At 40.7% G+C, this 122072-nt stretch overlaps 1 protein-coding gene and 2 non-coding genes across 3 annotated transcripts; 1 reads left to right on the forward strand and 2 right to left on the reverse strand.

Annotated features, from left to right (window-relative positions):
- The first annotated feature begins 21824 nt into the window (after positions 1–21824).
- Positions 21825–100185, forward strand: LOC149443749 (stimulated by retinoic acid gene 6 protein-like). The gene is made up of 21 exons (XM_089655335.1): positions 21825–21879; positions 24375–24526; positions 26016–26100; positions 48282–48366; positions 52311–52407; positions 54485–54582; positions 56182–56321; positions 58939–59059; positions 59557–59605; positions 68984–69106; positions 69236–69309; positions 71279–71390; positions 74114–74234; positions 74325–74400; positions 74699–74768; positions 76884–76932; positions 79357–79474; positions 88000–88119; positions 89419–89582; positions 96794–96913; positions 99232–100185. Exons 1-21 carry the CDS (start codon positions 21825–21827, stop codon positions 99492–99494), a joined length of 2292 nt encoding a protein of 763 aa, XP_089511461.1. The 3' UTR covers positions 99495–100185.
- A 13637-nt stretch (positions 100186–113822) lies between these two features.
- TRNAH-GUG (transfer RNA histidin (anticodon GUG)) lies at positions 113823–113894 on the reverse strand. Its single transcript has one exon. It is a non-coding gene; the product is annotated as a tRNA-His (tRNA).
- Positions 113895–115388: 1494 nt separating this feature from the next.
- On the reverse strand, positions 115389–115460 carry TRNAH-GUG (transfer RNA histidin (anticodon GUG)). The gene has a single exon. It is a non-coding gene; the product is annotated as a tRNA-His (tRNA).
- Between the last annotated feature and the right edge of the window lie 6612 nt (positions 115461–122072).

Consider the following 122072-nt stretch of genomic DNA (forward strand, 5'->3'; position numbering starts at 1 on the left):
GGCTGTGAAGCCGCAAGCTGTCACAGCCGGGTGCCCACACTGAAGATGCCGGTGTCTGGAACACAGGACGGTCAGTGGGACAGGTGAGTGGCTGTTTTTTAAAGGTCAGCAGTTATTTTTTTGTAGTTGCTGACATTTATTTTTTTTTACAGAGTGAGTGGAACTCTCCTTTAAGCCCAGTTTTCTGGATAGTAAAACCAGTTTACTGATTGATTTTACTTCTTGACTAGAATTGCTTTTTGTTGACCATAGATTGTTGAATGATGAACTAAGGACTGCTGTGGGGGTGAACGTGCCATAAGAGGAAATCCCCCAAGCTGTTTTATGCAAGTGCTTTACTTTTTCTTATTTTAATCTTATTCACTCAAATTGGGAATAGCCTAGGGTGCCAACACTGCTCTTATCTAAAGATGCAACTCTGAGTGTTGCCTCCCCGGGACAGGAAGTGTTACTGGCAGGATCTAAAAGAGCTGCGCTTACCTCTTTAAATCCAATAAATAAACTCTCTAGATAATACCAAATACAATGTGCATTCATTGTGAACGAAGTGAAAAATAATTTGCATATTAATAAAGTGAATAACCGTAAAAGTGCTTCACAATAGTGCATGAAAAGAAGTCTCCTTATAAAGTGCTCCAAAATCTACAACATGCAGCTATGTATAAGCTCATCAAGTGACCGGCCCTTTAAATGGGTACTTCAAAAGTGCTGTGTATTAATGCCACCACAGCAATCCACCATCTGTGCCCCCACCAGGGTATGCACTCACCTGCAAGAATTGACTCGCCAAGTGTACACTGAGGTGGGTCACACTGGCTTTATTAAGAGGTTACTCTCGTGTTAAGGAAATTACATGGTGCCGGAAGTCTCGGCCTCTGCATGTTTGGTCATAACCAGGACATCATCAGGAGGCATGCCAACCACAGTCTCTCTTCTGCCTTTTTTCTATATGCTGCCAATTGCCTTCACTTTTAAAGGTGAACCCTCCAACCCCAACCCCCACCCCCCAGGACCGGAAATATATTTGCCTTATAAAACACTGGCAAATTATTTAACGTGTTTACAACTCACTTATATCAGAGAGGCGCCGCCGCTGTACATTGACTTTGGCAGATTATCCTTAGTGTTGGGAAAGGTATATTTTTTGGGAATGCATTTGATTTTGTTTTTAATGGGTTCCAATTAAAAAAGAGGTGATACCCTATGATGTTCCCCATGGTTTTATTTTCATAAATATATGGGCGAGTGGATTGAGGTTCCCTGCACTGTGGCTTAATGCAAGAGAGATTCTTCTTTATAGTGTGCTCCACCTCATTGTGCACTTGATGATTCATTTCCTGCGATTAAGTGCATACCCTGGTCGGGGCACAGATGGTGGATTGCTGTGGTGGCATTAGTGAATACACAGCACTTTTGAAGTACCCATTTAAAGGGCCAGTCACTTGATGAGTTAATGCGCAGCTGCACTTGCTGATTTTGGAGCACTTTGAGGAGACTTTTTTTCCACGCACTATTGTGAAGCACTTTTACGGTTATGCACTTTATTATGCGATTTATTTTTCACTTCGTTCAGATTAAATGCGCATTGTATTTGGTATTTACCTAGACAGTTTATTGGATTTAACAAGGTATTTACATTTTATTGCATGGTGTTTTTACTTCCTTGAGAGTAGCAGCAACCCAAATAACACGTATGACTTTTTCTTTTGCACAAGTGTTTTTTCATGTCTTTAACTGGCAGGATCGCCAGGTGTAAAATTCAGGAAAAATGATTTTAAATATATATTGGAAATTATAGGAATTCAGATATTGTTGGATTATACTACCTACAGAAGGATTGGATAGCAGTAAACCTAAAAATTGTAAATTGACCCAGGATAAGCCCCTCCTCTTCCCAGCATGCCTTGTTTTTTTGTTTTTTTGCTGGTGTCCTAGGAAAATGGGCATGTTTTCTTCAGCTCTGCTGAGAAAAGTATATCCACCTTTTTTGTGATCTTTTTTTTTCTTCAGTTTTTTTCTTCTTTTGGATTCTTCTTTCATTAAAGCAGTAGGAAACCCAAAAGCAAATATTTATTTTATTGCAGCTTACCAAATGTTAAATGTGATGGCTGTATTAGTTTCCTTTTCAAGGCTTTCTTCTATTTTCATCTGGTCAATCAGCCAACAACTCTGCTGTTTTTCAGAAGTTCAAGCGCTTCAGCAGAATGTATCTGTTTACATGGAGGAGACAATCCATTTACCACTGACAAGGCAAATTAAAATGAGCAGCTTTTATTTATTCATGTAAAACTTTTATCCCAAAAGGAAAAAAAAAAACATAAGTGTGAGCTGGAGTTTGGCTTCCATTTGTTTTTACATTTAACACTCACATCCCCCCAGACTGACAATGCTGCTGCCTGCTGTGTCCTCTGTCCATTCTAATACAGGAGGTGTTTTACTGGCCAGATCCCTAGGTGAAGACAGAGGGTATAAATGCCAATGAAAAGAAAACTGATGTTATCAGGTCTATTGATTGATTGCTAAGTTGCAATACAATAAATGTTTGGTTTTGGGTCTAATACCACTTTTAAGTTCAACCAAGGTTCCTTACATCGCTGTCTGAGCTAGTCTTTGCATAGCTACCCAGATCAGTCTATTCTCAGCCTGACTTTGAAATGCTGTATCTGAACTGATGGACTGGACTTGTGGAGTGAGCATGCAATGTGACCTTTGTGCACTGGGGTCTGCTTGTGGCGCTTTCCAGACCTTTTGTGTACTGGTAAGAATTTTTTTTCATATTTAGAGAACAAAAAAGTGATGTTGCAATAGAAGCCATGTTTCACAAACTGATTTGTTAACTTGAAGGGGGAGGAGGGGTGGTTTGAATGTTGACCTTTTCAATAAATGGTTTAAACCCTTTGTAGCAATGTTACTCTCAGCCTTACCCTGCACAAATATTTTTCAGCTCATGGGACAGCAGTCAAAACACCAGCGGACAGTGGGGTTGTCAATGGGGCAGGTTAACTATACTATCTATCACCAAAAGTATTGGGACACTCCCCAAAATCATTGGATTCTGGTGTCCAATCACTTCCATGGGCATAGGTGTGTAAAATTAAGCACCTAGACATGCAGACTGCTTCTACAAACATTTGTGTAAGAATAGGTAGCTCAGCGAATTCAAGCATGGTACCGTGATAGGTTGCCAGCTGTACAATAAGTCCATCCGTGAAATTTCCTTGCTACTAAATATTCCACGGTCAACTGTTAGTGGTATTATAACAAAGTGGAAGCAACTGGGAACAACAGCAACTCAGCCATGAAGTGGTAGGCCACGGAAAATGACAGATCGAGGTCAGCGTATGCTGAAGTGCACTGTGCAGAAGTCTCCAACGGTCTGCAGAGTTAATAGCTAAAGGCCTCCAAACTTCATGTGGCCTTCAGATTAGCACATCAACCCTGCATAGAAAGCTTCATGGAATGGGTTTCCATGGCTGAGCAGCTGCATCCAGGCTTTACATCTCCAATTGCAATGCAAAGCGTCAGATGCAGTGATGTAAAGCATGCTGCCACTGGACTCTAGAGCCGTGGAGATGTGTCCTCTGGAGTGATAAATTACACTTCTCTGGCAATCTGATAAACGTGTCTGGCGGTTGCCAGGAGGATGGTACTTGCCTGACTGCATTGTGCCAAGTGTAAAGTTTAGTGGAGGGGGGATTATGGTGTTGAGTTGTTTTTCAGGGGTTGGGCTTGGACCCCTTAGTTCCAGTGAAGGAAACTCTTAAGGCTTCAGCATACCAAGACATTTTGGACAATTTCATGCTTCCAACTTTGTTGGAAGAGTTTGGGGATGGCCCCTTCCTGTTCCAACATGACTGCGCACCAGTGCACAAAGCAAGGTCCATAAAGACATGGATGAGCGAAGGTGGAGGAACTTGGTTAGCCTGCACAGAGTCCTGACCTCAACCCAATAGAACACCTTTGGGACGAAGTGGAGACTGCAAGCTGGGCCTTTTTGTCCAACATCAGTGCTTGACCTCACAAATGCGCTTCTGGAACAATGGTCAAACCTATTCCCATAGACACCTAAAAGGGTGGGCCAACTCCATATTGAACCCTGCAGACTAAGATTGGGATGTGTGTCTATATATATATATATATATATATATATATATATATATACACACACACACACACACACACTGGGGCAAAAAAGTATTTAGTCAGCCAACAATTGTGCAAGTTCTCCCACTTAAAAAGATGAGAGAGGCCTGTAATTGGCATCATAGGTAGACCTCAACTATGAGAGACAAAATGAGAAAAAAAATCCAGGCAATCACATTGGCTGATTTGGAAAGCATTTATTTGCAAATTATGGTGGAAAATAAATATTTGGTCACCTACAAATAAGCAAGATTTCTGGCTCTCACAGACCTGTACCTTCTTTAAGAGGCTTCTCTGTCCTGCACTCATTACCTGTATCAATGGCACCTGTTTGAACTTGTTATCAGTATAAAAGACACCTGTCAACAACCTCAAACAGTCACACTCCAAACTCCACTATGGTGAAGACCAAAGAGCTGTCGAAGGACACCAGAAACAAAATTGTAGACCTGCACCAGGCTGGGAAGACTGAATCTGCAATAGGCAAGCAGCTTGCTGTGAACAAATCAACTGTGGGAGCAATAAAAAGAAAATGGAAGACATACAAGACCACTGATAATCTCCCTCGATCTGGGGCTCCACGCAAGATCTCACCCCGTGGGGTCAAAATGATCACAAGAACGGTGAGCAAAAATCCCAGGACCACACGGGGGGACCTAGTGAATGACCTGCAGAGAGCTGGGACCAACGTAACAAAGGCTACCATCAGTAACACAAATGGGGTTGAGATCTGGAGACTGGCTAGGCCACTCCAGGACCTTGAAATGCTTCTTACAAAGCCACTCCTTCATTGCCCGGGTGGTATGTTTGGGATCATTGTCATGTTGGAAGACCCAGCCACGTTTCATCTTCATTGCCCTTGTTGATGGAAGGATGTTTGTACTCAAAATATTACGATACATGGCCCCATTCATTCTGTCCTGCACATGGATCAGTCGTTTTGATCCCTTTGCGGAGAAACAGCCCCAAAGCATGATGTTGCCACCCCCATGCTTCACAGTAGGTATGGTGTTCTTTGGATGCAACTCGGCATTCTCTCTCCTCCAAACACGACGAGTTGTGTTTCTACCAAACAGTTCTATTTTTGTTTCATCTGACCATATGACATTCTCCCAATCCTCTTCTGGATCATCCAAATGCTCTCTAGCAAACTTCAGACGGGCCTTGACATGTACTGGCTTAAGCAGGGGGACACGTCTGGCACTGCAGGATCTGAGTCCCTGGCGGTGTAGTGTGTTACTGATGGTAGCCTTTGTTACATTGGTCCCTGCTCTCTGCAGGTCATTCACTAGGTCCCCCCGTGTGGTCCTGTGATTTTTGCTCACCGTCCTTGTGATCATGGTGTTCTATCAAGTCCTATCCAGGAGAGTGGTTCTACCGAGATTCTCCTCAATTCATACTTTATCTAATTTATTAATGGGATGTAGTTTATATAGATTCTTAGAGGACAAGGTTAATTTTATTCCCAGGTATTTTAGTTCTTTTTCCCTCCATCCAAAAGGGAATTCTCTCTGTAAAACCTTTTTTCCATTATCAAAACATTAACATTTAAAATCTTTGATTTTGACGGGTTGATTTTTAAATTTGATAAATCTCCATAATATTTAATTATTCTCATTAGATTGGGTAGTGTCAGCCTAGGGTTTACCACATAAAATAACATATCAGCATATGCTGCATCTTTATGTTCTAACTCTCCTATTTGTATCCCTTTTACATCCAGACTGTTGCGTACTGTTGCCAAGAGTGGCTCTAAAGATAAGACAAACCGCAGGGGCAAAAGCGGACACCCCTGTCTTGTCCCATTATACATTTTAAAAAACTCTGATAATGAGCCATTGACCTTTACTGCTGTTGAAGGTTGGCTATAAAGATTTCCTATCCAGTCTCATTTTGGGGCCAATTCCCAAAACCTCCAATGTATCCACTATTAAGCCCCAATTTACCGAAATCCTTCTCAGTGTCTATTGATAAGACAGGGTTTTTTTCTCTCTACTTTTTTTGTATGAGGAATAATGATCTTAGCCCATTATCTCTTCCCTCCCTCCCAGGGACGAATCCCACTTGATTAATCCATTCCGGCATTGTCTTTCAGCCCAGTTGCCAGAACTTTGACATATGGTTTCTTATCAATATTTAACAGTGAGATAGGCCTGTAGCTAGTACATTGGGTCCTATCTCCTCTTTCTGTATGATTGTAATATGTGCTTGCAATGACTCCTCCCTCATTTCCAGTCCATCTCCTAGTGCATTCATATATTTACTCAGTTTAGGGACTAATTGTTCTTTGAATTACTTGTAATATCTCACAGTATACCCGTCTGGCCCAGGGCTCCTTCCCGCAACTGTGCCCCCTAGATTTCCTCCTTTGTTGTTGGTTTTTCTAAAAGTACTAACTGTTCCTCTCCCAATCCCGGTAATCCCACCTCTTTTAGATACATCTGTCTTTTTCTAGTTCTTTCTTCTTCCCTCCCTTTTTGATTTTTTGGGTTTACTTAATTTAACTTCCTATAATTTTTAAATACATTAGCGATATCAGTGGTTGAGTATACCATTTCACCATTATCATATTTAATTTTCTTTATATAATTCCTTGATTTCTTATTTCTCAGTGCTCTCATTAAATATTTACCAGGTCTATTCCCCCACTGATATATTTCCACATGCTTTAACAGAAGCACACATCAGTTGCAGTATCTACTGTTGCAATTCTGACCTTAAGGATTATCTGGGACACTTGCCACAATCAGATAAGCTTATGCAGAGTAAAAATGTGGTAGCCTTCACACCAGCAAAAATTCTTTAATTTCTTATTTGGCGCATTCAGAGATTTAAATATTCAATATACTTAAATATTGTTAAACAGGCTCCAAGCAAGCAACAGTGAAAAATGGAGATTAAAAGTACATAAGCTATTTCACCTGTTTTGGTTTCATGCAGTCCAGCTCACTTGCAGAATAAGTCCACTTTGAAATATCAGAGTCACTGGCTCTCACAAATGACTCTTAGAATTCCTTCATGGTTTGGATGGGAACTGGGGTGCAAATGCAGCCTTTTCTGGTCCTTGAGGGGTGCCTTTACTGATACAATACAACAGATCACTGAGTCTGAGGGGTTTGCTCAATGTGTGTTGACATGTTTTATACTGTATGTTTAGCAGACAGAAGACCCTTAATGCCAATGTTTCCTAAATGCTTTTGGAAGATTTTGGTTCTGGTATTTAAAAGAAAAAAACCAAACTGAGAATGTATATTTTCTTTAAACTGCTATAACAGACTATTTAAAACCTGTCAATTTTACAACTTCCTGCTTTGCTTATAGCCTGGACTGTTTTAAATGAGATTTATGATGTTCTGCCTTTCATCTAACTTTGTGTCATAATCTGAGCCTTGTTCTAATTTTATTTTATGTTTGTATGGAATGTGTCAAAATTTATTTTTTTTACATGACCCGGTCACCATAGCAATAAGAATAAACTTGTAAAACACTTTAAAGAAGCAGCTTAATTCTGATGGTTGGTATGTTAAAGTTGAACTCCAGTGTCACCAGTGTCATTTAGACAAAAATATAATATGTAGCACTCACTTTCCATAGCAGTGTTTCTTAAGCAGCTTGCTCCTGTAAGTTAAATCTTTACTGTAATAGAACTGTGACACACAGTACCCTGATGAAGTCACATGACAGTGATGTAATGCGCAGGTCGGAGAGCGGAATGTGGTGACGTCATTTCTGACACGAACGCCGCAGCCATATTGGTACACCCATATCAACACATGTTATTGATGCCTTGTTTGATCTGTTCCGATGTAAGTGCGCATTTGTCTTTACAATAAATGCGCACTATACAATATTACACTATGGAAGCACTTTTTCTTGTCTCCATGGGAGTGCTGTGAGCTGGCTGTTTTTTCTGGTCCAACGAACCCCTGGCAGGAGTTCTGTGCGCTGGCGGATTTCCGTGTCCAAAGGTGAAAGGTATATTACCACCGCTGAACAGTATGGTCCACCAGTGAGGGAGATATCATCCCTACATCACTGCTTGGGATTCCACTTAAAGGGCCCCTGCAGTGAGTGTCCCGAAAGCCTTTTGGCCCCTTGGGGTCTGGGCGCGGAGGTGAGGAGGCAATTTAGCCGGTGTGGGATTCAACAATCATTTACCTATCCACGTTGTGGGTTTTTTTTTTTTGTGTATGTATTCATTGGACATTTTTTCACATGGACTTTATGTTGTATATATGATTTTTTTAGTCATGTTATTTATTTCTTCATTGTGTTATTGTATTTTATGGTGCACAGTAATACATTCATTTGGTTTCACTGTGCGTTTATATCACCATTTTCTGTTTTATACTAGTTGCATTCTATAGATGTTTGCCACATTTATTTATGGTATTTATATGGTCACTTATTAGTCGTTTTATTTCACAAGGCCTATTGATGCACATTGTGGTATGACTCTTCAGTCGCATGGTCACAATATTTGGCCTCACTGTTCGTTGTTATTGTCATTCTTCTGTGTTAAGTGGTTTGTCCACTTTTAATATTAAGCACTTCATTTTGCATTTTTCACATTTTGCTCCACTCTCTCATCAGTTGTATTCACGTTATTTAATTTATGTTGTGATGGACTCATATGTCCCACTATTACTGTGATTTAGTTAATATTTTATTTCTCCCTGATCATTTCCGTGCGTTTTGCCCACAGTCACGATCTATTGTCTGTAACACCTTTTGGTCCTCATTTTCGACCTTTATTATTTCACCTTTCCCTTCACTCCCATATTCCTTCCATTTACTCATTATGTTATGGTGTATTATCTATTGTCTTCTCATCTCATTATTTGTTTTGGAATGTCTGTGGCATTATTGTGATTAGCGCAACATCAATTTTCTGTTTGTTGTTTTAAACTATCAATACTCTGTTCAATTTCTGACCAGTCCTGATGAACCAGCCAAAATTCTTTTAGTGGGTGCTCTGTTAGCCCCCTCCTGTCTTCAACTGAAAAATGAAATGAGGTGAGAAACTGTTGGCCATGCAGCAGCTGCCTCCAATTGTATGCAGCCTTTGTTTGGATATTCCAACATCTGCAACTGGCCAAGGTTAGAATACAATAGCCCAGCAGGGGGATTCCTCCATTCATGTTGTCAGGTCATAGAGGAATCTGTTAGATTTCTTTAGTTCAGCCTGCAGGCTGAACGAAGGTCATCTAATAGTGTATAGCAAGGCTTAGGAAAAACTATATTATTATAAAAGAACAGCACCTATTATAGCAAGATAGTCCACAATAATTTAGCACAAGTAGCACTCAGTGCTGGGAAGAGTCTGCATCGTTTGAAGAGACAAGACCTGCCTCTCTATATTCTTTCAGGTGACAGCAGGTCAGAACATGGAAGGGGCATATGCACATAGCACAAAGATGGAAGAGGGAAGGAGAGCTGTGTTTGAGCAATGCAGAACTATTATGGAGATGATGGGCAAAACTGAAGATTGCTTTAATGTATGAGCCAGGATGTTATGTCTTTCAACCTACTCCACAACCAAATTGACTGAGTCTCTACCTGGCTACAAAACAGAAAGAATGGCTCTTGGAAACGTACGGAACGGGCACACATTTGTATAGATAGTCCATCCCTACTTTTTTAAATGCAAATTTTCAAAATATCTTCAGAATCCTGAAGCAGAGCTGTGTATGTATTGATACAGGCAATGAAAGGCAGCTTCTATTATTTCCTTCTCTGATATTTTATAATATACATGTAGTATTTTTATTCTATCTTTGGCGTACCTAAAGGTGGTCATAGATGGATCAAAATTGGGCCACCTCAGCAGGGACTGGCCAAATTTTGATTCTTGTATGGGCTGACGAGTTGTACAGAAGTCAATCTACTGATCAACTTCTGTGCAACCAGCCTCTAGGGTTTTTCCTGGAGGATCAGTGCCGGCAGATATAGCTGTATTCTGTATGAGTGTCTCCCTGCTGTCAGAATATGATAACTCAGTGGGAGTGATTCCCCCATCCACATCAGTTATGTGGATGGGGGAATTGGATAATTGTTTTTTTATTCAACCCCCAGGTTGAATGGAAAAAAAAAAAAGTGAGTAGTGTACTGGGCTGCCTTAGGCAAACAGACTCCCAGAGCTTATACTATGCCTCCAAGAATTTGTGTAAGAAAAACTTAGTAAAATTTTAAAATATCACCAATTGTATAAAGGTTGGAAGAGTTGTGGGTGCACTCCAAAAAATGCCACGTCCTTGTTTACTAAAGCGAATATATTGCTAAACCCCCTTTTGGGACTTTCAAGGCACTCAATATCACAACTTAAGGTAAAAATAGTATGCATTTTATTTATACAGGTTTAAAAGGATGAAAGACACAAATATACGGCTTTTGGTACATAACATCATATATAGAGTGTACCTCATAGCTTCTCATAGAGGATATGGTAATTGTGAAGTTTCCATTTACCCAATGCGTTTCAGAATTACACGACTCCTTCCTCAGGGGTATCAGGAATTTCACATCTCTACAATACAATTGTACACATTGAAAACACAAAACCGTATATCTTAATACATAATACAGTGAATTGCATGTATCTGCTACTCACAAAAATGACAGTTATTGCATATGAAAAAGCTGTTATAGATAAATATAACAAGTGATAAACCCCAAAATACTCCTAAGGACCCCCCCCCCCCACTATTCTTAACTACCTCCCGAACTACTAGATAAAAAACATGTTTGCAAAACTTTTATTAAAATAATGAAAAAAATTAAAAAAACTAAAAGGCTACCCCGTACACTAACGGTAGCCATTTTCTTGTAGTACAGTACTCTACATAACATGTACAATGGACTATAATATAATATATACAAAAAACATAGGTACTTATGTTTTAAAACACCTCAAAGTTTTATTTAATATAATAAAACCTATATTAAACCCCAAATTAATATTACACTAAATTGCAAATACTACAATATGATAAATGTTTAAGACTTATGTAACTTACCCTAAGACCTTGATAAAATATGAACTACTTTAAAATATGAACTAGTTTAAAAACCAGAACTGACTTACTAAAAAAATAAAAAACAAGGAAAAAAGGAGGATGATAAATAGCAATTAATCACTCATACCATCCCAAAGTAAACTAATAAATAATGCGATATATTGCTGTACATAGGAAAACACTCAACTCTACACTACAAACCTATTAATAAACTCATATAATTATTTATATATATATATATATATATATATATATATATAACAATTTTATTAAAATCTTAAATAAATATTCAAAATAAATTAATACTCTTTTGAAAGGAAATCTAAAATACTCTAGAATATCTAAAATTAGCCCCACTCCATGCAAAATACACCCATACACCCATACCACTAGGTGTACAATATTATAATCCAGATAAATGCAATGAAATAATAAATGTGTATAAAACTTTACATATATAAAATATTATAAACTAATCCTATTTATACCAGTCAGGTAAATATATAAAATAAACACATATTACTAAAATACAATCCAAATCATACAGTCTCTACTAATACTTAATAATCACTTATAAAGCAATTCAGGTCAAATTCAACATTTAGACCTCTGGGCACCTACGTCTGCATCAAATAAGTCCACCTAGATTCGGCCTGGCTTAATGAGCATACCTTATTACTGCCCCTCCAATTGTGCCTGTATTTTTCTAATCTCCAAAATATAAGGGATAATGAGTCTCTATTGTGACACATTGCAAAATGCTTAGAAACGCTATGTTTTGAAAAACCTTTATTTATATTTTGGACGTGTTCTCTTTCACGATTGCATAGTGGTCTTTTTGTCCTGCCTACATATTGCAGGCCACATTTGCATTGCAATGCGTATACGACACCTTCTGTCCTGCATGAAATAAAATCTTTAATTTGTGGCTAATAGTAATACCATTACTATTAGCCACAAATGAACTCCACTTAGGATTCTGTCCCCTGGTGGCCCTACATGCATAACACGTCCTACACGGTAAAAAGCCTTTTTGATCTAAAAACATGATTTGTTTATTCCTTATTGGTGGATCTAAAACCTTTTTCACTAACTTATTTCTTAACGTGGGTGCCCTTTGGTACAATAATTTTGGGTTTTATTAACTTGTACAAAGTAGGGTCTGCTTTAAGAACAGACCAATTTAAAAAAAATATATTTTCTATTTCTCTATAATGTATGTTAAAATCAAGTATAATAGCCAACTGATCTTCAAATGTATCATTTTTATCCTTATCCTTTAGTAGTATGCTTCTATCCATGTTACCAACTTCTCATATTTTACTTTCTATTTGTTCTGTTGGATAACCTTTACTAATAAACCTCTGCACAATAGTCCTGACTTGCTCTGCATAATCTTCTTTCAGTGTGCAATTCCTTCTCAACCTTACAAATTGTCGTTTTGGAATATTCAATAACCAGGGTGTATAATGGCAACTATCCAAAGGAATATAACCATTTCTGTCCACCACTTTAAAAAATGTTTTGGAGTTAATCATTCCCTTATTCATAGTGATAGTTAAATCCAAAAAATGAATGTTTGCTTTGTTACATTCCCAGGAAAATTTGATATTCTTAGTATTATGATTAAGTTTATTTAGGAACTCCAATAACATGACGAGGAACTTCATCTTTCAGCATGACAATGACCCAAAGTATACATCCAAATCACTAAAGGGATGGCTTCACCAGAAGAAAATTAACGTTTTGGAATGGCCCAGCCAGAGCCCAGACCCGAATCCAATCAAAAATCTGTGGGATGATCTGAAGAGGGCTGTGCACAGGAGATGCCCTCGCAATCTGACAGATTTGGAGTGTTTTTGCAAGGAAGAGTGGGCAAATATTACCAAGTCAAGATGTGCCATGCTGATAGACGCATACCCAAAAAGACTGAGTGCTGGAATCAAATCAAAAGGTGCTTCAACAAAGTATTAGTTTAAGAGTGTGCACACTTATACAACCATATTATTTTAGTTTTTTATTTTTACTTCCCTCCACCTAAAAGATTTCAGTTGTTGTTCAACTGAGTTGTCCAGTTTATAGGTTACATTAAAGGTGGAAAAAGTTCTGAAATGCTTTATCTTTGTCTCTTTTTTTACAGAAACCTGATATTTTAACGGGTGTGTAGACTTTTTATATCCATTGCATAAAGTGCCATCAATTTATGCAGTGCTTTACATATATATATTCACATCAGTCCTTAACCCTCAAGGGGTGTACAAGCTAAGGTCCCTAATTTACATTCCTACACATACAAGGGCCAATCTAGACAGGATCCAATTAACCTACCAGCATGCCGTTGGAGTGCGGGAGGAAACCCACACAGGCACTGGGAAAACATGCAAACTGCAGGCAGGTGGTGCTGTTTTTGGGATTTGAACCAATGATCCTAGTACTGCCAGGCGGAAGTGCTAACCATTTAGCCACTGTGCTTATAGGTAAAATAAACAATATTCATCCTGTAGGTGCAGAAGGTTTCTCCTCCTTTGCAGCTATTTGGCATAGTTGTGCTAAGCTTTAGCTTCCAGACCTTCATTGTGACCAGACCCTATGGACTCTCGGGCATTGAGCTCTACTTGAGCACTTTCCAGACAGAGAGTAGGGCACTTGGGGCCAGTCACTGGGGTCAGTTTTTAATAGGAAAGCAGAGGGATTGGCAGGAACACCAGGGTCTTCATAAAAAGAGAACATGATACTTTTTAACACAAGTACATGGTAAAGCAGGCACATAACAGGAGTATGAAGTGTTGGGGTAATGTATTCTTTAATGCTGTGCAGGTGATGTCAGAGGCTTACAGCATATCAAGACAGATTAGGTACATACAGTTGTGTTCAAAATAATAGCAGTGTGTTGAAAAAAGCGAATAAAACTCAAAATCCTTCTAATAGCTTTTATTTCCATACACACAAATGCATTGGGAACACTACACATTCTATTCCAAATCAAAACATGAAGAAAAATATATCAAATTTGTGTTGTTCTAAAAAAAATTGAAGAAAAGTGAATATTAGACTGTTCAAAAAAATAGCAGTGTTTGTATTCTTCTTTACAAACTCAAATATTCACTATATAAACTGAAAAATGTTTGAAGATTTTGCTTTCCTTTGATTCTCTTAATTAATATTGAGTTGTATAAGCACTGTTTCTGAGAACTGCTGTACATCTGTGTTGCATGGAGTCAACCAACTTCTGGCACCTGTGAACAGATATTCCAGCCCAGGATGATTGGACTACATTCCACAGTTCTTCTCTATTTCTTGGTTTTGCTTCAGAAACTGCATTTTTGATGTCACCCCACAAATTTTCTATTGGATTAAGATCCGGGGATTGGGCTGGCCACTCCATAACGTCAATCTTGTTGGTCTGGAACCAAGATGTTGCACGTTTACTGGTGTGTTTGGGGTCGTTGTCTTGTTGGAACACCCATTTCAAGGGCATTTCCTCTTCAGCATAAGGCAGCATGACCTCTTCAAGTATTCTGATGTATTCAAACTGATCCATGATCCCTGGTATGCGATAAATAGGCCCAACATCGTAGTATGAGAAACATCCCCATATCATGATGCTTGCGCAACCATGCTTCACTGTCTTCACAGTGTACTGTGGCTTGAATTCAGTGTTTGGGGGTCATCTGACAAATGGTCTCCGGCCAGTAGACCCAAAAAGAACAATCTTACTTTCATCAGTCCACAAAATGTTGCGCCATTTCTCTTTAGGCCAGTCAATGTGCTCTTTGGCAAATTGTAAGCTCTTTAGCACGTCTTTTTTTCAACAGTGGGACTTTGCGGGGGCTTCTTGCAGATAGCTTGGCTTCACATAGGCGTCTTCTAATTCTAACAGTACTCACAAGTAACTTTAGACCTTCTTTGATCTTCCTGGAGCTGATTGTTGGCTGAGTCCTTGCCATTTTGGCTATTCTTCTATCCATTCGAATGGTAGTTTTTTGCTTTCTTCCACGTCTTTCAGGTTTTGCTTGCCATTTTAAAGCATTTGCGATCATTTTAGCTGAGCAGCCTATCATTTTCTGCACTTCTTTATATGTTTTCCCCTCTCCAATCAACTTTTCTTCTGAACAATGTCTGGAACAACCCATTTTCCTCAGAATTTCAGAGAGAAATGCTTTGTAACCAGCATGTACAACATTTGCTGCCTTCCTTCCTTACATAAGGGCAATAATTGCCACCTGTTTTTCAAAGAATGAATGACCTCACTAATAGAACTCCACACTGCTATTATTTGAATATGCCCCTTTCAATTAGTGATTCAATTACACAGAATCAGCAGCATGCATGTCATGACTGTTGGGTCTGTTGGATTTCTATTACTCTACTACACCTGCTAGTAAATTATTTGCCATGTAGAAATATCATTTCTACCAAAAACAGTGATTGATCAGGTTAGTGATGTCTGACTGCTATTATTTTGAACACAACTGTATACATCCAGTCGCTGTACAGTCCCGATCTGTGTTTTTATGTTACACAAGCTTTTCCCCACCTTTATTTTAAATCTACTTCCACTAATGCAGAATATTGATGGTGCACCCTTTAAGCTGCTTGGCAGGGCATTCTTTCCTGCTGTAGACTGTTGCTCTCTCCCTGGCATTTGTGGTCTAAAAGTTGTGGCCCTCTGAAAACCTATATGTCCTAGGATCTCGGTCTTCAACTGGTATAGGAACCGGTCAACAAACAAAGTCTGAGGCCTTTTTGGTCCACCCGAACACATCTGCAAGATATGCAAGAGGTGATCGTAGGCAGCATAGTCTTGTTGGCTGAGCTTTATGTTCCTAACTGCCTCCAAGGTAGTCCCTCTCAGATGTTCTGTAATTCTCTGTTTCTTCTTTGTTTCAGGGTAATCATATTTGTCCAGTATCTCCATAATTTGCTCCATCTATTTATCAAAGCATTCTACTCCAGCAACGAAAGGCTGAATTCCTGAAAAACTCCATAGTCTCCAGTAGCTAGTTCCTGTGTAACAAGGGCAACACTTGAAACTTGGCTACAATGCCTTCTAGACCCTCTCATGGCTGGCCAAAGGGGCCCTTCTGTGCTTCCTTATGATGGCCCCCCCACGTCCCCCTTCCCTTCGGGTGTACCCAACCTCCCTCACAAACCTTTGGCTGGAAAATGGTCTTTATCAAAAGGGTTGGATGCCCTGTAGTAAACAAACAAGCAGGTAGGAGGCAAAGGTAATATATCACAGTACAGTAGTGAATATAATACACAGCTGAAATGGATATAAACAAACCCAGTCTACTTTCCCTTTAAAACGAGGTATAGAAATTCTATGCTGCTGTCTAATTGCTAGCTATGAATAATATTCTTGTGATCGCACTGTGAAGCACATGTGCCACCCACTCAAACAACTGATGGTGAATAATACACTGCAAAAGTAAAAAAAAGTCACATACCTGTTTATGTAAACAGGAATGTTAGCATTCTGTTCACAAGACTTAATGACTAATGTTATTGAAAGTGGGGGCGTTATTTGCATAGTGTACCATTTACTATGTATTTTTGTGTAAATTAATCAAATTTTTTGACTTCTTGAATAGAAAAGTTTAAGCCATTAGATTAGTTAAACAGGAACAGGTGTTCTGTTTTCTTCCTACAATAGAAGAGTCAACAAAGAAATGTGAGCAATGGTGATTTCTAAAACTATGCATATCCTTTCTTTGCTGCAATTAGGTGATAACATGTTTCAGATAGCATAGAAAGTCTTTCAGCAAACAGAAACTGGCTGTTAGATGGATAAATACCTGTACAAAATGCCATTGTATTTCCAATGGGCACCTTCTGGCCATACATTGTAATAGATTACATTGGTCATACATTGCTACCCTAGATTCACACCTAAGCGTTTCCGCAGCATTTTGCAAAAACGCAGTACAGTCCATTTAACATGATTTCCTATGGGACATGTTCACATTTTCATCTGGTGTGTTTTTTGGAAAGGGTCAGGGTCTTTTTTGAAAGCAAAAAGGTAAGTTTTTGGTTCTATAGACTTCAATGGAAATGCTGCAGAAAAGCATGTATTGTGTTTTTGCTGTGTTTTTGATGCATTTTGCATTTTAAATCCACCTAGCAACAAGAAAAAAATGAAAAGAAAAAACAAATGCAAAATGCATCAAAAATGCATAAAAAAACACAGGTTAAAAAAACACAAAACGCAACGCAAAACCCAATGCAGAAATGGGTCAAACGCAACCTGCATAGGTGTGAACCTAGCCTAATAGAGTGTCATCAGATACTGTACAATATGTAACTTACTAGATATAGTAAGCATGCAAGACATACATACACTGTCTGGAGTTTGTGCATGTCAAGTGAAAAAGGGTTCCTCTAAAGGTATGACTGGAAAGAAATAGTTTCAACTTTCAGTTTTAGCTAAAAACACAGGCAAGCCTTGGCCTGGCATACATAGGTGCCAAGAATTTGTGTGTATTGAGCCATTCAATTCAATATTTTCTATAAGCCACAGCAATAGGCAGTGGCATACCCAGGGGGTGGGGGAGTGTACTGGGTACCACCATTTGAAGGGTGCTGCTAAGGGGTAGTGGCATGCTTGAGCACCTGAACTTTGTTCTGCTGCCCCTCACAAAAGGGACAATGTGGTCAAGGTTGCTGTCTTTTTCCACCCACTCACTTTCTAGCAAACATTAGATTAGCTGCTTATGTTGTTTACCGAATACAAGAAACCTATTTGGTGATTTTTGTGAGAATCAAGAAATGGCATCACTAAGGCACTTCCTCATTCTAACAGAAGGAGAACACCAACAAGAGGGACAGTATATTTGCTATAATCTGGAGTTCTGTTGGAGAGGAGGTTAGGAAGAAAGGTTATAAATTGAACCATGGTCTAAGCCGGGTGTCGGCAACCCGCGGCTCCAGAGCCGCATGCGGCTCTTTTTCACCTTTCCTGTGGCTCCGGAGCACACTGCCCACCAGGTGACAGGCAATAGGGTCGGCAAGCCGCGGCTCTTTTAATGCAGCTCTTCTATGTGCCGGGCGCCCGCTCCCCTCCCTCCTCCAAACATTGGCTGTCAGGATGTAGGCGGGGCAGCGTGACGAACTCCTCTCCTCTCACAGTCCGCCCTGAAGACCAGAACGGCGCGGGAACACAGCTAGAGGAACGCGCGGAGCAAAGGTAAGTGAATTGACACAGGGGGAATGAATTACTATAGGGGGGATGAATTACTATATGGGGGATGAATTACTATGGGGGATGAATTACTATATGGGGGATGTATTACTATATGGGGGATGAATTACTATATGGGGGATGAATTACTATAGGGGGGATGAAATACTATAGGGGGGATGAATTACTATATGGGGGATGAATTACTATGGGGGATGTATTACTATATGGGGGATGAATTACTATATGGGGGATGAATTACTATGGGGGATGAATTAATTACTATATGGGGGATGAATTACTATGGGGGATGAATTACTATATGGGGGATGAATTACTATGGGGGATGAATTACTATATGGGGGATGAATTACTATGGGGGATGAATTACTATAGGGGGGATGAATTACTATATGGGGGATGAATTACTATAGGGGGGATGAATTGCTATATGGGGGATGAATTACTATATGGGGGATGAATTACTATGGGGGGTGAATTACTATATGGGGGATGTATTTTCAGTTTTAAAAATGTTTCTCTCAAAATAAATTTCAATCGTGGTTTTGGCGAGATTTGGCTCAGTTGAAAAAAAAGGTTGCCCACCACTGACCTAAGGCTATGATTGTGATTATGACGATACACTGTGGCCCTGGTTAACTCTTTGCTTACTGGGCCCTTAAACCCCCTTCATGACCAGAGCGCTTTTCGCAATATATGCAGTGTCGGATTTGTTTTAAATGTTGCAATGGTTTTGCGGCTCCCAGTCTTTTTTTCCCTCTCGGAAACGGGTCCAAGTGGCTCTTTATGTCTTAAAGGTTGCAGACCCCTGGTATAAGCAAATATGTTCTAAATACAAGAGGCATGTGTATTCTTCATTGATTCTTGGTATTCCTTGTGTATACTTGTTCTTTTGGCCCTACTTCTCCTGTGGGTCACAGGAGTGCACTTAGTTCTGCACTCTTGTGACCCAGGTTCAGTCATCAGTGGGGTGGGGTAAAGTCTAGACTTTGGAGGAATCCACCCAGATGCCTGATTGGCGACTTGCTCGGCCTCTCAGCGCACTGCTGAGAGCTTGAGCCAACCATTCCCGCCTCCTATACAGCTGGAGCTCTAGTGAGCACTGGAGGGGCAGAACAGAGATTCGGAGACTGACAGTCATTGGCATTCTGCTCACTGAAGACCAAGATCTGAGAGATCAGTGGTCTCTGATTGCTCAGTTCACGGTGACTGGGGACAGATGCTTCACCCACCAAAGTGAGTATGATTGTTTTTTTCATCCCACACTTCACTTTTAATGTCATGAATTTTGTTTTTCATTTTTGTTTTAATACATTTTAGAAATGATATACAATTACAGCAATGCAAAATACAAAAACAACCCCAAACAGGCAGTGAGAAAGGGTTGCGCAGAACCCAACTGCAATCTCCAATCACCCCCCTCCCTGTGGAAAAGTAGACCCCTTCCGACAATACCATAAAGTGCACCAGGCAACTTTCTACTGTGCATTCACACTGTAGTTATAACATCCAAACAGAAAATAATATAGAGTGTAGCTTCCATGGCTGGAGACAGGAGGCGTTTATTCAAAATAAGCTCAAGACATATCCTAGTATATAGGAAGATAAACATTGGAGCAGTGAACAGACCCACCATGACCCCACCAGACTTATCAGGTTATTTGCTCTTCACCCAGAGTAGAACAGAGAAGTTTGTATCGTTCGTTTGTATCTGTCACCGAGGGTCAGCTGCCCCATACTTTTACAAATTTTCTGAGACATTCCCGATTTAGATGTGGCCTTATGCAATGGGAGTACCCTATTTACCAGTTATTTCCAGGCAGTCAGTGTAGGAGCCAACTGGTTCTTCCAGTGTAGTATAATTGCTTTTTGAGCATAGAAGAACAGTATACTCAACAGCGTTCTGTGGGCCACCATATTCACAAGTCCTATCAAGCCCAGTAAGCACACCTGATTGGTCAAGGGGACTGGCAAGGCTGTGACACTAGTTATAAATTGCATAAAATCTCTCCAATATCACAGAGCCCACAGCGCTGGATCAGGTATAACCAATAGGTGAGGGTAACAGAGGTTCATCTATAAGGGGGAAACGGGTGAAATGCTAATGTTCCACTCTGATATTAACTTGTGGCCCAGTTCCCAGGCTCTCATATTGTTTTCATTGCTCCTATAATTGAATGTGGTACCTGTGGTCCCCTGTAAAGGAGAAACTTCAGGCTTTTATACAACCCAACAATTGCTGCCTCCAATTCCATAGCACCATCACTGTCGTCACCTATTAACCACCTATGTGCAAAAACTAATTGGGCTGCAATATAGTATTTGTATAGGTCAGGTTCCTGTAGTGCCCTAATTCCTATCCTTGGGTGAGATGATGGCCATAGGAAAGAAGTAAGTCCATTAACACTCTGGAAAAATGGATGAGGAACCAAGAGCTGTGCATGCTGCAGAAAATATAAGAAAACTGGTAGGATGTTCATTTTAATAGGGTTTATTTTGCCAAGAAGAGAATGGTAAATTCCCTGGTCATAATCTGCAACCCTAGATATGTTATAGTGGAAACCCACTTTAACTGAAGATTCTGGTCAGCGTATGCCGAAACAATCTCTAAAAGGCAAGATAGATGATTTGGTCCAATTGACTTTTAACCTGGAGTAATCGGCAAATGTATCCAAGATCTCAAAGACAATTTCATGAGTTATTGTTAATGGTAGTTTTGAGGTATGGGGGTTTAAAAACATGATCTCAGATATTCTTGGAATGCCACTGCAAACAGGCTAGAAAATTGTTCAGTGATTTTAATCCTTGTACTGGGGTTCAGATATAGTAATTTAAAATTGTCTCTGAAAGCCTTATAAATATCCTTGGGTAGTCCATTCCCCAGGGTCTTACGGAGACCCAGGACGGCTATTGCAGCACAAAGTTCCTCTTCAGTAAAGGGAATACAAGCATGGTGAGCTATATAGGCACTGGTAAAATTCCTGAAATACTATAAAGACTCCCTGTGCCCTAGACCACACAACTTCCACCACTATTAATAAAATTATTAAAGATACCAGACTACTGGGCTTTGGTGATAGTTGTCAGGAGATGGCCTACTTTTTTCCCATTCTTCAAAGTATGCCTGTTTGCAGAACAAAAGTTTATTCTTTGCTTTTTAAATAATCAGGTCATGTAGAACATTCTGGGCTGTTTTGCAATTTAGTAATTGCTGGAGTAACAATGTATTCTCATTCTTTTGATTAAACAGTAGAGAGGGCTTATGTTTGTGCAATTCAGTGCCGTTTTATAATATTAATACATGTCTATTGACGTAAGTTACAATTACCAGAACAGTAGCTGAAAACAAAGGCAGCAGAAAACCTGGCGCTGGCCAAGGGTGCCATTATAGGCCCAAAACAGTACTACCCAAAATCATAACATGGTCACATCGGTCACAACGCCCAAATATGAGATATATGGGCATGCTATTAGGGCAGCCTAACCGCAAGGCCAATGACATTAAGAGGAGCATCAAAGGTATGGAATAGTAAAAACCCTGAGACATACAGTCATGGCCGAAATTGTTGGCACCCTTGATATTTTTCCTGAAAATCAAGTATTTCACACAAAAAAGGTATTGCATTAACACATGTTTTGCTATACACATGTTTATTCCCTTTGTATGTATTGGAACAAATATAAAACAGAGGCAGAAAAGCAAATATGACATAATGTCACACAAAACCCCAAAAATGGGCTGGACAAAAGTATTGGCACCCTTAACTTAATATTTGGTTGCACACCCTTTGGAAAACATAACTGAAATCAGTCGCTTCCTATAACCATCAATAAGCTTCTGACACCTCTCACCCGGAATTTTGGACCACTCTTCCTTTGCAAACAGCTCCAGGTCTCTCTTATTGGAAGGACACCTTTTCCCAACAGCAATTTTAAGATCTCTCCACAGGTGTTCAATGGGATTTAGATCTGGGCTCATTGCTGGCCACTTCAGAACTCTCCAGCGCTTCTTTGCCATCCATTTCTGAGTGCTTTTTGACGTATGTTTGGGGTCATTGTCCTGCTGGAAGACCCAGGATCTTGGACGCAAACCCAGCTTTCTGACACTGGGCCCTACAGTGCGACCCAAAATCCTTTGGTAATCCTCAGATTTCATGATGCCTTGCACACAGTCAAGGCACCCAGTGCCAGAGGCAGCAAAACAACCCCAAAACATCATTGAACCTCCACCATATTTTACCGTAGGTACTGTGTTTTGTTCTTTGTAGGCCTCATTCCGTTTTCGGTAAACAGTAGAATGATGTGCTTTACCGAAAAGCTCTATCTTGGTCTCATCTGTCCACAAGACGTTTTCCCAGAAGGCTTTTGGCTTACTCAAGTACATTTTGGCAAACTGTAGTCTTGCTTTTTTATGTCTCTGTGTCAGCAGTGGGGTCCTCCTGGGTCTCCTGCCATAGCGTTTCATTTCATTTAAATGTCGACGGATAGTTCGCGCTGACACTGATGCTCCCTGAGCCTGCAGGACAGCTTGAATGTCTTTGGAACATGTTTGGGGCTGCTTATCCACCATCCGGACTATTCTGCGTTGCAATCTTTCATCAATTTTCCTCATCCGTCCACGACCAGGGAGATTAGCTACAGTGCCATGGGTTGCAAACTTCTTGATAATGTTGCGCACTGTGGACAAAGGCAAATCTAGTTCTCTGGAGATGGACTTGTAACCTTGAGATTGTTGATATTTTGCCACAATTTTGGTTCTCAGGTCCTCAGACAGTTCTCGTCTCCTCTTTCTGTTGTCCATGCTTAGTGTGGCACAGACAGACACACAATGCAAAGGTTAAGTGAACGTCTCTCCTTTTTATCTGCTTTCAGGTGTGATTTCTATATTGCCCACACCTGTTACTTGCCCCAGGTGAGTTTACAGGAGCATCACATGCTTGTAACATTCTTATTTATCCGCAGTTGTGAAAGGGTGCCAATACTTTTGTCCAGCCCATTTTTGGAGGTTTGTGTGACATTATGTCGAATTTGCTTTCTTTCCTCCCTTTTTTTGTTTTGTCCCAATACACACAAAGGGAATAAACATGTGTATAGCAAAACATGTGTTAATGCAATACGTTTCGTGAGAAATACATGATTTCCTGGAGAAATATCAAGGGTGCCAACAATTTCGGCCATGACTGTAAGAGGAGATAAAGATAAAAAGAAAGAAAAAAGGAGAGGATAACCCAGGAAGATTAGTGTTTTTAATAGTTTGTATTTACTTAATGAGGGGGCTCTGATGTAAGCCTTAAAGTGGTACTAAACCCAAAACCAAATATGTAATATATTGCAGCTTATCAATCATTAGATGTGTTGGCTGCATCAGTTTTCTTTTCTTTGGCTTTTTCCTCTCTGTTTTCACCTGGTGATCTGGCCAGTAATACACTGTTTCATGTACAGGAATGCAGACAACACAAGCTGCTGGTGTGAGGAATCATGTTGTACAACAGAACTACATCCAGGTCAGGCACAGAACAGGAAACAGGAAGTATAAGGCAATGCAATATTACCATATGCAAGTAGGGTCACAGTATTTGCATAATAACTCTATAACATCTCCCTTTTTTACATTCAATTCAAACCTTATAAACAATTAAACTAAAACAGATCCTGAACAGTCTTGAACATGGCATACTGTGTTACTGGTAGATACACTACAGATTGAGTCTATCTGGTGGTCTTGAAACTCGACCACTACGCAAGACCACAGGGATTTTGCCTGGGGAAATCCGTTCAGCTCCAGAAGGTGTTGATAAGGAGCTACCCTCTTTCCTGGCTGGTGTGTTTGGCAAAGAAGAACTTGACGGGATATGTGGCTGCATTTTGTCATCCTCATTGTATCTCGATATGACAGCAGAGTTCTCTCTGCTTTGAGTATATGGTCCAGTAGGACTTGGGGCATTGAGCACCTCAGGAGGATCACATGCAGGATGCTCATAGGCTTGTGTGGTGAATCGTTCTGCCTTTTGCAGGTCCACTCGATTGCGGCGGTAAAGACTGCCTTCTACATCCACAAGATATGATCGAGGAGCAACTCTCTGCACACAGGAACCTAGTCTCCAGCGACCGGTCCTGTCACCTGGAAGCGGCTTCATACGGATTGACTCTCCGATGCTTAGTTCAGGTAAGTCTTTAGCAGACACATCGTATGACAGCTTGGCAATCTGTTTCCTCCGCTGCAGTTTTGCCGGGACACCTGTAACCACACAAGGATCAAGTAATATGTTTGCCACAGGCAATGAAGTCTTCAGTCTCCTAGACATCAAGCGCTGTGCAGGACTACTGTCCATGCCTTCAGATGGGGTGTTCCTCCAATGTAGAATGGCCTTCCACGGATCAGTACCATCAAACTTGGCCTTCTTACAAAGATTCTTCACTATCTTGAAAGCCGATTCCGCTTTGCCATTTGCTTGCGGGTGCCTCGGGGATGAGGTAACATGCTCGAATCCCCAATCTTTAGCGAACCGTCTGAATTGCTCACATGCAAATTGAGGTCCATTATCCGAGATTACTCTATCCGGCTGGCCATAACGTGCAAACTGTGCTTTACAACGCTCGATGGTCAGGAAGTAGCTCAATCTCCCAAAAGTCAGAATAGTGATCAACAATTAGTAGAAAATCCTGGCCAGCATAATTCAGCAAGTCCATGCTTACAATTTGCCAAGGCCGGGTGGGCAGCACATGCGACATCATAGGTTCTTTCTGTTGTGCCTGCGCATATTCATTGCATGCCGAGCAACAGCTAACAAAGTCTCTAATCTCATTCTGCATGTTGGGCCAGTATAGGGTATCACGTGCTTGCCTATAGCATGCTTCTCCGCCAATGTGACTGGCATGAATACGAGTCAGCATCTCTGATCTTAAAGATTTAGGAATGATGACCCTTGGCCCCTTGTACAGTATACCATCCTGAATGGCGATTTCATCTCTGAAAGTACAATATTCTCTCACAAGTAATGCCACTTCCAACTTGGAATCAGGCCAACCATTCAGAACAACATATTTAAGAGCCTGCAAACTCTCATCAGTTTCAGTGTGCTGTTTTATCTGAAGCAATCGTTGGTCCGTGACGTTTAAATAGTCTGAATGATTAATCTATGACAGGACATCCAGGTCCCGTTGAACATTGCAAACTGTGTGTTGTGCATACTCAGGTGTACCACCTGCTGCTGTAGCTCTGCTAAGAGTGTCACTAATGTACATTTCAGGACCAGGTTTATAGACAACATTTAGGCAATAGTTTTGTAATGTGAGCAACATGCTCTGTAGACGTTTGGGTGCACACAAAAGGGGTTTCTTGAAAATAGAAATCAGAGGTTTATGGTCAGTTTCTGCCGTGATCTCGTCGCGCCCATAGAGGTAGTGATGAAAACGCTGGCAGGCAAACACTATACTCAGACACTCCTTTTCTATTTGTGCGTAGTTTTGTTTCGTAAGAGTCAGTGCCCTTGAAGCAAAAGCGATAGGCTGGCCAGCTTGCAATAGGCAACACCCAAGTCCAGTTTTGCTTGCATCACTTTGAATAGTTACAGGTATTGTAACGTCATAGTACTTCAGGACAGGTGTGTCCGTGACCAAGCGTTTGATGTCCTGCACTGCATTATCATGCTTAGGAAGCCAATGCCAAACAGCGTCCTTGTCTAGAAGCCTTCTCAATGGCTCGCAGACCTCGGAGAGGTGTGGTAGGAATTTTGCTAGGTAGGTAACAAATCCAATGAAGCGTTGCAGGGATTTCACATTTGCTGGCTGCGGCATATCCAGTATGGCTCTGATTTTTTCTGGGTCAGCCTTCAAACCCTCCCAGGATAGAATGTGTCCATGAAAGTGGACCTCTTTGACCTTGAATTGCAGTTTTTTCATGCCAAGTCTCAATTTTACCTGCCTACATTGATTCATCAGTTCCAGCAGTTTGCCATCATGATCTTGCTCTGCTTCCTCATCTGTGTCCCCACAGCCAACCACAAGGATGTCATCAGCTATTGGTTCAATACCACCGAGTCCAGCCAATAGTTCATGTTGTTTACGTTGATACACCTCTGGTGCAACTGATACTCCAAAAGGCAGTTTGAGCCATCTTTTCCTGCCCCACGGAGTCCAGAAGGTTGTCATGTAACTACTTGCATCATCCAACTTACACTGTAAAAATGCATCCCGGGCATCAACAAGTGTGAACAGACGTGCCTTTGGCAGCTTGTACAAAACATCCTCAAGAGTTGGCATGATGTAGTGAGATCGTCTCAGTGCCATATTTAAGAATTTGGGATCTATGCATATTCGTAGCTTATTTGGCTTCCTTACAATCACCATGTTACTTATCCAGTCAGTTGGGTCACTCACTGGTGCCAAGTGTCCATTGGCCTCATACTGGTCAAGCTGTGCCTTAACTGCTTGTTTTAATGCCACCGGCACATTGCGTGGTGCACATTGGACTGGAGGGACACTCACATCAAGGTCGAAATGAACTTCCCCTGGTACAGATTCCACTGGCCCATTAAACACATCACTAAATTCCTTTAGCAGCAGTTGTTTTGTCAAGGGCCCCTTGGATAGATTGTCCATCACATTAAGCTCTGCAGGGACGGAGAAACGTATCAGCCCTAGACGCTCACAGGTTGAGCCAGACAACAGTGGCTTTTGGCAGGCTTCCACAATTTCAAACTCCAGCTTGTGTGTTAGTCCACGTATGGCACATTCTGTCTTGAAGAGCCCTAGAGATTTCATAATCGCACCTGAATATAACTTTAACCTGGTGTCACTTGGCAGTAGACGTGCTTCTGGTGCTAACACCATTTTGTCTCTTAAGCACATTACATCACAAGTTGCTCCTGAATTGAGCTGGCAGGATTGGGGCTTATTATTTAAATGTAAAGTGACAAACCATTTCATTCCTCTGGATTGCACAGTGCCGATCAATTCACTGCTGTATATAACTTCAGTGGTGTGTGTCTCTTCCTGATATGTGGATGTGTTCTCCACATTGTGTAATTTGCCTATTGATGGCCGTCGTTTACTTGACAAACAAACGTTAGCAAAATGGTTTGTTCTTCCACAAGACTTACAAGACTTCCCATAAGCTGGACACTGCTCTTTAATTCTTTGATGCACAGTACCACAGTATTTGCAAGCTGTAGGGTTGGCAGTATTTGTGCTCATCAGGTGGCGTTGCTGAAGTTTGTTTATGTTGCGATGCTGCATTGCAATGTTTATGCTGTCGGTCTGCTGTCTGTCCTCTTCCATAACTTTCAGACGTCTGTCAGTGAGCTCTGCTGTACGGTACGTCTCAATGGCTGCGTTTAGAGTTAACTCATGTTCTCTTAGGAGGCGCCTGCGTGTGCTCTCGCTAGCAATACCAAGAACAATTTTGTCCCTTATCAATTCGTCTCTGAGTGTGCCATATTCACAAGTTAAATATAAATAAACAGCGCAAATTTAGATAATTAATCAATATAATAAATCATATAAAATAGGTGCATAAATTATTCGTGTTTGCCCTTAATCTTAAACAAAAACACCCAAAAGTCCATGTGCTGAAAACATAATTAAATTGTAGAAATAAAAGTGCCAACTTCTTTTCTTCAGAAAATACTTTCACCTTCCACCAGTGCACAAACCAACATCGAATACACTCACCAGAACTTGGTGAGTAAAGGACCTTTAAGGAATTTTTAGGGATCCTAAACCCTCTTTGGTGCCACGCTAGGGAAAATCTTCACCCTCCGAATAGACTCCACCATCCAACCAAAAGAAAAAAACTCACATAGCATAATATTGTCACACAATAGTAACTTTTTCCAAATGGAGATTAAGGCCACTCACATGTTAAACACTTGCTAAAGACATGTTTATTATGTATAAAAGGCTTCAGTTCCAGCAAATATACAAACTTTTCCTTCCAGGACTCTCACATCCACAGTGGAACAAAGACAGGACTCCTCTTAGACCAAACAGTGAACCAAGATGGCCGCTGGAACGCACCGCTCAGCGTGCGCTCCACTCACCGGAAATGACGTCAGGCGCATGAAGTGTGGACCGGAAATGCGTCAACGCGTTTCGCCCCTCCCATAGGGCGTTATCAAGACACCCATCTCCAGTCCTCACTCACTTAAATATCAATAGAATACCCTCCCCTCCGATTTGATTGGTCAGACCACCTCCCAGGATAATTTCAGAGGCTGCTCCTCCCACTCCAAGACGTGAGAGACCTATACAAAATGCCAATCCACATAACAACATCATGAATTCTAACAATTGATATAAACAATTCAATTAAAAACAATATCTTTATAGTTTAATATAATTCATATTAACAAATGTATATCTATCTAAAAACAAATTGCAAAATAAAAAATGAAATATAGAAATAAAAATAGAAATAGATATAAATAAAAATAAAATTAAAAATAAAATAAAAAATAAAATATAAAAATGAAAATAAAAATAAAAATAAATATAAATAATAAAAAATAATAAAAATAAAAATAAAAAAATAAAAAAATATAAATAAAAATAATAATAAAAATAAATAAATAAAAAAAAAATATATAAATAAAAAATGAATAAAAAAATATAAATAAATAGAAATGAAAAATAATGAAAAATAATAAATAAAAATCAAAATAAAAATCAAAATCAAAATCAAAATAAATAAAAATAAATATAAAAATAAAAATAAAATAAAATCAAAATAAATATAAAAATATGTAAATAAATAAACATAAAAATCAAAAATAAAAAATAAAATAAACAATATAAAAAATATCAAATATATAGCAGTCTTTAAACACTAAATTCTCTACTCTTACCAATCTGACAGGAAACAGTTGATATCTATATCTGAATTTAACCCCCTGGGCAACAAGGAACCCAATTTTAGGATCCATCTCGTTTCATTCTGTGAGATGGACTTGACCCTATCTCCTCCCCTCCAAGGTGCTAAAACTCGATCAATCCCACAGAATTTCAAACAAGATGGGTCCCTGTTATGATACATTCTAAAATGATGGGAAAGACTATGATACTTATAACCTTTTTTAATATTTCTAATATGTTCCCCTAATCTCACTGACAATTTTCTAGATGTTCTCCCTAAGTATTGAAGATGACATGGACATTCTAACACATAGGTGACAAACGAGCTATCACATGATATAAAGTTTTTTATCTTGTAAGAGGAACCATTTGAACAAGAATAAAACGTATCGTACCTTCTGATATTATCTCCTTTCATTGTTTTACATACCAAACATCTTTTAAATTTAAAAAACCCCACACTATCAAGAAAAGTCGCCTTTTTCTTTGGAATATCTGGAACATTTTTTGCTAATTTTAATCTAAGTGTAGGTGGTTTTCTATAAACAAATGAAGGTTTCTTAGGTAATAGGTCATGAAGAACCTCATCCCTTTTTAAAATCTGCCAGTGTTTTCGTATTATATTTTCAAAAGCCTTATGCTGATTCGAATACCCCGTTATAAAGGATAATTCCCCTCTTCTATTTTCTTTCTTTATTTTATTTAACAAATCTTCTCTTCTAATTTTACTTACCTGGTTAACTGCACCTGTTAATATCTCCTCTTTATAACCTTTCTCCCTAAATCTCTCTAACAAAGTATCTGCTTGCTTATGAAAGATCTCCTTATCATCACAATTACGTTTCAGTCTTATCAATTGGCTTTTAGGGATGGATCTTAGCCAATTCCTATGGTGGCAACTATGTGTGGGGATGTATGCATTTCTATCGACTTCTTTGAAATGAGTCTTAGTATACAACGAATCTCCTTGTTTGTAGATAGTTAAGTCCAAGAAATTAATCGCTTCTGTACTAATATAGTTTGTAAAGGATATATTATAAGGATTACACCCCATTTCATGAATGTAATCCTCCAGTTCTTCCTTTGTACCCTTCCAGATTATCACTATATCGTCTATAAATCTTTTATAGAGCAATAACTTATGATTCTTCTTTTCAAAAATTGCTTTATCTTCCCACATACTCATAAAAAGATTAGCTACTGATGGAGCATACTTCGCTCCCATTGCCACCCCGGTGCACTGTCTGTAATAACTATTCAAATGCCAAAAATAGTTATTCGACATTGCTAAATCCAGACATTCAAGAAGATATTTAATTTGTTCAGCTTTTAACCCTGATTTTTCCTTTAATGACCATTTTACCGCTCTTAAAGCATCAGCATGTCTATTATTTGTATATAATGCATTAACATCTACACTTGCCATGACACAATTACCTTCTATTCTTACTTGTTTTAAAACTGAAATTAAATCACCACTATCCTTCAAATACGATGGAAAGACCGAAACTATAGGCTGTAGGAATTTATCCACATACTCCCCCAGCCTAGAGAAAAGTGAATCGATCCCATTTATTATGGGTCTTCCCGGTGGTTTCATTAAGTTCTTGTGAATCTTAGGTAATTGGTATATAACTGGAGTAACAGGTGCGTTCGGTACTAAATATTTTGCCTCTCTCTTATTCAAAAAACCTTCTTTTTCACCTTTTTTCACTATTTTCACAAATTTATTTTTATAGCTTTTTATAGGGTTACCCTTAAGTAGTTCATAAGTACTCCTATCACCCACCAATCTATTGAGTTCCTCATAGTAATCCTTCTTATTCAACACTACAACACCTCCCCCTTTGTCCGCTGCTCTTATTACAATATCATTATTCTTCTCTAGTTGCTGGATACCTCTTACTAAATCATGCTTAGTTCTCTTATTCGAAAGGGATAATAACTCCAAGTCATATTCCACCATCTTCTTAAATGCATCTATACAACAATTATTCCCCACCCTAGGATTGAATACAGATTTATTTCTTAAATCAGTATGCCTATACAGACCTTCATTCTTCTCATCACTTTTTTTCCCATCAATTTTCTTTTTTTCGTTATGGAAATCTTTTCCCATCTGATCTTTATTTTTACTCCAATATTTTTTTAAATTTAATTTTCTAATAAACTTTTGCAGGTCTATATAGGTCTCAACTTTATTTAATTTCCTATCTGGTGCAAATTTCAAGCCTAGTGCTAAAACTTTTAATTCCTCCTCGTTTAAAACATAATCACTTAGATTGAAAATCCCTATATTCACATTGACCTTTTCCTTTTTCCTTTTACCTCCTCTACATCCTCTCTTTCTCTATGTCCCCAATAAGGGTCCTGGTAATTTGGGTTCTGAAAGTTTTGAAAATTTTGAAAATTTGGAGGTGGTCTCCATCCCCCCCTCCCCCCTCTGGGCGGGTAAGAAGGGCCCCCTCTTCCTCTCCAATTGGAATTTCCCCTTGTATTTCCCCCTCTCCATGGGGGACCTCCAAATCCCCCCCGTGGAAAAAACATACCCTCATTCTGATGACTATAAGGGGACCCCCCAAGTGGTCCAAATCTATTTTGAATTGGTACTCTGTAATTTAATGGGGCACTTTCATCGTTCTTTTTATTCGGTGATGAATTTATATGATTGTTTTTAGAATATCTCACAACCGGGTTTTGACTTTTAATACAGGAGTTTCCGAATCTAAATCCTGAACCTTAATATCCCCCTCATTAGAGGAGTTTCTAGAAACATCAGTCCCTTTACTGGTATCTTCTTGCCATTTACAGTCATGGCCGAAATTGTTGGCACCCTTGATATTTCTCCAGGAAATCATGTATTTCTCACGAAACGTATTGCATTAACACATGTTTTGCTATACACATGTTTATTCCCTTTGTGTGTATTGGGACAAAACAAAAAAAGGGAGGAAAGAAAGCAAATTCGACATAATGTCACACAAACCTCCAAAAATGGGCTGGACAAAAGTATTGGCACCCTTTCACAACTGCGGATAAATAAGAATGTTACAAGCATGTGATGCTCCTGTAAACTCACCTGGGGCAAGTAACAGGTGTGGGCAATATAGAAATCACACCTGAAAGCAGATAAAAAGGAGAGACGTTCACTTAACCTTTGCATTGTGTGTCTGTCTGTGCCACACTAAGCATGGACAACAGAAAGAGGAGACGAGAACTGTCTGAGGACCTGAGAACCAAAATTGTGGCAAAATATCAACAATCTCAAGGTTACAAGTCCATCTCCAGAGAACTAGATTTGCCTTTGTCCACAGTGCGCAACATTATCAAGAAGTTTGCAACCCATGGCACTGTAGCTAATCTCCCTGGTCGTGGACGGATGAGGAAAATTGATGAAAGATTGCAACGCAGAATAGTCCGGATGGTGGATAAGCAGCCCCAAACATGTTCCAAAGACATTCAAGCTGTCCTGCAGGCTCAGGGAGCATCAGTGTCAGCGCGAACTATCCGTCGACATTTAAATGAAATGAAACGCTATGGCAGGAGACCCAGGAGGACCCCACTGCTGACACAGAGACATAAAAAAGCAAGACTACAGTTTGCCAAAATGTACTTGAGTAAGCCAAAAGCCTTCTGGGAAAACGTCTTGTGGACAGATGAGACCAAGATAGAGCTTTTCGGTAAAGCACATCATTCTACTGTTTACCGAAAACGGAATGAGGCCTACAAAGAACAAAACACAGTACCTACGGTAAAATATGGTGGAGGTTCAATGATGTTTTGGGGTTGTTTTGCTGCCTCTGGCACTGGGTGCCTTGACTGTGTGCAAGGCATCATGAAATCTGAGGATTACCAAAGGATTTTGGGTCGCACTGTAGGGCCCAGTGTCAGAAAGCTGGGTTTGCGTCCAAGATCCTGGGTCTTCCAGCAGGACAATGACCCCAAACATACGTCAAAAAGCACTCAGAAATGGATGGCAAAGAAGCGCTGGAGAGTTCTGAAGTGGCCAGCAATGAGCCCAGATCTAAATCCCATTGAACACCTGTGGAGAGATCTTAAAATTGCTGTTGGGAAAAGGTGTCCTTCCAATAAGAGAGACCTGGAGCTGTTTGCAAAGGAAGAGTGGTCCAAAATTCCGGGTGAGAGGTGTCAGAAGCTTATTGATGGTTATAGGAAGCGACTGATTTCAGTTATGTTTTCCAAAGGGTGTGCAACCAAATATTAAGTTAAGGGTGCCAATACTTTTGTCCAGCCCATTTTTGGGGTTTTGTGTGACATTATGTCATATTTGCTTTTCTGCCTCTGTTTTATATTTGTTCCAATACATACAAAGGGAATAAACATGTGTATAGCAAAACATGTGTTAATGCAATACCTTTTTTGTGTGAAATACTTGATTTTCAGGAAAAATATCAAGGGTGCCAACAATTTCGGCCATGACTGTATATACAATTTGGGTTTTATAATCTTGCATATCTCTCCCAAATTTTTTTATATTTTTATTTTTTTTATTTTGATTTTTATTTATTATTTTTCATTATTTTTCATTTCTATTTATTTATATTTTTTTATTCATTTTTTATTTATATATATATATTTTTTATTTATTTATTTTTATTTTTATTATTATTTTTATTTATATTTTTTTATTTTTTTATTTTTATTTTTATTTTTACTTTTATTATTTTTTATTATTTATATTTATTTTTATTTTTATTTTCATTTTTATATTTTATTTTTTATTTTATTTTTAATTTTATTTTTATTTATATCTATTTCTATTTTTATTTCTATATTTCATTTTTTATTTTGCAATTTGTTTTTAGATAGATATACATTTGTTAATATGAATTATATTAAACTATAAAGATATTGTTTTTAATTGAATTGTTTATATCAATTGTTAGAATTCATGATGTTGTTATGTGGATTGGCATTTTGTATAGGTCTCTCACGTCTTGGAGTGGGAGGAGCAGCCTCTGAAATTATCCTGGGAGGTGGTCTGACCAATCAAATCGGAGGGGAGGGTATTCTTTTGATATTTAAGTGAGTGAGGACGGGAGATGGGTGTCTTGATAACGCCCTATGGGAGGGGCGAAACGCGTTGACGCATTTCCGGTCCACACTTCATGCGCCTGACGTCATTTCCGGTGAGTAAAGCGCACGCTGAGCGGTGCGTTCCAGCGGCCATCTTGGTTCACTGTTTGGTCTAAGAGGAGTCCTGTCTTTGTTCCACTGTGGATGTGAGAGTCCTGGAAGGAAAAGTTTGTATATTTGCTGGAACTGAAGCCTTTTATACATAATAAACATGTCTTTAGCAAGTGTTTAACATGTGAGTGGCCTTAATCTCCATTTGGAAAAAGTTACTATTGTGTGACAATATTATGCTATGTGAGTTTTTTTCTTTTGGTTGGATGGTGGAGTCTATTCGGAGGGTGAAGATTTTCCCTAGCGTGGCACCAAAGAGGGTTTAGGATCCCTAAAAATTCCTTAAAGGTCCTTTACTCACCAAGTTCTGGTGAGTGTATTCGATGTTGGTTTGTGCACTGGTGGAAGGTGAAAGTATTTTCTGAAGAAAAGAAGTTGGCACTTTTATTTCTACAATTTAATTATGTTTTCAGCACATGGACTTTTGGGTGTTTTTGTTTAAGATTAAGGGCAAACACGAATAATTTATGCACCTATTTTATATGATTTATTATATTGATTAATTATCTAAATTTGCGCTGTTTATTTATATTTATATTGTTTGTGTTTTCACGATTGGCACAGCAGCATTTTTAGAGTGTTATTTGGAAAGTCTTGGCGCAGGAATAAGTTTTCTTGTATAAACATATTCACAAGTTGCTGCCTTTTCTCTCAAGCGTGTAACAAAGTTATCAAAAGATTCTCCCTCTTCTTGTTTGCAGCATCCAAACACATACCTTTCATAAATGACATTTTTAGCAGGTTTGAAATAAGCTTCCAGTGCATTTAGAATGGCTGTAACATTGTGTTGCTGATCTGCTGTGAGGGTCAGATTGTGTTTATACACATGCCTGCATTCACTGCCCATGACTCTTCTCAGAGTTGCTGCCTGCACTACTGCACATTTCTCATTCAAGCCTGTAGCCAGAGAATAATCTTCAAATTCAGCTCTGAAAGATTCCCAATTGCTGCTCCAATCCCCACTCATTGTCATCCCCTCTGGAGGAGGTATGCCATTCATGGCAGCCATATTGTCAGTAAGCCTCTGAGCTATCAAATATCAGAAAGTCCACAGTCTCAGGCTGTAGTTCACAAACCTGTGTTTCCCAAAGCTGCTGTGCTCCAAACAAGAGGCTCAGTCCTGATTCAAGTCACTTCTGACACCATGTTTCATGTACAGGAATGCAGACAACACAAGCTGCTGGTGTGAGGAATCATGTTGTACAACAGAACTACATCCAGGTCAGCATAGAACAGGAAACAGGAAGTATAAGGCAATGCAATACTACCATATGCAAGTAGGGTCACAGTATTTGCAGAATAACTCTATAACATACACCTTCAGTATTAGTGAGACACCACTGTGGAGGAATGAGGACAAGATTCACAGGAGACAGCAGCATTTTTAGTCTGGAGGGGGAGGTCTTAAAGTGTTACCAAACCGACAACAGTAATATCTGTATATGCAGTAAAGCATGCTTGGTATAAAGTCTGTATATGCATTAAAGCATGCTTGGTATACTCAATGTGGAACCCAAGGGGTTAATCCTCCACATTGTGTAAAAAGGCTGTTTAAACCTGTCTTTTTTGATCCTCCCTATCTTCTACTTTCCCCAACCCATCTGCTGATAGAAAAGAACTCCAGGAGTCACTCTGCACATGCTCAGTTTAGTGTGTATGGTTACAGAGATATTCTTTTCTTTGAGAGGGTACATGTGATCAGGCCAGGGCCAATCAGCACTGTCCAGACAGACAGTCAGGGGTCAAGCAACCTCTTAGGACAGTCAGAGCAGAATGAAAACTCCTCCTACAAGATTAACCAGTGCTCAGCTGGACACTGAGAGATTGCTATATACTGCTGATGAGAAAAGATATTTAGCAGTTTATATTTACTAAAATAACTGCATTTCCACATCCTGTGTACTGTGGGAGATTGTACATAGTGAATGCAGATTACTGGATTTAGTATTACTTTAAATGTATTAGCAGATTTAAGAGCAGTAACTAACAAAGCCAAACTCCAGCTCACACTTTATGATCAGTTACAGCAAACTTTGTTTTCCTTTTTCTGATGAAAGGTTTACATGAATAATTAAAATCTGATCATTTTAACCACCCCTGCCGGTGTTAAATGATCTGTCTCATCCCTGTAAACTGATACATTCTGCTGGAGATTTTGAGCTTTTATAAAACAACAGATTTGCTGACCAGATCACCATATGAAAGTAGAAGAAAGAAAACCCAAAAAATGAATGCAGCCATCACATCTAAGAAATGGTAAGCAATTGCCTCTACTAGGTTATTCCTTGCCCCCCATGTGACCCCTCCCTGCTAAATTAGGCTCCTACAACTCAGCTCTGTGAGCTTTTTTCACATGTATTGCCGCTTTGGTGCCCGCACACAGGCACACACATTGTTAAGGTGCCGGGTAGGAAGCCGAAGAGACACAGAACGTGTGGGGACACATCCCTCTGCCTGTCTCCTCCCTCAGTAGCTCTGTCCATGTGCTCTCATTGGACTCCGGCATCCCTGAGAGCCTTTGTAGTGTGAATGGATGGGAGGGGATGTGGCCGGACTCGGAGATGATCACCTAAGCCCCACCCCCATTGTTTCTTCTGATGCAGTGTAAGCAATGGAGGTATGTTCTGTGGCTGTGGATCTCTTGCTATACAGATGATTAGCAAACATGCTGTGCTATTATAGAAGTAAAAGTCTGCAACAGGCATATATCTCTTTTTTCCATGTAGCACAAGCAGTGACTGTGAGAAATTGGGTTTACAACTGCACTATCCAGTTTTCTCACAGTCAGAACAATGCTACATGAAAAAGGAGATACCATATTTGCCAGCTAACAGCACTTTTTTACTTCTATCTAAACTTTTAGAAGTAAGAAAGTGCTCTTAGCTGACAAAGATGGTATCTCCTTTTTGATGTACAGTGGATAAAAAAAGTCTACACACCCCTGTTAAAATGTCAGGTTTCTGTGATGTAAAAAAATTAGACAAAGATAAATCATGTTTGGAATTTTTCCACCTTTAATGTAACCTAAAAACTGTGCAAATCATTTGAAACTGAAATCTTTTAGGTGGAGTGAAATAAACATAAAAAACTAAAATAATATGGTTGCATAAGTGTGCTTTGTTGAAACACCTTTTGATTTTATTACAGCACTCAGTCTTTTTGGGTATGAGTCTATCAGCATGGCACATCTTGACTTGCCAATATTTGCCCTCTCTTCCTTGCAAGAACATTCCAAATCTGTGAGATTGCGAGGGCATCTCCTGTGCACAGCCCTGTTCAGATCACCCCACAGATTTTCGATTGGATTCAGGTCTGGGCTCTGGCTGGGCCATTCCAAAACTTTAATCTTCATCTGGTGAAGCCATTCCTTTGTTGATTTGGATGTATGCTTTGTGTTTTTATCATACTGAAAGATGAAAATCCGCTTCTTGTTCAGCATTCTAGCAGAAGATTGAAGGTTTTGTGTCAATATTGACTGGTATTTGGAATTGTTCATAATTCCCTCTACCTTGACTAAGGCCCCAGTTCGAGCTGCAGAAAAACAGCCTCAAAGCATGATGCTGCCACCACCATGCTTCACTGTGGGTATGGTGTTCTTTTGGTGATGTGCAGTGTTGTTTTTGCACCAAACATACAGTATCTTTTGGAATTATAGCCAAAAAGTTCAACCTTGGTTTCATCAGACCAGAATACATTTTCCGCATACTTTTGGGAGACTTCAGATGTGTTTTTGCAAAATGTAGCCGGGCTTGGATGTTTTTCTTCGTACGAAAAGGCTTCCGTCTTGCCACTCTACCCCATAGCCCAGACATATGAAGAATACGGGAGATTGTTGTCACATATACCACACAGCCAGTACTTGCCAGATATTCCTGCAGCTCCATTAATGTTGCTGTAGACCTCTTGGCCGCCTCCCAGACCAGTTTTTTTTGCTTTCATCAATTTTGGAGGAACGTCCAGTTCTTGGTAATGTCACTGTTGCACCATATTTTCTCCACTTGATGATGACTGTCTTCACTGCGTTCCATGGTATATCTAATGCCTTGGAAATTCTTTTGTACCCTTCTTCTGACTGATACCTTTTAACAATGAGATCTCTTGATGCTTTGGAAGCTCTCTGTGGACCATGGCTTTTGCTGTAGGATGCGACTAAGAAAATGTCAAGACCTACTAGAACAGCTGAACTTTATTTGGATTTTTCTATCCACTGTAGCACCGTCCTGACTGTGAGAAATTGGACAGTGCAGTTTTAAACCCAAATTCTCATTTTCAATCGCTCCTAAACGCAATGCGGCTCTGCTGTGATTGTTGCATAATAAATCAAGCTGCAATTGTGGCAAACTGCATTGCGCAAAATTTGTCGCCCAAAAAGGAGCAGGAGCTTCTTTGAGGGAACAAGCTTTGCACAATGCAGTTTGTCATAATTGCAGTGCGATTTATCACGTGAAAATCACAGCAGAACTGCACCACATTTAGGTGCTATTGAAAATAATGGCACCTGAACACGCATGGTGCGATTTGTCATTTTTACATAGTACTCTGGGATCATGGGCGAAATGTGCCAATTCTTCCCAAGATACTAACATCGCATATGGGAACACTGCCTGAAGCTCCTTTCACACAGCAGGTCTGATCAGATCTGTATATTTGTCAGTTTTTGAGGCAAGCCTGATCAAATCCTCCATTCATCCCTGGACCTCTGGACACTACCTGAATACTACAGACCTCTGGGCACTGTGTCAGGCTCGGCCCAACGGGATCTCTAGTGGTCCACAGCACGGGGTTTCCCAGGACGTGGAGTCTAAGTCCCAGTCTGCCTTTTCACCAGGGCCCCTGATGGTGGGGATGGACTTGGTGCAAGACTGGAACCAGGTCGCGCCCCTGGGCACCCCCGGCGGTGGTAGAGGGGTCCCGCTGAGGGTATGTGCCCGGAATGAGCCTGCTGCGAAGGGGACGACAGGTCCGATCCGAGCGGATGGATGGGATGGCAGGTTCTGATCCGAGCGGGATGGACGGATGACAGATCCCGATCCGAGCGGGATGGATGGGTGACAGCTAGGAGTGAGCGAGGTCAGACTAGCCGGGTCGGTATCGTGCGGGCAGCGTGGTACAGGAGGAGTAAGCGGAGAATGGTCGGGGTCACAAGCCAGGATCAGCAGGTAGCGGGCAGCGCGGTACAGAGGGTCAGGCAGGAGGATGGTCAGGGACGAGCCGGGATCAGAGCAGGAGAGGGTCAGCATAAGTCAGAACAGGCAGAGTTTGGCAACTAGGAAGCGTACTTACAGGACAGGAACAAGACCTTGCGGCAACCTGGAGATGCACAGGGCAGCTTTAAATAGAGCGCCCTGTTCTCCCATTGGTGCGGCCGCGATCGCTACTGCGCATGCGCGGCCGCGATCGCCGGCCGGGACGGATCGGCCGTCTGCGCATGCGCGCACCGCCGAGGACCCGGGATCCCTGACACACTGCTTTATATACTACAGACCTCTGGATACCACTCTACATACCACTAACCTCTGGACACCACCCTACATACTACTGATCTCTGTACACTGCTCTACATCCTACTGACCTATGTACACTGTCCTACATCCTACTTACCTCTGTACACTGCCCTACATCCTACTGACCTCTGGACACCACTCTACATACCACTAACCTCTGGTCACAACCCTACATACTACTTATCTCTGTACACTGCTCTACATCCTACTGACCTCTGGACACCACTCTACATACCACTAACCTCTGGTCACAACCCTACATACTACTAATCTCTGTACACTGCTCTACATCCTACTGACCTATGTACACTGTCCTACATCCTACTTACCTCTGTATACTGCCCTTCATACTACTGATCTCTGTACACTGTCCTACATCCTACTTAACTCTGTACACTACCCTACATACTATTGACCTACGTACACTGTCCTGCATCCTATTTACCTCTGTACACTGCTCTACATCCTACTGACCTCTGCACACTGTTCTACATACTACTCACCCCTGTATACTGCCCTTTATACTACTGATCTCTGTACACTGTCCTACATTCTACTTAACTCTGTACACTACCCTACATTCTACTTACCTCTGTACAATGTCCTACATCCTACTTATCTCTGTACACTGCCCTACATCCTACTGACCTATGTACACTGTCCTACATCCTACTTACCTCTGTACACTGCCCTACATACTACTGACCTCTGTACACTGCTCTACATCCTATTGACCTACGTACACTGTCCTGCATTCTATTTACCTCTGTACACTGCCCTACATCCTACTTACCTCTGTACACTGCCGTACATCCTACTGACCTCTGTACACTGCCATACATATTACTGACCTCTGTACACTGCCCTACATACTACTGACCTCTGTACACTGCCCTACATACTACTGACCTATGTACACTGCTCTACATATTACTGACCTCTGTACATCGCCCTACATACTACTGACCTTTGTACACTGCCCTACATACTACTGACCTCTGTACACCGCCCTACATACTACTGACCTCTGTACACTGCCCTACATACTACTGACCTCTGTACACTGCCCTACATACTACTGACCTCTGTACACTGCCCTACATATTACTGACCTCTGTACACTGCCCTACATATTACTGAGCTCTGTACACTGCCCTACATATTACTGACCTCTGTACACTGCACTACATACTACTGACCTCTGTACACTGCCCTACATATTATTGACCTTTGTACACTGCCCTACATACTACTGACCTCTGTACACTGCCCTACATACTACTGACCTCTGTACACTGCCCTACATACTACTGACCTCTGTACACTGCCCTACATATTACTGACCTCTGTACACTGCCCTACATACTACTGACCTCTGTACATTGCCCTGCATACTACTGACCTCTGTACACTGCCCTACATACTACTGACCTCTGTACACTGCCCTACATACTATTGACCTCTGTACATTGCCCTACATACTATTGACTTCTGTACATTGCCCTACATACTATTGACCTCTGTACACTGCCCTACATACTACTGACCTCTGTACACTGCCCTACATACTACTGACCTCTGTACACTGCCCTACATACTACTGACCTCTGTACACTGTCTTTTAAACTGTGGAAACCATCCACAATGCATGTGGAAACCATCACTGCAATCTGTCCTGCAATAAATAAATGTACTTTAATGGTTTATAGCATGGTTCCTTCTGTGACAAACCTACATGGCTGGCACTTGCCATGAATCTTTTTTAAGGTCTAGTCTTTACTCAGTCATTCTGGAAGTTTTCTCATTGGTTCCCTGCTGATAACAATCCCTGACCTTCATTTTTCACCTGGCTGGCAGCAGATTACAGACACACCTTGTGGCCATTACTGCAGGAACAACTCAGACATTATGGATTCTCTTCCCACTTATAGCACGTAAGTAGTGAAATTGTTTAAAAAGATTGTATATTCTCATTTTACTCTATACAGCTACTGTGTACTTTCAGATATCACACATATTTGCAGTTTAGTTAGTTAATGTAATATACTGGTAATTTCTTAAAACGATAGCATGGGAGACAGACTTGATGGAAGGAATACATCTGTGAGAATGTGTACCCAATGAAATGTGTATACATCTGTCATGTACTCAGCCAGAGCCATTTCAGCCATGTATGCATTTTGTAAGGGAACATTCATGGCATGATCTATTTGTTGCAAAAAAGGGTATGACACCTTATTGAAAGAGGCTGTTTTTTGGGGAAGGTGTTTTTTTTTTTTTAGATGTTGAAAAATCAAGTTGGCATTTGATTTTTTGATGGATGCCTATGAATTGAACTTTCTCTAGATTCCTGTACTTTTCGGGTCCTAAGACATGTCTCAATTTAGCCATACACCAGTAGAATTTGCTTGAAAATTTTCATTTTTGGAATGTTTGATTTTCTAATGGTTAGTGGGGTCAAATTAATATTGTGATGGGAATATTTGAAGGAGTAGGATAACATTTTTTTCTCAAACAAATAAAAATCTAACTGTGAATGTAGGTATGTGTAGTGTGATGGTGCCGCTCCAAGCAGGAGCTCAATACTTTTCTCACCGGTATATAGGGGGAGCAGTGTCCACAATAGTTTCCAGTCTTCCAAGCATGATGTGAGCAAGGCCTGTCACTCCGACCATGTCCACTGATGTGTTTCGCCTCGCCCATGGGGCAAAACGTGGCGGAGGCCTTGGCTGGAGCTATGGCTGAGGCCATCTTTAGACTAGATTCCACTAGCGGTTAAAGCAGCGTCCTTGCTCAAATCTAACTGTGAATGTAGTTTTCATTTGGGAAAAATTAATCCTAGTGTATTGAAGCCTGTTTAATGCGTCTGGGATTTCATTCAAATAAAAGGTCTGGAAACAATTTTAAGTAATAGAGGGGAAATCTTGCAAAAGGAACACTAGTGCTGGTGACCTGGGGGTCCCTCATTTTCAGGGATTTCCATTAAGAGACAGGAAATGAAGGAAAATCTCTGCAAAGAGACACAAACAGCGAAAAAAAAAATCCGACAGGGGTTATAACCTTCCCTTACTCTATCCAAAATGATTAAACAAAGTTTTGCCTATAGTTCTACTTTAATGATGGCAAAACAATTTTTCTGAAATTCTATAGGTACGTTCGAACTTAAAACGTAAACGTAACCATATATGGCCAGCCAACCCTGTGCTGAAGCCAACATGGTTATACTTTGGATGAACATAGCTTTTTACATTTTTATTTTTCATAAGCTTTGTGTTTCACTGAGTTTGTCACAACGAGGGCTATTTACTACAACTGAAGAGTGCAAACTCTGTTGCAGCTCTGTATAGAAACCCATCAGCTTCCAGGTTTTACTGTCAAAGCTGAGGTTTAACATGATTTTGAGTTTTAGTATGTGTGATCCACATATGTGGAGTACTGAGTAAGGTCTTTCCCAAAAAAAAGGGATTATTAAGAACAAAAAACATTTATTGATTCTTAAGCAGGAAAATATCCACTATGTGAATGTAGTTTTTAACTATGCAGACTCAGTGTTTACAAAACTATTTTTGGCCACAGATGCCATTCAATTTTAGTTGATCTAAAAGTGATAGTGATGGGTATTACCCAATGGGGTAATACCAACATCCCTTGTATATTGTAAGACCCAGAAATTAAAAGGTTTAAATGGGATTTGTGAGGTTTCTCATAAGTCCCAATTAGGCTAATTATTTTCTATGTGGATCAAAAAGTCATATTTTCTTTATAAGTACACATACATATGCCCATTGATAGCAAAGTCAAAGAGCCAAGTTTCCTATGTTCCTATTTTTCCATCATCACTAGGAATCATTTCATATAAGTTTATTTACATGTATAACAATTATCTGAGCCAAGTAAGTCCATACAAATTAGGAAATGTTCTGTGTAAAAGAAGTGATCTTAGCAGAGAAATGTTACTTACAACACAAATACAGTGTATATAAAAAGTCTACACACCCCTATTAAAATGAAATTTGAAAATGACAAAAAGTGACATTCACTAAATTCACTAAAATCACATAGTATAACATTACTGTATCAAACCATTTCACATACATTTTTTCCCTAGTGCTTTGTCCTGTGCCCTGCCTGCATTTTTACCGTTCTTTCTGCCTGGAAACTGAGAAACGTCCATAGCGTCCAAAAACCGTCCCTTTAGGTCAAAAGCGATTTTAGACCAGCTAGAGAACAGCGATAGTAAATCAGAACCACTTGCAGAATTGAGTGATAATGATTCGTGGGGGAATTCGTCATCAGACACTGAAAACAATTTTGCGACTTTGCTCAGTGATGTGCAAACTTGGTGCTATATTTCAAATTTCAGTGTTATTCCGAAATTATTTATCTTTGTCTAATTTCTTTACATCACAGAAACCTGACATTTTAACAGGGGTGTGTAGACTTTTTATATCCACTGTAGTTGTGTGTTTATAAGGTCCATTGATGCAAATCTGGCCTTGGTTTGAACCCTAGTGTAGTCACTGATTTCGGTGGGGTTCACACTTCTCTTGTTACATTCTTTATTCATGAAGAATCCAAAATGAAGCATTATATTGCTGGTAATAATCATGGGAAGTGTGCAGGCCTTCAAAAATCTCATCACTAGAATCTCCAGGATGTTTTAACTGTTCAGTTTCTACCAAAAATTGAAATACCAGTTTTTGGTGGGATCACTCTTTTAGACTGAGATTAGGGATATTAGGGACTCCACAGTGATTTGTTAATTGGTCATGCAAAGAAATGATAGCCAAAGTGGTCCTGGTTTAACAACTTACCAATTCTATATATCTGTAGTTGTCTATCTGTGTATGCCATTACATTATTTATCACTAGTAAGACTGGTCATGTATGGCCATAACAGTCCCACATATAGCATCCTTACCAAAAGAGGTTTAGAAACATGCATTCATGGAGGAAAACAGGAGATAAGCAAATCCAGGAGATGACCAAAAGGCAAAATGTAACTGAAAAACAAGTTCACACAGACACTTGTTTTAATTTGCTTAGCTCTTACCTAAATTCTATTTGCAGAGCTATGGATGTATCAAATTTATATGACAATTGCTTTTAGTCACCAGACATGACAGTAAAAAGGTTAGTGCAGATTGCCATTAAAATGCAGACTAAAGTACTGCTGAGAAGAACAACAGTCATAAAAATAGTACATGCCATCTACGAGTTGGTTTAGTTGTTGATGGAAACCTGTTTCTTTTTCTCCAACATAAAGTTTTATGTAAAGCTAATTACCCTCTTTACTGCCCATATCCTGCATTAAGAGCCCATCATGGGATGTTCTTTCTGTAAATTGTACCATCATCATGGCATCTTTCTATGGCACCCTGTGCTATGCAACAATAAGGTGCCTGCATGACGTTAGTGGGTAAGCCTTTCTGTCTACAGAAGGGGAAATATGATGCTCATAAAATACATCTAAAATATACTCTATAAACTGCAGCTATTTAAAAAGCAAAAACATAAGTGTTAAAAGATTTTTAACTGCTTTTAAAAAACATTAAGAAGTTGAAGAGAATTTGCAGTGAAGCCATGAAATTTCAGAAGGAAGCTGTCAATTTGTTAATAATTGGCTACACGATAGTTTTATGACAGTAAAACCAAACAAAATCAGCCTAAAACTTGCCCTATAGCCTGCTTAAATAAAATTATTTGTAAGGTTTCCTGTTTTGCTGATAAACAGGAGTTTCAGACACCAGGACCTCCAACCCAAAAGTGGTGGGCTCAGTTTACTAAGGCTAGGTTCACATCTTTGCGTTTCCAGTTTCATGTGTTTTTAAAAGTCTTTTTCAATGCACATTGATATGCATGACTAATAAAAATCTATTTTTAGATTTGTTACCAGGGTTTGGAAATGCATGCATGCAAAACAAATTCATACGTGTGTCTTTATTCATTGCCATTGACTTCTTAAAAGTCTGAGCTATTTTCAAAAATGCACTGCAGCACAGTGCACATGTTGTGCCCTGCCCTAGGCTTGATAAATTTAGATTTTGGCAATACTGTACTCAACTGAGCAGAAACATATATCTAAGGTCTAAGCTGGGGTGTGCAGTGGTCCTGTCTGCCTCTGGAAGAAGTTTCCAGAAATATAGTAGGAGAATCAATCTCTGGGCTATGAGTTTTTACCTGACCTCAGCCAGTCCCTGGGAGGGAGGCCCAGAAAGTGTGGTTGGGGAGAAGATAAATGTTTGGGAGGGTCTGTTTAGAGTTCTCTCTCTTCTGGGGGCCTCTGCCCCTGAGAGGCAGCCCAGGTTACGGAAGAGGTGTTGTAATCAGGTTTCAGCACGTGCTTGGCTGAGGGTCTTAAGGAGCCTGGATTAAAGAGGATTTTCTGGAGAATGCTACCTTAGAACATTTGGCTGGAGAAGGACTGGAACAGGACTTGTTTCACTGAAGAGTGTCACAGGGAAGCTGGTTAGGGAGCTGTCTCCAGACAGTGTGAATAGAACATTTTAACCAGAGCTTCAGGTGTGCCCTGTCCTCTGAAGGTTAGACACCAAAGGGTTGCTACAAGGATTGTGGTTGCTCTTACAGAGACTCTGACTAGCTGGCTGTCCCCTCTACCCCCAACATTACTTGGGGCTGCTACTGAAGGACTTGAGAATCTGTCCTCTAATGCCTTTGTGTGTTTTTGAGTATCCTGCAACCTCATCCCTCTACCAACCGACTACTGCAATAAATCTTCAAAAAGACACCCCTAGTCTGAGAAACAATTTTGTTGGTGTGCTCTGGAATTGGTATCTGGTCTTGGCCGCCTCTGAACAGGTAAGGGAGACCTAGATTGATTCCAGTGCTCCCTCCGGGGGTGAGCAATACACACCGATATGAACATACTATATTTATAACACTGCCTTTAAAGACAAATGTGCTTTAGCAGCTGCCAACAGGCATGTGAAACATAATTGTGCGAACAGGGTGAAAGGGACTAGAAACTGTCCACGTAATAAACTGACTGTCGCTTAGCCTGCTGAATAATGTGAGGCTGTGTTAAATTCAATCATCTGGTTATGTGCAAGCAAAAATCCATTTTTTTTATATTTCTCAGACGTGATTGGGTTTTCAAAGTTAGCACAACTTCATCTTATTCATTAGGCTAAGTCAACATTCACTTTAGCAAAGTTTACTTATACTTTGTTCAGCAAACAGTGTCTATTTTTTTAGTAATTCAACCCTGGTCTCTTTTTTTCTGAATTTGGAATCCAGAGGTTTCCTCTTATTATTGGTAATCTTTACCGGTTTCTAACTACTGAGAAGTAGTAGTAGTTGCCAAGAAAAATAAAAGTTTTACACACTGCTATCATAATAGAAGAACATACAGAGCTAGCCCATACTGAAAAGAGCAGGAGACATGGTATTTTCCTATATTTCTTTACTTTTCTACATAGATTAGTTGAATTGAGGCATGATAAAGCCACCACATCCCTTTGTTAGTATAAATCAAAGGTAGACATTTAGGTGAGACTTTGTAGGTGTCTAAAACAACATCAAATAGAATAAAATGTATTTAATAAATAAACATAAAATTATGTTTTACATACATGTAATCACTTATGGTTGATACCCTATGAATCCTGGTTTAAATATACCTCTGAATTTTCACCCCTTACTATATGGACGTCTAGTGCCTTTTATGTTACAAGGATTAAATGTCGCAGGACACAGTAGTCCTCCTACATAATTCATATCAGTAACTACTACATTGAGCTTCTCCAGTAGGAAGAGTGGGAGTGTTGCATTTCAGTAGGTTTTGCAGTTAGCTTGGTGCCATTTTATCAATAATTAATATTTCATATACTTGCACAAATTCCAGATCATATACACTAACTAATCAGTCAACTTTATGACCCTTGACAGGTTAAGTGAATAACATTATTAGCTCATTACATGGCATCTGCAAAGCTGAAAGTAAACATGCTGTCTCTGAAGTTGATGCATTGAAAGCAGATAAAATAGGCATAGCAGTTTGATGTGTATGGGGCAGTATAGCCGCAGACCAGTCAGGGTGCTCATGCTGACTGACTGCAAGCTTTTTTGAATAGGGTGAGCTCCTCCTTATTGACATACAATGCCAAGCGGTTAAATCTTTACCCTTTGTTAACAGGGACAGTGCTAGACTATTTTGCACCCTAGGGAAGACTAACTACTTGTACCCCACACAAAAAATAAAACTTCAAAACTTTTAGCCTGTGCAGAGATGCTTTCTCACCTCCTTGCTTAAGTTAGCTCCGTATGGAGGCTGACTGGGATGCTGCACGTAATACAGCTTGCACGGCAGCTCATTGACTGGATACCTCTTGTTCACAGATTATCTAAAGTTTGCAGGAGATGGCTTCGTGTCCAGCTACCATCATCCATTCCTGTCTGGGGACAGTGACACCAGGACCCAGAAGTGACTTTTACATGTTGCTTCATGGCCATTAACAGGAAGGGGAGATCAGTGAACAGGTGTTTGCTGATCTCCCTTCTACAAGTGGCACCCACCATACAGGTCCAAGGTTCACAGATGGGAGCGCAGAGTCTGGGAAGCATGGCAGGGCACATGGGGGGTGTGGAAGCAATCTGGAGGCTGCACAGCTATTAATGTGTTACTAAACCCTGGACCCTGCATTCACTATATCTGGTCTCCCACAGGACACAGAACATGGAAATGCAGTAATAGTAAATATAAACTGCTAAATACCTTTTCTCATCAGCATTATATAGCAGTCTTGTGACTTCTATCAGTGTCCAGTCGAACACTGGTTAAAGCTTATAGGAGGAGTTTTAATTCTCCTCTGACTGTTCTATGAGGCTGCATAACCTCTGACCCTCTATCTGGACAGTGCTGATTGGCCCTGTGCTGATCAACATGCACTCCTCCAAGAAAAAAAAAAGCTCTCTATCATACACACTAAACTGAGCATATGCAGAACTCTGTTCTATCTGTAGATGTACTCTGTACTATCAGCAGATGGATTGGGGACAGAAGAAGGGGAGGATCAGAGAAGTCAGGATCAAACAGCCTTTTTTAAACAATGTGGAGGATTAACCCTTTAGCTTCCACAGTGAGTATAACAAGCATGCTTTACTGCATATGCAGACTGATTTTACTGTTGTGGGTTTAGTAACAGTGGCAGAGCTGCGCAAAATCACGTATATATACATGATTTTGCATTTCCAGGTAGGGGGTACATGTAGCAGAATACATTTGGTCTAAATTTATGACAAAATTTGATTTTAAAATTTTTTTACTGGACATATTTAATAGCAAAAAGTAAAAAATATTGTTTTGTTGGTCTTTTTTTGTTTATAGCGCAAAAAATAAAAAATATTTTGGAGGAAAAAAGGACATAAATTTCATTTGGGTGCAGTGTTGCATGACAATTGTAATTGTTAGTTAAAGTAATGCAGGAAGGGGGGTAAATCCTCTGGAGGGCAAGTGGTTAATGTACCTCAAACCAGGGGCTGACTGACAACTCATGGGGCCTCCGGGCAATAAGGGATCATGGGGCCCCTGTGTCTTTGCCCACACTCAAAAAAGCCTATAAAAAAGGTACCAGGGGCATTTCATGGGGCCCCCTACTGACCCCGGGCCCTCGGGCAGTGCCCGAGTGCTCGAATGGTCAGTCCGCCCCTGCCTCAAACACAAGTGTAACTAAGAACTAACAAGAAGCATCCCACTGTGTTTATGTGATTGTTATCATTAGCACGGTGATGACCACACAGTACAGAAGGTGCTGTTGTATCTGTATACAGTGTATGGCTGTATCTCTGTGCCTCAGAAAACAGAAATTGTGAGCTTGCCTGTGCACTGGGTTCCCATTGCTGCCTGTGCCCTCGGTCACCTCTCTGTTGAATCACCTCCCACTGCTGGGCAACAGCCTTGCCTTCTGCCCCCTCTCAGTGGAGGAAGGAATAATTACTTTGCCAGCGAAAGGCACTGATCAGCATTGCAAAATGCAGTGCGGCTTTAGACGCCAGCACCTGAAATTGAAAAAAGAGTCCCTCTCCGCTCATCATCTCCAGGGCCCCTCTTGTGAACTGATGGGGCCCAGGGAAAATAGAATTAATGTTACAGCAGGGCCAGCTGTACTGCCCTGTCGGTGGCCTTGGATGTGGTTGCACCCTAGGCAGCTGCCTAGTTTGCCTAGTGATAGCACCAGCCCTGATGTTAGGACAAACACCATGACTAAGGAGCATACATGGTTTCCCTATCCCTGGGATCTAAACATCATTGGTCTGTCATGCAAAGCTCTGAAATGCTGAGAGGAAAATAGATCTCTTTCATCCCTAATAAAACCTGGAGGTTTTTCTTCTTCCTTCTGTTGAGGGTTGGTATGACAGGAGCTACTGTTATATGATCAAATCCTTGTTTCTTCTAATTTCCCATGTTAAAAATCTCTACAAGGTTATTGAAAAAAAAAATCCATATCATACTAGTGCTCCTTTAGTGCACTACGTTAAAGTAGAACTCCAGCCAGTATGGGATAGAATAAAAAATGGTTAAATTTAATTGGTAAGTATAAATAATTTGAAATAAAGAATATTTCTGTTTTAAAGTTGATCCAGCCAGTTTATCATAGAATTTCACTGTCAGGATTTTATTGATGATTGTATTGGTGACTCCACAAGAAATGCAGGAAGAATTCTCTCCAGCTTTTAGAGTTGTCACAAGGACAAGTATTCCCAATAGGTGATTTCCTTCTATACCGGTGACTGTCACTAGTGCGATTTTCCCCCCAATTTCTATCTTGGTGACAACATTAGCAATTAAACTCTGACAGGGGGTATAGTCAGTCAGCAAATGTACTGTATATATATATATATATATATATATATATACACACACTATATAGCAAAAAGTATTAGAACACCCCTCCAAATATTGGATTCAGGTGTTCCAATCACCTCCATGGCCACAGTTGTATAAAATGAAGCATCTAGGCATGCAGACTGCTTCTACAGACTTTTGTGAAAGAATGGGTCGCTCTCAGGAACTGTGAATTCAAGCGTGGTACCGTGATAGGTTGCCACCTGTGCAATAAGTGCAACTGTGAAATTTCCTTGCTACTAAATATTCCGTGCTCAGCTGTTAGTGGTATTATAACAAAGTGGAAGCAACTGAGAACAACAGCAACTCAGCCACGAAGTGGTAGGCCACGTAAAATGACAGAGCGGGTCAGCACATGCTGAAGCGCACAGTGTGCAGAAGTCACCAACTGTCTGCAGAGTAAATAGCTAAAGACCTCCAAACTTCACGTGGCCTTCAGATTAGCACAACAACAGTGTGTAGAGGGCTTCATGGAATGGGTTTCCATGGCCGAGCAGCTGCATCTAAGCCTTACATCACTAAGTGCATTACAAAGCATCAGATGCAGTGGTGTAAAGCAGGCTGCCACTGGACGCTAGAGCAGTAGAGACGTGTTCTTTGGAGTGACGAATCACACTTCTCTGTTTGGCAATCTGATGGATGTGTCTTGGTTTGGTGGTTGCCAGGAGAACGGTACTTGCCTAACTGCATTGTGCCAAGTGTAAAGTTTGTGGCGGGGGTGGGAGTAAAGTGGAGGGGGGAATTATGGTGTGGAGTTGTTTTTCAGGGGTTGGGCTTGGCCCCTTAGTTCCAGTGAAGGGAACTCTTAAGGCGTCACCATACCAAGATATTTTGGACACTTTCATGCTCCCAACTTTGTGGGAACAGTTTATGGATGGCCCCTTCCTGTTCCAACATGACTGCACAAAGCAAGGTCCATAAAGATGTGGATGAGCGAGCTTGGGGTGGAAGAACTCGACTGGCCTGCACAGAGTCCTGACATCAACCTGGTAGAACAACTTTGGGATGAATTAGAGCGGAGACTGCGAGCCAGGCCTTCTCGACCGACATCAGTGCCTGACCTCACAAATGTGCTTCTGGAAGAATGGTCAAACATTCCCATAGACACACTCCTAAACCTTGTGGACCACCTTCCCAGAAGAGTTGAAGCTTTTATAGCTGCAACGGGTCGGCCAACTCAATGCTGAACCCTATGAAATAAGACCAGGATGTCATTAATTTATGTGCGTGTAAAGGCAGGCATCCCAATACTTTTGGCAATATAGTGTATATACAGTATATATATATATATATATATATATATATATTATTGTAACTTTAGAATTGGCTAGATTTTCACTTTGAAAAAGAAAAATGTATACCTTACATTTCAAATTGTATGCAGTGATTATTAAAAAAAACCTTGCCACTTTAGCAGGTGATTTTAGCAAGTATACTGTACATTCTTATGTTCTAAAATAAATGTATGCAGACTTGTTATGAATGAAGCAAATTATAAAATGATGCATTCTGTTTTGTTTAAGCTTTACCACTGCAAATCGCACAGGTGGTGAAAAGCCAGGCACTTGTCAAAAAACCATTCAAATGGAACTGTTTGTTCATTATTCATTAATACCTGCTGTAAGTATTATATTCCTCGGTAAGTATTATTTTTACTTTCTGGGACCAATTCCATTTATCAGCTAATGTGGTTAAAGTTTACCAACAAAACTACCCGTAAGCCTAGTACACACGTCCGAGGGTAGTAAATGGCTATTTCTTACCCCTATATATATAAACACTCTACAGAACATGGGCCGAATATCGGGCAGCAATAGAAACCAGCTGGCATTTGACCGTGTGTAGGGAAGCTGGTCTGACAGAAGTCGGCCATTCGGCAGGCTTCTGTCAAAGGGGCATGACCGAAAAAGGTCTGGTAATGGACTCCCAATCAGCCCACTCAGCCAATGGCTGAGAGCTCTGACTGGAGTGTTTTGGTGGGGGAGCTGTCCACTCTGTCAGAACACAATAGCACAGCGGGGGAGATTGCTGTACTAATATCTGATAGTTGGTATAGCGGCCCCCCCTGAATTGTCAGGTTTTTTTTAACGAAAAAAAAATAGAAGTGTGTATTAGACCTAAGGCTGACCACAATCATTATGAGCAGCACACATATGTTTTCGCTATGAAACCAGAAGAAAGAGTGGCTACATACCTCCAGTGCCAGAAGAGCAATACAATATATCTCCTAATGCTTTTCAGCAAAGGGTGTCTGGTATTGCCCAGGGATATACTGTATAAATAGAGGAAGGCACCCTACAAACAAAGTCCTCTCATCTCTATATGTCTAACAGACGCCCGCCCACCAGTTTACCAATTTCAAGGCAAAGAAAGCAATGGGACAGGTTAGGAAGCCTGCTCTGATCCCCATTGTTCTCCATTGAGATGTGTGGCTCATGCTGCATCTGACTGCTCTGCATATTGTCCCTTTGTTTTGCACAGTCATAAACAAGTGTCCCTATCCTAATTTGGTGTTTGCAGCTAGGCTGTAACCAGCCTAAGCTTTATTTATCTTATCTGGGATTGTGACCAGCCTAAACTTTGTTTATGTTATCTGGGATTGTGACCAGTCTAAACTTTGTTTATCTTATCTGGGATTGTTATGTTTTCCTAAACTCAAGGACACTGTTTTCTTCTTTCTACTACTGGGCATTCCTCTCCAGTAGACAGAGTGAGAGGATACAATGTTTTGGCCTCTGAATACTTCTGTCTAGTTCTACCTTCACCAATCACTGAGGGGTCTATGTCAGTTAGGTAGGCTGTGTTGGGTAGAATAATTATTTGGAGATTCTATAATGGTCCATACCTAACAGGTTCTGCCTGGTGAGAATGTGAATGGAGCAAGGCCCAGTCCATCCCACTCAGGCTACTGCCTGGGGAGGGTGAAGCTCCAGAAAATTCCAGTCTTTACCTCACATTCCCTTGGCCTTGAGGAGGGAACCAGAGCCAAGAAAGGTTGTTTGTTCTCCTAGTTGCTTATATGGGCCTAGAGGGGCCTAAAGAGTCCTACCCTGATCTGTGGCAGATGCAGAAGAATATGAAAGATAGTTCACCATCTGAGCCTACAGAATTTACTTTAGCCTGTTGCAGAGGCATAAACAGTTGTACATTAGCCTGTGGGGGAGACATAAAAGATACTAGAGGATTGTACCCTCTCTGGGACCAAAGTGATGTGAAGTGTGGAGAAATTGTTGGTGCTGTTTTAGGGTATCCTGTACAGCTAACCCTCTCTCCCTGGACAATCAAGTCAATAAATTGCTACAGAAGGACTGAAAGATCTGAAGTCTGTCTATTGACGTTGGTGCATCAGTGAGTTGTTTATTTGTAGGGATTTTCCTGGAAAATATTGCTTTCTGATGGGTTGGCCACTAGTCAGTGAGTTGTTTTAGAGCAGCTAAAAGGAAGATCACTAACAGGGAAAGAAGGAATTCCCATTCAAATCCAGCAGCTCGTTTTGGGGTCATTGCTACAAAACAGTGTTCAACAGTGGATTGTCCAATTGTAACTGAATGCCTGGCTACATTTATGGGCAGGTTCAGTCAGTAAACTTGTTAGATAACAAATTACTTTTTGTGAAAACAAATTATACATACTTAAGTGGTAAGCACCAGAACTGTCCATCTATTATAAGCAGCCTTTGATGTTTGGATTTTTCCAGGTGCTGATTACAGTGTTATTATCATTTCTCCAACGGAGAGCTACACATCAAAAAACAACAGATAAAATACCACTGGGCATGAGATTTGGCATTGTTGTGTAAGTAATGTGACCCCATTTTCATGCATTGTTAAAGAGGAAATGAGCTCTGAAAGCTATACCCAAAAAAAGGAGATGGAGAACAGAGGACTAGTCACCAGTATTGCCTGTAGTCTCCCTGCAGCTATTTCCTAATTCCTGATTTACCATATCCTGTTCTGCACTGTGTCTCTGTGTGCAGGTAGCCAATAAGGAGGACAGTGAGCAGTAAAATACATATTACACCAAATCCTACCTCAAACCTGGTAAGACTAGCAGTCAGGTGCAGCAATTATTTAGATCTTACATTGCTGATATACAACTATGGGGCTGCAGAAACAGGAGTGCGAATGCATCCTCACATACCAGGACATTCACTGCTATTTTATAATATGAATTCAGGACAAAAGTTAGATTATTTAGAGCACTGCTTATACAAAATTAAAGGAGAAGTTTGAGGTATATGAAAAACAAACATACATACTCACCTCTATGCTGAAGCTTTCCCACATCGGCTCTAAGACTGAGAACTGAGCAATCACATGGCTGATCGCTCAGTTCTTCGTCTGCTCACTGGAGTGCCAGGCAAGTGTTACTGCAACAGTATTTCTACAAGTACTTCTGTAACCTTTGCCATACTTCTTTTACAAATACAAGAACGTATACCCCCAATTGGTCTGTGTGTGTGCTCTCCCTCTATTGGGTACCTCAGCTCCTGATCCAGCCCACAAGATTGTATAATCTGATTATAGTATGTAAGCCTAGTTTAAATGCTCTTTCTGTTTCTATATGGTCCTTTGATGAAACCATCAATATAATCCAGAAGTCAGAAGCAGGAGTGGGCAGGATATCAAACTCCTGGTAGACTCCAGTGAGTCTATGTCCTATGTCACAGGTATACCATGTTTTCTACACCTTTTCCTGGATGGAGAAGGATTGTAGGAGCTTGGTGCATCTTTGGGACCAGGCTGGACTTTGGGGGCACTTCATGCTGGTATGCAAGTATACCATATTAGCTATTAAAAGCGAAACTTCATACTCTCAATCAACAGTGACTATTTTTAATCCTTATTTTGATAGCATTAATAAATAGATATGAAAATATATAATATTTTCTTGTTTTAAACTTTTTTTTAAATATCTCTTCAGTTAATTCCTGGTTTCCATGCCTAGGCAAATTATGTCATACATTCCAGGAGTTTTCACTAGGGGAGTTGTTTTCTCAGCTAAACACACCCTCCAGCATGCATACCTGGGCTAAGGGCAGATGGGTTCCAGGAAGTAAATTCTACAGGAATCATCTGCCCTTACTCAAGATGGTCACAGCCAAAGTGACTTATCAGTAAAATAAAGCATGGAGACATGGATGGATGGATGAGTTTGCTTTGAACATTAAAAATGAATTAAATAGCATTTTGGTTTGTGGTGCTCAGATGCAGTGTATTTCCACTTTAACTTGGGGACTGCATATAGACTTGTATTATTATTATTACACAGGATTTATATAGTGCCAACAGTTTGCGCAGCACTTTACAATATACGTTTTAGTAAACGAAATCAGAATCTCCTGAATGCAGTGTAGATTGCCTACAACTTGTACTTTCTGTTTTGTATTTTCAGACCTGTGAACTTAATTAGCAGTTACTCAAACCGTTGGTCATATGGGGCAGCATATGGTGCCACAGCTACAACAGTTTTTCTATTATTCCACAATGAATATTCCAATTATTTCAACTTTACAGCTCCAACCTGGGCCAAGGGTGTGTATAATTACTTCAATATCAATATTTGTAGGCAGAAACAAAGTTAAACATTTACAGCATAATTTTTAAAAGCTACTGGATTTCTAGATGGGTTTCTACAATAGATTCCAGCTGTTTAGAACATGGCCACATTGTAAAAATCAATTGGGTAAATTCAGTAAAGTATTTGTGCCACTTTTCTGACTATATGGCCCTTTGAAAAGCCCTGAGTCAGATTAAAAAAAAAATCTGCATCCAGTTTCGTTTTTTTACCAAAATGTGCAGCAGATTCAGTCAATTTCTTGATAGACTGCACCAAATTAAAAAAGAATTACCTTCAGTTCACAAAAGCTGGAGGTAATTAAGACCAACCGCAATTTGGCACACAGAGAAGAGGCAGAATGCCTGTCTCTGTGTACTGTTTTGCAGGGCATCATTCATACCACTTCATAGCATATACTGTTGACTATGACAAGGGTTAGCATGTGGCCAAATGTGAAAACTTCATGTTGCCAACATTACAGTGTTCTGTATTAACTCTTGTGTGGGTTACCACCATCCTGTGGCCGGAAGCCATACTACTTCAGTAGGCCACACAAACAGAAGGATAATGTCCTATACTCTGCCAGTGACACTTCTCCTGGCACTGACTACAGAGGCATAATGAGGGAGATGGCTCTGAACACGCATAATCCTCCACCTGCTTTTCATGACACTTATTGTACTTTACTTCTGTAGTGCCACCACACTACTCACAGAGCCGTATCTTAACGAGGTTCCCAGCCTAGTAGTCCCTCGGAGAATTCTGTTCTGCAGCAGGCCCTATGATAGGGACCTTGTTACACAGTAGAATACACAATGAATACAAGTGCAAACTTGGTTCCTCTTCTCCAAATCAGGTCAGACAGTTCTTCCTTAACAGCAACTGTTTTACTGACGAAATTATATTATTTACATCTTCAATTTAATACAGCTGACTCTACATAGACATCATCATTTACTTTTTTATCCTGTTCCAAAAAGAACATTATACTCACTATGGCTGGGCTTTGCTGTACGACAGAGTGCTGTCCATGCTTGAGAATAGGGTAAGTCACTCTCCCCAGATAACATCCTTAGTCTGGTCCTCAGTACCCGTAATAGGGTCCCATTAAACGGTAACTCTTCTGCAATTGCAGCTTACATGTTGACACAGCCAGTCCTTGTTGACTGCTTCCTATTCCCAGACAGCCTCACAGTATGGTCTTCTCTACACATCACTACAGATAGTTTCTGTTTATGTAACAGGTTGGAACTCATTGGGGACAGGTTGACCACAAAAGAGAGTAGTTTCTAATTACATACACATATGCCACACATACAGTATATAATTTTCTTATTCAATTTCCTTTAGATATACCTTCAACTACTGTATGTAGTGCAAGGGCCTGCTTGATTGCATACAAATTTAAAGTGTTAGGTTTGACCTTGTCTTATATGGTTTTGATAAATTTAAAGGAAAACTGTACAGGAAAATTGTATAGTTTATGGCCAGCCTTAGTGTTTGCTCCTATGTACAGAGAGAACAAGTTGAAGTTAGACACGTGGGGAGCGCTTGCCCATGCTTGTGTGGCTTGCAAAGATAGTCCACCAAGCCAGATTGACATCTGAGTGTGAGATGTTGTGGAAGGATAGATGTAGTCCACGTTAGACCAGGCCTGTATGTCTGAGCTAAGCAAGTAGCAGTCTGTGTGTGTCTGATGGCAAAGAGGCTGAGACTGAGGCAACTCCGCCTTAGTACCTGAGCTCCGTGCACGTTTCCTGCGCCGCATTCCAAATGCCTTGGGTGTGCAATCTGCTGCGAGTGTCATTATTTTCCATACGGCACCCCAGGCATTTGCTTTCACGTCATTGTATAGTATCGCAGTACCATGTGATCCGGTTGCAGTGAGTTTTTAAAAGTAACACATGCAGCCCAAAATTGTAATTTCAGCCCATTCAAAGGATACCCACAAGCATCGCACAGGAACACAGAGCTCATTCCTGTGGAACACATGGTGTGAATTGGCACTTAGGGCGAAAGGACACAGCTGTGCAACAAAATAACAATGAGGCTAAAAGATATCTGTGTTCATTGTTATACTAAACAACCCCTGCATGGGCAGAATACTGTTATTTTGACATTTGGACCATTTAAAGTGAGAAAAAAAGCTCTAAAACACACTCTGCTGAGTGAAATGGAGGATCAGTTTTCAGGCAATTTCAACCACTTTCAGCAAGTGTTGTGATTAAAAGAATCAAGTCAATCATCAAAAGGTTTTACTGAAACAATTTAAGAAATTGAATTGCTGGCATTAGGTTGTCTTGAGCCATTCAGTCATTCTGGCTGAGCACCTTATTTCACTATCCTGATGATGCACTACGTAGGTAGCTATACCCATGGGATGACAATTGGGATTCTATCCATTTTGATTAACAGTACATTTCTGAAATAAAAACTGATCGGGCAGCTTGTTCCATATGAATGGAGGACAGAAGATACAAAATATGTAGTTACTAATTAATCATCACTGAATATGTCATTTTTAATTATTTACCACTGAATTCTACATTTATGCTTCAACTAGATGACTGTAGTGTGTCTTCTTTTTCTTAGCACTAGTCTATCTACTGTCTGCACTGGAGGTTGGGCTGGACTATTATCCTTTCTTTGCCTGCTTATCTACTAACAACAGACTGATAGGGTCAACCCTGGGATTCTGCTACTCCCTGTGCTGGTAAGTGATACGAATTAGCACAGAATATTGAACATATGATTCAGAAAACAGTAATTTTGTGTTTGAAAGGCTGTGAGAGCGCCAATCAACTTCTGTACATCCACTTTGTCAGCGGATTTTCCTAAAACAATGCTGTATGTGTCGGATTCACAGAAACATTGCAAATACAAATATTTCCCAAATAATGGTAATTTTACATATGAGCCAAATGATATGGAACACCTGAACATTTTTTAAGTTGAATATTCAGATTCATCATGTATAATGTGATGAATGGGGCAAACGTTTTACAAACATGCTAGGCTTCTTCTTAGAACAGAGGGGTAATTATCAGTTATAGGGTATGGAAATGCAGGCATGTTGTCTTAGTGTGCTCATTTCTACACTCTGAACAGATATTTTATTATGATCTGTCACTACTAGTTGGTTGGAAAGATCTATTTACAGAACAAGTTGGTATATTTGGTAAGAATCACATACTCTTAATTATCTTTCAGGTTTTGTGTACAACTGGCAGATATATTTGAATGTCCTGAAATAAATTATGTGAGTTATTTCTTATTTTATAAGACATAAATGTGTTTTTTTTTTACATTTAATTGTACTGACTCAAATGGTTTGTTTCTGTTGAGAGGCCATTCAGTGTAACAAGTCATACCAACAGAATTTAGGTACACAGAACTTTACTGAAACCATTATTATACAAATAACTAGGGATGATTTCATGAGCCTGATTTCAGCTATCAGGCCATTGGTCAAATCCATTGTGAGGTCTGAAATTTGGCAAACTTAAATGAGAATCCCATCGAAGTCTTTAGGGAGTGAATCTTGAAAATCAACTCTATCCAATTTCAGGTAATAGATAAGAGATCATCAAATAAAGGACATGGGAAGCTGGAAACTGCCATAGGGGACATTGAAAAAAGAAAAGTTTTTATGCCATGCAATATTAGTGAAACAGTTTAAAAATGCAGAATCTCAGTAAAAAAGGATGCTAAAGTTTATTTTTAGGGAACGTAAACACAATATATTACTCAGTTTTTGGTAAAATCCAAAAGATGAGATTGTGCCGAGAAAATAGATATCCAACATGTCAAGAATTAAAATTGAGTGTGCCCATGAAAAGGTAACAAACTTTGGTACCCTATATTTTCCATAGGTGATGCTTTAAAAGCCCCTACAGTTCAGATCAGTTTGGAAATATTAGAGTCATTCTAGCGTGCACGGTGATATGTAACCTGCATAGCGCAATCAATATTTTCATGTGCAGCCACCCCCGACACGTGCATTTATGTTTTTACGTGCATGTGTGATGAGTGGGGGGCTTAAAAATTTAATTGAAGAGGATTTTAAGTTCTGGTTGCAACTTTACATTTTTACACTTTTCTTTACTTTTTTTTTTTACTAAACATTTTTTTAAAATCACATAGGGGGCAAAAAGGTAGAAACGGGAGTGTGTGAAAGCGATCCATCTGACAGCTCAAACTTGGCTTGTCAGATTTACACATACTCCCGGTTGCTAAAGCAACTGGAAGTGTGTGTAAAACCCCCCAAACCCACCCTATGACATATGTCAGTGGTAGTAACAAGGGTTAAGCTGTATGTGCGATTCACATGGACATCGTCAGTGACACTGTATTTGGTATAACATATTTTGGATGTGTAACTGAATATTTTACTTTTACATTATTGATTGGCTCAAATACAGCAGCAGCAGCAGCAGCAGCAGCAGCATCCAGTCTGATTCATTGTTTTTTTCTACAACACCTGATTTTTTTTTTATACAGCAATAATATGCCTAAATTGAATGATGGAAGCAGGAACTACAACAGATGTAAAAGCTATAGAAAAGTTTATTCTTACACTGCATTGTCTTAAAGCAGAGTTCCACCCAAAAGTGGAAGCTCCACTTTCCTGCCTCTTCCTCCCCACTCCTGCCACATTTGGCACCTTTTGGGGGGGAGCAGGGAGCTGGTACCTGGCTTTGACAGGTACCTGCTCCCACTACCAGCCACGGTGAACTGAGCCAGAAGTTCAGCCCCCCACCCCACAGCCCACTAGGACACTTTCAATGTCCCAGAGGACTGGGGCCCATTCAAAAAGTGCTTTGCTGATGTGCAGTAGGAAATGTTTTGGCAGTTTTCCTACCCACACTTATTTACTTGGGTCTATACAGATTATAAACGTAATAAGTGATTATAACCCTTTGTCTATATCTGAATTCAGCCAATAGTGTTAATATTAAAAGATAACCACTGTGCAAAAAATAAAGATCTAATTTATTTACACAGCAAGGAAGCTTTCTATTAATCAAATACAACAAAAATATAATACAGAATGTTACCAATACAAAGACTACAAGAAAGATAGTTACAAGAAAAAGACAGAGCACTGGTGATACATTACAGCCATCCTGATTTTCTGAGGTCTGTGCTGTGGAAGGCACATGGCACAAAAGGGGGGGCTTCTCCTTTGTCCAAGGTGTTTTATGCACTTTACAAAAGACCATCCCTAAACCCACCCACCCAAGTAAATCACACCTCAAATGGGTGGGCTTCAGAGCAATGGTTAGTTTAAATAAAAGAAAGAACAGGAAATTCAAGTTGCCTTCCATCCCCCTCAGCTCCATTGAGTCTTTTGCAGTGTAATCCCCCAACAGTCAAAATAACCTTCATGAAGATGTAGGCCCAAAATTACCATTACAGAAACCAGTGGTTTCCCTTAGTCAAGATGGTAGTACCAGCATTTGACTGGCGATTGAAGAATTGGCTCGAGGTGAGGACACCTGATACATGGATACATGGAGAGGTAAGTGCCCTAATATTAAAAGTCAGCAGTTACAGTATTTTGTAGCTGCTGATGTGGCGGGGGCCTGAACTCCACTTTAAGTTTACAAAAACACTGAAAACACACAACCACACAATTTCCTCTCATCCCTTTATCCCTAATTAATCCTAAAATATTCCAAATATAGACTTCAATTATATGTTTTGGATAGATTTGCCAGCCTGAGGACAGTACATGTGCAGTTCAATAGACAGCAATGTGAAGTGTGAGCCTTTATTTAAAGAATCTGCTGTCAACAGCCTTTGCAGCCTGCGGCACATCAGCCATGGTAAATGTAAATTTTTTGTTTATTAAAATCTTGCAAACAAAAAACATCATAAAAAACATATTTACATACATACAGAATAAGATATATATAAATAAACAAAACCAGCTTTCAAGACCCGAATCTTCCCAACCTCACCCAGAATGTTGTTCACCACCACCTCAACAGGAAGGACTTTTTTGCGAATGGAAACCTGACACCATGCATTCCATGTGTAGTAACGAACTACTAAGCTAACTAGAAAAAGTGTCTCAAAATCAAAGTCCCGGTGAGTCTGAAAGGCACCGTAAGACCACTCCGCGTAACTCAAGCGGGAAAGGAAAGGGATCCCCAGAGCCCCACCCACTTGTAGACATCTATATTGAAGGGGTACTGAAGCAAGATATGGTCCATAATCTCCTCCACCCCACCACACTCCACTCTTGGACAACCACGGTTCTCCGCAGAGCGATGCTTCAGGTTGCCCTTCACATAGAGTCTGCCATGGAACGAGAGCCAGGCCAAATCCTGAAACTTTAAAGGGATTCTCTCCAGATTCATCAAACGCAGACCCTCCCTCATAACCGCGCCTGAGCAATCCCTCAAGGCCAATGGCTCGCTAAGGGCAGATTCAACAACCCTCCTCTCTATGGCCTTCCTAGGAAGAGACTTAATTTCCTCCGCCATCACTCGCCATTGCCGAAGCATTTTCAGACATGGGGCAACATAAGCTGGGAGCTTACCATGTTGGACCCTCAGGCTTTTCACTGGCCCACCATTCTCCCAGCTCTGCAGAAAAGGCCTAAACCAGGACTGAAATATACCAACCCATCCAGGCAGTTCCTCTGCCAGCATGCTACCAAAATTATGTTTCAAAAAATCAGAGAAAAGAAAACCACAGGGATGACCATACCTAGGCCACCCATCCACCTGGAAAGGTAGGCTACAGACCTCTTAATGAGGTTCCGTTTGTGCCCCATAACAGCTGGAAGAAACAACTGTAGATCCTTGCATAGAGAGACACTGGCAAAACACAGACAAAGCTGACATACAGAAATACCGAGATCAGGTAAGTTTTAATCAGGTCAATCCTTTCCCTGTAAGAGAGTTTCCAATCCTTCCAGCTGGCAACCTTGGCATCGGCATCTTGTAGCCTGCTTACCCAATTTGCAAGGCCGTAATCACCGGGACCAAATCTGATGCCTAAAACTTTAATTTCCTGCTGGGGCTCTGGGAAGGTGTCCATAATAAATGTAACAGCCAGTTGAGTAACAAGTGCATGAGGAAACTCATGACTCAAAGCTACATTGGAGCAGCGCGTCAATGAGACAAATTAGCAGCAAAAGCCATTTCTTCCTCAATCCCCAAGGGCGCATAACAGCCATTTTCTTTTAGAATGCTTCTAATGCAGCATTTTCCTCCTTCTCCTCATGAATGCATAGCAGCCATTTTAGTTTCAGGACTGCTAATGTGCCCTTTTTCTTCTTCTCCTCAAGGTGATATAGCAGCCATGATTTTGGAGGACTGATAATGCACTCTTTTCCTCCTATGCCTCCTCCTCTTCTGCTAATCCTGCCATAGGAGTAAGATGTTTGAGGTGTTGGCAGTGAGGAGCAGGAATGTGGTTCTCGCATTGTGGAGGAGTGTAAGGCTGCACCTGAACAGATGGAAAGCATGAAGAGGACGGGGAAATTATATGGATGAGGGCAGGTAGACAGGAGCAAAAATCCTATGTATAATCCTATGGCCATGGGCAGGGAAGGACTGACCATTTGGAAACTCGGGCACTGCCCGAGGGCCTGGGGTCAGTAGGGGGCCCCATGAGATGCCCCGGGTATCTTTTTCATAGGATTTTTTGAGTTTGGGCAAGGACACAGGGGCCCCATGATCCCCTATTGCCCAGGGGCCCCATGAGTTGTCAGTCTGCCCCTGGCCATGGGTGGTCTGCCCTTCCCTAAAGCATCCTACAACTGGCAAATGGACAGAGAGAGTCTGTATTGGCCTCTCAGCTGTCATAGGCTCCCATATCCCAGCAGTTGTTAGCACTCCCTCCTCCTCTCTGGTCACATGACCATACTGCAACAGACTAAAAATAAATAAGTGTGCACATCATTTTTAGACAGGTTAGGCAGGATAGGTAGCGGAGGGGTGGGGGCGGGGGGTATGTTTTAAGCATAGATAATGTTAGCCGAGAGTTTCACTTTAACAAAAAAAAATTCCTAGGCCTTTACACCTCCTTGTCCCTGTGCTGAAAAAAAAGGCTGTCTACCTTTCACAGTTTAGGGAGAAGGGCAGGCAGCAGAAAATGAAGGGGGTGACCTATAGAAGTGAAAGGCAAACATTTCCCCAAATTACCCTTATGCCCAGTGTCATAATTCCAGCTTTGCCTAACAATCTGTTTATGCCTTTTTCGTGGCATGTGCTACACTACAGTGTCAGGTACTGGGGAATGGCAGTAGAATTCATAGGAAAACTGGAGAGAAGGGTTGTGGTGCTGGCAGCACAGGTGAAGAGAAGGAGGGTTGGGGTGCTGGTGGTGAGGAAGAGGGTTGGTGGCATTGGCAGTGAGGAGGATAAAGTTTCGGATGACACCAAGTGGGGGCATTACACTCCTCCCTTACAAGGGAAAGATAAAATGCAGAGATCTACTGCCACCATCCAAGAGCCATCACACAAAGTGCCCCACCATGAAGCTGCACACCAAAGAATCTCCGTGCTACTTTTTTTCTGATGGTGACTGGATCCACTGTACTTTAGGCATAGCTAAAAGGTGGAAACCTCATAGGAAGAGGCAGCTGCCCACCCACAAGGTGGCTTTGGTTTGACACTTAGAAGTTGTGAATCAATCTGCACAGTCACAGCAAATGAATAAAAAAAAACATATGTTATACAATAAAATGAAGTGGAGAGAACAGAAAAAAGTGGATGCACAGCTAAATAATAAAATGTCATTTTACATAACTCTCTATATTGATATACAAATAAAAATAGTGTAGCACATAAATAAATGTGTAACACAACCTAATAAATAAAGAAATAAAATAAATAAAGAAATAAATAAATGTCCATAAATCTTAAAAACAATCCAACAATGGACTTAATTATTCCAAACAAAACACAAGTGCAGATATGGGAGACAGATAAAAGAAATGTCTGCAGAATGAGGCATTTTGAAATACACTCCAAGGCAGCATTAAGACAGTTATCCATATAAAAACGTATAAAAGCACAAATTTAGAAAGTGGAAATAAAACCTATATATTATGGTATTAATAATAGAGGACTCTAATCTTAAAGAGATAATATCCAGAATGAGACACATTCTTTTCTTTTGGATTCAGGAGTTAAATAGTGGTTTTATCACATTTTATGTGTTTTTATGCGTTTTTTATATGGATAATTGTCTAAATAAATAAATAAAGAAATTAAAACTCGAAGTGTATTATTTCACAGAAAAAAAGACAGAGACACAGAAATTTTACAGACTCGATGCACGCTATGTAAGCTGTTTCAGTAGGTCAAAGTATTAGAGGGAGGCGCCAGGCAGGTTTTAATCAACAAATCAAAATTAAAGTGTATTATTTCACAGAAAGAAGCCACAAATTTTGAACAGTCTCAGTGCAAACTATTAATATGCTAAGTTTAAGTGGTAGATGCTAGCAGGTTTCACTCAAAAAATTAACTTTAGAGTTTATTATTTAATAGAAAAAGACACTAAAGTTGTACAGACTTGAGGTATATTATGTAAGATGTTTTAGTAGGCTGCAATTTCAGAGGGAGACGAATGACCATGTTTGGGCAATGACACTGGACAATTGACAGTGTTTTATTTCATGGAAAAGAGCAATGAAAATTGTACCACTTCAAATAGAGAGTATTATTTTACACACAAAAAGCCTGACGTTTTCTACAGACTCAGTGCATACGATGTAACTGGCTTTATTATGTCACAGTTTGAGAGGTAGACACTGGCAGTTTTTAATCAAGAAATTAGCATTAAATTGTACCGACAAAAATTGTACAGACTTGATGCACATAATTTAAGATTCTTTACTAGGCTGCAGTTTCACAGGGGGACACCAAAATTTTGTCCTGATACTATATATGACAGCTTCCTGTTAATTATTGCTAAGGAAGCAGTGGTTTCCAGCATCCACCATTCACCTCGTCCACCGCAACCAGTGAGGTCACCCTCTGTCAATGACCATTATGGAAGCAGTGGATTCTGACACCCACTGCATCCTTAGCAACCCGTGATGTAACTTGGCCTTTCATTTGTTGAAAGGGAATGTAAACAAAGGGGCCTGAATAGCATGGATATAACTGGCCAAACTGGCCATATTCGGGCAATGACATTGGGCAATTGATAGTGTTTTATTATACAGAAAAAAATGCCATAAATATTATACAGACTTGATGCTCTCTATGTAAGTGTCTTTTGTAAACTACAGTTTTAGAGGTAGATGCTAGGCAGGTCTTAATTAAGAAATTAGAAGTGGAGTGTGATATTTCACAGATATGAAGCCTGAAATATTGTACATGCTTGATGCACACTATGTAAACTGCTCCTGTAGGCCCCATTTTCAGAGGGAGACAGCAGGCAGGTTTTAATTTAGCAAAAGAAGGAGCAGGGGTAGCACTGATATCACTGACCAAATATGGCCACCTGGTCATATTCAAGCAATGATATTGGGTAATTGACAATGTTTTAATTTACAGAAAAAGCTATAAAAATTGTACAGACTCTATGCTCACTTTATAAGTGGCTTTTGTGGGTAACATTTTCAGAGGTAGACACCAGGCAGATTTTAATCAAGAAATCAAAATTAGAGTGTATTAATTCACCAAAAAAGCCTGAAATACTGCACGGATTCAATGCACACTATGTAAAGGAATATTGTGTTGCAGTTTCAGAGGTAGACACAGGAAGGTTTCAATTAAGACATGAAAAATTGAAGTCTAATATTTCACAGGAAAAAGCCTGAAATATTGTACAGACTCAATGCACACTATGTAAAAGACTTTAGTAGGCCACAGTTTCAGAAGTATACACCAGGAAAGTTTTCACAAAAAAAAAGCCTTATGTGTTGTTAAGATTCAATGCACAGTATTTAAGCTGCTCCAAAAGGCAACAGCTTTAGAGGCAGATACCAGGCAGGTTTTAATTAGGCAGTCAAAATTAGAGTGTATTATTTAACAGAAAAGAAGCCTGAAATATTGTATAGGCTTGATGCACACTGTAAAAGACTTTAGTAGGCTGCAGTTTCAGAGGCAGACGTCGGGAAGGTTTTAATTAGGAAATCAAAATTGGAGTGTATTTTTTCACAGAAAAAGCCACAAAAATTGTCCGGACTCGATGCACACTATGCTAGCACCTTTAATTGGCAGCGGTTTCAGATGTAAATTACAGACTGGTTCTAATCAATAAATACAATTGAAGTATATTATTTAAATCCTCAGCTCAGAGGCAAGAAAGTGATAATTGGTTCATATAGTGGCAAACTGCCACATTAGTTTGCCCTTTTTCCAAACTGCAAACTGATTCGGTTTGGTTCAAGCTCAGGTTCGACCCTAACCTGGAGTTCATGCCTACAGATAATTGGCCTATAATTTGCATTTCACATTTGGTATGTATGTTGATATACAGTATTGCCTGCTGCAGCCTTCCTAATAATATGTGTCATTGACACTAAGCCTGGGTTCACACTGATGAGGTATGGAATTTGCAGCGGTTTCTGTGCGAGTTCCACACTGCATCACAATCGCAACCCATTAATGCAAACTGCTGTGGATGTGTATGTTAAGTTAACAACACCCCAAAATCTGTCCACAAAATGTGGTGTGATGTGCAGAATCGGATTGCATGGGTCTGAATACCCATGCGATCCAATTCTAGTGATGACCAAAAAAAGGGTCCTGCACCTTTTTGTTACGGATGCGGTGCGATTTGAGCCATACAAAATGTATGGCTCAAATCGCACCGCACAGAATTCGCATGTGATTTGCACAGGGATGGTTCCTATGCGAATCACATGCGATATGCCACACCACACAAGTGTGAACCCAGGCTTAAGGGTATTTAAATTAATAATGGATTGAACTGCTTTATCAAACATATCCCGAAGACATTTTGGTGCAGCTTTTGAACTTGGAAAATTAAAGAAAAAGCGATATGAAGTCTAAGAAGAAAGAAAATTAGATATAGGTTACAGCTTATCTGTTTTCCCCCAGAGCTGCATTCTCCAATTTTTAAATGTAAATATTGCATACTTAGTCCAGCTTGGACCAATGTTAGTATGCATATTTCATAGCTGAGTCAGTGCTGGGGAAGCTGGCAATCACTGTGGTAGTCTGCACTGGTACAGCAATAGCAGTGATCTTTCAGGTTCTGTGCTGAGTGTTTTCCCTTCTGCACACTAACCACAGGGGGTTGCTGGCTTGGCACCGCCACCATTACCAGAACACCTTTTTTCCCCGAGGAGGGATGATGATGTCACATTCATGTCTGCATGTCTGATCGCTTTTTAATGTCTATGGTGACATTTATCCTTCTTTATCTCAGACTTAGACATGAGATGGCAGTCAGTATTCAGAATCCATTCTGACCACATACAGGCATTTCTCTTTATCAGATTAATATTCAGGACTACATATGTACTTGTAATTGTAGGGTGGTAAACATATTTTCATGTGCACACAAATTGAAATGAGGATCCATCTATGTAATTCTCCTATGTAATAATGTTTTTTGTCTTTCCAGCTCAGAACAAAATAGCTAAAGCTAAATATACATTGCTAAAAAAGTATATCTAACCTTAAATTATTATCCATAGGAGTCTATCTTCCTCATACTTACTCCAATCCCATCTCTGGCTTGCTATATATTCCTCATGGGAAGATTTGTACAAATACTGGTTACATCAATTCTGTATATTTACAGGCAAGTAGGGATAAAGGTAGGTATATATGAAATTTTTAAAAGAACCAAATGTAACTATATATGCTGTTATTTATGTCCACAATGCTTTGCCCAATCTGTAAGTAACACATCCTGGATGTGTAAGTGGCCATATTTGTTGTCATAGGAGGAAGAAGAGCCATTGTTGCCTGAACACCTAAAAAACTATGTGAGACAGCTCCTGAAACCAACACCGGAAAAGTGAGTCTGTTTTCCACCCAGTGCATTTTTCTGTCTAAGGCTCTCAGTTTATGCATTTGGAATGAAAAGCAATATACACTATATTACCAAAAGTATTGGGACACCCCTCCAAATCATTGGATTTAGGTGTTCCAACAACCTCCATGGCCACAGGTATATAAAATCAAGCACCTAGGCATGCAGACTGCTTCTACAAACATTTGTGAATAAATGGGTTGCTCTCAGGAGCTCAGTGAATTCAAGTGTAGTACTGTGATAGGTTGCCACCTGTGCAATAAGTCCATCTGTGAAATGTCCTTGCTACTAAATATTCCATGGTCAACTGTTAGTGGTATTTTAACAAAGTGGAAGCAACTTTGAACAACAGAAACTCAGCCACGAAGTGGTAAAATGACAGAGCGGGGTCAGCACATGCCAAAGTGCACAGTACGCAGAAGTCACCAACTGTCTGCAGAGTCAATAGCTAAAGACCTCCAAACAGTGTGGCCTTCAGATTAGCACAACAGTGCATAGAGAGCTTCATGGAATGGTTTTCCATGGCCAAGCAGCTGCATCCAAGCCTAACATCACCAAGTGCAATGCAAAGCGTCAGATGCAGTGGTGTAAAGCACACCACCACTGCACTCTAGAGCAGAGGAGACGTGTTCTCTGAGGTGATGAATCATGCTTCTCTGTCTGGCAATCCAATGGACGTGTCTGGGTTTGGCAGTTGCCAGAAGAACGGTACTTGCCTGACTGCATTGTGCCAAATGTAAAGTTTGGTGGAGGGGAGATTATGGTGTGGGGTTGTTTTTCAGGGGTTTGGATTGGCCCCTTAGTACCAGTGAAGGGAACTCTTAAGGTGTCAGCATACCAAGACATTTTGGACAATTTCATGCTCTCGAATTTGTGGGAACAGTTTGGAGATGGCCCCTTCCTGTTTCAACATGACTGAGCACTAGTGCACAAAGCAATGTCCATAAAGACATGGATGAGTGAGTTTGGGGTGGAGAAACTTTACTGGCCTGCACAAAGGTGTTCTATAGGGTTGAGTCCTGACTTCAACCCTATAGAACACCTTTGGGATAAATTAGAGCGGAGACTGTGAGCCAGGCCTTCTCGTCCGACATCAGTGCCTGACCTCCAAATGTGCTTCTGCAAGAATGGTCATACCTCCCTATAAACACACTCCTAAACCTTGTGGACAGTCTTCCCAGAGGAGTAGAAGCTGTTATAGCTGCAAAGGGTGGGCCAACTCAATATTGAACCCTACGGACTAAGACTGGGATGCCATTAAAGTCCATGTGCGTGTAAAGGCAGGAGTCCCAATATTTTTGGCAATATAGTGTTCATTTTTTCTATCATAGAGAAACATGCTTCATTTTTTAGCAGGGAAATTATAAATGCTTAAAGTGAAATGGTACTTTGCGAATTTAGAGATTCATCTGATAACCCACTCCTCTGTTGTTGGCACAAACCTTTTATTTTCTCCCCAGTTGCAATCATCCATAGTCGCTTTCATCAATAGTGCTATGGCCTCTGCTCTTATCATCATGTGACTGCCCTGGGGCCTGACAAATAGTTCCTCAGGCACTTAGTGATGCATTGTGGGAGTAGGGGGGAGGGTCACATGTTCCCCCATGTCTGGAAGTACCAAGGCAATCATATGGCTGCTTCAGGTGAACTATGCAGCAATACAATAATCATACATTAAGTATCAGCAGTGGGTATTGGGGGGGGGGGGGTGATATTAATTATTCTGTTACTTAGTCCCACACCAGCAAACCATAATTTCTGTTTGAAGATTAATTGCAATATGGATCGGTGACAAAAAGATTTCTGCAAATGACCATTTTGAATATACTGCTAAGTATTTACCTTATTTTCTTTATATAAGACATTCTAACTACAAAGAGCTTTAAAAAGAAAAGCAGTATTATATTGCAGACTGTCAAACAAAACTAACTTTCTACTCTTCTCTTACATATAGGGATGTGCAGACTCACTCAATCAAAGAGAAGATTTACAAATGGGACCATCATTTTAAATTTCCCACAAGGATGATTGTGACAGCAATACTCTGTTTCATCTGCCTGTACAATGTAAGACATTATTATTATTATTATTATTATTATTAATAATAATATACAGGATTTATATAGCGCCAACAGTTTGTGCAGCACTTTACAAAATGAAGGTAGACATTACAGTTACAATACAATTTGGTACAAGAGGAAACAGAGGGCCTTGCACGTTAGAGGTTACAATCTAGGAGACATAAAGGATAACTTCAAACAAAATACTATAGAATTATTACCATTTTACAGTTGACCATCTACAAGTGCAAGTAAAGCAGTTTTAGACTGTGGGGTTTATTTACTAAAGCTGGTTCACTCAGAATCTTGTGCACTTCTGCATAGAAACCAATCAGTTTCCAGGTTTTATTGCTAAAGTTTAATTAAACAAGCTAAGGTTAGAAGCTGATTGGCTACTGTATACAGGTGCATGAGACTCTGAGTTAACCAGCTTTAGTAAATAAACCCCTTAGTGTAGTAAAATCATCCCAATTTAGATAAACCTTTGCACAAATTGTCACCCCACTGGCAATGATGCAGTATACTGACAGGATATGTTGAAGGATGACTGCATCTGTCTTTGGGTGGACATCATAGAACCAGTGGGGAGGATTACCAAAATGGAGCACATGGAATCTGGTGTAGCTGTGCATGATAGCCAATCAGCGTCTAACTTCAGCTTGTTCAATTTGGCAGCTTTGGCTGTAAACCCTGGAAACTGATCCAGTTATTTGTTCTAGACCTTAGCTCTAACAGTTAGTTGTTCAGATGTTCTCATAAGCACTTGGACAGTCTAACCCAGCCTTTCTCAGTCAGAGTTTCATGGAACCCTAGGGTTCCTCCAGAGATTGCCAGGGGTTCCTTGAGCTGCGGGTGCAATATATACCATGACTCCCAATAATTCACAAAAAAATTAAATAGTGAGCATAAAAATATCTTCTAACTGATAAACAACCCTTGATAGGGTATCTCTTGTTCTAGTGAAAGGAATACAATCCAAAAATCATGAATTCAGAGCACAGCTAGAACCCAGAATACACGAGCCAAGTAGCACTTCTGCTGCCTGTCAGGAAACTAATAAAGCTAATGCTCATTCCTGTGAAGCTAATGCTCGTGCATATATACCAGCACACAGATGAGCTTGGGCTAGCATCCAGCGTGTACTGACACATAGGGACAAGCTGCGTGTTTATCCACTTGCCTACTGGGCACTTATACCCCCTTCCTGTCCAGGACAATTTTCAGCTTTCAGCACTGTCGCATTTTGAATAACAATTGCGTGGTCAAGCAACACTGTACTCATATGAAATTTTTATCATTTGTATCACACAAATAGAGCTTTCTTTTGGTGGTATTTATTTACCACTGGGTGTTTTATTTTTTGTGCTATAAACAAAAAAGAGCAAAAAATGTGAAAAAAAAAGTTTTTCTTTGTTTCTATTATAAAATTTAGCAAACAGGTAATTTTTCTCCTTCACTGATGTGCATTGATGAGGCTGCACTGATAGGCAGCACTGATGGGCACTGATAGGCAGCATTGATGGGCACTGATAGGTAGCAATGATGGGCACTGATAGGCGGCACTAATGAGCTGGCACTGATGAAGTGGCCTGATACGCAACAATGATGGGCACTAATAGGAGGCACTGATGGGCAGCACTGATGGGCACAGATGGGTGGCACTGACTGGTGGCACTGCTGGGCACTGATGGGTGGCACTGCTTTGCAGCACTGATGGGTGGCACAGGTGGGTGGCACTGCTGGGTATAGGTGCGTGGCACTACTAGACACTGATGGGCATAGGTGGTTGGCACTGTTGGGCACTTGTGGGTGGCACTGTTGTGCACAAGTGGGCAGCACTGGTGGGTGGCACTGCTGGGTACTGATCATCAGTGCCCTGATTATTGGGGCCGATCTGTCCTCTGACAATTTCTGGTTATCGACAACTGTGTGAGAAAAGTGCAGCCGATAACAGGCAACTGCATTTACCCGGTGATCTGCTGTGTCATTAGACACAGCTGATCATGTGGTAAAAAGCCGCTGTGCTTGGCCTTTTACCACATCACGTGATCAGCTGTGTCCGTAGGTGTGCTCCCCTGGGGGTGCGCAGGAGGGCGCGTTCTGGGAGGACGTCATATGACACCCTCCCAGAACTGGACAAATGTGCTGTAGCCGTCATTCGGTTGGCAAGAGGTTAACGGAGATTCTGCTGTGTGCTAATCGCTGGATGTTCTTCAGCTTCCCTGTGATCCATGTTCTTGTGTTCCTGCTTTTGCTGACTGATCTTCTTACTGATCTGGCTTGTTCCTGACCTTGCTCTGTGGACTCTGGATACTGACCACGGCTTGTCTCTGATTATTCTCTGCCTTCTTCCCTGGTGCTGACCTCGGCCTGCTTCTGGACCTTGCTCTGCCTACTTCCCTGATACTGACCTTAGCCTGCTTCCTGACTATGCTGCTGTCTCACCATGTATGGTTGCTGGCTCACCTTGACTATGTCCTTCACCATGGCAGTCACCTGCTACCAAGTAAGCGGCACCTGTGCTTTGAGCCTTATAACTCTGTCACCACATTCAGGGGTGCTCAGACCAAAGACGCACGAGAACCCCTCTCGTTTACTCGGCCTCCAACCAAGGTATGTGACAATGCCTCTGCTGCTGCTAAACTGAACAAAAAGTGCATGGCAGTAGGTAGATGTAAGAGACAGGAAGACTTTCAATATATTAAACTAATGACTGCTTTTCTTTTCAGTTTATCCTAGTGGACCTGTTGGTGTCACCCAAGGCTATAAATGGTCTGGATACAGTGATACTAAGAACAGTGAATCTTTCTTTTTCTGACCAGACAAAGTTGATCTTATATCTCCTGAAAGGTCAGGATGTTTAATTTGTAAGTGCTATGCCACTTGTTTGTTTGTGGAAATGGTGGTTGTTCCTATACATTTCTTTATGTATTTCTCCAGAGTGTTGGTTCTATGCTACCTTTCCGGCAGCTCTCACAAGTGTTATCTACATGCTTCATGTCCTTTCCTGCTATAGGTAAGACAAACCTTTTTTGTTTTAGATACAGTGGGGAAGAGTTAAAACTTCTGTTGGGTTTTTAGTAGATTGTCTTCCCACAGAGGAGACTGCCCCTTATGTTCTGTTCATCTGCAACCAAAACACATGTGGTATTAGAATCCTCACAGAGGTTCTGACTCTAAAAGTAATACAACTTTTTGTTCCTGTCACCTTGCCTTCAGTACAACAATGTGATATGCCAAATACACCACTGTTTGGAACATCATACTCCTACTTCTGTGCAGCTGTTTGACATTATGTTTCTTATTTTTACTAGAAAGGAAATGAAGAAACTTTATAGAGGGACATCAGAAGTTGATTGTACAGGAAGCCCACCTGTTATTCTGGTAAAATGTGTATGAATTTTGATACTTTTAAAGTACTATAAGGGATCTAAGTTGTACCCAGCATTCAATCAGTGACTGTGATCACACATAAATCACAGCACTCCCCCCACTATGCCTTCATCAGCTTTTGCTCTCATCAAGTGGACTGCACCATCTTTGTTCAGGCAAACAGAGATGATAGGTTAGAAATGAAACAGTTATATAAACCCTGCTGCCTGTGCAGGTCTTGGCTGTGTTCACAAATGTCTGTAGAAGGCAGCCATCCTGCAGTCCCATTCTGTAGTTTGATCATAGGGAAAAAGAGACTGAGGTAAAATGCATTAAAAATGCCCTAGAGTGCACCAAAAATGCACTGGAATGCACATGTCCTTATTTAAATTGAAGAAAAAGAGAGGGGAAAAAATGAACTGGAAAGCATAAAAAATGCACTGGAGCATATCTAAAATGCAATGGAGTGCGTCAAAAACGTGCATGTGCAAACTCATCCAGAACGCAACTGGACTGTGTTTCTATAGTGTGAATCTGCCCTAAGGGCTAGTTCACACTAGATGCAGTCCAGTGCTTTTATTTCTGCATCAAGAATGCATGCACAGTGTTTTCCATGTATTCCAATGGCCCTAGTTCACACCAGTGCAGTCAGTTCAGGTCCATTTCCTGTGCAGAAAAAAAAATGAGAACATGCTGCATTTTTTTCTGCACAGAACTGTACTGGAACATAGCAAACTGCATCAAAACTACATCTGAACTGCGTGCGATGTGAACTGTATGCAAAAACATATCCGGAATGCATTCGGAGTGCACTTTTGTAGTGTGAACTGGCAGTGTAGGAATACATACATTTTATGCATTAATTTTCTAGCAATGAGATTATAGAGACCTGAAGGTAGTTTTTTTCTATGAATAGTATAGTAATGTTGTCCCCTAAAAAGAGCATTATATAGGTTGTGATTGGATTCCCAAGCTTATAAAAAATTGCCTTGGGGATTTCAATATTTTGATCTCAAACTGTAAAACACAATAGCATCAAATGTCCACACACGCCCTTCATGGCACCAAAGATCTACTAAAGAAACAGCTACAGATTTATACTCCAGGTTTTAATTCTTGTGTACTCATAGCAATATTTAGTTTTTCCGATCTCATTGCAGTCAAACATGCCAAGACCTTCCTACACAGCTTGCAACAGCTTTTTCTTAGTTTACTTTCTTTAGAAACCCCCTCCCCAATCTGAAGATAATATACCATACTACAAAATAATATTTTACCCCCGTAAAATGGGCCAGCATGCATGCAGCTTCCCACCCATATGGAAGAAAAATATATTTGAAATATATTTTAAAAACATTCTTCCCAAATATATTGCCTTATATTTAAAATGCTACAATTTTGGCCATATTCAATATATTTAGAAAAATATTTCAATAAATAAATATATATATATATATATATATACTTATTATTATTATACAGTATTTATAAAGCGCCAATGGTTCGCTCAGCGCTGTACATTACAGAGGGGGACAGAACATGTGATAGAACAATACCAATACAATGCAAAACATGAGGGGATTGAGGGCCCTGCTCTTTCGAGCTTACAATCTAGGAGACACATATACACACACACTGCATGTTGATATGCATTTTATTACAAAATATACATTTCAAATATACTGTATGTCTTTAAAAATACAAATCTACATTTTTGGAATGCATTTACAAATATATGGAAAAATGTATGTTAAAATGACTTTTTTATATGTTAAAAAAATCTTAAGAATATATTTAAAAAAATATATTTTTAAAAAACGAGCGGGCCCAATTTTAAATTGGTTATATATTTTTTTTTCTTTTTAAATTCATTAAAGTGTATTGTGTTTGAAAAACTGCTGCGCAAATACTGTTCAACATACAAAATTACAACAGCTTCCAATTTATTTTCTAGGGCCTCTGCTAAAAATATATATCTATTGTTTGGGGGTTCCAAGTAGTTTTCTAGAAAAAAAATGCTGATTTTTAATTTTAACCAAAAGGTGTTAGAATAGTCCTAGTCCTTAAGTGAGTAATGAATTCAATGTTATCAACATCTGTTCTTTACACTTTGTCCCTCTGTTTCAGGCAGCCAGCATTAGATACACAGGAAATCAGATAGCTTACCTACTATGGGGTAAGTGAAAGATGACATACACATGCAGCTTTGGGAAGAATGGTAACATCCCTCCATCTCTTTAGTAGTGGACAAGCCCTTAGAAATCTTTGACCACATCCATCTACGGTTCTACGCAGTTGTCTTTGGTTGCAGACTCTTGTAAGATTTCCACCGCATGCACTTAAAGTGTATTTCTACTTTTGTGGCCAAATTGGGATAGTACCTACTGTATATTTGTTACATGTACCTATTAACATAGCATAACCTAAAAATAAAGATTCTGGTTACCTTTTTAACCACTTCCATACAGGGCACTTTTACCCCTTCCTGCCCAGGCAAATTTTCAGCTTTCAGAGCTCTCAAACTAAATGACAATTGCGCGGTCATGCAATGCTGCACCCAAATTACATTTTTATCATTTTGTTCACACAGCTAGAGCTTTCTTTTGGTGGTATTTAATCACGACTGGGTTTTTGTATTTTTTGATAAATTAAAGACAATAGACCAAAAATTAAAAAAAAACAAAAAACAAGTGTTTTTTCATTACTCTTACAACATTTTGCAAAAAAATAATTGTTCTTTGTAAATTTAGGACAAAATGTATTCTGCTACATTTCTTTGGTGAAAATAACCCTAATCATTATTTATTATTTAGTCTGTAGGAAAGTTATAGAGTCCACAAACTATGGGATATACTGTATCTGAAAGTCACTCCTGAAGTACTGACGGCCAATCTAGTTTCTTGAGGCCCAAAAATGTCAGAACAGTACAGATATCCCTCAAATGACCCCTTTTTGCAAAGTAGACAGTCCAAGGTATTTAGTAAGCATGGAAAGTTTTTGGAAGTTGTCATTTTTTGTCATTCTTTTTTAGAAAATGAAGAAATTAAATTTTTTTTTCACAAATGTTTTTTTTTTTTTTTACATACTGTCACCAGTGTAGTACAGCATCATCATATAACTGGTGTGGTGGTGATCAGGGACACTGACTGGTGACAGTACAAAAAAACCAAAAATTTTTAATTTATGTTTTCAATCTGTAGTAAAAAACCTGTCGGGTGAAATGGACGGAGGAAGTCCTAGATGGAGAAAACTGGGATGATGTGGACCTCTCCATTTTCTCTTCTGGTGTCCTCTCGGGACAGATTGGTTCATTTCAAATTTTTGCACGGGATATTCTATACCCCTGCCAAATTGGCTCAAATCTACCCACGGGTATCCGCGGAGTGCTGACATCGCTCACGCTCCCCAGCCACTTTTGAACGTTTTTTTGAATGGTCTGGTAGTTCACAATTTTTGGAATGAACTGTTGCATTGTATTACAAAAATCACATCTATACTGGCGTGGCAGTCTGTCTCCTTGGCCTGGTGGAGGGCCTAGCTCTCACTAGGGCCCAACGTACCCTGCTTAGCCTCCTGTTATGCCCATTAAGCTTTAATCTTATACTGGAAAAAACCTGAGGTTCCTACATTATCTTACTGGAAGGGGTTGGTTAACAAAATGATCCCGTTATATAAGGCTACCTACAGGAGCAAAGGGAGCCCAAAAAATGTTTACAAGGTCTGGCAAGTCTGGCTAGATAGTGCCTACACCTCTGTCTAACCACGTATATCTTAAGCTCCATATGTTTCTTACCCCGGTCCTGGAAGTTCCTCTCAGGCATCTTTTGCCCTAATGTATTCTGTATTTTTTTTCCCCGATTCAGAGAAGACACTACATATGAGCATCCTGTCTTTTGGGCCCCCTTTATACCTACTGTGTATGGAGAACATTGCTGCCATCTTTGTCCACTGTGGCCCATGGAGGCTCTGGTACAGTCTGTATATTGCCGGTTGGGGTAGCCTGGTTGGGCGGGGGGGAGGGGTAAATTAGTAAGGTCCATGTTAGAGTTATAATTTTGGTTTTGGACTTGTGAGGCCGCTGGTTATGTTTTTGTTTTGTTCTACTATAAACTTTGTTTTTGTTTACATTCGTAAAACTCAAGACAAATAATTTTTATTAAAAATAAATAAAAAATACCAGTGGTGATCAAATACCACCGAAAGAAAGCTCTATTTGTGTGAAACTAAATGATATCAATTTCATTTGGGTACAGCATTGCATGACCATGCAATTTCCAGTTAAAGCAGAGTAGTGCAGAATAGAAAAAAGTGGCCTGGTCATGAAGGGGGTAAAATCTTCAGGAGTTTAAGTTGGTAATCCTGCAATACACAAACTAGAAATACAAAATAAAATACACATATTAAAAACGTAAAGTCGGAACAATTACAGTTATACATAAATATACTGTGTTATCCAGTGTCCATAAATACATTATTTTACCTAATTAGTAATATTTCTTTTCTATGTATTCATAAAATTCTAAACTGCGGTTAGAAGACTAGAATCATTTGTCTGTGATTTGTAATGATTATTCTATATGTCTCTTCTATTTACTTCTAGGATATTTTCTATTGCATATCATGTGTTTCCTAATCAGCATGATTATAACCTTCTGGTTTGTCATTCCAATACAAGAGGGAAGAGGAATGGTCATACTGCAAGGGTTTGGCTACACAGTGTAAGAGCTCTGCTTAGTCTGTTCATCTGCCCTTTGTGTTCTTACTTTGAGTCATATTTTTCTGTCTGTGTATGTGAAAGATACAAATCAGGATAATGCAGTTCCTGCAGTGTTTATAACAGCTCTATCACCTGACTGCAAGCTGTTCCAGGATTACAGAGATGTGTACTAACAGAGTGTCCCTTCAGAATTAGGGTTACATAGTTACATAGTTAGTCTGGCTGAAAAAAGACAAAAAATGTCATCCAGTTCAACCATAGAAAAAAAAAAAGTTATAATCCTATACCCACAGTTGATCCAGAAGAAGGAAAAAAAAACCCCAGCAAAGCACGATCCAATTTGCTCTTGCTCGGGAAAAAAATTCCTTCCTGATCCCCCGAGAGGCAATCGGATATTCCCTGGATCAACTTTACCTATAAATGTTAGTATCCAGTTATATTCTGTGTATCTAAGAAACAATCCAGGCCTTTTTTAAAAGCAATCCACCAAGCTGGCCAGAACCAACTCTTGAGGGAGTCTATTCCACATTTTCACAGCTCTCACTGTGAAGAAACCTTTCCGTGTTTGGAGATTACATTTCTTTTCCTCCAGACATAAAGAGTGCCCCCTTGTCCTCTGTGATGACCTCAGGGTGAATAGCTCTACACCGAGTTCACTATATGAACCACTGATGTATTTATACATGTTGATCATATCCCCCCTTAATCTCCTCTTCTCAGGAGAGAATAAATTCAGTCCTCTAATCTTTCCTCATAGCTGAGCTCCTCCATGCCTGTTATCAGTTTGGTTGCCCTTCTCTGTACTTTCTCCAGTTCCCCAATGTTCTTTTTGTGAATCGGTGTCCAAAATGGAACTGCATATTCCAGATGAGGGAATACTAATGATTTGTACCGGGGTAATATGATATCTCTCTCTGGAGTCTATACCTCTTTTAATACAAGAGAGGATTTTGCTCGCTTTAGAAACCGCAGCTTGGCATTGCATGCCATTATTAAGCTTGTGATCTACCAGAAATCCCAGATCCTTCTCCACCATTGATGCTGCCTCATCCCTTTAAAACCGAAAACATATTAATTACACAGGTTCTGTGGTTGATTAAGGTGGTAATTAAACTCACATAGTGCCTTATCTGCATTAGATGAGCCTCAGAACCTGTGTAATCCATATGTGTTCGGTTTTAAAGGGATGAGGTGGCAACCCTATTCAGAATGGAGTTGGAGATAGATAGGAATTGGGGCATTAGGGTATCCTTAAAACTGAACTCCGGAAGAAGCAAATATTGACCAAATAAAAGGAGCATATGTATTCTTATTTGAATCTTGGTGATCTTTGTGGATTTTTTTTCTGAATCCATACAGTGATCCAGTGTAAAACCTTAGGATCGTGGATATGCCATGTCCCTGGAGGTATGATTTTATGAGCGTTTGTCTCAACATGGTCTCTTCCTGGGATTCACATAACTTTTAGGGGTAGTTCATATCACAGCGCAAGCATAAAAGCATCTGTACTGAGATATGTTAACCTGTAAGGCAGTGGTTTCCAAACTGAGGCCCAGGGGCCACTTGTGGCCCTTTGCTTGCTTTTATCTGGCCCTTAGGGAACTATTCCTCCCGCTGATATGAGACGCTGCTCTGCCAACTGACATCAACAATGGGACACCATTTCTCCCATTGATACCAACCAGGGGTGTATTCACCACAAGGCCAACAAGGCATTTGCCTAGGGTGGCATTTTTCAGGGGGGCAGCCCCACCCACCCGGAAGGGATGGAAGAAGGGACACACGCAGCATGGGGACCAGGTGTGATCTGAGAGAGGCTGCGAGCTGCTTGATGGTGTATGTAGAGCCCAACTCTTGTTCCCAGGGATGTCCAAAACTGAGAAGGTGAGTGTCTTCTCTCTCTCGGGGGGATGTGGTTGCCAGTGTATGGGGGAAGGTGGTAGTGGAAGGCTCTCTCGGGTGGGATATTCTTGGTTGATGTCAGGCTCTCTTCTTGGGGGAGGGGGGTATTGGTCAGTGTTAGGGTCTCTCCATAGGGGGGGAGCCAATTTTTGTATTGCCTAGGGCTGCACGAAACCTATATACACCACTGATACCAACAATGGGGCACTATTCCTCCCATTGATACTAACGATGGGACACTATTCTTCCCCCTAATATCAAACGTGGTGATGTTTACTCCCACTGATGCCAGGAAAATTTCCACTCCCTCTGGCCACAGTCCGGCCCCCCTAAAGTCTGAAAGACAATAAACTGGCCCTTTGTTTAGAAAGTTTGGATACCCCTGCTGCAATGACCTGATGCATGTTTCCAGTGCATTTTGAGTGCGTTCTGTTGCGCTCCTTTGAGCTGCATTATCTTGCGGTGTATTGTGTGCTCATATGGCTATAGCATCACCTCCTTTGTGGTTGCTAAGAGTGTAACGCAGAAAAACCTGTACTGTATTTTTGGTTTGTTGTGGCAATTTTTATTATTATTATTATTATTATACAGGATTTATATAGCACCAACAGTTTGCGCAGTGCTTTACAAAATGAAGGTAGACATTACAGTTACAATATAATTTGGTACAAGAGGAAATAGAGGGCCCTGCTCCTTAGAGCTTACAATCTAGGAGATTTTTATGAGCTTTTTTGGAATGGCAGACCTGAAGTTCAGAACTGTGGTGCTGAAAAGTGCCCTGAGGAGGAGAAGGCATCAGCAAGATGGTGGCAGGAAATGGAAACACTTTTCTTTTGTTAAACTTTATTTGTACTGTGCAGTCACATGTTGTGCTGAGGTTGGATGCGTTGTGCAAAATTGCTACAGAGATGCGTTGTGTAAAAATGATGCATAGTGCAAAGGAACGCAGCACATGGGTGTGAACAACAACAATTGCCGCCAATGTTATTTGCCATGATTGTGTTGTGGTTGCATTGGGCAATGCCGCCCAATGCACAATAACGGCTCTGGTGTGAACTGGCCCTTAGCCATAATTGTACATTGTCAGTAGCTGGTTCATTAGCTTTATTGTACCAGGTTCAGGCATGCATAAATAATAGAAATAAAATTTGTTGCCACCAGTATTTGTGTATGAAATCATTTAAATAAGGAAAATAAAACCAACCATCCTTTATCTTTGTTGTCTTCAAATGTTTGTTTACTGCCATCTAGTGTTAGAAAACCATATTGCCCACTGGGATTTAAATTTTTTTCGCTATATAAATGAAAAAGTCCAAAAATTTTGAAAAAAAGGATTTTTTAAATAAAATTTTGCAAATAAATAATATTTAATCATAAATCCAAAATTTATTCACTTATCTTTTTAGTATAAAAAAATTACCCAAATTAGTTTATAACCAAAAATTATAAATGTAAACATTTTTTTTGCTTTTTTATGTTTTTTTTTTACATACTGTCACCCTAGCAGTACAATGTCACCATAGTGACACTGTACTTCTTGTGGGGGGTGATGAAGATTTTTTTTTTTACACTGGTTGCTTTTACACCCATAAAGGCTGTAAACGCAATAATTTCTCCTCTCTTGCTGCATTCTTGCAGCCATTAAGAAATACTGTGTGAGCTGTGAGTGGTCACAACTTGTCACATGGTACAAGGCTGTTGTGAATAGCCTTCTACCATGTGTTCTCTGTGATCATTCACAGATTTCACACGTAGTAAGCAATGATGTCAGAAATGACATCTTGCTTACTACTCTGCATGTGATCACTGATTGGCCAATCAGTGATCACATGATTGGGACCCCCGCACTGCCACTTTCCGGCTGTTTATATACAACAGCCGGGCGGGAGGTGGTTAAAACTGAACTCCAGGCAAACAGCTTAATGCACAGATGCAAACTGTTTTACCAGCAAGAGTATTTGTATTTCTCCTCTCCCACTTGAGACTTGTGCAGCTCTACCACATCACACAGCTCTATCTAGCAGGGGGAGAGACCTGACATTTCTTTGCTGCAGCTTAGTAATACTAACAGTTCTTCCCCCTCCTCCCTGTGACTGGACAGTGAATAGAGAAGCAGCAGACTAATGAGCTCATCTCTCTGTCACTTTGATTTCCCCTTTATCCGCTTGCTGACCATGCACTGTAGCTGTACCGCTACAGTGCAGGCCAGCTGCATAGAATCACACACACATATATATATATATATATATATATATATATATATATATATATATATATATACACAGGTGAAACTCAAAAAATTAAAATATCATGCAAAAGTTCATTTATTTCAATAATGCCACTTAAAAGGTGCAACTAATATATGAGATAGACTCATTACATGCAAAGCAAGATAATTTGTCATAATTGTGATGATTATGGCTTACAGCTCATGAAAACACCAAATCCACAATCTCAGAAAATTAGAATATTGTAAAAAGGTGCTTGAGGTGATTGTAGCCGTATTAGTGCATTTGCGACAGAAACAATTGAGTACTGTCCGTGATACTTTTTTTATTTGCACTAACATACAATTTTGAGGACAGGCTTTCGGGGTATGTCCCCTTCTTCAAGGTCTAAGCAGTACTACTCACAAAGTTTTAGCAGAATGTTAGAAGAGATGTGAGGGATGGAAAAGAAAAGAGACTAGAGATAAGACACAGCAAAAGCAAAGACTGGGGGGGGGGGGGGGGGGACAACACTAACAGAGGGAGTCATGCTTGAGATGATAGTCATAAAACTGTTGGATAATGATGGAGGAATCCCATGTCCAAATTAAGGCCGTTATCTCTTGTGTCAAATAGAATTATCATTCTTAGTTCAAACATTTTTCTTTCCTGAATGGATTTGAAATTTCATTTAAGAACTAAAACATTGAGGTCTTCCATAATGTGGTCTGGGTGTGCAAAATGGTGTCCCACAGGTGTGCAAAGGTCATCTTCTTTATGTTCCTTGATGGTATGTCTGTGCAAATTCATCCTTGTTTGCAACTTCTGTCCTGTTTCGCCAACATAGGATCCTTTGCTACATTTTCTGCGCTGGATAAGGTACACAACATTACTGGAGGTGCAGCTGTATGATCCGGAGATATTAAAGATTCCTTTTGAGTGTCTGACACTTTTTGATGGATTGATTTGGTTGCACAGTTTGCAGCGTTTTTTTATTGCAAGGTGTGCTTCCATTATTTGTGACATCTTGATCAGAAGGAAGTTTCCTACTGATTAGTTTATTTCTGAGGTTGGGGGGTTGTCTGAAGGCCAGTATTGGTGGTTGCTGGAATATTTCTTTCAGAGTTCCATCCTCTGTTATGATGGGTTGTAAATCTTTGATTATTTTTCTTATTCCTTCTAGTGCTGGGTTATATGTGGTTACTAGAGGTACACGGTTGTTTGTTTTTTTCTCCTTGTACTGAAGTAGATTTTCCCTTCGGGTTCTCAAGGCTGTGTTTATGCCGGTGTTGATAGTTTTGTCCTTATAACCTTTCTTATGGAAGGAGTCTGCTTCTAGTGACTATGGATGTAGTATCCCTGTATAGTAATATCCCTCACAAGGATGGATTAGCTGCATGTCACAGATCCTTATCATCCTCACCAAACCACAAATACACTGCTGAGGATGTTACACAGCTCATTGAATTCATACTTACACACAACTATTTTACTTTCAATAAAGACATCTATCTTCAATGGATGGGTACTGCGATGGGAAGTAAAATGGCACCGCAATATGCCAATTTATTTATGGCTGACCTGGTGGAAACATTCCTGAACAGCATGGAACAAAAACCATACAGATACTATCGCTATATTGATGATATTTTCATCACATGGACAGGTGGTGAAGAATACCTAAAACAATTTTACTCATTGATCAACACTTTTCATCCATCAATCAAACTAAAAATGGAATACTCAAACACACACGTCAACTTCCTAGACACCACAGTATACATCAGGGATAATACGCTTCACACCTCAATATACAGGAAACCCACTGACAGATGCAACTACCTCCTCAGTTCTGGCTTCCACCCCCAACACACGAAACGTGCCATCATACACAGTCAGGCCATTAGATACCACCGAATATGTTCTGACCCAAGAGACAGAGATACACATCTCGGGACACTAGCAGACGCCTTCCATAAGAAAGGTTACAAGGACAAAACTATCAACACCAGCATAAACACAGCCTTGAGAACCCGAAGAGAAAATCTACTTCAGTACAAGGAGAAACAAACAGTGTACCTCTAGTAACCACATACAACCCAGCACTAGAAGGAATAAGAAAAATAATCCATGATTTACAACCCATCATAACAGAGGATGGAACTCTGAAAGAAATATTCCAGCAACCACCAATACTGGCCTTCAGACAACCCCCCAACCTCAGAAATAAACTAATCAGTAGGAAACTTCCTTCTGATTATGATGTCACAAATAATGGAAGCAAACCCTGCAATAAGAAACGCTGCAAACTGTGCAACCAAATCAATCCATCAAAAAGTGTCAAACACTCAAAAGGGATCTTCAATATCTCATACAGCTGCACCTCCAGTAATGTTGTGTACCTTATCCAGTGCAAAAAATGCAGCAAAGGATCTTATGTTGGTGAAACAGGACAGAAGTTACAAACAAGGATGAATTTGCACAGACATACCATCAAGGAACATAAATAAGATGACCTTTGCACACCTGTGGGACACCATTTCGCACAACCAGACCACATTATGGAAGACCTCAATGTTTTAGTTCTTAAAGGAAATTTCAAATTCATTCAGGAAAGAAAAACTTTTGAACTTCTATTTGACACAAGAGATAATGGCCTGAATTTGGACATGGGATTCCTCAATCATTATCCAACAGTTTTATGACTATCAGCTCAAGCATGACTGCCTCTGCTAGTGTTGTCTCCCCCCCCACCCAGACTTTGCTTTTGCTGTGTCTTATCTCTGTTTTTTTTTTTTCCATCCCCTACATCTCTTCCAACATTCTGCTAAATCTTTGTTTCAGTACTGCTTAGACCTGAAGAAGGGGACATTCCCCGAAAGCTTGTCCTCTAAATTGTATGTTAGTGCAAATAAAAAAAAGTATCACGGACAGTACTCAATTGTTCCTGGTGTTATTATCACAAATAGTAGATTGGATATATAATCCACGGGGGAAATGCTGGGTAAAAATGGAAAGTACATTTAGTAAGGCACAATTAGACAGGATTATCTGGTTGCCACATAAATTTCGTATCATGGATGAAAATACAAGCACTTTGACATGGAATGTATTAAGGGTTTGGGATGTAATGCACAAGCAAATGGGATGGAAGTACAATTCAATATTAATACCACTGGTGGAAACTGAGTTTTTCCCACCAGGGAAAGATAATATTTAGGGAAATGGATAAAAGATAGAAATGCACGCTTAAAGGATATAATAGATAAGGGGAAATTATGTTCTTTTCAAAATTTATAGAGTAAAAAAGATTTATTTTTCACATTAGATGAGTGGCGTTATTACCAACTAGGACATTTTGTTGTAGCTCTCCCGCAGCCACTAAGACCAGTTGGGGACATGTATCCATTCGAACGAATGTTGAGTTCAAATATAGTTCAAAAACATGTCACCTCTAGGATCTATAAGACCCTCATTGAATTAGCTGGATCTGATTCTCCATTGTACTTAAGAGAAGAGGGAAAAGGAACAAAACTGAATGAGCAACAAAAAAATAAAATATTTAAATTAACACATGGGGTGATGAACATGAACACGGTTGAAATTAATTATAAATGTTTAGTAAGATGGTATATTACACCTAGTGTAGCACATAAACACCGATCATAAGTTTCATCTTTATGTTGGAGGGGGTGTGGGACTAAGGGAACAATGGCACATATATGGTGGGAATGTCCTAAAATACAGAAATAATCCAATATATACAGGAGTTACTGGGGATCACCATACAGAAAGACCCCTGGGTTTGCGTATTCCATTAATCTGAGACTGCAATGAAACAATATAAGAATAGGGTATTATATAATTTAATTACGCTGCCAAAGCACTTATCCCCAAATTCGGGCAAGACCAAGAGCTCCCAAAATAAAGGACTGGATAAACAAAGTTGAGTATATATATAAGATGGAGGAGTTATATCACATTAGATGAAGATAAAATGTAAAAATTCAGAAAAGTATGGAGTAGAGAGTATGATTTTAAAACATCCAAAAGATACCTGAAAGTGGTTGGAGTATAAAGAGTAGGGAGAGTTTAATCGAAGGGTAGTAGAGTGTTATATGAGGGAAGAGAGAAATGAGGCATGAGAAGAGGGAGGTAAATATAGAGGGAAGAATATAGGAGGAACTAGTAGTAAAGAAAATGGAATATGGGCGGGGGAAATGTAAAAGGTGGGAGCAGAAAGATGGTGGGAGGGGAAGGGAATAGGTAAACTTATGTAAAAATTTGTATTTTTGAATTGTTTGATATAATGTTGATTTTTGTAGTAAAAAATTAATAAAAGATATATTTAAAAAAAAGGGAATGTATACCTTTCATATCTGCCTTTATATAGGATTTTTTTTATTTCTTGTTGCAGGTTAGGCATAGTCCTCATGATAGCTGTGATGCTAGCTCAAATCCTGGCAGCTCAGTTCGTATTTCTGCAAGACAAAATATTACCAACTGACAAGAGCAAACCATTGGCCATCAATAACAGGTACGTTTTTTTTATTGACAGCGCTACTATATTATTATGTACAGTATATATAGTTTATGTCCTGCTAGTGATCAAACCAACCAGAGTTCACTCAAAATGTAAAGCGGTATTAAACCCAAAACAAATATGTATTTTATTGGCTCTTATCAGTTTGTAGATGGGGTGACTGCATTTGTTTTCTTTGTTGTTTTTTTTTCGGCTTTTTTTCCTTTGTTTTTACCTGCTGATGTGCTGAGACAAACCATTTAACACTGACAGAGGTGCTTACAGAGGTCAACTGTTATTCATTTTTGTAAAATCTTTATCCCAATAGTAATAATAGAATAGTATAGAATAGTAATAAATAAATCTGTTGCTGCAACTGTTAAAAAAATGGCATTTGGAGATCAGCTTTCTTTGTTAGTCATGTCTATCTAAATCTGCTAGTACAACTAATACTACTCTCTCATCAGACTGGCAATGCTGCTTTCCAAAGGTGGAGTGGGGATACCCTAAACAGAAAGTGTGTTATTGGCCAGATCACCAGATAAAAACCCCCCAAAAAATAAAACAAATGCAGCTACCACATCCAGGGATTGTTAAGCTGCAACATAATTTTGTTTTTGGGTCTAATGCCGTTTTAGGGTCCAGTACATGGTAAGATTGACAATGAAGGCTTATTCACCCTAGTGATCTGTGGTATGTTTTTAAAACTAAACTGTTTGACAGTTAAAATTAGATGGTTTTCGGTGGAGCTCTTCTGTAGGTTCAAAGCTGGGGACATATCCATGCCATACAATTGCTTAAGGTTGAAATTTGGGGGGGGGGGGGTACAGCACCATTAATTGTGTAATGATGTGTATCTCTGTTGCTGTAACTGTTTATAAAGTATTAGCTGGAGTCAATTTGTTAGTGTGTCTAAATCTCTTAGTGCATCTAACACTCCCCTACCCCCAGACTGATGATGCTGCTGTCCAAAGGTGTCTCTGTTGCTCCTTCATGCAGACTGTAGGCACCCTAATACAGGAAATGTGTTACTGGTCAGATCTCCAGGTGAACACAGGGGAAAAGCCTAGAAAAATAAAACTAATGCATCCAAAAATTCTAAGGATTGGTAAGTTGCAATATCTTAAATTTTTTGTTTTGGGTTTAATACTGCTGTGAGCAATTGCTTTACATGGGTGTGTCCCAGAATGCGCATTTCCCTGAGTAAGATCATATTGTCATGTTTTTCATGATTTCACATCTAGCAAATTGTGATATTCTACCTTAGTTGTTCATTTTGTCTGTAGTAGCTAAAATCCTATTATACTTCCCTAGGAGAGGATTTCAGAATTTCAGCTACTTCTTCATGTTCTACTCAGCTATCCTTGGTCTGGGCTCATGTTTGCTCAGAGTCATATTTAATGTGTTCCTGGGGAGCTGGCTACTGGCTAGGATTGATCGTCCACTTTTCCCAAGAGGATTTGAAGGAGCTGATATGGGTGAATAGTACCTTCAGTTTTGCCTATGTGCAGTAATGTTTTGTGTATGATAGATATCTGAACCTTATTTTATCTGCATGCTGCTCAACTTTTGATCATATATGTATGAGGAACCTGAGCTCAAATTCTTGTTGTTTGCCATGAAGAGCACAGTTTGATTTACTAAATGCAAATAGACTGTTTGCTTTGCAAGAGAGTTTCCCTAGAGCATAGCAAATTTTAAGCAAGTTAAAGTTCTGCTGACTTTTATCATCCAATCTTGTGCAAGCAAAAAAAATAATTTTTTAAAACTTTTGCTGCATGTGATTGGGTATTCTTTGCAAAGTGAAATTTCTGGGGAAAAATTCCCTTGCAATATGCAACTTCCCTGCAAAGTAAACAGCCTATTTACCTTAGTAAATCAGCTCCAATAACTTTCACAGTTCAGCTACAATGCATATGCTCTTTTTGGCCATATTCACATCCATCACAATAATCAATTTCTTCATATACACTATATTGCCAAAAGTATTGGGACACCCCTCTAAATCATTGAATTCAGATGTATAAAATCAAGCAACTAGGCATGCAGACTGCTTCTACAAACATTTGTGAAGGAATGGGTCGCTCTCAGGAGCTCAGTGAATTCAAGTGTGGTACTGTGATAGGTTGCCACCTGTGCAATAAGTCCATCTGTGAAATTTCCTTGCTACTAAATATTCCATGGTTGCCAGGATAATGGTTCTTGCCTGACTGCATTGTGTCAAGTGTAAAGTTTGGTGGAGGGGAGATTATGGTTTGGGGTCGTCTTTCAGGGGTTGGTCTTGGCCCCTTAGTTCCAGTGAAGGGAACACTTAAGGCGTCAGCATACCAAGATATTTTGGACAATTTCATGATCCCAACTTTGTGGGAACAGTTTGGGGATGGCCCCTTCCTGTTCCAACATGACTGCGCACCAGTGTACAAAGCAAGGTCCATAAAGACATGGATGAGCGAGTTTGGGGTGGAGGAACTTGTATGGCCTGCACAGAGTCCTGAACTCAACCAACACCTTTGGGATGAATTAGAACGGAGACTGCAAGCCAGGCCTTCTCTTCCGACATCAGTGCCTGACCTCACAAATGTGCTTCTGGAAGAATGGTCAAACATTCCCATAGACACACTCCTAAACCTTGTGGACAGCCTTCCCAGAAGAGTTTAAGCTGTTATAGCTGCAAAGGGTGGGCCAACTCAATATTGAACCCTACAGACTAAGACTGGGATGCCATTAAAGTTCATGTGCGAGTAAAGGCAGGCCGACCAATACTTTTGGCAATATAGTGTATGTAAAAAAATCTTTCAAAAGAAAAAAACCATCTGTCAAACGACTAAACTACACAATAGAGAGTTTTACTAAATACACAAGAAAGTAATAAAATTCTATAAGTCTGCATCTCTTAAAAAGGATCTGACATTTTTAAATATATCTAATTCACCAATCAGTTATATGAAAAAAGTTCTAATATATACAGTATTTCCCCTTAAAAATCTATTTTCTGAGCTAAGTCTTTCTACAGAAATATTGAACCTGACTCTCACTTAAGAGACTGGTCTACCCTTTGCCCTTCTTGCAAAGTAACCTACAAACAATAAAGTACTACTGGAAAACTTCCTTCTCCACTCTTAAAGTATATGTAAACCCTTACCTTGTAAAACAACTAATTTAGTTTAACGCTTTGATGCCGACCGCACGCAAATTAGCAGCCCCACATAACTGGGCCTTTTTCCGTGGGGCTGCTAATTTGCGTACATGCTAAGTTCTAACGATCGGGAACTCCCAATTCTGGGTCACCTGATCACTGTGATAGCCTCTGATTGACTATCACAGTGATCAGTCACTGTGAAGCCCGCCCCCCTTGTTTTGTCTCTGAATGGAGGAGAGAGATACATTGTCCTTTTCAGAGAGAAAAAAAAAACAAGTGTGTGTAAAAAAATAAATAAAGAAATTAAAATAATTAAAAAACAAACAAAAATATCTAGATCAAGGTTTGGTCTAGGTCTGTGTCAGGGTTAGTGTTTTAGTCAAAGTCAAGGTCAAAGGTCAAGGTCAGGGTAATTTTTTTATTTTTTTGGTCAGGGTTTTTTTTTAATTTTTAAATAAGTATCTGTGTCAGTTAGTGGCAGAATAAAAAAAAAGCAAATTGTGCACTATATGGTTTCTGGGCTGTACTACAGGTACAAACAACAATTAACATACACACATGTGGTATCGTTGCGATTGCCAGGAGCAGGAGAAATTATTTTGTATTTCAATACTTTTTATTAGTTTTAAGCAGTATAAAACAGAGGCGACAAAACATGCCCCCACAGGGGCTATCAATTGCACCAATAAGATAAAAAACATAATAATAAAAGAAAAACAGTGCTCTAACTTCAACAAGGCAGAAGGTACGCCCACGCAGGGGCTATCAATGGCACATAGGTTACAATAACGGTAATGAAATTCTAACTGCAATTAAAGGCAGCTGTCAACTATCACCCAAAAAAACTAACAGAAATAGAGAGAAAGAAAGAGAAGAGAAATAAGAGGAGAGAAAAAAAAAAAAAGAGAAGAGGGGGCAGAGATCCAAGAGCGCCACCAGCAAACGCCAGTGCCTAACGCCAGTACATCCCCATACTAGCCAAAGGAAGCGTGGGAAAGGCATATTGCAACCATGGTTCCCATATTTTCGAGAATTTACATTGGGAGTCGTTGTATATGCTCGACATCTGCTCATTAAGCATCATATTGGTCATACGATCCCGCACCCCCTGAAAAGGGACAAACGGACTCTTCCAGGCCTGAGCAATTGTTCTGGTGGCCGACAAAAACAAATAGGACGCCAGCTTCTGCTGATGAGCAAAGAGACCCGGTATGGGGCAATGAAGCAAGGCATACCGAGCATCCCGGCGTATGGATAGATGGAACAACGTAAAAAGGAGGCCAAATACATGAGACCAAAAACGGACCAGTCTCGGGCATGACCACCAGATATGCAAGACATCTCCACGATGGCCACAACCCCGGAAACATCGATCACTACAAGCGCGATTAGCCTGGGCCAAACGAGCCGGAACCCAATACCAACAAAACAATACCTTATAGGCTGCCTCCAGCGTGGTGGTATTGAATGAGCATTTAGCTATGAGTGACCAGGCCCTATTCCAGTCCTCCGGATCCACATCCACTCCCAGGTCATGCTCCCACTGAACAACATATGAAAGAGAAGTATGCGACGGGCGTCTGTTCAAGGCTGCATAAAGAAGGGAGATAAGGCCCGGGGCGCCCGGGCGCTGCTGGCAAAGCTGTTCAAAGGCCGATTTCTGGTATGGAAAAGAAGAAGTGCCCCGCAGCGAGAGTAGCCAGTGCCGCAATTGAAGGTATCGAAAAAATTCCGCCGGGGGAACATCCCGGGACTCCCGAAGAAGATCCCAGGTAGGGAAGGACCGAGAAACCAAAAAGTGTCGTACCTGCGAAAACCCATGAGCCACCCACCAAGAGAACGCCCTTGGGTGATCTAAACCCGGTGGGAAAAGAGGGTTGTTAACAATTGGAAGCAAAGGCAGAAAGGGTGACATCAGGCCACTGGAATAACGTACCGAGTCCCAGACTCGTAAGCCATGGAGCAACATCGGGCTCAGCGATATAGGGCGCAGGGCGGGGGGAAGCCATAGAAGCGCCGACGGTTGTATAGGGGCACAGTTAGGGAGCTCCAGCAAGACCCAGAGAGGGACGTCAGAGGAAGCGTGCAACATAGACAGCGGGGCAATCTGGCTCGCCTGGTAATACTTAGTTACATTGGGCACCCCAAGGCCACCCTGGAGTCTATGAGCAAAGAGCGTATTTCTAGATACTCTGGGGTGCTTATTGGCCCAGATGAAATGCATAAGCTTCGCCTGAAGCAACCGAAGGAAATGAGGGGGAACCCGCACCGGGAGAGTATGAAAATAATATAACAATTTCGGCAGGACGATCATTTTCACCGAATGAACCCGCCCTATCCAAGACAGGTGCGGAAATTGCCAGGAATGCAGAAGAGAAGATAAAGAATTAAGCAATGGGTAATAATTCGCAGCAAAGAGGGAGTCATAGGTGGGGGTCAAGCGGATGCCCAAATATTCAAGAGAGGAGGAAGCCCATTTATAAGGGAAGTAGGATTGAAGGCGTGAAACCAAATCGGAATCCAAAGTAATATTAAGAGCGACAGTCTTATCCAAGTTAATACGGAGACCCGAAATCAAAGAGAGGAGAAATTATTTTGGGTTGTTCTTTAGTAGTGGGTTATGGTAGTAGCAAAAAATATACAGCTAAATTTTAAAAAAAGGGTTTTTTCTTACTATTTTGGGCCAGTTTTCCTTTGGTAATAACAAAAAAAATCAGATTACCATTTACCACCAAATGAAAGCCAAATTTTTTCCTGAAAAAACAAGGTATAATCCACCTGGATGTACTAAGTAGTTGTGATGATATGTACGGTTTTGCTAACACATGTCAAAGTTGCAAAATTGTGCTTAGTCGTTAAGATTTGTTTTACCCTTAGGCGTGAAGGGGTTAAAAAGAAATGGAAGGCAAAACATTTATGTATATATAAAAAAATTATAAATACTTTTTCTTTTCTTTTTTTAGAAGTGATCACATATCCTCTGCTTTTAGCTGCATGCAAAGCCAGAGGAGAAACAGCAGCACGCTGGTCTTCCCATTGAAAAAGGGTGTGTGTGTGTGTGTGGGGGGGGGGGGGATACTTTTTCATACAAGTACACGATACAGCAGTCACATATAAGGAATATGAAATGTTAGGTTTACATATTCTTTAAGCTAGGTTTCCTGCTGCCACCTGAACACCAGGTGCTGGGCGTAAACAGAGCTGTCTGCACTCCAGACACACTGAGAAAATACAGAAGCGACACAAACTGATGATGTCCCTATATACATGAGTTCATTTCACAAGGTGCAGTAGAGTAACTTTGTGATGGAGGTGTGGGTGGGACAGCACACACGTGGAGAGCAGTGGGCACACAAGGTTTTTATTGAGTGATTTGGGGCACTTGATCGGTATAGCAAGGGTTAAGTCCGGGAACACAGAAGGCGGCAGTTCAGGCAGGAAATGGGTAAGTCCAGACACCCAGCAGAGGGGCAGTTCAGGTGGGCAACGGGTAAGTCCAAGCACACAGCAGAGGGACAGTTCAGGCGGACAACGGGTAAGTCCAGGCACACATCAGAAGGACAGTTCAGGCGGGCAACGGGTAAGTCCAGGCACACAGCAGAGGGGCAGTTCAGGCGGGCACTCAGCAGAGGGGTACAGCAGAAGGCAGGAGGTCTGGGCACTCCGCAGAGGGGCACAGCAGAAAGCAGGAGGTCCGGGCACTCAGCAGAGGGGCACAGCAGAGGGCAGCTCTGGCAGGCAGGAGGTCCGGGCACTCAGCAGAAGGCAGCTCTGGCAGGCAGGGTAATCAGGGCACACAGCAGAAGGCAGCTCTGGCAGACAGAAGGTCCGGGCACACAGCAGAAGGCAGCTCTGGCAGGCAGGGTAATCAGGGCACACAGCAGAAGGCAGCTCTGGCAGGCAGGGTAATCAGGGCACACAGCAGAAGGCAGCTCTGGCATGCAGGAGGTCCGGGCACTCAGCAGAAGTCAGTTCACAGGATAGCAATCCAGGGACTCACCAGCCAGCAGTGGCCTCAGCAGAGGAAGTCCAGGCAGATAGGCACCAACTCCTCACGGGTCTTCAGAGGGCTGTGTGTCTTGGCCGCAGCTTCAAGACTACACAGGCAATATAGGACCACAAGTCCCAGCAGTGCACAAAGCAAAGCACAGTTCAATGCATCTCCAAGTTAAGTCTCAGCCATGAGCGGATCTGTCCATCCTGACTCAAGCTCTCTCATTCTAAGAGTCCTTGTCCCTAAAAGGTCCTTTGCATTTCCCCCAAGCCTTAAGCCCCCGATGCCAACACGTCTGGCTTTTCACAGCCACAGGAAACCATGCTATCTGCGCTCCCTGCTGGGACAACTCTCACCTCCCACCCCCTGCGGGGCACAGGAACTTCAAATTATAAACAAAGCAGACAAGCTAGCACAGGCCATAGATGTGTTTAAAATCTCCCGATTTTTCATCCTATAAACGAAATATCGGTTGGTCTGAAAGCAAACGTGAACACCAATTATTACAAAAAACTGTTGGCCACACGTGTTAACAAAACAAAAAAAAAATATTTCTGCTGTCACAAACTCTATCCATACCACCAAGCCCATCTGAGTTAAAAGTGTTTGACGAGGCAGTCTTTAGGCAGGGGCTGCTACTGTGGTTGCTTTGTGGAATAAACTTGTAAACAATAACATGCCATTTATGACAAATGTCCTAAAATTGGCACAGTATTCCAACACTCAACAAAACTCAAGTTAATTGTTTCTGTGGAATGAATTATGCCTAATAGGACATTTTTAGGTACAACCCCAAATCCAAAAAACTTGGGACACTGTAAAAATCTGCATAAAAACAGAATGGAATGATTTGCAAATTTCATAAACACATATTTTATTCACAGTAGAAAACAGAAAACATATCAAATGTTTAAATTAACAAAATGTACAATTTTAAGAAAAAAATAAGGTAATTTTGAAACTCATGGCAGCGACATGTCTCAAAAACATTGAGACAGGGCAACAAAAAGCTGGCAAAGTATGTGGTACTTGCAAGGAAAAACCTGAAGAACATTTTGCAGCTAATTAGGTTAATTGGCAACAGGTCAGTAACATGACCGGGTATAAATGAGCATCTTAGAGAGTCAGAGCATCAGATGGGCAGAGATTCACCAATCTGTAAAAAAGCTGTGTCTAAAAATTGTTGATTTGATACAGGAAATTCAATGGAAATAAGTGAATGTAATTTTTTCATTTGTACCAAATGGCTATGCTACATGGGAATATAAGGACTATTACTAGGTCAGCAATTTTTTAAAAAATGTTTGTGTAATGCATTTTGTAACAATTTGTGTGGCATATGTTTTTGGCACCTAAAAAGTCCCTCATCCAGTTAAAGGATGTTTATTTAGCATGTGTTTTTTATAAGGATGCGGTTCCCAAAGGCCACCACCTGCACCAACAAATTGTAACATACCTATACTTTACGTCCACCACTACTACGCCGTACTATTCTTTACGTCCACCACTTTTCATGAATAAACTCTTTTAATTCTTCTTATTTATTTTCTTTCCAGGGTATAATACATGGATAGGTATGCTCCAGGTGGATCTTTACCACACTCATCCTGTTACTCTGTCCTTTTGTCACCTTCTCACACAAGAAATAATGTCTAGAAGATCTCATGCAAGCCCAGGTATTAATTGAACTGTATGTTGTAATGTACAAACAGAATGATTCACATAGATCTTTTTCTTTGCTTTGGTCACTGTTCTCAACATATTACTTTGTACAAACATTTCCCTGCAGCAAACGACAATGTACCTCATGATGAGCAATTCTGAAGAGTGGCAAAGCTTTTAAAGATCTAATTCAGCATGTGGTAGTGTTTTGTAATAATGCTAATTAAAACAGCAATGACTGGAAACTGAAAGACAGGGGTAGTAATTGAAGGATAGTAGCATATGTAGTCCTAATCCAGCAACTTTATTGTGGCCCATATAAACATGAGACAAACATCCCTTTTAATTATGGCCAATGTTTGATTTCTACTGTCTTCTTCATGTCCATTTGTGTAGAAATAATAGTAGTATTGGTAAAGGTGCTAAGTTGTTTCTTTGCTATAGTGGAACCCTTGTCGTCATAACTATCAAGCTAAATTGTGGATATCATTTAAAGTAGGTGTCAGAATAATATATGTTGGACTTCGGTTGATCTTTCCCCCATACTTCACTGCAGCCATTTTTCTGGGGTGCTTTCAAGGTTTTTTCAGGGGTGCCTTAGTAGAATGCCTAATATTTGCCCCAAATATGTATACAAGCCAGCGGATGGACCAAGCCTGCCTGTTAGCTGTACAAAGTCACAGGTTTTCATTTTGCACCATTACGACCTTTCAACCGCTAATGTCCTAACGACCAACGATGTCCTTGTTTGATAAGGAGGATGTCAGGCACTGTACATCATTCTTGTTTGCCCCTCTCCATCAGCACTGGGATCACATTAGATGAGTGAAGGGGAAAAGCTGAGGGAGAAAAGAAACACTGGAGTACTAGTCAGTATCAGTGTGCAAAGGTGTGTTTGCATTGAAAAAATAAATCACCTCTAATGTTGGGTGTCCTACATGTGTGGATGATGCTGCGTTATGTAAAACTATTAGTTCAGTTTTTTTTACATTTTAGAATGGGGTGCCCTAAGATTGTGCAGAATTTTGAAGGGTGCCTTGCCCGAAAAACGTCAAGAAACACTGCCTCACTGTAACGTGCACCTTGAAAACATGGTTTACCTACTGTACTGAGATAAAATGTTATCAGTACCAATTCTAATTTCTTCTCTCTCTGTCTTCATTCTCTGAAGACAAGAGACACAACAAACAATGCCTGTGTTACCTTCGGTACCTATGAGCAATTGATGTGCAATTATGGATCATGAAGCTAAAGTAGACTGTTCTGAGTTAACAGGACATTTCACTCCAGCTAGTGGTAGTTATTCACATTCAATTAGGCTTGTCCTTTAAGTTTAAAATGTTTTACAGCTTATACTTCACAGACATGGCCTTTCACTTTAATTCTAGTGAGAGGGAAACATTTTTTTATTATTATTATTATTATTATTATTATTACTATAATACAGAATTTATATAGTGCCAACAGTTTACGCAACACTTTACATAAGGACAGACAAATTACCTGTATACCTCAATACCCAGAAGAGGATTTGTATATCTGCCCCCCCCCCAAGCACTATTAGCCAACTTTAAAATTTGGTGACGTAATATTGTCTAAAGCAGAACTGAACTGTATCTGAGCACCAGAGACTGAAAATACTATTTAGTTAATTTTTAATATTCAAAGCAAACGCATCCATCCATCCATGTTTCCATTGTTTTATTTTGTTGAGAACCCCCCCACCTCCTGCACCCCCATTATTTCTAGCCACAGCCATTTTGAGTAACGGCAGATGATTCCTGTAGCATTTACTTCCTGGAATCCATCTGCTCTTGGCTCAGGCATGCAGGCAGGAAGGTGAGTTTGGTTATGACTTGGGATGTATGACATAATTTTGGCCTAGGCCGGAAACCAAGAAACAATGCATGAAATATAAAAAATTTTTTAAAACAAGTAAATATAATATACCTTCCTATTTATCTATGTTGTTAAAATAGTTAATGTTGATTGGGAGAATGTATTTGCTCTTTAACAGAGAGAATGTGAATCCTTTGTGAAATAAAGTTTGCACAATGAATACTGACCATCCTCTACTTATCATTTTGTCCTGAAAATATTATTGCTATTACTCTAAAAGGGGTGTCAAACTGGCGGCCCTCCAGCTGTTGTGAAACTACAAGTCCCATCATGCCTCTGCCTTTGGGAGTCATGCTTGTAACTGTCAATCTTGCAATGCCTCATGGGACTTGTAGTTTGGCAACAGCTGGAGGGCCACCAATGTGACACCTGTGTATCAACACATTAATTCATCAACTGAAAAATAAGACTCATTATTAATTCTTTATTTCAGATGTGCTCCTGGACTGCAAAAAAAGACATATAAGGACCAAGTGGCAGTTAGCATACACTCTTATTAACAACCCTGCAGTAATACTAAACAGAAAGCGGAGCTGCCGCCATTCTATTACTGGTTCACAGAGTCCAGAGGTTTTACAGAGGTTACTGGTCTCTGCTTTACAGTGCACTGGCAGAAAATGGATGCTACCAGAAATAGACATGGAAAATTCAGCATCAACAGACCTTACAGCCCAGATGGAAATTGTTCCTGAATAGATGATGAACACAAACCGATTAAGGGATTATGTGAGATCGGTTGATGAAGGCATCGAACTTTAAAGGGGTGATCCAACTCAGAAAAAAACTAGCACCACTTAATGTTTCATTATTAAAAATAAATAAATTAGAACAACCAGAAGAGGCTGAAAAGGTTGTTTTACTTACTTTATTTTTGTAGAAAAAAATGTCTTTGGAATTTGGAAAGGTGCTCAGTGTAAAATGGATTCCCTTGCTTACATTGTAATAACCATGGTATCCATACAGCTGGTGCCTAAAAGTTTATGTACATTGGGATTTGCAGCTGAACTGCTTTCTTCCCTGCAGCTCAGAGCAACTCAGAAGATAATCACAAGAAACTCAGAAGATAATCACAAGAAACTCAGAAGATTATCACAAGAAACTCAAGATAATCACAAGCAACTCAGAAGAAACTCAATAGGAAGTTGCATACAATTATATTGCTTTTGGTTTGCTCCCAACCCCTGCAAACACCTGGACTGGAGACCACTGCAAACATCAGTTTTTTTCTGCATTGGTAACCATGAAATGGCCAGTCACGGAATTACAGGTTAATGACGAAGATGAAGAAAATAGCACTAGGATTGTCCAAGTATAATGCAAAATGATTCCAACATTTTCTTACAACTAGTTAAATAAAGAAAAAAACCCTCTTAAAGATACAGTATAACATGTTTCAAATGCAACACCATTTATGTGTATCTAATTACATTCATTTAATTAATGATAAATGACTGCAAACTAGCAAGAACTCTGTCATTGAAGTACAGGGGCTATAGGTTTCTTGATCAAAGTGTTTTTATTATTAAAGTTTATAGTACAAAATAAGAACACAAAACTAATTTGTATACATTGTAAGGTACAATCGAAATGGGAAGAAATTGTACACTAATATTATATGAGAGCCATAACAAATGATGGCCATTAAAGCCCATATCCAGGAAAAAAAAGCTTTCCCATGAAGTAGGGCTGTGCCTGGTCTATGGAACCTGCTTTGGGCTTGATGACATCAGGAACAGTCCACAACTCAAGACAGATGGAGCCAGGGCTGGTGCTAGACTATTTTGCACCCTTGACAAGACCAGCTACTTGCACCCCCCCCCCAAAAAAAAAAACTTTACTTGTAGTTCTACTTTACCCCTCCTAGCACATATCCTCTTTACCCTCAAATTTTCCACCCTAGCACAAATCCTCTCTCCCACATCCCGCTCCTAGCATAAATCACCCTAATCCTTCCTACTAGCATAACCCCCTCCAAATTACCCTTCCTAGCACAAATCCTTCCTCCCCACCTAAATCCCCCCTCATAGCACAAATCTCCCCTCCTAGCACAACCCCTCCAAATCCCCCTTCCTAGAAAAATGTCTCCCCTACCCCCAATCCCTCTTCCTAACAACCCCCCCTCCAATCCCCCTCTCCTAGCACAAATTCCCCTCATCTTCTCTTCTAGCACAAATTCCCCCAATCCCCTCTCTTAGCACAAATCCACCCCCCCCCCCCCCAATTCCCCCAGCTAGCACAAATTCCCCTTCCAATCAACTCTTTTAAAACAAATCCCCTCAATCCCCTTTCCTAACACAAATTACCCCCTAATCCCTTCTCCTACTGCAAATCCCCCCTCCCAGCACCAATGACCCCCCCCCCCCACCTAGGACAAATTCCCCAGATCCCTCCTCTAGCTAAACCCTCTCCAAATTATGATTCCCAGCATAAAATCCTCCCACCTTACCAAAATCGCCCCCTTAGCCCAAATCTCCCACCAAACCTCCCTCCTACTCCTACCACATATCCCCTCATTCCTTCTTCTAGCACAAATTCCCCCCCAATCAGCCCTCCTAGGAGAATTCCCCCCCAATCCCCTCTCCTAGTACAATTCCCCCCAATCCCCCCTCCTAGTACAATTCCCCCCCAATCCCCTCTCCTAATACAACCCCCCCAATCCCCTCTTAATACAAATCCCCCCAATCCCCTCTCCTAGCATAAATTACTCCCTAATCCATCCTCCTAGTGCGAATCCCCTTTCCCAGCACCAATGACCCCCCCCCACCTAGGACAAATTCCCCCAAATCCACCCTCCAGCTAAAACCCCTATAAATTATGATTCCCAGCATAAAATCCTCCCATTTTACCCAACCCCCCCCCAGCACAAATCTCCCCACAAACCTCCGTGCTACTACTAGCACATTCCCCCCATTGCTTTTCCTAGCACAAATCTTCTCCTCCATCATCCCCATTACCTTTCCCAGCAGAAGCCTCTCCTCTCAGCACAAATGATTCTTACACCCCCCCCCCCTTCAAAACTCAATTCAAACGTACAGGCGGGAAACAAGGTAGAGTTGCGGGTTGTGCTGTGCTCTCACTCCTGTCGGTGGAGCAATCCTCTATACAGCAGATGATACAGGATCGCTCTTGGATCGGGCTGCACAAATTTTTGATTACCCCACCCCCTATCTCCTCCTATGACCACTCATCTCTTGGCAGCAAGGAACCAGGGAATGAATCAAACACTGAACATGCTGATGTAAGAGTGATCCTGTGTCATCTGATTTATGGAGGTGACAGGAGAGGAGAGCACAGCCCGCACATCCCGGCTCATTCCTGTCATTTCTCCTTTGCAGGCTCCACTGCTCCAGGTTGCTCTCCCCTTGTCCCTGCTGGAGCCATGCTGGAGAGTAGGAAAACCAGCAGCCGTGGCTGCACCCTTGGCGGTAGTGTGCCCTAAGCGGCTGCCTAGTTTGCCTAGTGGTGGCACCGGCCCTGGCTAGAGCGTGGGGTGCTGGACCAGTCTTATGATGGGAGGATCGGAAAATTAGGTAAGTAAATCACCTTTCTCTCTCCTCTAGACAAAAATGAGCAGTTAACCCATGCATTGTGGGCAAAGCCCTATCGCATGGGAAAATGAATTTTCAAAGTATTCGTAGTGGCTCTGAAATTTCAGCTATTTTCTATAGAGAGTAGCTACAGAGCTTGGTTTAAAGATCTTTTACTGTTTGTTTAGAATAAGCAAATACTCAACTGTCGATAATGTGGACACAGTTGCACTTCAGTCAGAGACATGAACACAGAAGTGATGTGTGTTATGTCACTTCCGGTTTGGCTGTCACTAATAGAGCCCACGATCTGTGCTCCATTAGCTTCAGTAGGGGGCAGGGGTGACATCAGGGTTCTAATAGAACTTTATTAGAAAACCTGTCACTACTGCCCCCCAATGTGGTAGCAATGGAGTTAAACGTAAAAAAGTAACATATAATGAATTAAAAAACAAACTTTGTTTTAGCTTTCCCTGCCCCCACGCACTTGCGTACACACACATAAGAACATAAACTAATGTGGTGGGTACACCTACATATGAAAACAACAGTTGTGCTACACGTTACATATTGCTGCAAACGTCAAAGTGAGAGAAATCATTTTAGGTTCATCATCCACAGGGCTTTCTTTTTATCACGGAATAGGTGCAGGAACTCCCCCTTCTGAGTCACCTTTCTCCCTGCCCCCTACCCACCTCCGAACACTGTTTATGGTTCCACCTCCTGCCCAGCTAGCAGTAAGGCCCCTTTTAGATAATACAGAACCAAGTATCGTATTGTGGTGCTAAGGAATTTTGAATTTGGTAATAATAACAAGAAAAGCAGTAAAATAGATCACCTGCAGTCAGCAACAATAGATCTCCCCAGCATAAATAGACACCTGGCAGCAACAACAAATCTCTAAACCCTCCAGCAACCAGCAATAATAAACTACTCCCTCAACTGGGGCAGCACAGTGGCTAAATGGTTAGCACTTCCGCGTGGCAGTACTAGGGTCATTGGTTCAAATCCCAGCCACAGCATCCTCTGCCTGGGGTTTGTATGTTCTCCCTGTGCCTGTGTAGGGTTCCTCTAGGTACTCCAGTTTCCTCCCACACTCCAAAGACATGCTGGTAGGTGAACTGGCTCCTGTCTAAATTGTCCTAGTATGTGTATGAATGTAAGCTAGGGACCTTAGATTGTACACTCCTTAAGGGTTAGGGACTGATGTGAATGTATAATATATATGTAAAGTGCTGTGTAAATTGACAGAACTATATAAGTACCTGAAATAAATAAATAAATAAACAGTAGATCCCTTACAGCAACAAATGACCTCCCAGAAACACAAGACCCCCCACCAGCAACAATAGACCCCACTCAAAAATAAATCCCCTAGCAGCAAGCATCAATAGACCCCCCCAGCACCCCTTGCCATCACATACTGCAGAACTGCATTCCCCCACACTCCTGCTAAAAAAAAAAAGCCCTGATTGTTAATGGTTAAGTCTAAACTGAGAACCTCTAAGAGCTTTTAAAGTGTCACAGGGCAATTTTGAGTACCAAAGTTTGTTGGCATTTCACATAGGCTTGTAATGTTAAGGCTCAATATATTGGGTGTCTGTGTACTCACTGCAATCTCATCTTTTATGTTTTACAAAAAAAAAAAAAATTGGTAACATGTTGTGTTTGTCCTAAAATTAACTCTATAGTGTATTTAATACTGAAAATATGCGTTTGATAATGTGTTCTAAAAACGTGTGACATATAAAATTGCAACTACCACCATTTAATTGTCCAAGTTTTCTGCTTTCAGAAAATATATAATGTTTGAGGATCTTTAACTAATTTTAAGGCCTAAAATGTACATTTTAATGTGTGTGCAAAACCTGAAAAAATGGCTCTGACAGAAAAGTGGCTAATCTTCCTGCGTCACCAACTTTCAGGTCTCTAAGGCAGGTTTTCATACTGGGATTTTGTGACAGTAGGCTTTCTGTATGTGAAAGACAGCAAATAGTTTGCAGTGGGTTTGTTTGACAGCTTCTTTCCTGCATTATAAGCAAGGGCACCATCTAATAACCAATGCAGTGTGCAGGATCCAAGTCAAATCACACTGCAAAATGGTGCCGCTAAAGCTGCCTGCACAGCTATTCATGTTACCATGCAAGCGCAGACCGCTCAGGCTAGGATTGATGCGTGAGGGTAGTGTTGCTCAGTTGAAACCACAAACAAGAGATACCTGTGCTCAAATCCCAACAGCTAGTGCATGCATTTATCCATCAGGTGCTAAAGGGGTGTAACCACATATTAACACTAGAAATTCTGAGGACCCTCTGCACACTGCTATATACCCTTTCAAGCAGACTATGCAATAAATAGGGATATTTAGTTCACACATATTGCAATACATGCTTAGGCTGGCCAACTGCTTCAAAGTAATCCCTCTATGGCCAGTCCTACTCTGCTCTGCCTACGCAAATGCTACTGTGGACACAATGCTAGCATAGGGGAAAAGACACAATGGGGGAGTGCTACAAGGTTCACATGTATTGCAATATGTGTGAACTAAATATCCCTATTTATTGCATAGTCTGCTTGAAAGGGTATATACCAGTGTGCAGAGGGTCCTTCAGAATTTCTAGTGTTAATATGTGGTTGGGTCAGTAGCCAGACCTGAACCTTGTAGCTCTTAATCCTGACTCATAACTTCTGAACTCTGGGTGCAACTTAATCCTGTTTCTGGAACTCTGTGTTACTTAATCTTAACCCCTAAACTCTCTGTGTTACTAAATCCTTACCCCTAAACTTTCTGCTCTATGTATTCCTGACCCCTAACTTCCATGGTTTACTTAATCCTGACCTGTGAATTCTCTGTGTTACTCAATACTGACCCCTGTTATGTAATTCTGACCCCTGAACTCTCTGCAGTACTTAATCCTGACCTCTAAACTCTATGGGGGTTATATACTAAAGCTGGAGAGTGCAAAATCTGGTTCTGCGTAGAAACCAATCAGCTTCCAGGTTTTATTGCCAAAGCTTAATTCAACAAGCTGTGATTAGAAGATGATTGGCTACCATGCACGAGTTAACCAGCTTTAATAAATCTCCCCCTATGTGCTACATAATCCTTTTTACGTAATCCTGTTCCTTGACCTCCTAAAACCCTCCTTGACCTCCTTCGGTGTTACTTAATCTTGACCCCTATGCTCTCTGTGCTACATAATCCTGACCCCTAAACTCTCTGCCCTACTTATTTCTGACCCCGGAACTTTGCGTTACTTAATCCTGAGCCATGAATTCTCTGTGTTAATCAATTCTTTCCCCTGTACAAATCATTAGTAAAACCTCATCTGGAATATGCAGTTCAGTTTTGGGCACCAATTCACAAAAAGAACATTGGGGAACTGGAGAAACTACAGAGAAGGGCAACCAAACTGATAAGAGGCATGGAGGAGCTCAGCTATGAGGAAAGATTAGAGGAACTGAATTTATTCTCTCTTGAGAAGAGGAGATTAAGGGGGATATGATCAACATGTATAAATACATCAGTGGTTCATATAGTGAACTCAGTGTAGAGTTATTCACCCTGAGGTCATCACAGAGGACAAGGGGGCATTCTTTATGTCTGGAGGAAAAGAGATTTAATCTCCAAATACGGAAAGGTTTCTTCACAGTGAGAGCTGTGAAAATGTGAAATAGACTCCCTCAAGAGTTGGTTCTGGCCAGCTCAGTGGATTGTTTTAAAAAAAGGCCTGGATTCTTTCCTAGATACACATAATATAACTGGTTACTAACATTCATAGGTAAATGTGATCCAGTTAATATCCGATTGCCTCTCTGGAGATCAGGAAGGACATTTTTTCCCTTCAGGAGCAAATTGGACCATGCTTTGCTGGGTTTTTTTTTGCCTTCCTCTGGATCAACTGTAGGTATAGGATTATAAATTGCTTTTTTTTGTTTTAATGGTTGAACTGGATAGACTTTTGTCTTTTTTCAGCCAGCCTAACTATGTAACTATGTAATTGATCCTGACCCCTGAACTCTCTGTGATACTTATTCCTGACCCCCTGAACTCTGTGTAACTTAATCCTGACCCCACAATTATGTGTGCTACTTAATCATGATTTCTGAACTCTGTGCATTACTTAATTCTGACCCCTGAACTTTTAGTGTTATTTAATATCTGACCCCTGAACTTTTTGTGTTATTCAATTCTGACCCCTGAACTCTCTGCATTACTTAATCCTGACCCCTGAACTCTATGTGTTACTTAATCCTGACCCCTGAACTCTGTGTGTTACTTAATCCTGACCCCTGAACTCTGTGTGTTACTTAATCTTGACCCCTGAACTCTCTGTGTTACTTAATCCTGACCTCTTAATTATTTGTGTTACTTAATCCTGACCCCTGAACTCTCTGCATTACTTAATCCTGACCCCTGAACTCTCTGTGTTATTTAATCCTGACCCCTGAACACTGTGTGTTACTTAATCCTAACCCCTGAACTCTCTGCGTTACTTATTCCTGCCCACTTAATTCCTTGTGTTACTTAATCCTAACCCCTGAGCTTTTTGTGCTGTTTAATCCGGACCCCTGAAACCTGTGCATTACTTAAATCTAACCTTGACTTTGTGCGTTACTTTATCATGACCCCTGAACTCTTTGTGTTACTTTACCCCACCCCTGACCTTTATGTGTTATTTAATGCTGACCCCCAAACTCTGTGTGCTATGTAATCCTGGTCCCTGAACTCTTTGTCTTACTTTATCCTGACCCCTGAACTCTGTGCGTTCCTCATTTCTGACCCCTAAGCTCTGTACATTACTTACTCCTGATGAGGCCGTTCTGTGACATAAAATAGGTATATTAGACTGAGCAGTATTGAGCCCAGGGCCTTTCCCTTGGAGCCCAGTGGTGAAATGCCAGGGCATGATCACAAGTGCGTCCTTTGTGACCCTGGTAGTTCTGCCACTGGTGTCACTAGTTTTTTTATTTTATTTTTTTATTATTTTTCACCATTTTATTTACATTTTTTATATTATTTTATTTCTTATTTTATTTTATTACTTCTTCAAGGAAGCCTACCCCACCTCCACCTAAGAACTGTACTTGAATCACCTCCGCCAGATCATCCCCCGCAGCTATCACCTTTTGTATCACCTCCCCCTTCCTTTAGATCAGTGGTTCTTAACCTTGTTGGAGGTACTGAACCCCACCAGTTTCATATGCGCATTCACCGAACCCTTCTTAATTGGAAAAATAAAATATGATTTTTAAAATTCAAAACATAGGTATATATTTATACATAGGTGCACAAAATGAACAAAACCGTTAAGAACAAAGAACAAAACCATTAAAACATGATTTTCACACAAAAACATAATAATGAATATTTACTGCACGAATCATATGAGTCGGGTGTGGGTCTTCACCTCTGCCGAACCCGCGAGACAGACTCACTGAACCCCTGGGGTTCGATCGAACCCAGGTTAAGAACCACTGTTTTATAGTAATTCATCCCCCATAGTAATTCATCCCCCCTATAGTAATTCATCCCCCATATAGTAATTCATCCCCCATAGTAATTCATCCCCCATATAGTAATTCATCCCCCATATAGTAATTCATCCCCCCTATAGTAATTCATCCCCCATATAGTAATTCATCCCCCATAGTAATTCATCCCCCATAGTAATTCATCCCCCATAGTAATTCATCCCCCATATAGTAATTCATCCCCCATAGTAATTCATCCCCCATATAGTAATTCATCCCCCATAGTAATTCATCCCCCATATAGTAATTCATCCCCCATAGTAATTCATCCCTCATAGTAATTCATCCCCCATAGTAATTCATCCCCCATAGTAATTCATCCCCCATAGTAATTCATCCCCCATATAGTAATTCATCCCCCATAGTAATACATCCCCCATATAGTAATTCATCCCCCATATAGTAATTCATCCCCCATATAGTAATTCATCCCCTATAGTAATTCTTCCCCCTTATAGTAATTCATCCCCCATAGTAATACATCCCCCATATAGTAATTCATCCCCCATAGTAATTCATCCCCCATATAGTAATTCATCCCCCATATAGTAATTCATCCCCCATAGTAATTCATTCCCCATATAGTAATTCATCCCCCATATAGTAATTCATCCCCCATAGTAATTCATCCCCCATATAGTAATTCATCCCCCATATAGTAATTCATCCCCCCTATAGTAATTCATCCCCCATAGTAATTCATCCCCCATATAGTAATTCATCCCCCCTATAGTAATTCATCCCCCATATTAATTCATCCCTTATATAGTAGTAGTAAGTAAGTAGCAAGTAGTAAGCCAAGTCCCCCCTGTGTCAATTCACTTACCTTTGCTCTCACCGTATTCCCGCGCCGTTCCGGTCTTCAGGGCGGACTGTGAGAGGAGCCTAGCTCCTCTCACGTTCGTCACGCTGCCCCGCCTACACACATCCTGACAGCCAATCACTGGCTATCAGGATGGGAGTGGCAGCGAGACTGGCCAATCATTGCATTTGAGCGCGCTGCCCTGGCTGTTTTTTTTTTTGGATCACGCTGCAGAGTCCCTGCCGCCCGAGAGGAGGGAGGGGAGCGGGCGCCCGGCACACAAGAGCCGCATTAAAGCGTGTAAAGAGCCGCATGTGGCTCGCGAGCCGCGGCTTGCCGACCACTGGGCTAAGCGATGTTGCGTGACCACCTGCAGCCAATGATGGACAAGCGGGGCATGTCATCACGAATCATATGAGTCGGGTGTGGGTCTTCACCTCCGCCGAACCCGCGAGACTGACTCACCGAACCCCTGGGATTCGATCGAACCCAGGTTAAGAACCACTGCTTTAGATTGTAAGCTCCACGAGCAGGGTCCTCCTATTCCTTCCATACTGAAATGTATTGTAATTGCACTGTCTCCCTAATATTGTAAAGCACTGCGCAAACTGTTGGCGCTATATAAATCCTATATAATAATAATATTATTTTATTTATTTCATTTTTACAATTTCATTTTTTATTATTTTTTCTAGGAACCCCATTGGGATGCTTTGGTGAGGCATCAGGGGTCTAAATAGACCCCTGTCATCTCACCTTTTAGACAGAGAAAGAAGATTGAGGACATAGCCCTCAATATCCATCTCTGCAGCCTCAACAACACTGAATGAATGGACAGGGATAGCTCTGCAAATAAATTCTTTGCTATAAGCATGCAATTAACTAAATCGATTCATTCAGGGTTTTTTTTGTTGTGATTAGCTGTGATTGGCCAAGGCTAGTCACATGACAAAGATAGGCTGTGATTAGCCCAGTTTGTACATGTGATCACTAGTGACACAATTGTATACAATGGATAGCAAAAAAGGAAGCCATTCATTGTTTACAATTGTCATATGACCTGCTGTGACAGTACACAGATCTGTCATCGGCTGTGTCCAAGGTACACCCAGGGGTGTATTTACCACAGGGCAAACCAGGCATTTGCCTAGGGCGGCATTTTTCAGGGGGGGCAGCAGAAATTTTCAGGGGGGCAATGCTGTCACCTGAAAGAAGAAATGGAAGAAGGGACACATGCAGCACAGGGACCAGGTGGGATCTGAGAGAGGTTGCAGGCTGCTTGATGGTGTATGCAGAGCCTGACTCTTGTTCTTGGAGATGTCCAGAGCTATGAAGGTGAGTGTCTTATCTCTTGCTGGGGTGGGAGGTTGCCCAGTGGTAGTGGAAGGCGCTTTCGGATGGGGGGGAGCTGGGGTGTTGTTGGTCAATGTCCGTGGGGGGGGAGCCAATTTTTGTGTTGCCTAGGGCAGCACAAAATCTAAATACACCACTGGGTACACAGCAGGTGACAGATCTTGCCACAGCACTGCCCTGCGGGGACGCGTGAGGTACGATCCTGGAAGGACGTCATATAACGCCCACACGGATTGACAAGAGTCCAGCTTGGCCGTCATCCTGATATTGGCCGGGCGGGAACAGGTTAAGGTAAAAACCTTATTGATGCAGCTCCCCCCTCAGCCCCCCTATACTTACCTAAGTCCCTTCTCAATCCAGCGATGTGCATGAAGGCCTCGACTCTCACAGGTCTCTCTTTCCTCATTGGCTCACACAGCAGCAGGAGCCATTGGCTCCTGCTGCTGTCAACCACAGCCAGTGAGCCAATGAGGAGAGTGGGGGGTGGGGCCGAGCTACACTTTGTGTGTGAAAAGACATTGTTGACTTGCTATGGACAATGTTGACTTGCTATTAAGGGCACTCAGCTGGGGTGGGGAGCCAGGACCGCTGGCGGAAGACCCAACAAGAAGTGTATCAGGGCTGTTTTGTGCAAAACCATTCCACAGAGCAGGTAAGTATAACATGTTTGTTAATTTTTTTTTATTTTTATTACAACCTTCAGAATCACTTTAGGCCCCCCCCCCCCCCCCACCATTGTGGACAAAGATTGTACCCACAGTTTGGCCACATCTGAAATTTGTCATCCATGGGCACAATATTAATATTAACCACTTAATGGCAGGCAATGTACAAAGTCACCCAATTTTGAGTAGGTATACCAGAATGATGCCCATCCCTGTATCTTTTTTTAAAACCAGCGGAACCCTTTTTTATAAAGCAATCCTAGCAGCTAAATATCACCTTCCACCTGCCACCTTCCTGGGCTCTTCCGTCTCACCAGGGAACCTGGAAGTGCAGCCAATGGTTTTGCCAGCTGACCATAGAGCTGATCTGGGATGATGGCATTGATCATCTCTTTGGCCTAAGACAGTGTTTCTCAACATTTTTTCAGTCAAGGCCCCCTCTAAAATGATGGACAGATCCCAAGGCACCCTTTAAAATTATGGACAGTTTCGAGGCACCTCATTCTAAAATGTAAAGAACTATTCTAATAGTTTTATATAACACATCAGCACCCACACATGTAGGACACCCAAAGCTAGAGGTGATTTATTCTTCCAAATCAAATATACTTTTGCACACATGAACTGACTAATATGACAGTGTTTCTCTCAGTTTTTCTCCATCACTGAGCTAATGTGATCCCAGCACTGACGGAGAGGAGCAGGGGAGGGTCAAACAGGGATGCTGTGCAGGCAACTGACATTCTCCTTATCAACTGATGATGTCATTGGTTGTCAGGACGCAGATGGCTAGAAGGTTGTAATGGCGCACAGTGAAGACCTGTGGCATTGTGTAACTATAAGGCAGGCTTGTTCCACCTGCTGGCTTGTATACAAGTTTTGGGCAACTTTTAGATATTTTCCAAGGCACCCCTGAAGAATCTTCAAGGCACCCCAGGGTGCCTGGGCATCCTGGTTGAGAAAGGCTGGTTTAAGAAACCAGAAGTGAAGTGTATTTCCTCATTTCCGGTTTCGGTGGTTGTAAACAAACCATTAGTGGTTTGTAAAAAGCATCTGATTATACTGATCTTGGTATGGTCTGAGGTTTTTAAGGACACAGGAAACATCTGGGGTCTAATAAACCCCAGATGTCTCAGTAATGAGGACCTGTCACTGCTTATTGCTATCAAAAGGGATGATTATATTTCTTGTGATAACAGTAAAAGTGATTTAAAAAAATTAAAGGTACAGCGTAAAAAAAAAAAAAAAAATAGAAAAAACATTTTAAGCACCCCTATCCCCCTATGCTCATTTGCAAAGGCAAAAGCACGCATCATGGCTGCATTGGTAGGTAAATAGCAACCGCTCCCACATGTGAACTATCACGGCGAATGTCAAATTGAGAGCAATAATTCTAGCAAAAGACATCCTCTGTAAGTCTAAAGTGGTAACCTATAAAATCTTTTAAGGTGTCGCCTATGGATAATATAATTTACTTCGTTTGTTGCCGTTCCACAGGTGTGTGCAATTTAAAAGCATGACATGCTTTGTATCTATATCCTCAGTGTAACATCAGTTTTATATTTTTCAAAACAATTGGGTATTATATTGCGTATTTGTGCATTAAAATTCATTAAAGCGTATTTTTTCCCCAAACAAATGCGTTTGAAAAACCGCTGTGCAAAGACTGTGACATAACAAATTGCAAGGGAGGATGTCACCAGCATACCGATGAAGGGGTCCTGCGAGACTCTGAAACGTTGCCTTGCTGTGACTATCATTCATTAACCACCTCCCTTCCGGCCATTGTATATAAACGGATGGATGGTGGCAGTGCAGGGGTGGGTGACCGTTTATAAACGGCCTCCCCGCCTCCTGCTTGTGCGCGCTCCCTGGGAGCGTGCAGCACCGCGATCCGGTGCTCGCTGTGTCCTTGAACACCGATCGTCGTAAGCGACCTCTGTGTGAGGTCCCGATCATGTGATCACTGATTGGCCAATCAGTGATCACATGCAGAGTAGTAAGCAAGACATCACTTCTGACATCATTGCTTACAAAGTGTGAAATCTGTGAATGATCACAGAGGTCACATGGTACAAGGCTATTCACAACAGCCTTGTACCATGTGACAAGCTGTGACCAATCACAGCTCACACAGTATTTCAATGGCTGCAAGAATGCAGACAGAGAGAAGGAGAAATGATTGATTTTACAGTCTTTATGGGTGTAAAAGCAATCAGTGCAAAAAAAAAAAAAGAAATCTTCATCACCCCCCTCAAGTAGTACAGTGTCACTATGGTGACACTGTACTGCTAGGGGGACAGTATGTAAAAAACAAAACGCCAAAAAAACTAATAATATAAAAAAAAAAGAAAATGTAAAAATAAATTTAAAAAATGATAATTTTTGGTTATTAACTAATTTGGGTTATTTATTTTTACTAAAAAGATAACTGAATACATTTTGGCCAAGATTTATTCTGAAATATTATTTATTTGCAAAATTTTATAAGAAAAATACTTTTTTCAAAATTTTTGGACTTTTTCATTTACACAGCAAAAAAAAGTAAAATTCCCAGTGGTGAATAAATACCACCAAAATAAAGCTTTATCTGTCTCAAAAAAATGCTAAAAAATTCATATGGGTACAGTGTTACATGACCGCGCAATTGTCATTCAAAGTGTGATATCACTGAAAGCTGAAAATTGTCCTGGACAGGAAGGGGGTAAAAGTGTCCTGACTTGAAGTGGTTAAAGCTTTTGGACCCATATTGGTGATCCTCGGTGTGCTGGTGACGTTTTCCCTTGCTGATTCTGTTCGGTTCCAGCTGACGGTCGCTGCAGCACCCACTTATACACACAGCTATTGGAACGTGTGCATTGGGATTGTACACTTACATAAAAAATTGCAACACCCTCCATTTTATTCTCTAGGGCCTCTGCTTTAAAAAAAAATGTATAATATATGGGGGTTCTAAGTCATTTCTAGCAAAAAAACCTGATTTTTACATGTAAACAAAGTGTCAGAAAGAAGGGAATGTCTTTAAATGGTAAAAAATAGGTTTTAAAACTATAAGATAATTTTACATTGCATCCCGATTAATATTGTCTACATAGAAAATGAGTAAAAGAAGCCCACCTGCCGTGTCATTGTTTTCACACAATGCCGTGACTCGGATTCGAACCGAGGTTGCTGCGGCCACAACGCAGAGTACTAACCACTATACGATCACGGCGAGCTACTCGGGCTTGTAGGAGCTCAGCTGACAGAAGTCATTTTTACTATATTACTGTGTGATGTCACCTATGTCACTCAAAGTCATTTCATTATTATGTCCATCTTCATTCTGCCTTTCACTCCTCATCATCACTTCATATACTCCTCATCATCACTTCATATACTCCTCATCATCACTTCATATACTCCTCATCATCACTTCATATACTCCACATCATCACTTCATATACTCCTCATCATCACTTCATATACTCCTCATCATCACTTCATATACTCCACATCATCACTTCATATACTCCTCATCATCACTTCATATACTCCACATCATCACTTCATATACTCCACATCATCACTTCATATACTCCTCATCATCACTTCATATACTCCTCATCATCACTTCATATACTCCTCATCATCACTTCATATACTCCACATCATCACTTCATATACTCCACATCATCACTTCATATACTCCTCATCATCACTTCATATACTCCACATCATACTTCATATACTCCTCATCATCACTTCATATACTCCACATCATACTTCATATACTCCTCATCATCACTTCATATACTCCACATCATACTTCATATACTCCACATCATCACTTCATATACTCCACATCATACTTCATATACTCCACATCATCACTTCATATACTCCACATCATCACTTCATATACTCCTCATCATCACTTCATATACTCCTCATCATCACTTCATATACTCCTCATCATCACTTCATATACTCCACATCATCACTTCATATACTCCACATCATACTTCATATACTCCTCATCATCACTTCATATACTCCACATCATACTTCATATACTCCTCATCATCACTTCATGTACTCCTCATCATCACTTCATATACTCCACATCATACTTCATATACTCCTCATCATCACTTCATATACTCCACATCATCACTTCATATACTCCTCATCATCACTTCATATACTCCACATCATACTTCATATACTCCACATCATACTTCATATACTCCTCATCATCACTTCATATACTCCACATCATACTTCATATACTCCACATCATACTTCATATACTCCTCATCATCACTTCATATACTCCACATTATACTTCATATACTCCACATCATACTTCATATACTCCACATCATACTTCATATACTCCTCATCATCACTTCATATACTCCACATCATACTTCATATACTCCACATCATACTTCATATACTCCTCATCATCACTTCATATACTCCACATCATACTTCATATAGCGCTTGCTCCTGCCAAGACTAAGAACTGCCCTGCCCACACTGCAATGTGTCACAATAATACCCGTGTCCTCAAAACGACAAGAATACAATAAATATAAAACATTAGACACATACAAACTCACAGAGGTTATTAAAATGAGCTACAATCGGCATAACCACATGTGAACCAATTTAGAAGAAAAAAAATTTCAGCCCACATGCCGTGTCATTGCTTTTTCCGCAATGCCGTGACTCGGATTCGAACCGAGGTTGCTGCGGCCACAACGCAGAGTACTAACCACTATACGATCACGGCGAGCTACTTGGGCTGCTGACAGCAATGCTGAATTTTACAGCTCTTCCTTATGACGGCGGTGTCGTCACTTTTAACCATACTGCGCATGTGCAGATTCCTCTTTCAACTCTTGCCATAGCTTGGTGTTTCTACTTAGCCTCGGTATGCTGCTGACTGTCTGTGCAGAGGGACTGTCACGTGACCTAGCCCATTCTCCCCAGCTGGGTGCACGCTCTCGTCGCTGAACACTCCCCTCTGGCTGCAGCAATTAACCCTTCCAATTCCGTGTGGCTGAGGCTTGTAACACCTCCTTGCTTGCAAACATAATTAACCCTTTCAGCTCAACATGCTCTTTTTGAGTGAAAAAAAAATACAATGTTTGTATGGGTACAGTGTTGCATGATCGCACAATTGTCATTCAAAGTGCGACAGCTTGGCCTGGGCAGGAAGGGGGTATAAGTGCCCGGTATTGACGTGGTTCATTCAATTTTTCCCTACTGTGTGCACTAATTAACCCTTTAGGTGATCCTTCTCCCCAGCTGTATGCACTATTTCCACTTACAGTATGTGTGCGCTCATCCCTGGTACTGGACGCAATTATTGACCCTTTAGGTGATCCTTCTCCCCAGCTGTATGCCCTATTTCCACTTACAGTATGTGTGCGCTCATCCCTGGTACTGGACGCAATTATTGACCCTTTAGGTGATCCTTCTCCCCAGCTGTATGCCCTATTTCCACTTACAGTATGTGTGCGCTCAACCCTGGTACTGGACGCAATTATTGACCCTTTAGGTGATCCTTCTCCCCAGCTGTATGCCCTATTTCCACTTACAGTATGTGTGCGCTCATCCCTGGTATTGGACGCAATTATTGACCCTTTAGGTGATCCTTCTCCCCAGCTGTATGCCCTATTTCCACCTACAGTATGTGTGCGCTCATCCCTGGTATTGGACGCAATTATTGACCCTTTAGGTGATCCTTCTCCCCAGCTGTATGCCCTATTTCCACCTACAGTATGTGTGCGCTCATCCCTACTCACTACTGGATGCAGTTATTAACCCTTTCTTCTAGCTCTTCCATCTTCCTGTAACCCTTTCACCACTAGTAACATCCCCTGTGTTAGCACTGACTAATCCATGCTCCTAGGCATCACATAATAGTGCAGAATAGTGTCTGCAAACCCTCCAGTAGGTATCTGTCTCATCCACCCACCGCTCAGTGTAGCCATTTGCTATACAAGGTTCCAAATCTCAGAGCCAGGTGTAAAGTTAGTCTCCACGTTAGTAATGCAGGCCATAGATGGGGAGAAAACCAGACGTTTTTTTTAAAAAAAATGAAATATCGGTCATTCAATCAGCCGACATTACCACTATTGGTAAAAAAAGGTCGGCTGATTTTCGTCCCGTCTACGACCAATTATATAGAACATATGCAGAAGAAGAAATAGAATATGCAGAAGAAGAAATAGAATATGAAGAAGAAGAAGAAATAGAATACGAATAAAAAGAAGAAATAGAATATGCAGGAGAAGAGGAATAGAATATGAAGAAGAAATAGAACATGAAGAAGAAGAGGAATAGAATACAAATAAAAAGAAGAAATAAAATATGCAGGAGAAGAAGAAACAGAATATGAAGAAGAAGAAATAGAATATGAAGAAGAGGAAGAAATAGAATACGAATAAAAAGAAGAAATAGAATATGCAGAAGAAATAGAATATGAAGAAGAAGAAATAGAATACGAATAAAAAGAAGAAATAGAATATGAAGCAGAAGAAGAAATAGAATATGAAGAAGAAGAAGAAATAGAATACAAATAAAAAGATGAAATAGAATATGCAGAAGAAGATAAAGTTGCAACATTGTATCTATTTGAATCCATTTCGGATACAGATGTTTCTATTCGGATATAAATAGATACAATGTTGCTATACTTTTAAATGTCAAATATAATATCGGACTGAAATTTTTTTTTTCTTCTTCATATTCTATTTCTTCTTTTCTTCTTCTCCTTCTTCATATTCTATTTCTTCTTTTCAATCATATTCTATTTTTTTCCTTTTCTTCTTTTCCTTCTTCTTTCATATCACTACTCATGCGCATTTTTAAATATCGGAAAAAGATCAGCAAATTTGTCCATCATTGCCGTGAAAATCATCAGAACGACAAATTTGGCTGATTATTTTCCAGCAGGACCGATAATCTAAAAGGTCAAAAATCCCGAAAAACGATCGACCCATTACCGCACTAACGATCGAAAAATCGGCCGATTTTTTTTTCGGCTGATTTTCGGTAGTTTTTCATCTCATCTATGGCCCGCATTAGTCTCCATTCTGTTCACATCAAGCCCAACTTTGAAATTGTGCGACTTACAGTGAAGTCGCACAATTTCAAAGTCGGGAGACCCGCCAATTTCAGGTGCGATTTGCAAGACATCTGATACAGATGTCTATGCAAATCACACCAAAAGTAGTGCATGTACTACATTAGAAATCGGTGCGGCTCTGACCAAGTCGGAACCGCACCCATTTGACCGCTCCAATTGCGGACAATAGGGTGCGATTTGCAAGTCGCAGGGCAAGCAAATTGCATGCCAAGTCGCATCCAGTGTGAACCAGGGCTTACGCTCAGTTCACACTTGTACACAGACTCTAGCGCGCACATGTCACGGGTACAGCAGCCCATTCATTTGAATGAGTTGCTGTACCCATGAGAAATGCAGTGAAAGAAGTCCCCTAACCGTTTTTAAAAAACTCACCGCATGGAACCACTTGGTGCACCCCCACACATCAGCGAAATTCCTTCGTCTTTAAATGTGTGAAATCACATAATACTACAGCACCATGCAGTGAGCTTTTGAAAAAGGTTAAGGGACTTCTTTCCCCACGTTTGGTAAAGAGCATCGTGTTTTGCCTGTGCATGCTATACATAGACTTACGGCCAGGTCGCGCTAGAATGCGTGTGTACTTGTGCATTCCGGTTTTGATAACCCATTGATTCCAATGGACTGCCAAACGCACAGGAAAGAGTAAAAAGTAAGGCATGAGTTATTTTTTTTTTTAATTTCAATAATTTTATTAACATTTTCAACAAAAAAAAAGAACAAATACAGAAAAACAGTAAAGGGTGAAGACTGAGATGACAATATAGGAATTTGCATTACCTGGGCCACATACAGTATGTCCTACATATAACAAAAGTGATCTAGAATATGTGGCTTGCATTCGGGCATTGCTCCATGTAATCCATGGTTTTCACGTACAATCAAATTTGGTGTGTGAATCAGACCTTAAAAGAGAAGTATGGACTTTTTTATTTCCCTCTAGTTATACTTACCTAGGTGGATGCAGCATCAGTCCGATGCTGTATCTGTCCCGTCGGCTCTAATGCCCCGTACACACGATAAGAAAATTGTATGAAAAATTTAGCGAAACCACTGATCGAATGATTTTCTCTTCATTGATGAGCAGGATGTTTTAACCGATAACGATATTGTGAACAAAAAAATCCGGTTGAACAACAGTGAAAAATGTTGTCGTTTTGCATACGAACGACCGATTTTCTATGCGTTGGTATGTACAAAAAAAATCTATCAAGCACTATCACGCATGAGCGGAAACAGAAGATGACTCGGATGTTTATGTCCAAGGAATCTTTGTAAACACGAGCGAAAAATCCAGATGTTAAAAGTAGATTGGCCTAATGAGGTAATGAAACCAGAATTCTGCAGATTATCTTTTATGTATCACTATTTATGTCTATAGGTAACGTAATAAACTATATTATACTCATTGCTGTTAATTGTTGTGTATATCGCTCGTTCTGGCCGGAACGGCATGGCTACAAGGTCACACACACTGCATCACTTCCACTTGTATGGAAGACGTCAATGCTACGTATTGCGCGACAAACGATTTTTTTAGATTGGTTAATGTGGGCCACGATTTCAAACAACGAACGGACGCCTCTCGATCATCGGGTGACCGATCAGTCAATTTTCTAACTGTGTATTCCCACCTTAAGGGTGAGAACTTACCGATCACATGACTGCTGACCACTGAGTTCTCACAGGTGCTGTGATCAGAGAGTGGTAACTGTCAGTCACCGCTCTCTGCTCTGCCCCCCCAGCTCTCACTGGAGCACTGGGCTGTGGAAGAGGAGAAGCGGCTGGTGCAGGCTCTCAGCAGATCGCTAGGAAGCTGAGCCAGGTACCGCTCCAGACTCTGGGATGGATCCAGACATTAAAGTCGGGATTTTTCCCCAGCCTGGACTGGCTGAGTGATGTCAGTCAACAGCAGGCTTCAGCCTGCTGTCAGCTAAAAATGGGTCACAGGAGCTCAGAAAGAACTGCACTCCTGTGATCCACAGACGTGCAGCCAAAAGAGCTTTGATAATAACAAAGCTCTTTCATATTCATAGGTAAGCTTAATCGAAGTTACAACTTCAGAAATGTTTGGGGCTAAGTCTTTCCTCCATTGTTTAGTTATAACTGACTTGGCTGCTAAGAGTATGTGTGCTACTTAGAGATGAGCGAATCGAAGTAGGCGAAGTGGAATTCGTTTCGAATATTAGGAAAATTTCGATTCCGAAAATAAGCAGACTTCGGATGCGCGAATCAAAATTTTTCCTAAAATGGCGGCGACATGTGCGGCGACGGAGCGGGGATGTCTGGGAAGGCGCGCAGACAAGGCGCGCTGACCCATAATGCATTCATTCATGACATGTGATCGCATTAACCAATCAGCAGCCAGCCAGCCAGCACAGTGTAATGGTCGAGCTATAAATGGCGGCCATTTTAGAATTCTCCATTTGCCTCCAGTCATTCAACAGAGGCAGACCTGGCTGTATTCAGAGAGAGAGTTAGGGACAGAGAAACGTTACTTAGGGACACAGAAACGTTAGTTAGGGCCACAGAAACGTTACTTAGGGCCACAGAATCGTTAGTTAGGGCCACAGAAACGTTACTTAGGGACACAGAATTGTTACTCAGGGACAGACAGAATTGTTACTGAGGGATACAGAATTGTTACTGAGGGCCACAGAATCGTTTCTTAGGGCCACAGAAACGTTACTTAGGGCCACAGAATCGTTACTTAGGGCCACAGAATTGTTACTTAGGGCCACAGAAACGTTACTTAGGGCCACAGAATTGTTACTTAGGGACAGACACAGAATTGTTACTGAGGGACACAGATTTGTTACTGAGGGCCACAGAATCGTTACGTAGGGCCACAAAATTGTTACTTAGGGACAGACACAGAATTGTTACTGAGGGACACAGATTTGTTACTGAGGGCCACAGAATCGTTACTTAGGGCCACAGAAACGTTACTTAGGGCCACAGAAACGTTACTTAGGGCCACAGAATTGTTACTTAGGGACAGACACAGAATTGTTATTGAGGGACACAGAATTGTTGGTGAGGGCCACAGAACCGTTACTTAGGGCCACAGAAACGTTACTTAGGGCCACAGAATTGTTACTTAGGGACAGACACAGAATTGTTACTGAGGGACACAGATTTGTTACTGAGGGCCACAGAAACGTTACTTAGGGTCACAGAAACGTTACTTAGGGCCACAGAATTGTTACTTAGGGACAGACACAGAATTGTTATTGAGGGACACAGAATTGTTACTGAGGGCCACAGAACCGTTACTTAGGGACACAGAAACGTTACTTAGGGCCACAGAATTGTTACTTAGGGACAGACACAGAATTGTTACTGAGGGACACAGATTTGTTACTGAGGGCCACAGAAATGTTACTTAGGGCCACAGAAACATTACTTAGGGCCACAGAATCCTTACTTAGGGCCACAGAAACGTTACTTAGGGCCACAGAAACGTTACTTAGGGCCACAGAATCGTTACTTAGGGCCACAGAAACGTTACTTAGGGCCACAGAATTGTTACTTAGGGACAGACACAGAATTGTTATTGAGGGACACAGAATTGTTACTGAGGGCCACAGAACCGTTACTTAGGGCCACAGAAACGTTACTTAGGGCCACAGAATTGTTACTTAGGGACAGACACAGAATTGTTACTGAGGGACACAGATTTGTTACTGAGGGCCACAGAAACATTACTTAGGGCCACAGAAACGTTACTTAGGGCCACAGAATCGTTACTTAGGGCCACAGAAACGTTACTTAGGGCCACAGAAACGTTACTTAGGGCCACAGAATTGTTACTTAGGGACAGACACAGAATTGTTACTGAGGGCCACAGAATTGTTACTGAGGGCCATAGAACCGTTACTTAGGGCCACAGAAACGTTACTTAGGGCCACAGAAACGTTACTTAGGGCCACAGAATCGTTACTTAGGGCCACAGAAACGTTACTTAGGGCCACAGAAACGTTACTTAGGGCCACAGAATCGTTACTTAGGGCCACAGAATTGTTACTTAGAACCACAGAATTGTTACTTAGGGACAGACACAGAATTGTTATTGAGGGACACAGAATTGTTACTGAGGGCCACAGAACCGTTACTTAGGGCCACAGAAACGTTACTTAGGGCCACAGAATTGTTACTTAGGGACAGACACAGAATTGTTACTGAGGGACACAGAATTGTTACTGAGGGCCACAGAAACGTTACTTAGGGCCACAGAAACGTTACTTAGGG

This window comes from Staurois parvus, unplaced genomic scaffold, assembly GCF_062004578.1.
Source record: "Staurois parvus isolate SC_StPar_1 unplaced genomic scaffold, SC_StPar_1.0 ptg000832l, whole genome shotgun sequence".
Lineage (NCBI taxonomy): Eukaryota > Metazoa > Chordata > Amphibia > Anura > Ranidae > Staurois > Staurois parvus.

Coding starts and splice junctions, on each gene's coding strand:
- LOC149443749 (XM_089655335.1), top strand. CDS start 21,825: ATGCTATTAGGGCAGCCTAACCGCAAGGCCAATGACATTAAGAGGAGC. Junction 69,310..71,278: donor CTGAAACCAACACCGGAAAA/GTGAGTCTGTTT, acceptor TCTTACATATAG/GGATGTGCAGACTCACTCAA. Junction 96,914..99,231: donor AAGATCTCATGCAAGCCCAG/GTATTAATTGAA, acceptor TCTTTATTTCAG/ATGTGCTCCTGGACTGCAAA.